General features: G+C 34.8%; 1 protein-coding gene across 3 annotated transcripts; it reads left to right on the top strand.

The window, feature by feature from the left end:
• The first annotated feature begins 18626 nt into the window (after positions 1-18626).
• On the top strand, positions 18627-91264 carry ThrRS (threonine--tRNA ligase). Of its 3 annotated transcripts, XM_081745834.1 has the most exons (18): positions 18639-18921; positions 28632-29038; positions 36329-36418; positions 47862-48016; positions 50741-50856; positions 55452-55585; positions 57946-58059; positions 59007-59150; positions 61973-62119; positions 64956-65150; positions 69434-69504; positions 74232-74394; positions 75195-75332; positions 76670-76848; positions 82969-83143; positions 86689-86803; positions 87928-88076; positions 89971-91264. In XM_081745834.1, exons 2-17 carry the CDS (start codon positions 28730-28732, stop codon positions 88074-88076), a joined length of 2394 nt encoding a protein of 797 aa, XP_081601960.1. In that variant the 5' UTR covers positions 18639-18921; positions 28632-28729; the 3' UTR covers positions 89971-91264. The 3 variants fall into 3 exon arrangements, with proteins under 3 accessions (XP_081601979.1, XP_081601960.1, XP_081601969.1); XM_081745853.1 differs by lacking the exon at positions 28632-29038 and having other exon boundaries at positions 18627-18791; XM_081745843.1 differs by lacking the exon at positions 28632-29038 and having other exon boundaries at positions 18641-18921.
• The last annotated feature ends 27660 nt before the right edge of the window (positions 91265-118924 follow it).

Below are 118924 nucleotides of genomic sequence, written 5' to 3'. Positions count from 1 at the left end.
ATAGAAAATCAATCAACACTCTTCAATTTTTATCTTCACCAAAAATATTTAATCATTTTTATCAATTTCGTTTTATGGAAAAACTTCCATAAAACAATACAAACATGCATTTAACTATCTAAAACTCTTCTACTACTTTCTCATTCTTAGGATCATATGTAAAGTTCTTTCGTCCAATTAAAATCGCATAACATATAGTATTAGCAGCCACAGCTTCTGCAAAGTCTACCACAATCTTTATGTTTGTTCTCTCATTTGCCGATACATTTTTCCTCTTACTACAATTAATCACATACATTGGTCTTTTATCTATAAACTCTTTAGGGCCATAGTACATTTCGGTATTGCCACATGTTATTCTCTTAAACGCAGTATAATCTTCGTACATCTTAAAATAATTCTTGTTAGCAATATCTAAGTTTCTTGATTCTTTTGGAAATACCTCATTCCTTTCATTCTTAAGATAGATATTCTTTACCTTACAATGATCAAACTTACTTGCATCTGCTGTTTGTTTGCCACTTCTATCAGTTTGGAACATTACAACTACGAAATCAGGCATATCAAATTGTCTAGAATTAAATTGAGTAGTAACATCAAACTCCAAGAAAGAACCTACAACAGTCTTCTGAACACATTGATAAGTATGGAATGAAAACATGATTTTAGGCTCTTTAAGAATATTCAACTTTAACTTGTTTGCATAATTAGATTCTTATTCAACAATAGGCATTCTTATCTCCATACTTTTTATTGTTATTTTTCCATCATGAGGAGCTGCTCCTGATCCAGTCCATTTGTACAAGACATCGTTATTGTTGTTAGCTTTTGTAAATGTTATTCTCAATCCACCTTTCCACATAACCTCTTTATAATCACTTAAAAAGCCTGGAATTAATCTTAATGGGTACAAAACACTAAAGTCCTTTCTTAGACCAAGTTTATCATCTGTTTCAAATCCTGCTTGTTTTAGATATTCAACTTCTGGTTTGGAAATCTTTAATGTTCCAATTAATGTAGATGTTATTCCTGGTAGTTCAATCTTATCTATAACAACTCCATGCTTTCTAACCTCAATTTGAGAAAAGAAGAATGGTAAGAAGTTATCTACAAGTTTTATAGTATCATTTGCACGAAATGTTCCTCCAACTGATGCACTAACAACTTCAAAACTCATATGACAATCGGCTTTGTGTGGATGTATGAACCCATCGCCTACATTGAAATCGAACTTAATATCTTTGTTAGCTTCATTCAAATTATTAAATGTTCTTGTGTTAGCTTTAAAACTGTAACTCGTAACTCTCAACACTATCCATTTATTATAAAGAAAATCTTGAAACAATGCTTTATGCTAAACACCATCAAGTTTTGGGGCTTGTTAAAGAACTCTAATCCTTGGCCCTTCACATGTGAAGGGCCTGAAAGTCTTGTAAACGTTTCAACTGTTTCCTTTTCATCTTGTAATCTTTTCCAGTTAAATAGATCCTTTCCCCCATCTTTACAAAGTTTAGTTGCGTTCATGAATCCGTTGCGGTAGTCGTCGCTCTTAATCATGATAACGACAAAGTCACCGTAAAGAGTCTTGTGGGACTCTATGCCGTCCTTTGACTTGATGAATTGAAACGCTGTGTCTGTGATGTCTATGGCTGTGATGTCTTTAATAAGTGAGTCCATTGTGACATATTGGTTTTTGGTTTTAAGTTTGTTGTTGTGCTCATTTTTGTGGCTTCATGGCTTTAACCATCAAGCTTTAGACTAAGTGTAAAAACAACACTTTTATGGGGCGTATCCATAAAAGACTCATACATAATAACAATTAAAAACTTATAATCCCCATCCCAACTTAACCTTAGCATTCATAGCAGTGACAACCCCAAAAGCAGCTAATCGTTCACCAATTGGCGCATCACTACTAAATGCTCTTTTCCATGCTTTAGTTTTTAGTTCCTTATCTGCAATATGTCTTGACTCTGTATCTTTATTGTCTCTGTAGTATATATCGTGTTCTTTAGAAGCCTCATCTAATGGGTTAATGCCTTTATCACCTCTTTCTAATCTTTCTTGTAGCTTAGTTCCCGGACCACAGTATGAAAATCCTGGAATATGTAATTCAAACGAGAGTTTATTAATCAAATCATTTACCAATCCTTTTCCAATCTTCTCATCATTCCAGAATCGTGGTGGTAACGTATTTAAGATCTTAATCAAATAACCTATACCTTTTGGATCATTAGGAACAAATTGTGAAAGCTTACTATTAATCATACTCACTATACCCACTTTCTCATTGTAAAAGTTATGATTACCAGCCCTTTCTTCTCCATCTATAACTATTAACCGATCAATTAACTTTCTCACATCATCCATCCATATATATTCTTTAGGTATCTCTGTATATTGTTTAATTCCTTCACCAGTCCTTTTAGGTGTCGTGTTCTTTTTAGGAGTTGGAGGTAAAGATGGTTTAATATAATTATCCCAAATAGGCTTGATAATATTAATGTACTTAGAACCTCTATTGGATGCTACCTTTTTATCTCGATTATATTTTTGGAAGGCGGCATCTGATTCTATTATTATTTCCTTGTACTGTTCAAAATCATCATCATCATAATCTTCAATGGTTTTATTAGTATTCGTCGTTAACAATTCCCATAGACCTTCTGTTCCTTTATAAGTTTTACCATTAATTATCAAATCATCACCATTCACTTTAACTTCCAAATTTCCTACCTTATTTATTATTTTTCCATCTTCTTCTACAGTTCTTATTCCAAACACACTATCATTTCATTTACTATAATATTTCGTTGCAATTTTACCAAATGATTGGGCTGTTGTTAAAGGTTCTACTCCTTCCACTTTGTCTTTAATTTGTTTTCTCATTTGTTTTATTTCTCCCGTTATAGGCGTATCACTACTACTTGGAGAATTATCATAAGTTATCTTTTTAGGTGTTTCTAGTAGACTAGGATCTATTGAAACCGTCTTATGTACAACTGGAACAAGTTCAGTTATTAGATTTTTATTTTCTTCTGCTACTTCTTTGATCTCACTTCCCAAGTTTTGAATAGCATCAATTACAGGTTGCTCTTGTGTTTTAAATTTATCATATATACCTGCTCTTTCTTTCTTCCAAGATTTGAAGCCCTGTATCAAGAACTCCTTCAACTTAATATTCTTATCAATTTCTTTCTCATCCATTTATTATATAGAAAACGAACAAACGTCAATAAACGTTAATAAACGTCAATAAACGTGAAAAAACCTAAAAAACGTCAATAAACGTCAAACGTTAAAACGAACAAACGTGAAAAAACATCAAACGTTTATAAAGTGTTTTATCTTGTTCCTATACTTACCATTGTTTACCTTCCTTGTCATATCAATTACTATAAAACCATAATCTTCTTGCCAACATTTTGAACATATCTCTTTAAATTTATCATAAGACATATCTCCCCCAACAAACTCATTATACACATGTTTAAGATTAGTATCATCTTGTCTGAATATGCATAGGAAGTTAACGTTATCTCTTATAAGCTGTTTAGGTACTTTCGAATATGTTTGTGCTAGATAGAAACAGTCTAAATGTCTATGCCTACCTCTTGTAAAGTAATTTCTAACAGTATCTTGATTCTCCATAATGTAATCGTCAAACACAACGACAGACTATTTTTCACATTCATCAATAGGTACAATAGAATCATTGCCGCTATTTGCTATTTGCTTCTTAAACTTTAGTTCTGCTTTTTCAAATCGATCTTTTAACTGCTCATACTTTTGCTGATTCATGCTTTTAGAATATATATAGAAGTAACTATTGTTTAACCAACCTGGCTGTAATAGAAAATTAAATAACAAAAAAGTTTTACCACACCCAGACGGACCCACTATAAGACATCGAATATCATCAGGTATAAGCTCTCCATTTCTTTTCTTAACTGTTGTTTCTTTTATCATCTCTTTCACATCCCAATTAATAATTTTCTTACTCATTTATTATAGAGAAAATCATCACCTTTTATGATCTTATTTGCTTTAGAGTATTCACAACCTAGAAACGCCATCCAAGATCATGTAGACGAAGAAGATAAGAAAAAAATTTCAGAAGTTAAGGGCGGCAATTCACCGCCCTTACCAAAAACACATCCAGATACAATCTTCATCAATGAGTCTGGGCTTTACTCTCTGGTTCTACGGTCAAAACTACCCAAAGCTAAAGGGTTTAAGAGATGGATAACAATCGAATTACTACCATCAATCAAACGAACAGGTCAATACAAACTAGATCAACCCAACGACATGCTTCAGCTAGTGTCAAGTTTCAAGAACATGTTAGCAATCCAATCAGATACGATCAACACATTAAGCCACAACTTGTTTAAACGCGAAAGCCTACTTCAAGCCGTAGAACCCAAGATAGTACCCGACACATACAATGAGCTCAAGTCACACAAGTTTGTTTTAATCAAGAAGAACTACAAGAATGGTGATGATTCAGACGACGAGATAAACCGACGCAACATTGAGTTTGAATACTACGCCATTAGAGTCCAAAAACAAAACTTACAATCAAGACTCGACTTAGCACGCAAACGTTACCCACAAATGGAAATCATAATGCAAGTAACAGACCCCAACTCAATCAATCTATTCAATAGGGTTAAAGAGCGCTTACAAGACAAGATAAAAACAAAACAAATACACTTATCACTTGGTTCAACATTGAGCGAGTCAGACCTAATGATGGAGATACTTAAAGTTCACAAGGACAAGCTTAATCAAGTTGAAGACAGTGCCCAAGACCGTAGCGATGAAGAATAACTCTCATACACAATTGGCTTTATGAACACCTACCGGGGGCTACAGCGTAGCCCCCTTGGCTTTTGTATTCGTCGTCTTTAAGTGGTTGCCTTGGGTTGTGATAGCTTCTTGTTCTTTGAGGCGGTTAAACAGATTGATAGAGTTAGAATCGTAGCAAGTGTCTTCTTGTAGTATGTGTCTGAGATTAAGAGGTCTGCTGGATTTGTACCTTTAGATGCGAGAAAATACTTAACAGATAGGGAGCTCCGATCGGTGCTACCAAAAATATACATGTCTTAACATTTTGGACCTCCGAATAAAGCGGGGCACCTTTTATGATCTTATATCTTTAAGTTGTTCTCTGATCTTAAGCAACGTATATTTTATATATTCGCTATCCATTTCACCATTTTCGTGTTATTATCATCTCTAACTGTTCTTTAAATGAGTTAATACAAGTGACAATGGTTTTATATTCATCTTTTCTTTTGCTTATGTTTAACTTAGAAGACAAACCTGTTATAATAGCACTTCCAGTTGCAAGAGACGTTAATATCGAGTAAATTGTTACAGGTATAAAAATAGTAATAAACCCAGTTGTTGCAGAAAGTATAACCGACAACGTGATCAAAGTGTAGTATGCATACCTAACAATTCGTAGTTTTCTCTTTTTCTTCTTTAAACTGTATTCTAACTTTTGAATGACGTCTTCTATTAACTTGATTACTTTCTCTCTTGGAATATCTCTATGTAAATCAAACTCATTCATTTATTATATAATAAATGGCTAAGGTATTTAAGCTAACGAGTGATACTTCTGTTTTAAAGAAGAAACTCTATTACGAATTAGACAACAGGAGCAACTATTTAAACAGTCTTAATGAATATTTAAAATCTCAATCCATCAACATAACATTATCAGAAGATCATTTAAGAAACAGAGTTAAAATTGAAACTGATAGTAATGATTTTACAATTGGGAGTATAGGCACTGTCCTCGGGTTTAATGTTTTTGAAGTTTTAGAAAAGAACAAAACAGATATTGGAAGTAAGTTGCCAAAGTTTCATCCGTTTGATACTATAAATATTCACTGTAATATAGCAGATGGTATGTTTGTTAAAGATACAGAATACACACATAGAGAAACAGGAATTTTAGCATCATTTAAAACAGATGCTGAGTTCAAACATAGTATTATTTACGAGCCTACTTATCCATTATTTTTCCCTATATCCAAAGACAAGGTTGATAATTTTGAGATAAGGATAACAGATGAGAATGATTTCTTAATTGATTTTGGTGGAGCAACAACGACTGTATTTTTACAAACTAAGATTTTCTCTTAAATAAATAGGAAGATGTGTTCTATTAAAGGTTGTATGTTTAGTGTTCCTTACAACGAACTAAAGGATTTAAACATTGATCATGTATTAACAAAGAAACAACTTAACGATAAATCTAAGAAAATTAAAGAAGGTAAAGGAATGAATTTAACTTTAACTACTGCACAAATGAAAAAGATTAAGAAAGAGCATATGGGTGGTTTTATTTTTACAATTCCGGCCATTCTAGCAGCTTTGGGAGCAGTTGGCTCATTAGCAGGTGGTGCAGCAGCGATTACTAAAACTGTACTGGATGCTAAGAAGAATAAACAAGAACTTGAAGAACAAAAGAGACACAATATGGCTATGGAAGAAAAGCAGGGGGCAGGTAAACCGAAGCAGTCAAAAAACTAAAACCATTGACCAACTTCGATATAGAGAGGTTGGCTAAAGAATTAAAGATAAAACGATTTAGAGGTGTATTTATGAGTGATGAACTTCCACAAAAACCCTATGTAAATGAGTGTGGTGTAGTTAACCTCGATAAATCAGAAAACATTGGTACTCATTGGATATGCTATTGGAAAGATAACAACATAAAGTACGTGTTCGATTCTTATGGCGGTGTTCCTCCTAAACAACTGGTACAATATCTTGGTACTGAAAACTTATTTTACAATGACGAACGAATACAAGACTTTAATTCAGTTATATGTGGTCATCTTTGTGTTAAGGTTTTAAATCTTCTAAATCAAGGGTATTCTTTTAGTGACGTTATGTATATGATTAAAAATGATTAAGTGCTTTTATGGTTTGTATCCATAAAAGTTTTTCTTTAAGATAATTATGGAAGCTATACACAATAGATTTTTAGATTATTTTGAGAAGCATGAGGATGAACTCGATGCACTAGATAGATATAATTTTTATCAGTATTTTCAGGATGTTAGTGAAATGGACTTAAAAGATAAAAACAACGTATATAATGTTATTTATTTATGGAAAATGCTAATACCTAAATTTTTGTACACGGAAGAAGAGTTGGAAAAGTTACGCCCAATAATTACCTTAAAGGACTTGCTGTCAAATTATAGTGCCGCACCATTACAATGCAGTTATTGTGGTAGTAAGTCATTAACAAAAGGTATGAGTAGATACATTTGTGACGATTGTTCTGTAGAGAGTGGTTGGGTTTACAGTACTTGTGAAGAAGTGAAAGCTGCTTGCGTAAGAAAACCATGGTATGATACTATAAAAAGATTTAAGTTACAGTTATCTCGTTTGCAAGCTTTACAGGATAGAATTATTCCTGAAGATGTGTTCAAGGTGTTAAATGATGAATTTAGAGATATATCAAAAGATTTAATATCAGCAAAAGATGTTCTAGAAGTACTAAAGAAAAACAAATACACAAAATATTATGATGATGTCTATTTAATACACTATCACCTTACCGATCAAAAACCATTAAAATTACAACATATGGAGGAAACACTTATAAATGAGTTCGAAAACTTATACAAAAGCTTTAAAGAACTGTATCCGGAAAGAGTATTGTTTATTAACTTGAAATGTGTATTGTGCCATCTGTTGAAAAAGCACGATGTTCATGTTGATATTGATTTTAAACACTCGCCTAGACAAATAGAGATGTTAAAGAAATGTTTTGAAAAATTAGGATGGACATTTTCTGTATAATAAATGAGTATGGATATATTTGGTAATGTTGTAGATAGAAAAGGTGATGTTGATATTAGTGAAGAAAAATTAAAATTGTTGGAGAATTTAAATGATCTTGTTAGCGTAAGTCAACTTAGGTCAATAGAAGCCCAATTAGAGAACGATAGAAAACGATTTGAAGATGCATTAGAAACATTACAAGACACATACATAAAGAAAGAAGATATTGAAAAGGTTAGGATGGATACTACTAGATTGATTATGCAAAAAGAAACCATGCCTCTACTATATCGATTAAGAGCTAAAAACGTTAAGGAGCCAATCTTCAGAATATTTAATCTCTCTAACGGTTACAAATTTCTCTATAATGGGAAAATAATGCACATGGAATTAAGTTTGGATAAATACTTTCTAGATATATATTTGGGTGATACTTTGATTAAAGAGATACCTTTTGACTTTAAGAAGAACGATATAATTACGATTAAACCAACTAAAAATTCAGCTATGGAAGAAGGACAATTTTTGTTTGTTGTAATGTACATAGAAAGAGAGCTTTCCTAAAGACGTTTGCTATATAATAAATATGGATATCTTTGGTAATGTTAAAATGACATCAGAGTTAGATAATACAGTTGTGAGAAAAGATATTGTCATGTTAAAAGAAGAGCTTAACTTCATCAAACGGAGTTATGTTATAGAGCTTCCAAGTCGATTGATATCAGAAAATGTTGAAACTCCGTTTTTTAATACATAATCTATCTACCGCATACAAATTTCTTTATAAAGGTAGGATAATGCATATAGAGTCATCTTACAATACGTATTTTATAGATATATATTTAAATGGTTCTCTAGTTGAAACTTTTCCATTACACTTTAATATAAATGATCTATTAGCAGTTAGACCATCTAAAGATTCTGATCTGAAACATGGTAAATTATTATTGCTTATTATGCATGTGGAAAGAGAAGATGAAGATAGTGACGATGATGATGAGAATGTTGATAGCCTAATATTAAACAGCGATAGTTATTGATTTTCTATATAATAAACAGGATGTATTGTGTTAAGTGTAAGAAATCGACAGATACGAAGAAAGATACTATTAGAATTGAACAAACAAAGAATAGAAGATATCTAAAGAAAGGTATTTGTTCTGTATGTGGTGCTACTAAAACTCAATTCGTTAAAAAGCCCGATTGACTAGAAGAAGGTAAAGGTGTTAGAGAAGACATTATAGAAGAAATTCATAGATAAAAGGTATCGATGATCTTTGCCAAGCTGATCTTGTAGAAATGGATAGTGGAGTATTAAAAGGTGTTTCCAAATTAAATAAAGGTTATAAGCATTTGCTAACGATTATAGATGTGTTTTCGAAATATGCGTTTGCTGTTCCTGTTAAAGATAAGAGTGGAAAGAATGTTACAAAAGCATTCGAATCCATATTAAGAATGAGAAAACCTAGTAACTTACAAACTGATCAAGGTAAAAAGTTTTACAATAAAGAATTTAAAAAGTTAATGGATGAAAATAAGATTAATCACTACTCAACCTATAGTGGTAAGAAAGCTTCTGTTGTTGAAAGATTTAATCGAACACTTAAACAAAACATGTGGAAAAGGTTCACAACACAAGGGAATTATAAATGGATAGAGATATTACCAACACTAGTTAAAGAGTATAATCATCAAATTCATAGAACAATTGGTTTAAAGCCTGTAGAAGTTAATAAGAAGAATGAGCGAACAATATTGGAGAAAGTGTATCAAAAAGAATATAAGCGTGTTAAGCCCAAATACAAGTTAGGTGATCATGTTCGTATAAGTAAGTCGAAAGGGCTATTTGAGAAAGGATATACACCTAATTGGTCAACAGAAGTATTTGTTATTAGTGAAGTTATTCCATCTAATCCGCCTACCTATAGAAATAAAGATTTAGAAGAAGAGGATGTGCAAGGTAGATTTTACGAACCAGAACTATTAAAGACGAAACATAAAGATGAATACTTGGTGGAAAAGGTGTTAAGAAAGAAAGGTGACAAAGTATACGTTAAATGGCTAGGTTTTGATGATTCACATAATAGTTGGATAGATAAAAGTAATGTTGTAGTGTAAATATAAATGTTCGTCTTTTATGGAATAAAGCCATAAAAGGATAGTTTAAATGAGATAGGGGTATCGAAACGCTACCTCATAACATATATTTCCAGGGTCGGAATTCCGGCTGTGGAAATTATCAAAAAAGTAGCAGGTGGTAAAGGAGAAATATGGAATGACGGTCAATAATAATGTGTCAGTATTTTGGACACTCGTAGTTTCCAGGTCTTCAAATCTACTCTGAAAATAAAAAAATAACCGACTCCTCATATACGAGGGGTCGCTCTAAGTATCTAGTAAAAGGTGAAGATAAAGAAACAACATCAATCGTCTCAGGAACATACGTTTATTTCAATGCTACTAAGCTGTGTCAAGACGGTGGTAAAGAGTTTAAAATTGGTTAGAAAATAAAGGATCTAAAAAGTTATTAGATTACTACAACAAACTTCGAAGTGGTCGGGATTCCGGCCACTTAAGAAACTCATCTTACACAGTAAAACTAGCCGGTAACGAAAATGAAGTTAAAAATCAACATTTTCTATATAATAAATATGAGTACTATGGATAGTTCACTTAGTTTAAACAATATCTGCTATGAACAGATCAAGGACAACTATTGGTATGGTCTGTTTGGTGACTTCAAGTTGATTATAGATGAGCACTGGATATTTTAACGCTACTAAACTGTGTCAGAGTGGTGGTAAGAGGTTTGATCACTGGTTAGAAAATAAACAATCAAAAGAGCTAATAAGGTATTATGATGAAAAAACCGATTCCCAGAATTCTGGGAGTCGTTCTAAGTATCTAGTAAAAGGTGGAGGGGATGCAGAAACAAATGTTATTATCTCCGGAACATATGTCTACAAAAAATATTTCTCTCTATTGCTATTTGGATATCACAAGACTTCTATGACAAGTGCTATCATATTATCGAAGACTACTTTTCTAAAGACTTTAAACGATATAAGAATGATAAAGAACGACTTGAAACAAAGGTACAAGAGATAGAACAAACAATGGAGAGATTGAGAATTCAAAACGAGAGCTTAAAAGAAATTGCAGCACCATATACAGATGATGTTTCAAAAGATAATTGTCTAATCATATATAAGAAGAATAAACCTAATGATCCTTTCCCTTATTACCCAATCAGATGTCAAAAGAGAAGTCTATACAAGCCTCTTAATGAAGCAGAAGAAAAATATCCGAATCACGTAATAATATACGAAAAGTTTAGAGATCCTAACAGTATTAAGCTATTCAACCTAATGCAGCAAGAACTAGATATTCGTAAAGGTAAGGGTAATGAGTTTTGGACATCATTATCAGAAGAAGAATTGATTAACAGTATAGATCGCTTGTATGATAGATTATTATCTGATAATTAAGGTTACAACAAGGGGGCCACCAGCACTGGACCCCTTTCAAACATACAACCTCATACAATTTTCAGCGAGAAAATACTTGACATTTTGGACCTCCGAATACAGAGGGGCTAAAAATTTTCTTAAATTTAGTACCATCTGCTTGCTTCTTTTGTTTTGTGTTTGTATAAAGAAGTTTGGTTTCGCTGTGTGGGATTTTGCACATGGGGAAATAAGTTCCTCCGAAGCTAGGAATTTTAGAAACTCGTCTTACACAGTAAAACTAGCTGGTAACGAAAATGAAGTTAAAAATAAAAATTTTCTATATAATAAATATGAGTACTATGGATAGTTCACTTAGTCTAAATGATATTTGCTACGAACAGATTAAAGGCAATTATTGGTATGGTATTTTTGGTGATTTCAAATTGATTATAGATAATACAGAATACTTTAATGCTACTAAGATGTGTCAGAGTGGTGGTAAGAGGTTTGACAACTGGCTGAAAAATAAAGATTCTAAAGAATTATTGGAATACTACAATAAAAAATTAGCTTCCTATAATTGTAGGAGGCTAAATTTAACGTATTATATAGAACCAAAAGGTACAAACGAGAAAGATTTATTAATTTCTGGCACATATATATACAAAAGAATTTTCCTAGCTATTGCTTTTTGGACATCACAGACTTTTACGAAAAATGTTCTGTAATCATGGAAGACTATTTCGTTTCTAATTTTAAACAGATTCAAGAAGACCAAGAAGAGTTACAATCAAGAGTAGAAGAGATAGAACAACAAATGGAGCAATTACGATTGTACAATCAAGAACTAGAAAGCAAAGTTGATTATCTTTAAACAGTTGCAGCACCATATACAGAAGATCCAGGAAAGATACATAGGCTATTCATTATCAAGAAAAACCTTACTAAAGAACAACTTGAAAATATACTCTTTTACTATGACGAAGAAGAACGAGATCAAAAAGAAAGAATAGAACGATATAAGTATTGGGTTGGAAGAGTACAAACATGCAATTACGAAAGTAGGATTAAATAACTCACACTTAAGTATCCAAGTATGAGTATTCTGCTTAACGTCGACGATCCAAACTCTATCAACTTATACAACAGAGCTAAAGAAAGATATGATGATAGAATAACTTGGCACGGTTTGCATATGAACACAGATTTAAGTGATATAGATCTTGTTGACAGGTTTATTCAGTTAAGAGACATTTAAGTATAAAAAATACGAGAAACTAAATATACCATTGCTTTTATGGGCTAATCCATCAAAGTACAATTTAAGTGTTAAACATTAAAAACCCTCTGCTGCAACAGCGAATGCTACATTCAACATATCACCTAAATCGGGATTATTATGATATTTTCTTATTATAGCTCTCCAATCCACAAAATATTTATATGTATATATAAACTCTATAGATAGGTCTTGATAAGTTGAAATGTTAACCCAATGAACTCTGCTTTCGAACTCTGCAATAAATTCTTCTGTTAAATTTTGAGACATTGAAATCATTTCCCAATCTACTTTGTCAGCGTAATCTCTTATAAGGTTTTCTGATAATTGATGAGTTCCAGATAAGCACCACCAATGAACTCTATCTGCATGTTTTCGTATAAAGGCTTCAGAGAGTTTGTTTTTATAAGATATAGCATGAAAATCAACTTTATCTATAAACTCATTAATAAATTCTTCAGATAGCTTTTGATTATACGATACTTCTTTCCAATCAACTCTATCTGCAAATTCTCTTATAAAGTCTTCTGATAAGTCTTGACTTCCTGAAATAATCTCCCAATCAACTTTATCAGCTAATTCTCTTATAAACTCTTCCGATAACTTTTTCCATAAACATATTTCACTCAAATTAACTTTCAGCAGATATTTGCGTATGAAATCTTCCGTAATGTGATCATAGTTATATTCCCCCTCATAATCATCATAACCTATAGATAGCCATTGTTCATCAGTCAATGAATCTAATATTTCATCAGACAAATTCATAACGTTTGCATAGAGAATGTTTTGTATAAGAAATGAGTTGTTTTCTTTAGTGGCTTTCTTGAACAAATGATCTAACATACCTATGGACACGCTAAAATTTATTTTGTCTTCATCATTATAACCACCGATATCTAAATGTTTACATACACAATCAAATATAGGTTTGTAAGATAATATTTCCTTAGCACTAGTCATGTTTGTTTTTATTCTTAGATTTTTAAATTTATTTCATTTTTGCTGGTTTTCTGTATGACAAATATGGAGAAAGAATTTGATTTATTACATGATAGACTTAAACTAATTCATCATGATCTTAAACTTTTAGCAGCACTACTAGAGAAGCAAATACTGTTGAAGGAAAAAGAATTATTAATAATGCAACAAAAAACATCTGATTTGAGTAGTGATGATGAATATAAATATGGTAGTGATGATTATGATGATGATGATGATGAGTAAGTTTACAAAACTGATTCAGTTTTAAATGTGTATAAGTAACTTTGATGGGTCTTCCCATAAAAGTTCTAGACTAACACGCAGTTTAAACATATGTAGGAGCATGCAGATGTTTGAACGACGTGTTAAAAAAATGGACGAAAATGAAGTAAAAAATTTTGGTGTATTTAAAAATTGAAGAGTATAAAGATTTTCTATAGTATAAATAAGATGAGTAATTATAGCAAGTTTACTGTAGTAGAGTTAAGACGACAATGTAAAGAGAGGGGAATCAGAAGATATTCCCGATTAAGAAAAGCAGAACTGATAGACCTTCTTAAACAATATGACGATGAACAAAGCAGAAGGCAGATTAGAAATATATTCCCCTTTAAACAAGAAGTATTTGAAGAACCAAGAATCAAAGTTGAACCACAACCAATCGATGTAAAACGCCAGAACATTGCATTAAAATCAAGATTAGAAACATGGAGATTTACAACAGATTACAAACCACAAGATCCACTTGAACAATATATTACTGCAACATCTAAAGCTATATCAAACAGATTACAAATTAGCTTAAGTAAACATAGTTCATTGAAAGCTAATCTTTATATATTTAATAAGTTGTACATATAAAAAAGATGAAAAAACTCAAAACTTCTATTTTAACACTGAAAACCAAGAAATATATCGATCAAGTAATTTAAAAGAAGAAATAACTAAGATGAAACAAAGATTAAGAACAAGAATGGATGAGCTCCAAGCTAGAGGTTCTGGCTGAGCTCTTATAAACATTAACTTTTTACAACTAGCAATCGTCAAATATACACCATATAGAGGATCAACATACATAGAATTACCTAAACAAATTCAAAACAAAAAGGCAGTAATTAATGTAAAGAATGAAGATGAAAAATGTTTCTTATATTCAATTTGTTCTGCACTATACCCAGTTAATAAAGATCCACAACGACCTTCCAAGTACAAGCAAGCCGTCAAATACTTACAAGAAAAATTAAAAAATATTCATTTTCGTGTAAAACTATGCGATATTCCAAGAGCTGAAAAATTACTTAATATTTCTATAAATGTTTATGCATATGATAAAGACTATTTAATCTATATACTACATCACACACAAAACAAGCAAGAAAATCATGTCAATTTATTATATATAAAAGAACAAAATGAAGACCAAGTTAAAACACACTATTGTTGGATTAAGGATTTAAGCAGACTAGTATGTACACAATTAACTAAAAAGAGAGCTCGAAAATATTTATGTGACAGATGTTTGTTATACTTTTACTCTCAAAACGCTTTAAATAAACATGAGCAAGATTGTTCGTTAAATGAGCCAGTAAAAATAATAATGCCTGAAGAAGGTAAATGTGTTGAATTTAAAAACTACCAATACATAATGAAAATGCCATTTGTGATTTATGCTGATTTTGAATGTTTGTTACATAAAGTTATGGGTTGTAAAGAATGTTATCCAGATAACGAGCCATATACGAAAAAATATCAACAACATAAGCCATATAAAACACAGTTCTGACCAGAGCAGAATGAAATATATTAAAAACTATACTTACAATGTGTTACAGTTTCAAGGACCTAACGTCCTCTTCATCAGACACAAACAGACACAGAGAGTGTTTGTGTCTGATGAAGAGGACGTTAGGTCCTTGAAACTGTAACACATTGTAAGTATAGTTTTTAATATATTTCATTCTGCTCTGGTCAGAACTGTGTTTTATTTGTTACTCTACTTATCCAGAGCCATGGAGTTTGTTCATTAACATAAGCCATCTGGATGGCGATGGAAGTAAAACTAATCCTGTTTTGTATAGAGGTAAGAACGCTGCTACTAAATTTATAAGGTTGTTAACAAAAGAAGCCAAACACATATCGAACATATACAAACAAAATAATGAATTACCATTAACAAAAAGTCAGATAAAAGAGTTCAATGAATCTAAATGTTGTTATTACTGTAAGCAGGAGTATACTAAAGAAAATCATAAAGTTAAGCATCACGATCATATAACAGGAAAATTTGTAGCACCTCTATGTAATAACTGCAATTTAAAAGTCAAAGTACCAAAGTTTGTACCAGTGATCATACATAACTTGACAGGATATGACTCTCACTTGTTTATAAAAGAGCTTGGATGTAATAAAGGAGAAATAGATCTAATACCCAATAATGAAGAAAGATACATATCATTCAGTAAAAAGGTTGGAACTATTAAATTGAAATTTGTAGATTCATTTAGATTTATGGCTTCTAGTTTAGACAAATTGTCATCGAACTTGAAACCTGAGCAAATGATACATACTCAACACTTTTATCCTAATCAAGAACAGTTTCAACTTGTAATAAGAAAAGGTGTTTACCCATATGATTATGTTAACAATTGGGATAGGTTTAGAGAAAGAAAATTACCACTAAAGGAAGCATTCTTCAACAAGCTTATGAACACACATATAAGTGATGAAGATTATGAACATGCAAAGAAAGTATGGAAAACATTTGACATTAAGAATCTCGGACAATACCATGATTTATATTTGAAAACAGATGTATTATTGTTAGCAGATGTGTTTGAGAACTTTAGAGAAACATGTCTTAAAGCTTATGATCTTGATCCAGCTTGGTATATGACAGCACCAGGTTTAGCTTGGGATGCGATGTTAAAGGTGACAAATATAAAATTAGAATTGTTGTGGGATTATGATATGGTATTAATGGTAGAGAAAGGTATAAGAGGTGGAATTAGTCAATGCTCAAAAAGATATGTAAAAGCAAACAATAAGTATATGGAAGATTATGATAAGAATAAAGATTCTTACTTAATGTATCTAGATGCCAATAACTTGTATGGGTGGGCAATGAGTCAATATCTGCCGTATAAGGGATTTAGATGGTTAAGTGAAGATGAGATTGAAGAAATAGATTTCACAAATATACCTGATGATTCTGATACTGGTTACATATTAGAAGTTGATCTTGAATATCCTAAAGAATTGCATGACTATCACAAAGACTATCCATTAGCTCCTCAAAACATATGCCCGCCTGGTTCAAAACAATCAAAGCTATTAACAACCCTATATGACAAAGAAAAATATGTAATTCATTATCGAAACCTAAAACAATGTCTTTCACTTGGATTAAAACTTAACAAGATACATCGAGTAATAGAGTTCGAACAATCAGATTGGTTAAAGAAATATATTGATTTAAACACACAGATGAGAACGAAAGCAGCAAATGATTTTGAAAAAGACTTCTATAAGCTCATGAATAATTCAGTATTTGGGAAGACTATGGAAAATATTAGAAAGAAAGTTAATATCAAACTTGTAAGTGATGAGAAAAAATACGAGAAGCTTGTAGCAAAACCAAATTATAAGAGTACTACAGTTTTTACGGAAAATTTAGTAGCAGTTCACATGAACAAGGTTAAAGTGCAATTTAACAAACCGATTTATGTTGGTATGTCAGTTCTAGATTTGTCAAAATATTTATTGTATGATTTCCATTATAATGTGATGAAACCAAAATATCAAGACAAAGTAGAAGTATGTTATACAGATACTGATAGTTATATATACCATATCCAAACAAAAGATGTGTACGAGGACATGAAAAATTATATTGATTACTTCGACACGAGTGATTACTCTAAAGATAACAGATATAAGATACCACAGGTCAATAAGAAAATACTTGGTAAGATGAAAGATGAACTTAAAGGAACAATCATAGAAGAATTTGTTGGTTTAAGATCAAAAATGTATTCAATCAGGTTCGAAAAAGATAAATGTTGTAAGAAAGCAAAAGGAGTTAAGAAAAATGTTGTAAGTAAAGAACTTTCATTTAACGATTATAAAGACTGCTTGTTCAACCGAAAAGAATATTATAAGATGAATTTGATTAGAAGTTATAAGCACGATTTGTACAGTATAGAAGTAAATAAGTTAGCTTTAAGTTGTGTGGATGATAAGAGATGTGTTTTAAAGGATGGGGTCAATACCCTACCATGGGGTCATTATAAGTTAGAAGAGTTGTAGTTTTAGATGTAAGATTTTAGATTGTAAGTTTTTTAGATGTAAGTTTTTATGATTTTAAATGTCATAAAAGCATATTCGATCTCACTTTAACACTGTAGTTATGGGAATACTTTGCGCCGTGTAACTTTGAATAATTAGTTGGTTCCTTCTGCGCTGGTCAAAAATATTAGGAGGGGTGAAATGCGCCAGAAGTAACAACCCATACTACTTATTAGAGTAAATATTAAGTGTAGATATACGTCCTCTTCTGTGCATTAACTTTTATATGGACCCTAATGGCCCCGCGTGGCGTAGTCGCTAGCGCTCTTGCCTTTGGGGCGAGAGGTGCCGGGTTGGATTCTCGCTGGGAGCACTCGGCCGAAAAGTGTAAACTTTTTTTCAGGCCAACTGTCCTGAGTAAGGTTTTCCTATGTTTTCATCACTCACATCAGGCAAATGCTGGGATGGTACCTAACATACACGTCCCAGGCCACTTCGGGTAAGATGGCATTAAATTATGAAAGCCCAGAAATGTAATTTGTATTCCTGGGCCCTTACTTCATAACTCTCAACGCAAAATTTGCGAATTGCACAGCAACGGAGATCATATGATGCAACAAGTATCCATGCAGATATTGATATGCAGATTATAGCAAAATGAAACTCAAATTTTACGTTGCGTTGTTGTTGAAATCCGCCGCGGGATTAGGCAAGTGATGGATCCATTTCTGATGGGAATGACCTGTCTCTTGTAGCGAGTCTCTTTTGCGCAATCTACTAATATTAGAATTCTTTGATTAATGCTGATCTAGTTCAGTGTTGCCAGAAAGTGTTGATGTGGAGGGTGACGAATTTATCGTCGTGTCGGTCGCATGTTTGAATGGATGTGTGCATGTTATTTGTGTGTATAGGGTTGCGTCATCATGTCGTCCAACGTGGTTGAAGGTGTACAGAAGATCAGTTTGGAGAGCGATGAAAAGGCATGAATTTTATCGCGTAGAAGTATACATATATATATTTTTTTATATATGACATTCACAAATGCTCAGTGTTATTTTTCTCAGATATGCGAAGAGGCCAGGTGCAGGTGTACTAAGGAATTTGTCATCGGTGTGTAGGTCACCCGGTGTCAATTTATTTGTGTTGAATGATCCATTGAAATCCAAATTGGTGTTTGCATGTTAAGCTTGTAGCAGGCTGATTTTAATACAGCTTATAGTAGACATATTAAAATACGCAAACAATGTAGCATATTTTAAGTAGTCACATGGTGTAAGTGGATAATCTAAAATTCAATAACCAATTAGTATTCAGACAAAAAGTCGTCTCAGTAATGAAGTTCAAATCATTTTCCTTATTTTAGCAGCCCTACGTCAGTCAAGGCTGTTCTGATACTGACTTTTAGAGTTCAGAATCTTGGGGACCATTGAGACCAGGTGTTACAGAACGAAGTCAGAAGCCTGCCTACCGTACTTTAGTGCTCTTGCACTCGTTGTGATTTTGTTGTTAGTGGGAGATACTTTGACATCCTACGCAAGTGATCCCTTTCTCGGTGCAGTTTTACAATACGGATCCACAGATTGTAAGATGTGCGGAAAAAATTGGGGAAGTCTTAAGTTTTCCCATTTTATGTCGAGAACCGAACCCCTGCGGGGCTTCTAATCTGTTCCTAGTCCTACTGCTACCCCTACCCCAACTCCTGCTCCTATTACTACTTATATTATGGATCCGTATATTAAAACTGCACGCCTTTCTTAAACACATTACTCTAACTTTTTTTTTTTTTTTTTTTTTTTTTTTTTTTTTTTTTTTTTGCAAGTTTACAATATAGTCATATTTTTTTAATGCACCCTTATTTCAGTTTAGCCCACCTGGGTTTTTGAGCGTCTTATTAGTAAAATGTTAGTACAAAGTTTATCATATTGCTGTATTTTTCACGAGATTCTGGACGTTTATTGGGAGAATGGCACTTTCACATATTAAGGTGTATTACATGCGTAGCCTTAGTATTTAATAGTAAATACTAAGATCAGTGTGAAGTTCTTTATATACCGAGTAAGTGATTTCGCACCTTGGTTTGGGGTGATTAACGAACAAATTAATTAATGGCTTATTTCTATATTTGAAATGGCAAACCCATGTAAAACAAAATGTAATAATACAGTTTAGAGTATATAGCGGACTAGAATGTAGGAATAAGTCGAGGCCTAGGAAAGTTCCTTTATGTGTATTATCGCGGTATGAAGAAAATGTGTTACACGATGGAAAGGGCCAGAATTTGAACTTAGGACCATGCAAACACGATGTGATCAGTTTTGGAGTATTTTTATTACAAGAATAATCTTCAACCGTTGAACATTTACGTACGGCTAATCTTCGACAGGTGGCGACCCAGGATTAGAGACACAAATCGGTTTTCACCGTTGTATTACTAGGGTAAACCATACAGTGTTTCGCACTTTAAGGATTTTTTAAAATATATGTGTCTTTCATCTTTTCAAATATATTCTCTTGATTTTTCCCCCTAAATATACATTAATTCATATTGATTACGGAGGACGTGTATGTTTTACATATTTCAGAAGCAAAAAATGTTTGTAGAGCGTATAGTGAACCCAAGTATAAAACTATAGTGATTGGCACTTTTAAAAATCTGCAACTCCTCTTCTTTATAAAGGACAACATAGTTTTACATTATGTTCTGAAGTATAATACTATAAGGTTACTCTTTGACCAATAATTACAAGAAATTACTAAAAATTGTATTAACCTATCTACAAACAATAAATTTAAATTCAGGCAAAATGATCTAGCTTAAATAAATATTTGAATATGAAAGAAGGAAACGAGAAATAAGGGTCGATTTGTATTACAGAGACTAAATGATATTATTCAATATCATCATAGCCTGATATATTTAGATCTTAGCCGTTATCATCCAGAACGTAGCAAATAAGGCATACAAAATCATCATCTTGGAGGTCTTCTGGGATATGAATCTTGTGATGTTTAGGAATGCAATATAAATGAAAACTATTCGTATACAAAGAACACGTAATATTGTAAGCGTTTCCGACACATGGGCCCATTTCCGACATGATTTATTGAAGTTCTTACTGATATCCATTTGATCACCGAACAAATTTCTCTTTACAGTTTGTTCCTGGTTTGAATTCTGTGGAGAAATGCTTCCGGTTCTGGTAACACTGACCTATTTCTGGTTCCTCTCTGGCTGTACAATCTTTATATCCTATTTTTGCTGGCATTTTCCTTTACTTTTCTACTTTGGATTCCTCTCTCGTTCTTTTCCGCCTAGCTTTTTCTTCTTCAATTTGCTTCTTTCGAGTTTCCTGCTCTCTTATCATTTCTTGGTATTTCTCTCAAGTGACAACAAACGGTAGGCGCTCTATATTGGTTTCCCCTTGCGCTTAGGTGCCTCTAGCTAATGCAGATGATCAGCAAATGACGCTGGCAAGTAAAAAATTATCTACACTTTTCATTCTACAGTTTATTTACATTAAGCTAGGGTTACACTATGCACATCATTTTTCTACGTAATCTCCCTCCTCATTAATGCACTTGGCCCAACGGTCAACGAGCTTACGTATTCCTTCCAAATAAAAGGTTTCCGGTCGTGAACTCACTTTTGCACCGCCTTTAGAACGTCTAAATCTGAGGCAAATCGGCGACCACGCAAAGCATCCCTAGTAGCCCAAACAAGTTAGTCAGATGGAGCTAGGTCTGGGCTGTAGGGAGGGTGTTGCAATAAGTCAAATTTCAGCTTGTTGATGGTTTCAATAGTGTGATGAGCCGTGTGTGGCCGTGCATTGTCATGGAACAACAAAACTTTCTCCAACAGAAACCTCGACGTTTGTTGCGAATTGCCGGCTTCAGGTTCTTTTTCAACATTCCACTATAACTCGCATTGTTGATCGTCTTTCCCTTTCCACTATAACTCGCATTGTTGATCGTCTTTCCCTTTTCCATGAACTCTGCCATTATGAGCCCCTATGAGTCCCAAAACACAGTTAACATAACCTTTCCTGCGGATGGCTCAGTCTTGAATTTTTTCTTCGTCGGAGATCCAGGGTGCTTCCACTGCATACTCTGGCGCTTTGATTCTGGCTCATAGTGATGAATACATGTGTCATCCCAGTGACTATTCTGCTTAAAAATGCATCACCTTCGTTGCTGAAGCGAGAGAGGAAGGGTTGACAGACCCTAGCACGAGTGAGCTTGTGTTCTACAGTAAGCTCTCTTGGTATCCACCGTGCACAGAATTTATGAAAACCGAGCCAACCTGCTCGTTGTGGATGATTTGATGGGCAGAGCCATGACTGATGTTCAAAGCAGCAGCTACCACATCGATAGTGATTCACCTATTTGCCAGAACAATCTCTCGAGCTTGCTGAATGTTGTCATCTGTAGTAGAGGTTGATGGCCGTCCTGCTCTCTCTTCATGCGTTACACTTGTTCGACCACTTTTAAATTTCTCGACCCACAAAAACACAGTTTTACGTGGTAGTGCACTTTTCCCATTTTGCGATGAATGTCTGACCCTTTGATACCCTCCGACCAGAGGAATCGGATCACTGCTCGTTGTTCCTCGTTGATGCAAACTTCTAATGGAGCAGCCATGACATATGTGCAACAGAACGAAGAAAAATGAACGAATTAAGATCACACTTTGACAGCATTACCACAACAGTATAACAATAAAATATGCGAGGACAGAAGACAAGAACTTTATGATAAAAGTGTAGATAATTTTTGACTCGCCTACGTAAATTGCCAGTTTTCAACTATCTGCTTGAGCCTTTACTCATCTCAGCACTTTCTGAACACGATGCACTGACTTCATTCTCAAATGTCTCTACATTTGCATTCCCAGAAAATAATGATGGTCTAACACGTTTGCGTCTTGTTCGTATATGGCGGCAGCTGATGTTTCTTCTGTTTAATTGACTGATGGGTCCTCTGCTAGAGAATGTTGAAGAACATTTGTAGTAATTCCTTTCCCTAATGAATCTGGGTTACTGCCTTGTGTAGATGTTTTGAAATGTCTACACAAACAATATGAGACTGACATTTCCACACTACGATTCTTTTTCGAATCCTCCACTTTAGTGCTTTCCAACTATTGCAATATATCTTCTACAAAGTTTGAGAACTGCTCAGCTGTTAAGATAATAGTTTCGTTTGCTCACCAACGTTGAACAAATATTGGTGAGGACGTAGATGTGTTCCTAATGCATTTACTATAGCCATACTAATTTTATTTGGGTCAAAGGGGACAAGTCAAAGGAGGGTAAGCCATTCTTAATAATTGAAAGGGAAATATAATTATCCACTACTTCTTTAAGAAGAGGAGCAAAATTCAGCTTATTCACATTTCATCGGGATGGTTATGCCTCCAATTCCAAACCACTTTTCTCCTTCTTTATTGGTCGAAATGCTGCAACATTTGCTGTTTGGAGTATTCGATTTGCATTTGGATACAACTGGTATTCGAGTTGCATTTGGATACTGTTCTATTGGTAAATCACAGCATAGCTGACTGAACTGGTACGTTAGGTGCGTCTTATGTCCATCAACAAAATGAGTGGAAATTTAACATTTTGTTGTTTGTACAACACATTAGCAACGCATTCGTAGAATATCTCACCTTTCGTCCAATCGTTGTTACTATGTCAAACACACCATCCCTTTGAACTCCCCAAGACTTAGCCACATCTTTTGGAATACGGACATAAAGGCACACTACTATTGGTGGAGTTGTATCACCGTTAGTGGTAAATGTAAACATTACTGTTATTAAATCTTTAGCATTAACTTCATACACATTTTGGCACTCTTTTCAGCTAGAACACTATTTGTATCTTTTTCACTTATATAGTTTTTTTCTTTTTTTTTCTTCACAAAATTGGAGTAGGACCGAAGTCATCTCTGCAACTAGATTTTTTTTAACGGAATTACAGTGTAAATCTTGGTACACCGTACATCTTTGAGGCTGGTTTGATTGTCATGCTTGCTGAAACTGCTTGGAGAGCATAATATTTAGGAGTTCGAATTCTTGGTATATTGCAATATTGGGCTAGGTCTCTAACCAACAGAAACTAACATTATGACAATGTGCCGCCATAAATATAAATTGAATCGATGAGTTCGAAGACCAGTCATCTCCACTTTTTGACAAAATTGAGATTCTTGCACGTTCCAGCTTAACTGATGTGGGAACGCCACTTAGGCTGAAAACAGGTCATCTCCTCCCACTGGTTGTAGAAAATATTGAGCATTGAAATTTTTATTTAATTTGGAAACATAACATATCCTGGAAAGACTTGTTTCGATGGGGATGAGAGGTTTTCAAACTCAATGATTCAATTGAAAAGAAAACAAAAACTGACAGTGTTTTGTATCAATAGGCAAAGCGCCATTTCTTAGAATTTCGGCGCACTGTATTTGGGAAGTCATGTAAATAAAAATCACTACCAATTGTTAGCAGCGTTTGCCTACAAATAGTTTTAAAGACCAAGCACCAATTTGCTTATATGCGATTAACTTTAAAAACTTTATAGAGTTAATTATCTCATAATGAGATTCTGGCGCTTGTTCTAGTGTTGTATAACACTACTAATAAGCCATGACTTCTGATTCACGCGATCGAAACTAAGAACTCAAGTGATCATTTTTTTTTTTTTTTTAATTTAATTTGATTATTTTTGAATTATAGTGAGTGGCACCACGATATACAGTAATTGGCAGGGGTGCCATTAGCTAGAAAGAGTTAACATAGGAACATGAGAATTTAGTACATTTTGTTGCTGTCTTTAAAAGTGTTCCTGAACAAAGGGAAGTTCATTATGCACTCTGTAACTAAACTATATGAATGAGTGCGTAGAGTTCTCTGTGGTTGTATGGATAATCATGGTTCGATAGCTAAGAGGTTTGTAGTTCGAAAGCTGAAGATTGTTTAGATTCTTAATACCCCAGATTTTAAGATCTCTCTCTCCCTTCGCAATCATCTGGTCTAAAAGTTCTCTACCTTAATTCGACAAATGCCTGATGTGATCCTCGTAATTCGGAAACTTTCCTTGTTCTGTTTCACAAAATTACAAATTTCGTCTTAATATGGATGCTGTCGAATCATTTTTTCTGTATTTTAAACTTGCAAATGTAAATTATCTCTCTCCCTCTCTCTCTCTCTATCAATCACACTCACTCACTCAATGAATGAATGTCATCCACCATGAATTCTCATGGCTTGGGATGAAACTTTCGACTCTTGAAACCAAATATAAGCGCTCTAACAATGTGCTGTCGTAACTCTGTAGGTTTGTTGTTAAAAAGCGATATCATTGTACATTTTGTTCGGATGGGGGTGGGTGGTTATTCTGTGCCGATATAAGAGTTTCACTTTTTATATGTGTTTACTATACATTTGATCAAATAATATGTGTTTATCAAACTCAAGGGGGGGGGGGTATTTACACCCTCATGTCCTCCCCGAATGGCGCACCTGGAACATTTGCTTGCAATTACTGGGAAAAATGAAATTAATCATTGATTAACACACATTTCTGTCAGTAGTTTTTAGAGCTCGGCGCCCGCATTACAGACTGTGGGAAGCACAAAACCTACTGCCGTAATTGACAGTTGCCATAGATTTCGCAAGAGCATCTTCTAGTTTAATGTGATATGCGGTCTTTGAAGAAGGGAAAAAATGCATATAAAGGCGTTTATGAAACTAACATTTTCTGTAACATTTTCCAAACCACAAATAGCACGATCCCATCATTTGGCGCGTTTTAAGGGAAACTAAAAGAATCGTCAGTCATAACCGCAGGGTTGGACTCACCTGAAAAAAAAAAAAAAGTGTTCTTGAGTTTTTTGTTATTATATTATTGGTACAACTAAGGTGATCACATTGAAAGTGATTTTTATCAGATTGTGGATTTTCCTTGGGCGAATTAGCTGCTTTTATGTCAAGGTATATGACCTTTATAAAATTCTGAAAGCACTGAATGAATAATAATAATAAAAATAGCCTCAGATAATTATAGAACAAATTAATGTATGGAATATGTTTATAGCCTATTTGAAGTAACATGCAGTTTTATGTTTTAGAAACTACTTTTCGTGAATAGTGTGCTCGCCGACTCGGCAGTGTGCCAAGAGACGTTATCCCTCACACGTTTGACAGGTTTATGATCATAGATGCCGGTGCTACCAGTAAATATGTAACTGCATTAGTAAAACTATTTATATTATTTCTTACATTTGATGGTAATACAAGTATTCGGTAAAATTTGGTTTTCCAACAACAGTACGGTGAGTCATTTGTTGCTACTTTTTCAAATAAGCAATCCGTGAAATCAACACCAGTAATAGCGTAAAGTTGTGACATTTAAGAAGCATAATGCTCGAAGTTCCGAAGACTACGTAACGCTTACTATTTCAAGTGCTGAATTCAAACTTCCGTGCTAGTGGAAATTGTGATTTCCAATAAAGAAAGCTGAATTTCTGGGAAAAACCCGTTGGGAAAGAAATGCTCACGAAATTCCCGCAGTTGAACGCACAAAGTATCGAAAGTGAACTTCAACAATAAAACCATTTATTTTCCGCTCGAAAATATTTATTTCATATAAGACATTTTGAAACTTTATTTTATAAATAGAATTCTATCTTTGTTTTAAATCAATGTATTTGGTATTCATATGTGGCGAACGTCACTGAGGCTCCTGGGATGACTCGATCTATATTTGTTCTTCTGTCTGCCTGTACCGCGCACACTACAAGGTAAACTTTCAATCTCTTAAGTTTAAATTTTCAGGGTACAAGCATGAGACATTCTACATTTCCTGTATAGATTTTGGCGGTATACCAACGTAAAATTTCAAAATGACGGCCTTTTAAAAAAAATATAGCATGTATCCATGCTACAAAGCGCAATTCTCGGTCTTGTTTAAATTTTCAGAGTAGAAGCACGAGACACACTAAATAAGCTGTATATATATATTGGCGGCGACGCAAATTTCAAAATGGCGGCATTTTTCAAAATAGCGGATATCCACGCCACAGGGTGCAATTTTCGGACTTTTAAATTGAAATTTTGAAGATAGAAGTATGAGACATTCTAAATTTGCTGTTTAGATATTCTCCGCGATCCAATATAAGGTTTCAAAATAGTGGACATTTTTTAAAACAGCAGTGATCAAAAAATTGTTGCAAGTTGTTACAATGACATTCGTGATATATAAACATATTTTAATACTTTCAACCAGGAGACATTGAAATATTTCGAAAATACCCGGAAAAACCCATGTGGGTCCAAGTGGGTTGGGCTTTTTTTTTTAAAAAAAAAACTGTTTTGCAAACCCTGCATGACGACTGGTTCAGGGACTTAAATCATACCATTGTTACTCTAGCTACACGTAGAGACAATCACGCAATTTCACATTGTCTTTGCTCACTTTTTATTTATCTGAACATCGTTTATTGTGTGAATAATCTTACCTTGTGTCACGAATTTGAGTTATGTATCTAATAGTATCTATCAGCAGTTGTTTCTTATGATTACACATCACCGAAAACGCAAAATAGGGAATCTACTATTGCAGGGTTGAAGCTGGGACCACGTGTTTTGGAAGTACTGCACTGCTGTACAGAACAGTCTTCCACACACTGTCCATTCTGTTATCTCCAATTCTTTTATAGTATTTTAACTTATTAGTATTAATTTAGTACTAATTTTTGTTAAATTCTTCATTCATTTTCATTTTTGAATCTTATTTTCGTATATAGTTTAAAATTTTATCTTCATTTATTATTTCATTGCTCTATTGTACTTGTACAGACTTACATGTCTATTGATGTTTTTTTCCTCAAGTAAGCTGTCCATTTATGGTGTAGTAGGCAACACGCATCATGTGATTTTGCTTTTCGTCGTTGCACCCTACTGGGCACTTTTAAGCCTTTTTTTGTTCTGTAATTTTCCTTTTCTCCCTACTAGTTTTGCTAGCTGTTGAAGCATTTTAGCAAAAATGCTCATAGTTTACTTTTTTAAAAATTTTCTGATAGGTAATGCATAATTATAGAAATATCGAATCCGAAAAACAAAGACCTATGTTGCTATGGGAAAATTTTTATACAGTAAATCTGAAACCTTGTTCGTTTCAATACTACAACACGTTTTTGACAGGACTATATAGGACTGCTGTACCATTCCCTATTCAATTTTCTAGCGATAGAAGTTACATAGCCTTCAGAACTGCCGAAAATTAAATTTAGGATTGAAAAAAAGAAAGAAGAAAGCATATTATTTGGTTAATCAGTATACTGTGACTGATTAAACAAAAACTATTAAGGAAACGAAAGAGAATATGTCGAGCAGTATGATAGTACTGGATAATGTCGTTTGTTATATTTGATAGAGCTGGGTTCGTTAATTTGAAGTTTTGCGTCCCTTTGAATACCAAGGCTGTATGAGACATAGACCTACAACTTGGGATCCAAACCCCATGAGCTTCCACTGGAAAGAATCCGGGAATCTTGCGCCAAAGTCGCGTACGCTGCCACATAACCACAAGTGAGTTCAGTGAGGTCCGTGTGAGAAGTTCCGTATAATGATTTTTTTTTTTTTCCATTTTTGTAAAATTAAAAGCTTTGTTGATTGCATGTCTAGAAAAGCTTGGCCTAGTTACACATATACCGCTATAAGTTTTCTGATCCAAGTCCAATGGGAACAGTGTAAACATACGATAAAAAGACAGTGTTTTAACAGAGCAGTACGGAATAATTTTAAATTGTTTACTTTACAGCGGAAATGATATAAGCAGTCAAGTCTGTAATGTATGGAAGAATTGTTTGGTAATACAAAGAAGTAGCTAATTAAGAGCTCGAAGTCTATTACTCTAAGATGGTTTTTGGTAATCTTAAATCAAAAGAAGGAATATCAGAATTGGACGACTTCCTTTCGACAAGAAGCTATATTGAAGGATTTGAGCCTACGTTAGCTGATACAGCTGTTTTCGAAGCCTTGGGTAGTTTGCCTGGAACACAATTTCCTCACGTACGGCGTTGGTATCGTCATATTGAAAGCTTTGGCCCTGGTCGTAAAACCTTCCCGTCAGCTAAGGAGACTTACATAAACAGTGTCAGGGTTAATGGTCCCGCTGTTGATGGTAGCAAAATAATGGGAAAGTCTGGAGGATCAAAAGGCTCAGAGGTGAGCAAATGTACAGTGTTTTCTTCAATCATTTGTTCGTTTCTTATCGTGGAGCATGCTGCATGTTAAAAAGACTGCTTTACCTGTGGCGAAACGATTTTGTGTGCTTTGTCCTATTTATATTTTACTTTAGTTTCCCCAAAATAAGGTTAGAAATTTGATTATTTACAAATGTAATATCACTTGGGCTTTAGTTGTTCGTCAGAAAATTCCAGTAAAGTGGTTGAGCGAAAATGAAACATCAATGGCATGCTTGCTTTGTATACAGTTCGTTCCATTCGACAAGTTTCACTAAAATTGTCATGTGTCAGAATAACTGTATTGCACCTTCAGTAAAATTTCTAACTGATTTCTTTCCTTAGACGCTTTTCCGTTGTTGAGTCTTCACCTTCATTTAGCACCCAGTAATGTCACCTTTCAGACAGTAGAGCGGTAGAAACTGTAGAATCAGTTGTATGATTCGTAAAATTGGTAGACTGTGGCTAACTCAAAAAGTTTATATAAATTGATAAATGATCTTAGGTTTTGAAAATTCTAAACATAATCTCTCACTGAAATTTAGTGATTAATAAAACTTGAAAATAGTTATTCGTATTAATGCTTTAAATATTACTTCACAAGTTCACAAGTCAAGAAATATGTAATGTTTGCCTTTCATGAGCAAGTGTTTCTTTCATTCTTTCTTTCTTTGAAATTTTTCCAAACTATATTTTCTTCTCTTGAGTTCTCTGGTGTACAAAGAAGAGGATTTTTATATAGCGTGCATTTTTCTTTTTCCGGAAGGATAATACACTGTGAATCGTGGGCTGATTGTTATGATTTTCCTCTTAATATTTCAAGAGCAAAAATGATTTTATTTTCCGTGCTGAAATTAGGTTAAGGTGTGAAATGATTGAAAAGTGATTGCGAGCGTTTCGCATACAATGTGTGATTATTTAAAATTTGGGAAATGTATTTTACTCAATTGTAGTAAGAATGAGTAAAATAATTGAAAAGTCCATAAAGGATACTTATTATCCATCATGGATATATATACAGGAAAATTCTTTATTTTGTTTTTTAATTTATTTACTGTCACTTTTCGGTCATAGATTGTTATATCAATAGCCTTCCTAGAAAAGAAATAAAATTTGTTATATCAATAGCCTTCCTAGAAAAGAAATAAAATTTGTTATATCAATAGCCTTCCTAGAAAAGAAATAAAATTTGTTATATCAATAGCCTTCCTAGAAAAGAAATAAAAGCCTTCCTAGAAAAGAAATAAAATTTGTTATATCAATAGCCTTCCTAGAAAAGAAATAAAATTTGTTATATCATTAGCCTTCCTAGAAAAGAAATAAAATTGTAGCTAAATCAGAGGCTAGAATTTTTAAAGTTCATATTGGTCAAAAGTGTTTATGGTTACGATTGTTACAGAGAATTTATTAAATAGTTTTATAAGAGGAATAAATAGTTTTCAGATTGTCTAAATCGCATTAAGCTTGGAGGTCAAAATTGAGAACGAATTTATTATTATTTGAAAATAACATTATGAAACTGCAAATGCACCATTTTATTCGGTGTCCTGCCATTTTTCCGGTAACACCACAACATTGTCATTGTAGAACTTCTGTGGTTTCTGATCAATATAGTGTGACACGTGATTTCATAAGCCTCTTTTGAAACTAAATTAACAGAATTCAAGAAGTATTACAGAGAGAAACAAAATAATAGTCTGACGGTGCCAGGTTCGAGCTATATGGTCGATGCATTAACCCTCCCCCATTCAAGTTCCCACAGGTATTTTACTTGCTCTCCCGTGGATTCTTGGTTACGGAGTTTAGAAAGAGGAAAAGAGATAACTAAAACAAGATTTTTTTTAAACTAACTTACCAGAGACTAACAGTGCAAAAATACCTTGCCAAGTTGTGAACGCTAGCTAAGTAATAGAACAACACGTTGTAACATGGCGGACTATTCTTTTGTTTTGTTGTGGAAAGTTACCAATTCATATTGGTGTTCGTATTTTTATACTAATGTTTGTATTCTTCAGTTACCGCTTTCCATTCCTTACTCGACCACCCCTTATCTAAATTCAACTTTGGATTTCTTAAACGAAGAAGTAAATTTTCGAAATCAAGTCTCACTGTGTATCATTTTTAGTGCCCAATAAAGTTCTTGAAGCATCAATATTGTATTCTGTTTCTTGCAGATGTTGCGACAATCCCGATACTGGGTGCTCTACTTTGGCGTCCCTAAGGTGTTCTTTAATTTGTATTTCAAGTTTCTTTTTGTAATACTGATGCCTCACCTGGTAACTGCATTTTATTCAGGAACCCCTGATTTTTCGATAGGATCAGTGTAGTAGCTCTTGACTTGAATTAGTTTCAGGAATCATAGTTAACTATAAATAAGATGATTGCAAACATTTCTGACTATGTTAAGTTTTCTCAATTTCTGATGAGTCGTTAAAGATATATGCGGTCCAGCGGTGTCAGCGTGGTATATGACACCCTTTTCCGTGACCAGTTCCAGCCAGTTCTTTTGAATCGCTGATTGTTCTTGCACTAATTGTTGCGAGTGAGGGACCGAGTCTCGTTCTGCCCAGTAGCAGCAGTCTCGTTTGAAGCCAGCTTTCTCCAAATGGTTTAACACTATCTGGTGATGGATGTTAGGTCATTGGTGATGTCATAAGTGCTTACATTACACTCGTGCTCGAATTTTATCAGACTATCATCATCTACTGTGAGTGGTCGCCGACTGCGAGAAGGATCTTGGACATTGAAATACCCGAAACGAAAGTGACTTAAACATCTTTTGGCAATTGCTTTTGATAACTTACTTTGCACATAAACATCGCAGATTTCTTCACAGACCTGCGCAGCATTTGTGCTTTTATTGAAATACAATTATAAAATGTAGCGTACTTTCGCGAAAAGTTTACTCGTCTTCGCGGCGTAATACTTTACGTCTCGTTGTAAGAGTTTGGCCAGTTTTTGCGTATCTATTAGCTTCAATTCTCAGATGCCAAATGAGTTAGGCCCGACCCGTTGCGACTCATAGAGATTCGAGACTCCATTAACGCAGTCTCGTTCGCAAGAGGCGCAATACTACTTAAACGACCTGACATTATAGGTAGGTAGATACAGATATAATTAGTAATTACCAAGGCTCTGATTTTTATGTGCTAAAAGCTTTAAAATATTTACTTTTATGTGCTAAAAATGAAAAATATTAGCTAAAAATTAGAAAATATTTAACAAGAAATACCAAGGAAAAGTATAGAAAAACGCCCAAAATAAGAAAAATAAATACTGGTTCTCACTAATAGCTCCTATTCATCAGATGTCGAAATTCCATAGGCATTGCAGTGAATAACTAACGTCTTTCCCAAATTGTCCATCGTAAAGTCATGCCTATTGTCACAGAATAATGCCTTATATTGAGAAAAGGAACGTTCTACATCACGTGATGTTAACCTCGCGTATTTGAAAAGGGGCACATCACGAATATTCACACCATCAACTTCACTTGTGTTTTGGCCTTCCAATACTTCAAATATTTTACATAGGGTTTTGTAGCCAATCTTTTTCTCAAACAAATACTTAATTTTTTTTTTTTTTTTTTTTTTTTTTTTTTTTTTTTGTCACGACTTCAGCTTTCGAAGCAGAAAGAACATTCAGCTTTCTTTCAACACACGATACTTCTTTAATCGAAGTACTCAATAAATGTACCGTAGTTTCTAGTTTCTTTATAGAGTGAATCAAGAAACCGAAATTGGCAGATATGAAACCATCACATTTCAAACCACTATCCTTTACTCAATTTTGAATAATTTCAATGGATGAAGCATTGTCTGGGTTTAGTTTAGTTACTACAGATATAAATGCTTCAAAATTCTCCGCATAAAATAATACAGCATTAAGCCAAGCACCCCCCCCCACCCCCCCCGTGTGATTACAGGTATTGGAGGAAGTGAAAGATCGCAATTTGTTTCTTTGAAAAGTTGAATTCTAGTTGGCGATTTTGCGGGGGGGGGGTCCCGTTTGACATTAACTTGTCTACTTTAGGATAAAGGATTCGAATTTTTTCATACAACTGATCTAGGGCGTGTACAACACATGTCACGTGAATGATATTAGGGTAGCATACGGAAAGAGCTTCAGCAGCTTTCCTCATATAAGGAACATCATCAGTCAGAAAAGCAAAACATTGTCATATTTCACATCGTTCGGCCACAAAATGTGCAAAGATTCATTGAACAGCCTGACAATTGTCACGTGATTCGTTACTGAAAGTTCTTTACAGGCTAGCAAGAAGTGTTGTTTAGAAATTATTTCATTTTTCATCATCACCTACTATAACATTTCCCACTTTTCTAACACTAGCAGAATTACTAGTTGCATCAATGTTCACCCAAATTTTTCCATTTTCACGTATAGACCTAATGTGTGTTAATGTTTCTTCATATCACTTGAGTACATAGTTTTTCGGATGCGTTGACTCATCTGGAGGACTTAAGTTCGTATATTTAGTAAGAAAATTTCGGAGCTCGTAATTGTTTATCATATATAGGGGTATGTCAGCATGTCATTATGTAGCCTATTCTTTTCCCGATGTTAATTTCTTTCGAGAGAAAGAAAAGAACAATTCGTTGTGAAATTTAGAATAAAATACCAGGAAATTATAAAAAATATGTATTTATTTAAAAAATGTCCAAAATATTTATTTACATAACTTTTTTTCAGAAAATATGTATTTTTATGTGAAATAAAATTTGTAATTTACACTTGCACACTCTTAATTGGGATAATAAACTTTGTTTTAGGCTTGTACGTGTTTGAAAAAAAAAATGTTCTTACATATAAATCCGGGCCTTAGTAATTACAGTTCACGTCCTCCTCGCTAGTCTAATAGCAAGTGCACATGCCGTGCGTGCACGAGGGCCTGTGTTCGAACCCCACTGGGTAAGCATCACATGCGCAATACTGATTCAGATTTCACTTTAAACTGTAGGTATCGTTCTGAATAGCCTTGCTGCTGAATATGGACGTAAATAGAAACCGGTCAAGTATTTACAATATACAGTATTTTTTAATTATAGTTTATCCTCTCATTCCATTATTATAACTACAAAATATTTACGATACAGTACAGAGTATGTGACTAGATAATAATTTGAACATAAACATTGCAGATTTTTATATCGTTCTTCTGAAATAGAGAGATTAGATATTTAATGTAAAAGTATTTTATACATGGAAATTATTTCGTACTGCTCTACCATTGTCAGATCTGACAAAGTAATCCTACTAATCAGCACGGTATACTTCTTTATTTAACCGTGCGAAAGGCAAACTAGAGTTTCAGCGTACAAAAGAGTTAGTAATTCCTACCAAATGTGAGGGTTGGGTTCGTAACAGTGTTTGGAGTGGGTAGATTAATTTGGTAATGTACAATTGAGAAAGAGATAAAATGATGAACGGAATTTAGGTAGTGTTGTTTAAGTGCAGTTGGGATGCTATTGATTATGGTAACATGTTTTTATATGAAATTTAAAGAATTTATGAGAGATTATAAACATTTGAAATAGTCTGTATTGTTTGAAATGTTCTTAAGGAAGTGTTCCACACAATATTCTGAATAATGCCGTGATTAGAATTGTATGGAATATTTTACGTCGAGATGAACCTCGAGTTAACATGCATGAACATGTATTGTATTTAATGCTGTAATACGTGTAGATTACAGATCTGATATTCTAGTTTAAAGTATCTAAGCGTTATGTAATTTTGAAGGAGGTTATTTTTTTAACATGCTTAATACATATTGTTCAAAATCCTCTTTTTAATGCAGTTTTAGGAAGCTTTCTCGGAGGTAAACATCCAGAATTTAATTTAAATCCACATTCCTATTTTTGGTGACCTAGGAATACTAGAAGCAAACACATAACCCGAATGGAACAACAATGAAAGTTTATTATTAAATTTTATAGTCGAATAATTAAAATACAACACTGACAATGATTTTTTATGTTATATAATGCATCCGGTACATCTATCGGCTGTACGTCTATATAATACTCAACTGCCATTACAGTTGTCAGGTGGGAGCGTGAATTAAACGCATATATTGAAGTGACAATAGGTTATTTAAGTGGTGATTCATCGAGTAAAGTGAATCTTGGAAAACAGCAGTCGAAAGAAAGTTTTCCGTAGTCGATCTATTTTAAAAGTTTGATTTTATAAACACAAATTTTCATTTAAAGTTCGAAAGAATGCACATTTAATAATCTGTGTGGCATTGAATAATGTGAGTGCATCTCATTGAAATCCACAATTGTTAGTTCATAGTATTGTGGACAATTAATGTTGTGATTGTAAAAATAAATCATTGTTACTTAACTCTAACACTATTTTGTTTGCATGATCGGTTTTGATTTATGTATGGTATCGTCATTTTTTTAACCTTAAATGTTGTGAAATATGTACTGCCAGCATGTTAGAAATTAATGTGGTACGTGTAGTATTTTTTCAGTTATATGAGGCTCTTAACTATTTTGATGCACATTGCCAACTTGTCGGCTGAGTTATATCTATTAGTAGTAGTGCCCGGCTAATAATTCAGCTATGCTTCTGAGTAAACAGAATTTCCATCTATTGATTCAAAAAGAAGTACCATACAAGGGTTTGAAAACCCTGTTCCACTTTAGATGTCGTTTGAGTGGCATTAGTATCAAAAAGTTAAGAGTGGTAATAGTGTTAGATGAATTCAGGTACATTTTTTGAAAATCTCAGTGGTAATAGTGTTAGATGAATTCAGGTACATTTTTTGAAAATCTCAATTATCCTACGTTACAGACTATCATAAATCTTATAAAAGATGTTCAGATCTCATTATAAGTTAATATCCTGTGTTTGTATTGTTATATCAGTAGGATTTTTGAAAAATTGCATAAACAACAGAAATACATCATCTAGTGTAAAGAATGAAAGGAAAAGAGTATATACAAGTTGAAGCAAATAATTAGATTTAGAAAGGGTTATTATTGGAAATACTTAAAATATAAACATCTTGCATTGCGTTGAATCAGAATATATATATATATATATATTGTCTTTAACAAAATCAGCCAAAACTTTTGACTCTGTCTGTTCAGAGGAGTTTTTTTTTTCATACTAATGGAGGTCTAGGTACAGCTGATAATATAATTTATACTCATAAAATTGTGCCTTGTAGAAAGCTAGTGTGGTCGAACTTATTTTAAAGATAATCATGTATATGGTTACTTAATGATTTTTTTTTCAATAGGTGCCGAAAATGAAGTCTAAGGAGAAAAAGAGCGCAAGTGGCGATAAAGCCAGTGTGTCCGAGCTTAAACCTTGGCCGTCATATATTCAGGTATGTATATATAGCTTCATGATAGAAAGCTGAAACTTTGTGATAATATATGTTACTGTGTTGAAGAAAAAAAAAAAGTGTACTTTTCTGCTCCCTGAATGAGCCTATATTGGTATGCTGTAACGTGGTGGGAATTTATATATTAGCACATGCAATTACTATCTACTTAAGGGCTCTCTTTGTGTCACAAAGGATTTTTTTGCTGTTAATAAGATGAGGAATTGATTACTTTTTGAGTTTTCAAACAATTAGCTGGAAAGGGGTGGGGTGATAATATGGTTTTCTGACAGTTAACATGCGCCGTTATCGTCTTTAGCATTCTTTGAATAGTATATATGCACAGAATGTATTGTTGGTAGTTCGAATGTGGATTTCGTCTGCTAAAATCGATGTGCTTTGAGTTACTTACCAATTAGAATACAGTGTTTGATGTTTTAAATGAATGTATTCTTTCAAAATTTCACCTAGATAAGTTGAAATCGACCTCTCTGATTTAAAAATTATTTTTTAAAATGAAAAAGTACAACTCAATTTTGATTGTCATTGATTAGAACATGTACATTATCTTCACTCTCAAAGGAATCAGTTTTATACTTAAGCATGTGGAGATTCATCCCGGCAGAAACAAGAACTCACCATTGAATCCTGTTCTATTCCAATTAAGTTAGGTTTGTTATAACTATAGCAATTTCTAGTAGAACAGTCTGGTAACGCAACATCTGTCGCAGCTATGGTCTTTTTATTCTGTATTGTGTACGAGGTCAAAATTCGTACACTGCTGTTTAAGTGATCTCCGAGTTTAGCTACCAGTAAGTAATTATATTTAATATCAATCTCAGATGTAATCAGTGTATCAGATCAATGCTAATATAGTAAAACTAACGGATGGAGTAAGTATGTACGATGGTAAAGCTGAAACGAAGTAGGCTTTCCCGTACTTAGTTGTGTATGAGTGATTCCATTTCAAATCGTCCAGGGTGGTCAACGCGACTCTAAGATTTAGTTTATTTTTAAAATAAGAAACTATATACAAAATTACTAGACCCGTATTTTTTCTTTTTGCTGAAAAAAAATCTCTCTTCGATATACAGCCTCCCAAAATGGATTGCTCGAAAAACTGAAAAACATGTCAAATTAAAAATTTTATTGTAGAGAAACGAGTGTACTTAGTAACAAAATTGCAATAACAGGAAGAGTATAAAGTTGTATGTTTCGATGGAGAGCCAAAGTTAGTCTATTGGTCCAATAGGAATCGCGCAATTCACTCGCAATGTTGCCAACTTTAGTGCAATTTTTGTCACTTCAAACCTTTTTTGTGTGTGTGTGTGTGTGTGTGTGTGTCCTCACTAGCAATATCAACCATCTGCTTCTAGCATCGAAATCTACTCCATAAGGTCTCTTGAAAATGTAAAGGACTTACGTTTCTGATTATGACATCGTACGGTATAGTATGATGAAAATCTGAAAATTTCATTAAGACGCCATGTTTGGGCGCCATTTTCTCGAAAACCCCACCTTTTAAAAATCTGAATTTTTTACAATTATTGGAAAAGTACCTAAGTATTTAATTTTAATATCCGTTAACCGTTCATGCGGCTGCAGCCCCTAACATTCGCAATTAATTATTGAAATTTCGATTTCTGTATTTGAAATGTAAATATTTCCTGTGGGCATTTAGGTCCTAATCACAAGGTGAATTGAAAGGGCGTATGAAAATTTTGAGAGATGAATCCTGACATCAAATCAAGTAGGAAAGTTCCCATAAACATAAGTCGAATTCCGCTTCGTTTTCGAGTTACAGGATTTCCAACTTGGGACACAAAATCGGCTCGCGACAATGGAAAATAATATATATATATATATATATATATTTCGCGTTAAATCAGAAACTGTGTGTTAAAGTTATGATGAAGTTCAGAAAGTTGATTTGTATCTATATGATGATTTTTACGTGCGTTGCAATTCGGTTGGCAGTTTTTCCAACTTGGTAGAACTTTCATTTGTTTCCAAATGACATTACGTGGATTTTATTTGATATTTGGTATTCATTAATGATTGTAAACATCACATGAAGCACAAGTTTCCCATCACCACAATTTTCGAAAACTTACATGTATTTCGTTAAAAAGTTTTATCTCGTGCGTTATTGATACTGTAGTTTACAACACTGAGTGTAAATTTCACTTGATGTTTACCATCATTAGTAAAACCAAAATCATTAGTAACTCTACGCATCAAGTTTGAACTTGTTCAAGAAGTTCTAATACAGCCACTAAACAGTTTGTTACGTGATTCGGTGTCGTGAACATCGTCCTAGTGTTCTCTGGAACCATGAAAATTGTTTTCACTGGTAAACATGACATTGTAGTGCACTAGTTGCGGTGTTTGTGTGAATAACAATGAAGAAGTCGTATTACAGTAAGGACCGTATTAAATGTGTTGATTATTCTAAAAGGCATAAGAGGATTGTGTACAGAAAGAATTTTCGACAAAAAATTTATCTTGCTATAAAATATATGGATTGCGTATAGCGTGTCTGCTCAAACGTACTATTAGGGGAGGATGATTATTTGTGTCCTGTACACAATGTGATTTGAAAGGCAGTATGAAAAATTTTGAGAGGTGAATCCTCCGTAGTCTAGATTTCACTGATAACGTCCGTTTTAATGGCGACACATTCATGTTTAGTATGTTAACTGTCTGTTTAATGGTTTCCAAATCTACATTAAGAGGAACAAATTCTTCATCTTGCTGGTGCATAATTTCATATTTACACTTCCTTTCGTGGTCACCAAAATCTCTCACACATTCACGTTGTTCACGGTAAATATTCAAAGCACATCCTCTCCTTACAAATACAAATAATACAAATAATCATCCTCTCCTAATACTACGTTTTGGCAGACGACCTGTACGCAATACATATATTTTACCGAAAGATAATTTTTTTTGTCAAAAATTCTTTCTGTACACAATCCTCTTACGCCTTTTAGAATAATCAACACATTTAATACGGTCCTTACTATAATAGGACTTCTTCATTGTTATTTACACAAACACCGCAACTAGTGCACTACAATGTCATGTTTACCAGTGAAAACAATTTTCATGGTTCCAGAGAACACTAGGACGATGTTCACGACACCGAATCACGTAACAAACTGTTTAGTGGCTGCATTAGAACTTCTTGAACAAGTTCAAACTTGATGCGTAGAGTTACTAATGATTTTGGTTTTACTAATGATGATAAACTTCAAGTGAAATTTACACTCAGTGTTGCGAACTACAGTATCAATAACGCACGAGATAAAACCTTTTAATGAAATACATGTAAGTTTTCGAAAACTGTGGTGATGTGGGGAAAATTTTGCTTCATGTGATGTTTACAACCATTAAATAGCAAATGTCAAATAAAATCCACGTAATGTCATTTGGAAACAAATGAAAGTTCTACCAAGTTGGCAGCACTGCCAATCGAATTGCAACGCGCGTAAAAATCATCATATAGATACAAATCAACTTTCTGAACTTCATCATAGCTTTAACACACAGTTTCTGATTTAACGCGAAATATATATTTTATTTTCCATTGTCGCGAGCCGATTTTGTGTCCCAAGTTGGAAACCCTGTAACTCGAAAACGAAGCGGAATTCGACTTATGTTTATGGGAACTTTCCTACTTGATTTGATGTCAGGATCCATCTCTTAAAATTTTCATACTCCCTTTCAATTCGCCTTGTGTTTAGGACCTAAATGCCCATAGAAAATATTTACATTTCAAATACAGAAATCGAAATTTCAATAATTAATTGCGAATGTTAGGGGCTGCAGCCGCATGAACGGTTAACGGATATTAAAATTAAATACTTAGGTACTTTTCCAATAGTTGTAAAAAATTCAGCTTGTTAAAAGGAGGGTTTTTTGAGAAAATGGCGCCCAAATATGGCGTCTTAATGAAATTTTCAGATTTTCATCATACTATACCGTACGATGTAATAATCAGAAACGTAAGTCCTTTACATTTTCAAGAGACCTTATTGAGTAGATTTCGGAGCTAGAAGCAGATGGTTGATATTGCTCATTAGGACAGAAAAAAAAAATGTTTGAAGTTAGCAAAAATTTCACTAAAGTTGGCAACACTGTGAGTGAATTGCGCGATTCCTATTGGACCAATAGACGAATTTTGGCCCTCCACCAAAACATACAACTTTATACTCTTCCTGCTGTTGCGATTATGTTACTAAGTACACTCGTTTCTCAACAACAGAACTTTTAAATTGACATGTTTTTTCAGTTTTTCGAGCAATCCGAGAGGAGGGCAACCATTTTGGAAGGCTGTATATCGAAGGAAAAATTTTTTCAGCAAAAAGAAAAATATGGGTCTAATTATATTGCATGTAAATCCCATATAAAATTAAAAAAAAAGAAAAGAAAAGAAAGAAAGAAACCTGAGACTATGATGGGGACCAATTGTGGTTTGCCTGGACGATTTGAAATGGAATCGGTCGTATGTTTTCTTATACACTCAGGCTGCGTGACATCATTTTCAAGACAAGGAAGAGTTTTTAAGGTGCACTTTCTCTTATTCGTTCGTCATTCTTTGTCACTTGTGTTTGTGTAAATTTTAAGTTGGCTTTGATACCAATCTCTGTATCAAAGAAATTTGAAATTCCTTCCTTGGGAAATTTATATTTCACAATTTAGATCCGTTGATTCTTTTGTCATTCACTTAGGTGTTGTAATTCAAATGATAATATATTGATAATAATTACATCAAAGGAACTAGAAAGTAAGACATTCTTTGAAATCCTCTTGATTTGCATCTTTTTCCTGAATCTTCATCATTTTACGTCTTGAGGTCTGAAATGACCTCCGGAGCGTTAAAATTTGAACTATACAGAGGTATAATTCTTAATTAAAACCAAAATCTGACCAAAGCAATCACTTTTAATAAATACTAATGTTACAGTTTCGGCAGTGTATCACTGCCTTCATCAGACACATTATTCATTGCTTTGATCAGATTTTAATTTTAATTAAAGCGAAGAAGTTCTAAAGCTAGAATGACACTTCATATATAATTCATTTGGATTTCATTTTGTGCATAGTTATGTCTGTTTATTGGTAGTAGTAGTATAGCAAAGGCCTAGAGCAATAGTGAATTTCACTCATTTCTGAGAAAAAGAAGAAATACAAACCTGAGTTAAACTTGAAAACCATGGGATAGCTGTTTGCAATAGCAGATATAAAAACGATGCGCAGACATTAGCTGCCCTATAAACCACTAGTCCATTCCTATTCCTCTGCTTTTATTAAGTATCGGTACCCGAAAAAGTTGTATCAGATTTGTTCATGATAGCATTGCAATGCATATACCTATTGTTTCAGTACTAAAAGAAAGGTTATATGTTAGTGTTTCCTTTTGTATACTGATTGGTTGTGGTCGCTATAATTAATCAGGGACGACTTTGAGAGCAGGCCAAACATCGTTATATGGAAGCTATACTTTATAAATTTAAACTAGGAACAAACGCCAGCAAAACAAGAAGAAAAATATAGCGGGCATTCGATCAAGACATGGTTAAAATCAGCGGATAACAGCGGTGATTTAAAAAGTGAGAACGACGATGAATTCCTCCGGGACGTCCATATGTCATGCATAGCAAGAGACTTCACATCACTATTGAGGTCAATAATGGCCAGACGAGTAAACCATGAGAGAAACATTTAATTGCAGTACAAAAATAATTCGCCACTTCCTTCACAGCTTGAGAAATAGTATGAAGTAAGGTGATGACAGATAGTCAGAAAGCGTCACGAGTAATGCCTGTTGTCTTATCAAGGAAAGAATTTGTTTCTGGACACACCTTGGTGACATTCGATGAGGTTTTCTACGATACTTCCTCATGATAATCGTTAGTTAGCACCACATGAATCCACTACCGATCAGGGGCCGCGGTGGCTCAGTGGTAGAGCGTTCACCTCTGGTGTATGGGGTCCTGGGTTCAAACCCTGCTCCCGCCAAGTGAACTTTGTAGTGGACAAACACCGTGTGCGTGGGTTTTCTCGGGGTTCTCCCGTTTCCTCCCATTTTCTTCATTTCATTCATTTCTCATAATCACCGTCTCCTTTAGCCTAGCCGGCATAAGCGTGGGATGTAAAACTCAAAGATTTCGTTTCATTTTCCACTACTGATCAATCAAAACCACCAGTTCACTAACAGGAAGTGATACTCTGTGAGACTGTATAAGACATCACAGACTTGTTTGTGAATCGCAGAGGTAGTAGTATGTATACTTCATGACAACGCAAAATCACATTTGCTAAGGTTACTCATGACGCTGTATCCAGATTCGTTGTGAAACACTAATGCATCCCTAACATTCCCTGGACATTGTGTTGTAGAATTACAGGTTTTCCATTTGTTGTACAACCTTCTGCGGAGGTGACGATTTGACGTAGTGATCCACACATCGCACTTCTTTGGTCACATTCTGATGGAATTATATCATCGTGGGTTTCGTAGTCTAAGTGTTGGGGAGAGATAATTACTACTGGTTGGAACTACTTCTAATTTTTCCAGGCAATCTGTCTACTTTATCGTCTTTCTCTGTGTGGGGTCAAAATACTACAGAAATTTGTACTTCGAGATTTCTAAAGATGCCTAATACTATAGTATTACTTAATGAACTGTTGATATTCAATAAATATATTGTACATGTTTATGAGAAAATTGTTCTATCATGCATATATTTGCTGGGCAGTGTGTGATAGTAAAGTAATAAAATTTCACTGAGAAATTATACTCGCTACTCGCTATAAATGAAGTAAATGCAATATATTCGCCTTATCAATGTTGGTTCGACTCAGGAAGTGGAATACTTTACACGTGTTCTTTTAATTGCATTCAATATGACGAATAGTTTTTCTTGAACCGTTGAAGTTTAAAAGTACGTAATTTGGTATTTGGGGACTGTTTTGCTACACGGATTACAAATGTCATTGACTTGCAATTGGATGTATATTGGAAATTTCATCCCGAATGGCGGACGAATTCAATATAGGGCAGTCACAGAGTGAAGGAAGCTGTTTGTGAACCGCTGGACATGAAGGCACAACATATTGTAAGTGGTGGAATTTTTTATGAACAAGGTATAATAATTGCATTCGCTTACAAGAATTTAGGAAAACTTACCTAAAAGGTGAGGAAATTTAGTCGCTATTACTTATTTCTTCTGCATCTTTGAACAGATAAAGGCATGGAATCGGTGTTTTGTTGCAGAATACGAATGTCTTATCCAGCTACATGAGTGCTAGAAATTCTACTCGAAGGATAGGTTGACAAATTCAGTGTGGCGAACACTGGGATGAAAGGGAAGTTTGTTTTTGAACTGTTGGGCATAAAGGCACATAATCTTACATATGGGCGGGACTGGGAGGTTGATACATATGATACAAATATCGCATTTATTTACACGAATTTAGGGAAGCATACCGTGAAGGAATGAAGGAAAGAAAAATTCATTTTATTCTTTCTACTGAAAAATTTCACATGGAAACATGGAATTTGTGGTATAAATGCTGTATAAATAGACTACGAATATATCATTCACTTCCATAAACGTTGGAAACTCAAAGCCCGAAAGGTGGGAGACGAATCAATATGGCATGCAGCGAAGAAGATAAAATCTTTTCAATATGGGAACATTTTAATCCGCAGAATAGGAACAATTCATTCACTGCAAAAATTTCGGAGATTCACATCAAAAGGGGAAGAAAGAAGGAATGTAATTAGTATTACATATATTCTTCTTAACCTATTCACATAACTCTCAACTAACGGGGACTATTTAGTTTCCAGTTGCCTCATGGAATGTCTTCGGTTACTTCATCGAGTAACAGCCTTGAGAATCTGGAATAGTCTTGTAAAATTTCCGGAAATTTTGAATCTGTTGGTAAAAAACCTTTTTTTTCTGTTTCTTTCCGGAAAAATTGGGAAAATAACAAAAATCTCTGTAGTAGGTTAATTTTACTTGTAATGAAAGTTTTTTTTTTCGAACGTGTGAAAAATGTAAGTTGAGAAATTTCAATATTGCGAATATTTAAAAAAGAAGCATTCGAAAATAAAGCTGTAGTAATTATTCTTGAAAATTAATAGTTTGTACTATTTTTTTATGTGCTTTTTAGTAATTTATTCGTGGTTGTGTATTAATTACAGAACATTTATAGTTGTATATAACCACAATGAAGCTTTCTGTTGCAACAAATAGGGCTCTTGAATGAGACTGAGTTCTTAATATGCTCTTTGATCTCGTGAAATTTTGTTAATTTTAACCAACTTACTTCTTAAAAGAGATACCAGTAGGCAAATTTCACTAAATACTCATGCACTAAAACATATAATTACCTACTATTATTTAATATTTAATATAAAATTTTATATAAATTTAATGTACAAAATTTTGTACGTAAACAATTACTTGTTTTCTAGTGCGACAAATTATCCATATATGTATTAGGGTGGTCCAAAACACAAAACAAACGGTGGTTGGCGTCCACAGGGTTAATTTGATTCATTCTGATGTATGTAACGGACGAACGAAATTTCAGTAGAATTAAGTCATATTTATAGGTCGCTCCATTTTGTGATTTTTTTTTATCAGTTGTCAAAACTTTTAGAAAAAATGTCACCATTTGTATTCTCAATTTACAGAAACGCTTTCTCCAGTGGAGCGGGAAAATTTGTATTACGGTTTTCAACCAATCGAAGAATAAAATGCTTCTGTTCCTCATCTTTTGTCAAGGCTTCATTATACTTTTGGATGAATCTTATACATCTTTCAGCTCATCATTCACCACACCCATTTGTTTTAATAATTTGCAAAATTCTTGGAAAAAAGGATTAACTAGCCAATGTTGTGGAGTGTGTTTGAGAACGGACTGAGACGGTTTTTTTGCCTTTTTCCATTAGGACATCAAATATCGACAGTGTTCTCTCTGTTAGTAGATCCTCTAAATTAAGTTTGTTGGGTTTCTTTGTCAGCTTAAATCGTCGTGGAATGTTTGGTAACATTGTTCGCTGTAGGCTTTGGACGATCTTTCCCTTTGTTTCTTCTGATACTCTGTCATTAAAAAGTGCTAATCCTGATAAGTGTTCAGACAAAAAGCAGAGATATCTTGAAAATGGTGCAAATGCATTACTGGAAATAGATTCGTCTAGGTACGTTTTCATAACTCACAAAAAGTTAATACCATTGAGTAGGGCTCGGTTGGCAAGTTGTGCTTCGTGAACTATTACTTCTTCTGTCGCCATCTAGTGATCATATTGAAAGCTACGAACTTATATCTATCCAGTTATTAGCACATCGATTGTGTTAAATTACATTGTAGTATTGACACCCAAAATGTAATATACAGGAATATAATGGGGAATATACCCATTACCCACGTAATATTTTTATGTGCAGCATACATTTACCTTAAATTTACGAATGAACAAGTATATATGGAGGTGGGTATACGCTATATTTTTGTAAACGATCTAGCGTATACCTTCCAAAAATTCTATCATTTGATTTTGGACCACTCTAATATATATGAAAGTGACTATATTTATAACTTAACTCTTGAACCACCAGACCGATCTCGATCAAATTTTCAGCATAGATGAGGTTCGAGCGTGAGATGGTTTTTATTATTTCACTTTGAAGGTGCAACTTGGATGAATGAATGAAAGGGGGATATATATTGAAAATAACCGATATTAGTATCAAATACACAGTTTTCGGGGTTGCTGAGATGAACAGTGACACTTTCGATGCCACTTAAATCCTTCAGCACTGCAACTGGGAGGAAGGGGAGGGGAGATATGCAAAATGATCGAAAATGAGCGATTTTAGTGTCGAATCCATAGTTTTTGGGGCCCCCTAAGTTCATATGTGACAGTTTTGGTACCCTTTATGACCAAAATGAAACGAATTCTCCCCGTGCGAAGAACGGGTATTCTGCTAGTCTTTAATAAGAACGAACAGAAGTTTCACATGTTAAATTCCTTAATATATTTCTCGCTGCTCAAATTTACGCACTTGTGCGGTGTATGTGTGCATATGTAAATAAGATCATCTCTCTTTTTGAGTTCTTAGAAAAATATACAAATAAATAATTTTTACCAGAAATCAGAAAACTAAAAAGTAAAATTAAAACCTGTTGCTTTAAATGTTTTTCCTGTTAACGAAATATATACGGCCTACATTGTGTATGTACTGCAGACACGTTATACCAAATAATATTAGCATCAGGCGAAGAAATAGTTTTTAAATTATATTTCCAATTTTCGCCAATATTCCCGAACAAATTTTTTAGTGGGTTCAAAATTTCCGGAAATTTTACACAGCACAAGGAAGATAACTTTATAAAATATATATTTGATTTTAACATACCAGTATTAACTAAAATGATTCTGGTCCTCTTTTAACAATTCCTGCCATGAAGCGGGAACTTCATAAGATTGCTTAAGATAATTAAAATGCTTCTATGTTAATTAATCTAACTAGGATTATATTTTGTATCCTTTGTAGCCATAACTCTATTCTATCACAGTGCTAACTTGAAAGGAGTGGTGTACATATATTTGTTTCTCAAATTCTCCCTATTCTAATACAAGAAGTATAAATAACCAATGATTTTAACTGTAAACTAGTAAATATAAAATACTTTTCATTTTAAAAGCATAATGTAGTAAAGTAAAATATTTGAAAATTTCAATTTTTTCCAAATTTTCCGGTTTTTTTCCAGGCTCGGGGAAAAAACGCTAAAAAAAACTTTTTTTATATACCCAAAATTTCCTCTTTCTCCCAAGCCTTTACAACACTAATCTGGAACCTTCGCATTAACGGTATCAGTTGCGATAATAAAATAATATAGATGAAGGACTAACATGCATCTCCACAATTAATATTTTTTATTTCTTAAGTGACTTTGCTCATCTTTATTAATATATGCAAATGACTAGAGTATTATTACATACGGTGTTTCTTTGAATTCGGAGTTTTCGCCATCTGTTTTGCCTTATATTCGTCCCAGACTGATTTCCTTACACTTATCGGGAAGAATTTGGAAATTTGTTGCACTGACCCAGTGTTGTCTTTCAGAACATCTGCTACAAAATCTTGTATCTATTTAATCACTCTAGTTTTAAGAATATAATTATGCTACGATAATCCTTTTATTACAGAAATTGATGAAATAGTTTTTAAAATTCCCGCTCAAATTCATCAAGCTTTTCACTCTATATTTAAATCGTGAGTAGTCTTCGTCTACACTGTCTTGAATTTTGGATTAATGTGGGGAGAGAGTGTTTTGACACTCAACAAAGAATTAGTTTTATGTTTAATTTTTTATTGTGATGTAAGATTTCAGTGTTTAATGTTTCTTCGATTTTCAGGAGAGAATAGAAATGTGGAATACTTTAAAAGCAAAGTACGATGCAGAACTGGCAACGAAATCTTCAGAAGCTATCAAAGTTACTCTTCCTGACGGAAAGGTTATCGATGGTCAATCGTGGAAAACTACTCCGTATGAAATTGCTAAGGGAATAAGGTAATAATATAATAATGTATGTTTATGAAGAGATAAGAAAGTATGAGTAAGGTGAAAAATTTCACATTTAGAATTTACGTAATTTTCTGTTTGTCATACATGTTGAAAACATCACTTTCAAACATTCAAAAAAAGCTTTCAAATTGTAATTATGCATTGATTCATATTGTAGGGTTTAGCTGCACCTCTTTCTGCTTGTGTAACATACAGAAAGTAGGGGTAACAAAGATACCGATATTTAAAAACTGCATTGTTTAATTCATCTTGCTGCTAGGTCTTGAACATCAAGGAGTTAGAACCAGATGTGATGTGTTTTTGCTTTTTATACTTTACAACATGAAACTGATCGTGATTTTTTATAAATTTCTTGCTGCTTTTCCTGGAGGAAAAGGCTTCGAACATGTGATGAAAACAAATCGGTCAAGCCACTTTTGCATAATGCTGCTGAATTTGAATTTTGAATCCTGTTTTTATTGGATAACCCTTGTGACTCCAGCATGAATAGATACATGTATGAACTTTCCTAGTTGAAGGTCTACACTTGTTCTAAGAATGTTCAAAATTAATTGATCAGTTTTTGCATAATGCTGTTGAACTTGAATTTTTTAAAGCTTCTGCAGTCGCGTGCTTTCTTTGTTTTTAGCACCGAAAAGAATATTTATATATGCCATATCATTGAAATTTTTGACACACACAAATCGCTTTTCGTCGTTCACTCTTGAAATAAATATACCTAAATGTTACAAGATTGAAGAACTAAACTTGTGACAAAAATACCTTAAGTTGGTCATATCGTTTTTGCTTGATGCTAAGTTCGAATTTCGGGCCGCCTCCACTGACCTTCCTTTTTTCCCTTTCCAAAATAAATACATACAGAAACATTTCCAGGATTAACCTTGTGTCAAGGATGGTTCATATTGATAATTTCTATAATTGAAAATAAACTAATCGCTGAGCAAAAGGAAACCAATTTATGGACGATAATTCCTACATTCAGGCCGGTGTTCTGGAAATTTTATTATCTTATGCTGTACAAATAATAAAATTTCCAATCGGCGCTTTTTTTAATGTAAAGTTTTTCCTTTTCTTTTTGGTTTAGTGTCCCTTTTCAGCACTGAGACTATATGGGACGTGAACCTACAGTTTAAGTTGGAATCCGAAGCACAATAATGCATTCAATATGCTATCCCACCGGGAATTGAACCCAAGAGTTCATACATCAAAGACGCACCCGTCAACCACTAGATCAGCGGGGAGAACTCATGTAAAGTTGCCTATGTTATTTCATATATAAGCCATACATCATTTAATTGCCACAAACTAAGGTGAGAACATTTGTCATTCATTCAAAATTTCTCTATGGTCTTTCACTATATCGTCCGCAAATCTATGTGTGTGTGTATTTTCTGTCCATGAACAGTCAGTCGTTCCTAAACTCGGAGTGTCCTTTTATTTATTTATTTATTTTAATTGCTTTTTTCAATGTAGAATTCAAATACTTTGACAAGGAGTTTCTTGGCTGACCCTCTTCTAAATTGATGCTTTCCCCCTCTTTTCTTCCTACCCCAATTGTTGCCTTGTTTCTTATGTAGATTGCATATTATTCTTAGCTTCTTGTAGTTTATTTTTGTTGCCTTCAGAATTTTTGAACATTTTGTTCCATTCAACATTATCAAACACGTTCTCCAAGTCCAGAAATGCTGCGTAAGTTGCTTTTCCCACTCCATTATTTTTTCTGCCAATCCTCTGAGTTTAGGTATTGCTTCCTACGTGTTACCTCTTCAAACCAAACTGGTTCTCTGCTAGTACTTTTATCTTTGCTTCCAATTTTCTTCTGAATATTTTGTCAAAATTTTTGAAGCATGCGTAAGCAAGCTTATCGTTCCTTGAATGTCACTTCTCAGTACTTGCTGTGTCTGGTACTGCCACTATCTTGCTCTTCTGGAAGACTGGAGGCACTTTCCTTCTCTATAAATGTTAATTAATTTATACAATCTGTCCTGAACTTCTTGCCTCGCACTTGTATGATTTCTGCTGGTATCTCAGAATTTAGAATGTTGTGTAAACATAAGCTAGTGAAGATACTGCCAGAATGAGGAATATTTAAAGGTACTTACATAACCTGACGATCACAAGGCCTGTTTGTTGTGAGTTCTAATCCCACTCAGAATATGAATGTTGTATATTGTTCTTTCATCATCATTTCATTATTTTTCTAATCTTTCTCTTTAGCATAATAAAATCATAGGATGTAAAATTAAAAAATACAGTGCAATATTTACATTAAGGACCGCACGTAGATCGTATAAATAATCCTCAGAGGCGGTTCAGAGTTAAGGCTTGGACATACTACGAATAACAGTCTCAAAAAGGATGTCGTTTTCATATGAAAAGTTGGAATGTGTTCCGCGTGCCTTTTGTATTCCTTTGTCTAAAAGTTTCCACTTACCTGTTTGCTAAAATAAGGAAAGGTCTGGGGTTGTGTCAATAATCTAAATTTAGAGTTTGCAAACATCACCGATTTAATTAATTTCATTTAGTATTAGTAATTAGTAATTTCAGAAAAGTATTAGTAATTTCTAAATTAAAAGAGGTGTAACTTACAGCTAATGTAAAGGTATTATTACTTCATTGGTTTTTCTGTTTCTTCAGTGGATTTCATTCAAAACACTAGTTTCTAGTGGACAATAGACAGAGTTAATCTATACTGTATTATTATTTCAGTCAAGGTCTAGCAGATAATGCAGTGATAGCCAAAGTAAATGGTGTGCTGTGGGACTTAGATAGGCCGTTGGAAAAAGATTCTTCGCTTCAGCTGCTGAAGTTCGATGATGAGGAAGGTAAGACTAGTTTTTACTTTTTTTTTTATGTTTTTGTCTAGATGAAGTAGATTTTGAAATTTCATATCAGTCTTAATTGATGTCTTGATATCACTACTTATCATTTAAGAACAGTGCTTTCTAACCTTAAAGTTACATCTCCCAAATTTCAGAACATGTTTATTTTGGCTATAGCTTACTCTACACTACACTTCACATAATAAATAGTATGAATCAAAACTTACCAATCTTGTTAAGTTTGCCATGTTGGTCAGACATTGCATACATGAACTCATTTCGTAATGTTGGATGTAATCTTTAGTGTAGTTACATTATTATCGAAATTTCCGTCAGCAGTTTTGTTAAAGTTTATCAAGGTACATGGACTGTTCGAACATAATGTTTCTTTGAAATGTCTCATAAAGTAAGTTTAGGCGGAGATACTTTGATGAGGGGTTTAAAATACAAGAAATTATGCAATCACCTAAGAAATCACAAAAATTGCATAATTACTCGTATATTTATCGTATGTGGTTGCATCTCACAAGTGCTTATCTAAATTTATCATAACACTCGCGTAAGATAACCAGTTCTAACAAAGTTTCCGAAGAAACTTTGTTCTAGAGCAAAAGTACGTATAATGCTCTTAATCCACTCTATCCTAAATTAAAATACTCAAGCGAGTCATCATTGTCGGTAGTGGTGATTTTCTCCTGAAAATGAGTTACTAAACACTGGTGCACTACCATTTGGAGAAGCAACTAACTTGGCTACGTGAAATGGCTTTCAACGAAAGATTCGTTGTTCGTGGGTGAATTGCATCTTCTCGCAGACTAAACTTAACGGAATATGCTCCAACCCTTGCCGAATTGTCAGTTGATCTTAACAGTATTGTCAGGTATGTTAAATAGAAAAACTCGTTTAAGAAAAGTTTCTTTCATATGTGACTGCAATTTTTACAGTATATTGGTGTAAGGGTTGTGTGACTTTTGCCGTATATAATTAGAATTAAGTAATGTATCGCAAGTATACACTACCACTCAAAAGTATTCGAACAGCCTGGATTTTTGTGAGCATCTACTGTGAACCTATTATTTTAAAACAGAACGTTGCCGACGTGTGTTAGAGGTTCTCTTGCCTAAAGCATAAAATGGAGACTACGGTTGAATAGAGATCTAAGAGATACTGTAGATGTATGTACGTCCCATTATATTTCTTAAAATTAAAATTGAAACAACAACAACAACAAAAAAAAAAAAAAAAAAAGCTATTGCATAGTATAAATAAAAGTGTGGAAAGTAAGACAACATATTAGACGTGTACCTCATTGTCGCTCGTTGGAATAGCAATGACGAGTACTACATACAGACTTCCAATCGAACTCAGAAGCCCGTATATTGGCCGTCGTAAATACTTTTCAAAGTATAGTATTTTTGGCTTTTTAAACGATAGCATATCAACAAAGTTTAGAGAGAGAGAAAATTTGTATAATTGTTTTTTTCTTTCGAACTTCTGTCGCTGTACTGACTCCTATGTGCATATCTTTCAAACAAGACATTAGACAAAGGTGTTTCTTCACGTTGTACACTTTTGTGTGCATTTATATATATATATATATATATATATATATATATATATATATATATATATATATATATATATATATTAATTTTAAGAAATATCATCTGCAGTACCTCTTATATCGGTTCAACTGTTGTCAAATTTTATACTCTAAGCAGGAGTACCTCTAACATCCAAGGTATTTGAAAACTTTTGAGCGCTACTGTATGTAGTTGAAAATAAATAAATAAATAAATCATAAAAACTGATACACTGAAACCACTAACAAATACAGTTCTCCTTCGCATAGCATACAGAGAGCATCTGGTCGTATTTCATATAAAAAGATAAAAACAAAATACTTGAGATGTAAAACTAAATCCAAATTAACGGTTGGTTTAGTAGTCATGAATCCGAAATCGCATCATTAGAATGAGTGAATTTAGAGCAGATAATTAAATTATATCACAATATTGCGAGCGGTGATTATATCCAATGAGAAAAAGCAAAAAGGCTACTACTCACCGCGAAAAATGAATAGCAGAATTTTCTTCTACACGCAACAGGTAGCGCTTTCGGAAGATGCTACTTCCTTCTTCAGCCTGTGATAAACTCTAAAAAGTATAAAAAAACATGAAGGAAGGGTAAAAAAATGGTTAAAAGGTTAAGATATGTAAAAAAAAAAAAAAAAAAAATCTGTCAAACATTAAAACACACGGGAATAGACACTAACTGACATTGTACACTGCTGTTCACTGTTTTCTGTTCTTGCTTTCCAAATGGTGAAAGTATGTAGCGAAAAGATTACACCAAATGGTATTTATTTCTCTTCTATCCAGGTTAAGTGAGGGCCTTTTTTGTGAATATAATATGATTCTTTAATTTTTCGTCCCGTTGCCGTTTTAGCTTTTTCAATTAAACATGATTCCACGATATGATGGTTATAATCTTTAAGATGCGTTTCTAGACCGGATAACTGTTGCGAATTCCGAGATTTCGAGGTACTAACGTGTTCAGTTATTCTAGTACAAATGTTCCTTTTTGTTTGACCTATATACACTTTATCACACTGCCACTTCACCCGATAGACGCCACTGCTTTCTAAAGGGTCAGTAAAAAATACTTTAAAATTGGTTATGTATTTATCTATAGATTTTGGAGGAAATTCTGAAATTTTGATGATGTGTCTTTGCAGAATCATCTTAATTTTTGCTGAAAAATGTGGAAACAAGGGACACCAATCCATCTGTCAGTTACGGCATCTGTTGTTGGTTGATGGTGGGTGCCGACGATCTCCTGTTGTACCTGTTTGTACCATTTTAACAATAAACGTAACTGATGCCGTAACTGACAGATGGATTGGTGTCCCTTGTTTCCACATTTTTCAGCAAAAATTAAGATGATTCTGCAAAGACACATCATCAAAATTTCAGAATTTCCTCCAAAATCTATAGATAAATACATAACCAATTTTAAAGTATTTTTTACTGACCCTTTAGAAAGCAGTGGCGTCTATCGGGTGAAGTGGCAGTGTGATAAAGTGTATATAGGTCAAACAAAAAGGAACATTTGTACTAGAATAACTGAACACGTTAGTACCTCGAAATCTCGGAATTCGCAACAGTTATCCGGTCTAGAAACGCATCTTAAAGATTATAATCATCATATCGTGGAATCATGTTTAATTGAAAAAGCTAAAACGGCAACGGGTCGAAAAATTAAAGAATCATATTATATTCACAAAAAAAGGCCCTCACTTAATCTGGATAGAGGAGAAATAAATATCATTTGGTGTAATCTTTTCACTACATACTTTCACCATTTGGAAAACAAGAACAGAAAACAGTGAACAGCAGTGTACAATGTCAGCTAGTGTCGATTCCTGTGTGTTTTAATGTTTGACAGAAGATTTTTTTTTTTTTTTAACATTTCTTAACCTTTTAACCATTTTTTACTCTTCCTTCATGTTTTTTATACTTTTTAGAGTCTCTGTGGTAGGCTGAAGAAGGAAGTAGCATCTTCCGAAAGCGCTACCTGTTGCATGTAGAAGAAAATTCTGCTATATATTTTTTGCGGTGAGTAGTAGCGTTTCTGCTTTTTCTCAACTAAATTATAATTCAGATTTGAGAGTGTAGCATTACATGTTAAAGTGAAAGTCATACAGTCTTTATCCAAAATACTAGTATGACGATTCTTAGAGAGTGGCGAAGGAGATTTCCTTGCTATAATGTAGATACTGATGGTGATATTGTCATTTCCAGAACACTATGAGAAGCGGGAGTACTTTACTCAGATATTCATTTTTCTAGTTATTCATTTATTCAGTTTCCTTATAATATGGTGACCTCGTGGAGCGTAGTCGCTAACGCTCTCGTCTTTGGTGCGAGCGGTCCCGGGTTCGATTCCTGGTAGAGATGTTCGGTCGAAAAAATTTAAAAGCTTTTTCAGACCAGCCATCCTGAGTGAGGTTTCCCTGGTTTTTCTTTGTTCACACTGAACAAGTGTTGGGATGGTACCTAACATAATGGTCTCAGCTGCTTCCTTCCTTCCTTCCCTCCCTTCCCTTTCCTTTCTTCGTTCCCAATTCCCCTGGCAATGTGATCACCGAGAGACGCCATCCTTTATACATGACGGGCTGACATGGTCGTAGGTGCTGAAATCGAATGATAATATGCTATTTTGTGAAGATATGAATCGTTTAGTAATGTTCAAATCATTTATACAGTTTCCCATAAGGTACGAAATTTTATAATAAAACACTAATTGTATGCATGTCCCACTACTTTTTTTTCCCATCCGAAGTGAAATATATTTTCAGTCATCCAACCCAGCACCAACACAAGACAATTGTAGTTTAGTGCTACTAATTCTTAAAGATTATCTGTTGTAGTGTTATGTGAATGTTGCCATTATTATCTATGTACATATTCCAAGTTTGTCATGTAAGGCTTCTACTTCTGTTTGATCAAGAAAGAAGTCTAAGCTAGTATTTAGAGTTATCATTGACAAGCCAGAAATTAGATATTGTATTAAAAACATTAATGTTGTACTTGCAGCTCAGCAGGTGTTTTGGCATTCCTCAGCACATATTCTTGGAGAGGCAATGGAACGAGTGTATGGTGGATGTTTGTGTTACGGCCCTCCTATTGAAAATGGTTATTATTACGATATGTTTATTGAAGAACAACAGGTAGGTTATATTTCAGGATTTAAGAACTTCATGCGTATTTCGTTAGTCTAGGTGTGGACTTTTAGCAAAATTGGTAATGATACTCAGATTTTTACTTCCAGATTAAAAGGAGGAACTATAAACTAATTTTCTGGATTGACGTCCGGAATTCCTCTTTTTGAAGTTGTAGCAGTATCCATACTGTACATCGTACGACAAGAGTTTATGTAGTTTTGATATCTATCATGTGGACAGTTTCCAAGATCTAATATAACTGCTACAATAATGATGATAATCATGTAAATCATCTTCATGAGTTTAGCATTATGCTATATGCTTTAAACTCTGGCTATAACTTCCAAGGATTAGAATCGTACTATCTTTTACCTTGCTAAAATAATGATCATAATTATGTAAATCATCTTCATGAGTGGCATTGCGTGCAGGGTTCAAGCTATGTCTGGCTATAACTTCCAATGATTAGAATCGTATTGTATTTTGCCTTAATCTGGAAAATAATAATATCCATTGGCAGAGAAAAGAACGTGCAATGTAAGAGGACGAGGTAACAAACGGGAATGCTGAAGAAGAAAATTACGCTCGAATAATCCATGCATTTGCACTTGTCCAAACATTCATTCCATTGTTGGAAGCACTGTGCAAATTCAGCCTCTGATACCTGCTAATGCCGTTGTGACATTGTGTTTGACTTCGTCGACGTCGGCAAAACGCTTGCCTTTCAAGTCCCTTAACATCCGATGGAACAGGAAGAAGCCCGCGGAGCCAAATCTGGTGAATAGAGTGCGTGGATCGTCTGTGACTGCGTCCTTCATAGCTCGATAAGCTTGTAAAACAAAAATAACAATTCAAAAAGGCACTAAAAGCCAGAAAATAATAACTAAAAAAATGAAGTGACTTTAAAAAAGCACTAAAAGGCAGAAAATAATAAAACACTTAAAAGCAGAAAGCAATGTACGTGGTAACCTATAAGTAGTAGACTATACTTTGACTTGTCGTAACTTCTAGCAGAATCGGCATAAGAACAAAAATAGATGATTTATTTTGTAACACACACACTTTAATATCGGTTTTGTATTATGTGAATATCTTGGATGCCATCATTGTTAATACAGGCCTGTAATCGGAAAGACATATTTTCACACAGTTTTGTAAAATTCATGAGAAACATCAATAATTCCTCAGAAACCATATTCTTCAGATCCTGTAGAGTGTTAATGTTGCGGAAATAAATTTTACCCTTAAATACCCCCACGAAAGGTCTTCTGAGGTAAGGTTAGGAGAGCGGGATGGCGATTCAATTGGCTAGCGACGTCTGGAGTATACCTGGTCCAACCAGTTCCATACTGTTGTCATAATGAGAGTGCTCCATCCTGGTGCCAACACAACCTATCAAATTATTCTTTCTAACGTCACAGTTTCATACTTGTCAACACATCAAACATGAAATTTTAACTGCGTGATCTTTGACCTTTTATGACATTGTTGACCTTATCCTATGCCCCTATACACCAATTCGAAGGACCTTTATACATGTGTTCTATGGTAGCTCAAATTATTTTTCAAACATAGCAGTTTCATACTTGCTAACACACCAAACAGGAAATTTTAACTACGTGACCTTTGACCTTTAAGGACATTGTTGGCCTTTTTCCTATGTCCATACACACTCCTTTGGATGGACCTTTATGCATATGTTCTATGGCACCTCAAATCATTATTTCCAATGTCACAGTTTCTTACTTGTTAACACATCAAATATGACATTTTAACTACGTGACCTTTGACCTCTGATGATATTGTTGACATCTTCACTTTGTTAAAAAGTATGTTCGGTAGATTCTTTATACATACGGTTTTTAACATTATCTTCAACTGAATTAATTGTGTACAATAAGCTGTTGAAAAGGGAACTTTTTCCTCAAGGGTCACAGATGACCTGCTAGAGGTCACCGGGTCACGATTGCCCACATTTCTCGTTATCCCATTGTTTCGGATCAAAATTTATGTCGATATACCAATTTTTGCTACCGGAGATGGATATTTAAAAAAATGGCATGTGATACTACTATTTAACATTGAAATCCCATAAGGAAAAAATCGCATTTTGACCTTTAACCCTGTAACTCCGTAGACTATATCACCCGTGATCTCGTTTTGCTATCCAACAAATCTTCTGACCTTCCTCTAAATAGCCTGCAAAGTTTACAGTTCTAGCTTTTACGAGTACTGAGTACTATGAAATTAAAGTTTACACACGAATTATGGGACAGTCTGTTTATATATGTATACATATATATATAAATATAAAATCCGGAGCGATATAAAATATTGATCTATTCTATGCTTTTCTTTTATTTCAGGTTTCAAATACTGATTTTCCTGCGATAGAGAATGTAATGAAAAGTATTGTGAAAGAGAAACAGGCATTTGAACGGTTAGAAATGACCAAGGAGGATTTGCTTGAAATGTTTAAGGTAAGTTGGTGTGTGATGAATATATTCCAAGGTAGATTTCTGAAACATTTCTAAGTTCTCGTATTATAAAATACTTTTATTACAAGGAAATTTTCTTTAAAAGCTTTTCTTAAGTAATTTTAATATGGCATAGATATGAAAACTCAGTAATAATAATAATAATAATAATAATAATAATAATAATAATAATAATAATAATAATAATAATAATAATAATAATAATAATAATAATAATAAAGGGAATGAAAAGTGGCTCAGAAAGTTGATAAAATGCAGTAAGAATATATTATGTTTTCGATTGCCAGTGTAAAATAGACGAGACAATGAATTGATTTACTTGCAGAAAAATATTCCTGATTTTAAAGTATTGACTAGACACGAGCTTAGTATGTGCATGTACTGTAAAATCTTAAGCAGGAGGAGAACAGAATTTTTTAGGATTGTGTGCGCAACTACAATTTAACAATACTTAACAAGCATTAAGCATCATAGTGGATTTTGTGTTTTATACTTATGCATTTGTGCGAGTGACGATTTTTAAGGTTATTTAATTCTATATTACCTATTTTCCCCTCCCCCCCCAAAAAAAAAGTATGTTCCTATGATACAATAAATTGGTTGGTTGGTCTTTATGGGAGTTGAGTTGAACATTCTTTTTCAGCCCAGGGCTATATGAGACGGTACGCGCTGCTTAAAATACGATTCGAACCACGCACAGATTTTTATCCAAGAATTTCTCGATAACCCTCCGGGAACCGAGCCTGGGATGATGTACACAAAACCACCTACATTACCATCAGGCCACGAGTAGGTTGGTAGTAATATAGTTATATGTAATATCTGTATCTAATACTTTTGACATTATATTTGATCTCTTAGATCATAGAGTTCACATTAAAATCTATGTTTTGCAAATTGTTTAGTATATCATTATTTCTTTGTTTCAGTATAATCCATTTAAAGTTCGAATACTGAATGAGAAGGTGGACACACCAACTACTACAGTCTATCGTTGTGGTCCATTAATAGATCTATGTCGTGGTCCTCATGTTAGGCATACTGGAAAAGTCAAGGCTTTCAAAGTTACCAAGGTATGTATTAATTATATTTCACGATGTACAATGATTGTTTCCAAAATTCTGGGAATGACAGTCGCTAAATAGTATAGGATTGTTAAGTAACACTCAGGTACAGGAAAGTCGCGTAGATTTGTCTACTGATATTTAATCATCACCAGCTAATATTGATTTAGCAACTTATAATTCAGCGATTACCAGGGGTGGTTGATGAGGCCACAGAATCAAAAGGTTTTATCGTTGAGTTAATCAATTGCTTGCAGAACATGTGTAGTAGACAGTCTTCATAAAAACTATCTTAATAGAATCCGTTTTTTTTTAAGCCTCATTGGGAGAAGTGCATACAATTAAACAGAAATTATAATGAAAAATTGCAATATAATACAGACTAAAATTAATAAAATACAACATTTAAGACAAAATTTTTAGAACTCCAGAAGCATCTGTCGTAGGATAGTTAACACTTATGATTTTGAGATATCCTGTTTTTACTACGGAGTTTGTTTATTATTGGAGTGTTAAATTTGATTTTATACTAAACTTAAAATCACTATTGTCTTAATTTAATGAAAACAATAAAGTACCATTTTTCATTGTATTAAATGTATATGTACTTCTCCTAATACTTCCTGTTCAATAGTGTGTGCATACGAAGTACAAATTCATGTGTACTTTTAGATATATTCTTGAATATAATGCTCTATCCTTATTATTAATCTTCGCGTCAATTTATATTTAAAATTGTAAATTAAATAAATTATATATATCGAAGCTAATATTTAACACCAAATTGTATACGCATAAAACATTAGAATTACTTAAAACTACAAAATATAATAATGAGAAACTTATAACCTAAATATTACAATGTTACCAAATTTCACACAAAATACAAAAAAAATATAAATTTCATAATAGTGTGTATTATATGTAAATTCTAATCTTAATCTAAATTATTTCTATAGTTTACATTTTTACAATTCACCTACAAAGTAAAATTACAAATGTTATACTACAGGGTTTTCATAAAGTCTGGGCGGATTTAATTTGCTTATAATTTTCATAAAAATGCTCATAATGAAATCAAATAAAGTGCAAACGGTAGCGGAAGGATTAAATTTTTACATGTAATCTGCACCAGCTCAGTTCATTCACCGCCACACCTCCAACTGAGCGCCATTTACGTCCACACATTCGCGTAGGCGGTGCTGGAATCCACTCACAGCGTTCCGCCGTGTTTGATCCGAAATGCCAGCCACAGACGCCCTGATTTTGTCCTTTAAGTTCTCCAAACCACTTGGCTTCTTTGCATAAGCTTCCGTTTTCACATGACCCCAAAGCCAGAAGTCGCAGGGGGTAAGGTCGGGTGATCTTGGCGGCCAAGCGGTCGGGCCTACGCGAATGTGTGGACGTAAATGGCGCCCAGTTGGAGGTGTGGCGCTGAATGAACTGAGCTGGTGCAGATTACAGGTAAAAATTTAATACTTCCGCTACCGTTTGCACTTTATTTGATTTCATTATGAGCATTTTAATGAAAATTATAAGCAAATTAAATCCGTCTAGACTTTATGAAAACCCTGTATTTTAACAAAAAATGTTTGTTAGTCATAAAAACCTATACAACATACAGTAAACTTTCGATATTACGAATATTGTAGTTCGTAATAATTTAATCCATATAAATTGCTCATGAGCCGATTGACAAAATGGAATGGAAATGCATCCACAAAATAAATACAAACATAATAGATTTGTTCGTTTGTTAACACATATATCGTCTTTGCGGCTTGAGAAACCATTGTGTGCAGAAGTGATAATTTTTCAGAAGAATAATAAAGGCGTGATATCTCATCATTTAATTTATTAATAAATTTATTTATTTATTTATTTCCAGAATGTATATCTTGTATCACAGGATATGCTCATTTGCTAGTGGACGTATAATTACGCTGCAGCGCTGTACTTTTCAAGAATCATTATTTGCTCGTTATAAGGCAGTTTAAAAGTATCAGATTTTACCTTGTTTTACGTAGCGATTTATATGTGTACGAGAAAACTATTAAGAAATCACATATATGAATATAAGGAAGATACAACACAACTTCCGTGGTCCCGCGTAACGTAGACGCTAACGCCTCGCCTTCGGTGCGAGCAATCCCGGGTTCGATTTCCGGTGGGATCACTAGGTCGAAAAAGTGTGAAACGCTTTTTCAGGCCAGCCACCCTGAGTGAGATATTCCTGGGTTTTCCTCATTCACACCAGGTAAAAGCAGGGATGGTACCTACATACAGGTCCCAGGCTGCTTCCTTCCTTCTCTTTCCTCGGTTAGTGTGATCGCCAAGAGACGTCATCCCACATATGTGAAGAGCTAATATGCCATAGATGCCGAAAGTCCAGAGATCTAATTCCTAAACATAATCCTAACAACAATCAGATAGCAGTTTTTCGAGACGCTTATGTACCTGCTATTTATACTGATGGAAATATTATATCTTCTGAAAACAGAACTGTGTGGTATCAAAGTAAGTTTTCGAATTCGTTTAGCTACTCCAGATTTGAACATTTTCACTGAATTAGCTCGATTTTTCAGTATTCATTGGTAATACATTTGCCACAATGTAACAACTTACATATGTAGTATTTCCATTAAATAACTACTACGCCAGTTAACTAAGAAGTAAATGGTTGATCTGCAGAGACTTCTGGGCTACTGGTGTATTGGTATTGATAATTAAAATAAAATCTGACAGAAGCAAACACATTAGTAATCTGCGGTACAATTTCGGCAATATACCATTTCCTTCATCATATCTGTAATATGCCATTATTGTTTCAGAATTCTGCCACATACTGGGAGGGTAAGGCTGATGCAGAATCATTGCAAAGAATATACGGTATTTCGTTTCCAGACAACAAGCAACTGAAAGAATGGGAAAAATTTCAAGAAGAAGCGGCGAAAAGAGACCACAGGAAGATTGGAAGGGTATGTCAGTATTAAGTTACGTAATTTCATATCATAGTATTGGAAAAATTGCAATTGCTTCTTGAATAGAATCGTTATTCCTTCTTTAGTGTTAATGTGTTTATAAAGAGAGGTTGACTCCCTTTGCATAAATATTTTACAATGGCTCAGTGGTAGGAAACAACACATCTTACAGTAAAAGTACAAAAGAAGTGCAAGTAGCAAATATATAGCGCGCACAACATGTGTATTCAGAGCCACGAAACTACGCATAATTAAGAAAAACAATGGGAGAAAGAGATTATTATTCATGTTTATCTTTAAAATGTATGTATAATATGGCCGTTATTTCTATTTGGTTTTGTAGTTTATTATGGTTATTGTTCTTGTATAAATATAATTATTGCCCAGATTACATCTATGAACATTTATGTCTGATAGCAGGCGAGAACGTGTAGAACTGTAATGTAACCGATTTTCGGAAATAACGATATTTTAATTATTAAAGAACGTTACGTATAATTTATTTTACCAGATCATAGTGTAGTTCCAGCTCAGTACGAAAGGTCAGGTCGCGGCACGCATTTCCTATTGGAAATAGTGAGTTGTCACTCGTACTAGGAAGAAAAAAAAAAAAAGGCAGTAAACGAATGTTATTAACTTCTCATTAACTGACAGCCCAAACATGATCAAAGATGTTGCTATCAATTAGTATTCAAATATCTCCCAAATAATGAGGCATGATATGTTGTTGTAGTCTGAGAGCTGATTGGGAGAACTACATTTTTTTTCTTTTTGTTACGAAGATTGCAGATTTATTATTATTATTATTATTATTCAGGATATTGATATTTCGGTAGAAAATGGATAAAATTCAAAATTAAACTTCGAAGACATCATTCTCCCTCTCGAACCAACGATCGCAAGTTTACTGGGCAAAAACTCCCAAGTTATTTGGTCTAGGAATTAATTCGTGCGGTTGGTACGCACACATTGAAGCTGTAGTACAAACACAAAATACATAAATACCTTAAGAAAAATATTGTCCATCGCTAGCCACCACTTTCGCCCATCTGTCAGGCAATGTACGGATTCCGTGGCGAAAGAAGTCCTCATCCTTGGAAGCGACCCAGTCAGACACCCATGTTTCGATATCTTCTGAAGAAGTAAACCGCTGTCCAATCAAATCGTCGTTCATGCAATCGAACAAGTAGTAGTCCGAAGGAGCAACGTCTGGTGAATACGGCGGGTGGGGTAAAACTTCCCATCCGACATTTTCTAAATAGGTTTTGACCGGTTTTGCGACATGTGGGCGAGCGTTATCATGTTGAACAATAAGTTTATCATGTCTGTTCTCCCATTCTGGTCGTGTTCTGGCCAGAGCTTGCTTCAAACGCATTAATTGTCGTCGATAACGTTCTCCATTCATAGTTTCACCCGGTTGCAGCAGCTCATAGTACACCACACCTTTCATATCCCACCATATGCACGGCATAACCTTTGCACAGTGAATATCTCGTTTTGGTTGTGATGGACCTGGTTCACCTGGTTTCACCCAGGCCTTTTTTCGTTTAGGGTTCTCATAATGGATCCACTTCTCATCACCCGTAATAATTCGATGCAGAAACCACTTTCTGCTCTGTCGTTGAAGCAGCAATTCGCAAATGGTTTTTCGTCTTTCAACGTCTCTGTCTTTCAATTCATGTGGAACCCAATGTGACATCTTTTGAATCATTCCCATGGCTTTCAAGCTTTTGGAGACTGTTGTTTGATCAACGCCTAATGCTGCTGCAAGTTGTTCCTGCGTTTGACACGAATCCTGTTCGAGCAATGCTGTCAATTCTTCGTCTTGAAATTTTTTGGCTGTCCAGCTCGCTCTTGGTCTGCCAAGCCGAAATCACCACTTCTAAATCGTGCAAACCACTTCTGACACGTTCGCTCAGCTAGAGCATGGTCACCATACACTTCCACCAAAATACGATGACTTTCAGTCGCACTTTTCTGCATGTTAAAGTAATGCAGCAGGACACCCCGCAAAAACACTTTATCAGGCACAAATTGCGCTATGTTCACTTAACTACAAACTGGTGTTGTTGACGCTTTAATCCACTGCCCTATACTACGAACGATACGCGATGACAGGGGTTTGCAACACATGTGTGGATACACGGAACTGTGGGACGCTCCGTTCGTTGCGCCATCTCTTGTCCACCCGCACGAATTAATTCCTAGACCAAATATTTCTAAGCACAGGTTTGCAAAGAAGAATGAGGTTTCAAAGTAGGACCAGCTTATCTTTTGTGTGCATTGAGTACATGAAAATTGCTTATACAGTAGCTAAATTAAAAAATAAATCATAATGAAAAATTGATTGTTGGCTATGAAATGAATAACAGAAATATAAATACTAGTAAAGGAACAATTATTCGCTTGTAGCAACACTCGGAATATTAACCGAGTAAATTAGGAGCAAGAAACACGTGTTTCAAAAATGTATCGATTACAATTAAAATATTCAGAGAAAGCAGTCGTTACCTGTATTACAGTTACTTGCAGTCCATAAGTTGCAATCACTATTGGCACAAGAGTTAAAAAAAAATTATTTGACTTGAGTAATCTCAATTACACAGAGTCATAAAAATTATAAGCAGCATTTTGCTTAAGCGGAACAGAAAAGATATTACTGTTGTCATGCTTTCTAAATTTTTGCATATTCCGTTTGTTGTGACGTCGCATTTTAACTAGGCAACTTAGTTAATGTAGCTCAGTAGTAAAATATTGCTCTAGGATTCCTAGTCTAAATAAAGATCACATTCGCTTTCGAGTTTTACAATGTTAAGTAGCATGTTCTTTATAGGAACAAGAGTTGTTTTTCTTCCACGAACTGAGTCCTGGGTCCTGTTTCTTCCAACCACGAGGAGCGCACATATACAATACTTTGATTGATTTCATCAAAGCAGAGTACAGGAAACGAGGGTTTCAGGAAGTGGTTACTCCAAACATTTACAATTCGAAACTCTGGCAAACATCAGGTCATTGGCAGCATTATTCGGTAAGCTCTCCTGTCTCTGATATTATAGTTGATTAAGCATAAACAAGGTTTACAAGCAATGTATAACTGTATTTTCATAATAACAATGTACGCATGTAGTGTATCTCACATTGTACTAAATTTGCTTATAAATTAAAGTAAACGTGATCTATTATATAGAAATGCTTAAGATAGTAAAATAAACATGAATCGTCTCAAATTCGGTGTAGAAACATTTTTATTTCACCGAGGTATGCGCCTGTCACCTTAAGGTAAGTAGGCACTAAGGCAAACTAATAATATGAACAAAATAAGGAAACAGTAATTATCTTACTCTTATTTGTAAACAGAATATACTAATTTTTATTCAGTAATCTTGATGTTTTATAGAGCTAATGGTAATCCTCCATTTTCAACGTGTTTAATTTGGAATTTTTGGTGTATAAGTACTTTATTACAGCCAAATTCCCTAAATACTCAGACCTGAATTTATTTTGTCGTTCGGAGTAGAATGTAAAACTTTTCAAACCATTTCTTTCTCATAAAAGAAAGACATAAAAGCTACATCGTAGAATAATGAATAACAATTAATTGTTTCCATTTTTGAAAGTCACAAGGTGTATTTAAGAAGGTCATTAGTGGGAATTAAACACACTATCACTCATCTCTTCTTTCCAAAGGAACATGAATTTCTGCATACTCGTAGAGATCTTTTATCTTCTTAGTCCATAATTTTAGAGCTGAGTTTTTTAACCCGTAAGTACTACGCGGAGTATGTCAGACTCCGCGTTCGTCATAACTTCCCGTTCTACCGCCTCTCCAAATTGTCGCTTCCTCTACCTTCTAGGTTATATTGAGTGTATATGCGAAAATTAACAACGTGTCGGTAGTCTTTCTGTAACATATTGTTCGGACTTTGACAGACTCCGCGTAGTAGTAATGTGACAAAAAAACATGCGTAGTACTTAAAGGTTAAAGCACGGGTTCCTTAGTTCTAGGAACAAATGTTTGCCCTAAATTTTAAGTGCATATCTTCACATATTGTCATGTTTTTGCTGTTTTCGCGTTTTAATCTTCCCGCCTAACGGGAAGCAATGTGTTATCTGAAACTGTTATATAAATGAGAAAGTATAAATGAGAAGTTCGTAGACTGTGATTATTAAGATTGACCTGATATGAAAACAGAATTTGTGGTTCCTAAATATAAATGATTGTTTTATTTGCACTTTGATATAATATTGTACCAGTATTTTGTAAAGTTTCGGCGATTTTAATTGAACTCGAACTCTTTTTAAAGAGTGTGGAAAGCTCTGAAAGTAAACCTTTTTGTTTTGTGATTTTGTGTATGTAATATTTTTGTTTCATGTATTGAGAAGGAAGTGATAGATTTTTAAAATTTTCTTCGCTCTAAATTCACATTCGATTTTCGTTACTGAAAAGGCCGTTATATTCCAAATTAAGCGACGGGGTACGATAGATATGAAGTGTATTGATTTTTTCTTTCGTTAGTTTAATTTCTTTTCTGCCTCCTTTTTGTTAGTTTTCTGTAGTACCTGATTTTCCCGAATATGTCAAGCTTATGTCATGATAAAAATTCGAAAAGCAGGCTTTTACCCGAATTTAGGATCATTCGAATACGTACAAAGTTTTAAGCTTAATTTATAAGTAGTATGTGTGTAATGTTAGTAATGATAAGTTCGGTCTATATCTGATTAATCATAGTATGTACTGTCATATTGGTAGCGTCATAATGAAGAGCTTGATGAGGATACACTTCAGTATGTTTTATCATAATAGCTGATGATTCCCGTATAGTATCAATTTTTGTAGACTTGCAAATAAATTGGTTCTTGTCGATTTTCTCGAAAACTACGCATAAGGTTTTCATACTCATATAATTTTGTTCAGCAATTACCGTAGTATGTCTCATCTTTTTACTTTTTTTTTTTTTTTCATTAAACGCTTATAATATTGCAGAAGTTCGTCTTAGATATTGTCACACACTATCGATTATCATCCAGTTTTTAAAGACAGTAAGCAGTAGAGTAGTGTTCTGTGGAGCACTCAAACATCTCATCATTGTTACTTTTTTTTTTATCTGGAATCTGATATGTATTGCCATTTATCTTACCTACATGACTTATTCCATTTTAGTTTTCTAATAAGTTCTTATGAAACTCAAATCAAAGTTGACCAAAGATGTTAAATGGGTATTGTGGGAGGAAATGCCAAATATTTACTTCCTCTCAATCATCTGCACAACTTGGAAGCTCCTAGAAGATATTTTGTCTCATCTTCGTACAAGTTCGTGGTGTAATTACGTTTAAATGATTCGGTAGAATCTTGAATTAGCTTGAAATACAAAAGGTCGTTTCAGGTTTATGATAATGAATACGTATTTGACCCTTGCGAGCTTAACCCCTTGCACTGAAATGACGAGTCTAGCTCGTCATGGCCTCCCGGTGCCAAATCGCACAATGACGAGCTTACACTCGTCATAAAAGTTAAACTATTATAGCATCACGTAGGGTTACTATATTGATGTTCTGAAAGTTATATAATGATAAACCATCTATAATACACTTTTATAACTTCAATTATCAGAATTCAGAAAATAAATCGTAGTGGAAGGGGTTAAATAGCGCGACTGTCGACGCCTTCAGGCTAGTTTCAAAAACGGAAACCCTTAAAAGTAGGTCAGATTTTACAAAGATGTCTATAAAAGGAATTGTATGAATTCCCGTGACACATGTTCTCCGATCCATATACATCGCCGTTAACTTTACCGGATTACTAGATTCTTTGTTCTGGCGAATGACAACGCGAGATATGTTGCTGGCATATAGAGATAGAATATTGTGGCTGTATATAGTGGCCTCAAAATGTTCGTCTGGTAATAAGCTGCATTGATTTTAGCATGTTTGTCCACTCGGAGTAGTGTAAGTTTGTCATTATAGCAGTAACCGGCAACAACCTTAAAGCCTCTGGCAGTACTTTCGCACATTTCACGTACCCATTTAGAACAACTTCTGAAATCATGGAGACGATAGAAGATAGCCTTCTTCTTATTGCGTTCCAACGGAAGTACCCATGCACCGTCAGGGTTACTACGAACTTTCACCTGTCCCCAGCAAGATAGCGTTCTTACAGCTTTTGACTATTTGCCTTCCTCTCCATGATATGCGAGGGATGAAGCATATAAACTCGAACCTTGTGCTTCTTTACCAGATGTAAATCTTGCTCAATTATGGGATTTACGGTCATGGCGGAATGTTGTACTACTCTTCTTTTTGACATAATGGGTTTTCCGTCGCACCAAGAAATGCACTCTTTGCACCACGTCGGGGGTACACCCAGGCTTTTAATATTTACTATGTCCAACAATGGCAGGGGTGCTATTTTTTTTCTTTCTTGGAGTGAACAGTGTTGATCTCTTTCTTTGACACACGACAATCCTTTGTAATACGCTGTTTACTTATTTGGCTATAACTATAACCAATATCCGAAAGGGCATAAATGTAACCCTCCTAAAAGACCACAATTTTCTGAGCCTTACGACCACTCACACATGCAACAACCGTCCTCTTGCAGTCACACAACATTTTCGAACTAGCCACAGTAAACTTTTGGGCGTATTTACGCTTCCTGATATCTAGCGTTCGAATTCGTTACCAGAAACACAAAACAGCCTTCTGCAGAACCTGTGTGTTTAATTATACATTTTACTACTTTGGTTGTCAGATTATGGAAAATTATTAACACTGAAATTTCTTCAGAAGTCTTTACATGAAGTTTAAAATACCTTCCATTGATTCTTGATGGAGGATAGATTCAGGTACATTCCTAGCTTTACGAAAAACGTACACCTGTAACTAAATTAAATCAAAGTACTAACCGTGTATTCCTAAAGGAGATTATATTAAATGATCTCAACCCTCTCTGGGATTTTCATCATAACTCTTCTCCCGTTGTAATAATGTATGTATTCTTGATATTAATTCTACTTGGATTTTTCTTCGTATTCTTAATTTTGGTTGTTCAAGAATGTACCCATGTGGATTAGTTATCAAGACTAAATATAGCAACGGGAGAAGTTACTGATGAAGAGACCAGAGGAGATAATATAATAACGTAAGGTTTAATATAATACAATGTTATTTTGGGATACAAGGTTAGTACTTATTTTAACTTAGTAATTTGTATCCTATAGTGCTCGTTAACAAATACTGGTACATCATTAACTGTTTATTCGTATAGTGAAAACATTAATCGAAAATACTAAAAAGTAGTATTTTATTCTTCAGGAAAATATGTTCTCGTTTGACGTGGAAAAGGAAACTTTTGCTTTAAAACCTATGAACTGCCCTGGACATTGGTGAGTATTATGAAGAGTAGTTTTGTGTAGTCTGAGTTTGCTTTATTTGGATGATTTATCGTTTAACAGGATCATATCATATAGTCATCCAAATTATGAAAACTTTGAAACCTAATAATTAAGTTCTTGAATTAAAATTAAATTTCCTTGCAAGTTGTATAGATAAAATTTCTTTAAATCTGAAAGAGAACGAAAACCAAAATGATTTGTAGTACATGGAGGAATGAAAAACAAAAGGGAAAGAGAAACATTTTTGTACTGTTTCAGAAAAATGACTGTTTTCTGATTGTCATAATGAGGATTTCTACTTATTTCATGTATTTACTTTAATTAAAATGATCAGCGTGCGGAATAAATAAATAAATAAATAAATAAATATACATATATATCTTTTATATATGCAGTGTTAATGAGATAAATAAGATTGAAAAGTCCTTTAAGCTCCGCCCGCTGAAAACGATACTGTGTCATATTTCTGCGGGAATGATGTAAGGCGCCCAGAAGTCGATCGGAAGTCTACAGGGTCGGACTCGAAAGGGTTATCTGGATATTGAGAAAATTGAGGAAGTTTGATTTTTTTTTTCTATTTTTGATGACTTACTGTTAAACTTCAGGTACAATAATCTGCTTTCTACCGCCTACGTTCAAGCAAACTCTCTCTTGCCGAGTGAGTTTGATAGTGCATAGTATGTTCTCATAATTTTACGATTATAGAGATTGGCTTAAATTATGTTACTATACTAATTATTAAACTTCATCATGTATGCAGTATTTAATTATTCCTGATACAAACTGTGAAAATGCCGAATTTATTACAAATGATTTGTTAACAAATTAGTTTTGCACTACCCCAGCTAACTTATAATGGCTTCCTCTTAAGCTCTCATTTCATGAAATATAATTTGAATCATAAAGACCACAATTACTACTAGTACAGGGTGATCCAATAAAATCTCCCACGTTTCGATCGGCTGTAGCGCTGTCAAACTGGTGAGAGAGTGGGGGACGTCGTTTTCACTCACCACTCTTGTGCCATTTTCAGTTGGTATTATGGTTTGTTCAAAAGCTCATCGCTTGTACGCAGTTGAAATGTTTTACAAAAGCTGCAGTTTTGTGATTACAATGCAAAGAGCTTTTCGCTTAAAGTTCGCTATTCCACGTCCCTGATCGAAAGACCATCTTGCAGTTGGTTGAGAATTTCCGAACAGTATGTTCAGCATTGAAAAGACAAATAATCTGACCGCCCTAAGAGTGCTCATACGCCTGAGAGTATTGAGGTTTTGGGATAATCTGTTTTGTAGTCTTCAAAATGTTCTGCAAGGAAGCGTGCTGCAGCTGTTGGGCTTCCTTGGGAGAGTATAAGAGGAACTTCAACCAATAGGTATTTTTAAGACTTCAACAGTCATGAGATAACATCATTCAAAATGTTGCAGAAGATGTTACTCTTTTGTGGAGTGAAAAAGCACATTTCCACTGAAGTGGTTGTGTAAACAAATAAAATTTCCGTTGTTGATCTGATCATAACCCAGTTACAAACTGTTTTCAATATCATTTTATATTTTTGAATAAACAGCTTTCTATCTATAATTTTTTCTTATTAGTCTTCAAAATGTGGGAATCTTAATTAGTCTTTAAATTGACATATTGGAGCACCCTTTATATGTTAGTTTATGCTATGCATGAAGTGTTGAGGACAAATACATTATTTCACATCACACACACGTTTTAAGTTTGAAATATACGTAAATTTTATATTGTAAATTCTCGTGAAATCAACCTAATCCACGAATCTAACAAAAATAGATTTGTCCTTAAATACCTATTACTAATTCGAGACTCGAAAATATTACATCTTTCGGTTTTACGTTCCATGATTATGCCATGCAAGGTAAAAGAGATGGTGATGATGAAAATGAATGAAATAGTGCAATGAAGAAAGTTCACACGTGGTGTTTGTCCACCACAGAGCTCACTTGGCTCGAGATGGGATCGAACCAGGGAATCCACGCACCAGAGATGACTGCACGACTACTGAGCCACCGCGGCTCCCTATGGAGATTCGAAATATATACAGTCAGTAATCAAATAATAATTAATAACATGTATATACGGTTGCCTTTGAGCAAATTCTATACATAGATAGCTAGCATTTACCTGTTTTTAAAAAAACGAAAGACGGATGATTACTGAAAGTGCATAATGATGAAATTAAATTTTTGTTTCACCCTGGACCACGTTCACCAAAGGCATATTCTTTATCCACTACTAGCCGGAAGGGTGTGCAGGGTGTCTATCGGTCACGAAAGTCACGAATGTCACGAAATCAGAAAACGGTCATGAAACTCACGAAAAAGTCACGATTTTTTTAACTGTGCAAATGTAAGTACAGATTGGAAAATTTTGTTCTATAAAACGTCAAAATTCACCATCAAAAATGTCTATGACCGGCTTTAGACGCTACCAAATCCACGTTTCTATAACATGGATGAAAATTCGACCTAATTCGCACCCAAATTCGCTCTTGAAAATGTTAGGAAATCTTATGATTTGGTAAAGAAAAGGTCACGAAAAAGTCACGAAATTTCATTTTGGAATTTTAGTAGACACCCTGGTGTGTCTATTCATCTTTCAGTTCAGTCAGTTTATTCCATCTCATTATGAAAGGTTTTTGGTGTGGATAAGGAATCCAGTACACCTGGTTTATTATTTTTCGTATTTTTCTCCTATTATTTAAGCTCCGCGGTAATCTGTGTTGCAATTGATCAGTTTTCAGAAATCCTTTTTCCCTAACTATATAGATATTCATTATCGTATAAAGATATAATTACGCAGTTTCGCACACCATCTATGCTGCGCAAAGGCAGACGTACTGCAGGAACCTATGACGTGAACCAATAAAATTGCATTTCTTTTCGAGGGAATTCAGACGGTATTTCTTTATTTGACTGATATAAAATATTTTAAGAAACATTTTATATCAATGTTTTATATTTATTTTTGAGTTGAAATATTAAATCCGTATTTTAGTGGAAATCCCCATTTTGACGGAATGTCGTATTAAATGCTGTTATATGCTTGAAAAAGTTAATGTTTTCGCTTGTATCCCTTTGCTGTTTTTAAATGTGAAGTTTTCATTTATGTACTTAGGATTTCAACCAATTATCTCGTGATGATCTCTCCTTTAATATTTTGCGCTTTAAAGCTGATACTTCGTACGCATTGATAAATAACACGCTGGAGTCTTACATCTCTCTTCATGTGATGTAGTTATGAAGGACTCGTACATATTAATTCATGTGATATATTATAGTTCAAGGTGATGTCGTGCTTACAGTTCAACAACAGAAAATATGCAAGTCCTGGGCAACTATGTAGAAGCTTTCGCCAGTCCCCATAGTAATATTTCATTACTAGACAGTATTTTGATAGTAGAGCCTCGGTGGCTCAGTGTAGTGTTCACCTCTGGTGCATGGGGTCCCTGGTTCGATTCCAGCTCGCGCTAAGTGGACTTTGTGATGGACAAACACCGTGTGCATGAGTTTTCTGGGGGTTCTTCCGTTTCCTCCCACTTTATTCATTCCACCAATTCATTCATTTGTCCTCACCATCTTTTTTAACCTAGCCGGCACCGACGGACGTAAAACTGAAAGATTCCATTTCATTTCATATTTTGATAATATTAACAGAATACAATGAATTAATATAGTAAGTTTTGTAAGGTTATATGTATTATATTAACATTGTACAGAATCGTGAAAATACAGTAATATTGTCATAATTCGCATGTATTATAAACATATGGTATATTACCATACTTATTGATGCCTTCTCTATTTTCATCTGAATTTGGTGTTTGGTATTTTCGATAGAAGTCGAACTGTTTAACTGTTTTTCCAAGCCTCCGTCTTCCTATCTTCTACCATTTTCCCTGTTTATGGTCATACCATACCATTGTAAACTTATTTCTTATACTTAGAGAAATCTCAGTTACCTTAATACTACCTTTTATTCTTTCATTTCTGATCTTACATGTGCTAGTAACCCCATAAATCTATCGCAGCATTCTTATTTCAATTCTCTTGCATTGCCACCTAATTTGTTTCTTGCATTTCCCTTATTCACCACGTTTTTGCTCCATATATCATTGAGGACTCCATACTGTATATCATTGTGATCTTACAGGCTCGGCCTTTTATTAGATGCATATCTTTGTATCGCAAAGAATACCAACTTTCTTCCTCTTCATTTAGCTTAACTCTGTGATCTATCTCAGCATTCAGATTCCGTGTTTCGATCTGTACTTTTGCTTCACTTTCTCCTTCACCTTCTAGTCTGTTTTCTGCCGACTGGTTTTTAATCCTGTATCTTGTAAGGCTCTTATGCACTTTTCTTTTTCTGTTCGTATTATATGAAATAATATTGGTTGAATAAATGTAGAAAAAAAATGTAAAACAAAATCAGTCACATAAAGGGCCGTGACAGTTCTACATTAAAATTGAAATAAAAGAATTTTCGTAAGCTGTTGACCTTATAAACATTTATTTTTAGTTCACAATAAATTTTAACCTCATCCTTGCTGTTTGTTTTCATTTCTTGTGTATTCGAATCTGGATTCTTTTATGGGATGCATTTTAGCTCTAAAAGAGAACATTCATATTTTTAAGATTTTAGTATCTTAGACAGTGATAACATTTTCTGAGATTAATATAATCTAAACTATCTTTCAGTTTGATGTTTGATCATAGACCTCGATCGTGGAGAGAATTGCCGTTGCGATTTGCAGATTTTGGGGTACTCCATCGAAACGAATTATCGGGAGCTCTCACAGGACTAACAAGGGTACGGCGATTTCAACAGGATGATGCTCATATATTTTGTGCAGTAGAGCAGGTAAGTGGAATCTCACGGACCACGGTGCAACATTTTGTATTTCTCTATTTTTAATTGTGTTCCAGTTTCTCTAAACTTCTTGGTTTCCTCAATAAATTTGTAGAGAATAATTATGCATATTTCCCTGAAAGCATGTTATTCTGTTTGGTTAACGGTATTTAACATTGGTAACAGAAAAATAATATTTTATATCATAAGGGAATCAAGATTTGCCGAGATGTATTTTTTCTTGCGGATTATTAATTACGTTTCTTGTAACCGGAAAACAAAGAAAGAACAGAATATGCAAATATACAGATTAAACTCAGCTTGAAAAGCTCTCAGAAAGAATAGAGTGAAAAACTGTTCGAAACTTCGTTTGTATTTTTTGGGCAGTATTAAAACACAGATAAATAGTGAAAGGCAAGATGCAAGTACCGTATGGATATTTATGTTTAAATCTCACTATACGTACTCTTCTGTTTCAGACTTGTTGGCTTTTGCAGTGATTTTCCAAAATCAGGCCAAAACATAGAAAAGCTTCGTTCTATTAATATTTCTCTCGGTCTTTTTTAAAGCTTAGTTTCATATAGATCAAACGTAAGTTCGATGTGTGTGTGATTGTAATGGTGTGTGTGTGTATGTGTGTGGATTAGATTTTAGAAGCAGAATAAAATGTAATTTGTTGTTTAAATAAAAGTAAATTCATTTGAAAAGATATTTGCAATTCTTTTTGTTCGTTAGTAATGCAGCTTATAATATAATGAATGGAGCTTATACTTGAAATGAATTTAAAATATTTCTTAATATTGGTTTCCTAGATTCGTGAAGAAGTGAGGGGAGCTTTGGAATTTTTGAAGCATGTTTATTCAGTGTTCGGTTTCACATTCCAACTGCGTTTATCTACTCGTCCAGAAAAGTTCCTGGGAGAAATTGCTGTGTGGAATGAGGCAGAAAAGGTAAATGAAATATTTAAATGAATCGCAACTAAAGGTTGTGTGTATTATGCAGTATAAGATCCAGCGTGTATGATATCCTGGAAGTTGTTCTATCAAGATGAAATCACTGGGAAATTGTAAAATTTTTCTATTAAAATCATGTTATATAATCAGTTTTTGAGTATTGGTATGGATCATTGCATGCAGATAGTTTACAAACTTACCAGGACAGACATAGGTTGAAATTTTCGTAGCAATGATAGTTTGTACCAGCTGTACATAGACTATAAAGTCCTTTTATCTTAGTTGTGTAATAAAGATCTCTTGGAAGTGAAAATGTTACGAGGTTACCTTGCACGGTGATGGGTCAAGTTTTGCTTAAATAGTTGGTCTTGTTTTTCGATTGCCTTCTTTTATCTTCTGGTGTGGAATGTGGTTACAATTATCGACGAAAGTTCATACACTTCCAATGCATGTTCATAGATTAATTTCAGAACTGTTCGTTTAAATTCTTGAAAGAACTCACTGTACTGGTACTAAAATATTATTCAAATATTATGATGTTACGAAGAAAGTAAAAATGAAGAAATATATATATATATCGTCGGTGGCAATTCAAAACCTGCTATGTGCATTTTGCAGGAGAAGCGAAAAACAGTATCCTGGTTAGCTTTTTGGCTTTATAAAAGTGATGTTATAAGTAATATTTGATGCTGCACGTAACTGGTACCTTCTCAAGTAACTTGAGAAGGTACCAGTTACGTGCAGCATCAAATATTACTTATAACATCACTTTTATAAAGCCAAAAAGCTAACCAGGATACTGTTTTTCGCTTCTCCTGCAAAATGCACATAGCAGGTTTTGAATTGCCGCCGACGATATATTATTACGGGTTAATAATTTCTGCATGCGACTGGTTTACATTTGTTAGAATATTATTTGTTAACCGTCGGTAGAGTCAACTATTGTTATATCGTTCACATCTTTTGTGGTGTTGCTTCTAAATTCCCTACTGAGGAATTACTATGAGAATCTCGTGTAATAACTTGAATTTCATTTTGAATCTTGTAAATCCAGACTACTCCACTATGGTTATAAATTAGGGGAAGAAATGTTAGGGAAGCAAGAAGTTTAATTTCGTTTACGTTGTTGTGTATTCCAGGGTTCCTGATATTGCGTATTATCTTTCGTTGTAAATTTAGTGATTTAGTTGTTAGTGAACATTGGTCCCCTATTGCTAGATTATGGGTAATATACAGGCTTGTGAAATAAGTAATTTTAGTTATGCTAATTATTTGGCATAGTATAATCGATTCGGTGATTAATTTTTTAATTATTATTTCCACTCCTTCTTTAGCAATTGGCAGACAGTTTAAATGGATTTGGTGAACCTTGGAAAGAGAATCCAGGAGATGGAGCATTTTATGGTCCGAAAATTGACATTACAATTACTGATGCTTTGAGACGGGCACATCAGTGTGCTACCATTCAGCTTGATTTCCAGCTTCCGATTCGCTTCAACCTTAATTATATCAGGTAAACAGTTGTTTTAATGAACTCTCAAATAAAACAATAGAACAATAGAACTCCTTCATGGCTAAGTGGTTGGCATACATTCCTTTCGCATCGGAGATCTAGGTTCGATTCTCGGCATGAGCTTATGTGGTTCAGACCCCACATTAAGTTATAGTTCCACGTCTCATACAGTCTCGCTACTAAACAGAAATTTAAATCAAATCAAATAGAATAATATGTTCGTCTAAACACTTTATGATAATATTGGTTACTAGATGACTTAAAACGTGTATGTGCAGTTGCATAACATATATCTCTTTGCTTATTATGAAATGCACAGATTCGCGTACCTGTTCTTCCAGTGATATACTGTCTACTGACAAGTGATCGGGCATCCCGTGACGGAAGGTTGGGATCTTAAGGAGGCTGTTGTGTGATGTAAACAGTGATTGGCGTATTTTTATGATCAAGAGAACCAGTCGTAAAGATGACACATAGTGCAGAACTGTCAGCCTTTAGTGAGAGTGTATCCATGGGATAGTACCTAAATGAATAGTTCACGAAAGCAGTACCCACTGAGTTAAACAGGCCCAAATTAAGTACAGCATTCTTACTGCTTAAGTGTGAAATGAAATGACACTGTACCAATGTTGAGCATTTTGTGAAGAAAATTTGAACATAAATCGGAGAACGTAAAACGTGAAATCGTCAAAAATTGAGCATAGCCGATAGTCACTCCTAGACAGGAGTTTCTGGTAGCAATAAGGGTATCAGTTTTCATTGAAACATTACAGTAGCCCTTCACGTTGGATATTCAGGCAGAGGAGCTTCACGTAAGCTCCTCATGATGACCAATAAAGCTTGGAGGTCCTCAGATGGTGTCGGAACTTCGCAACCATACACTGGATCAGTGAATTTAGGTAGCGACGAGTCAGTGTTCACATTTCGTTGGTCCGATGATGATGTATGCGTGGGACGACTATCCGGATAACGCCTTCCTCTAGAGTTGATAGTGTCCACTAGGTAATTTGTGGTGGCATTATTTAAAACTTACAGTATGAATGAAGGAAAGTGAGGCGAAAACGTGTTTGATTCCCTATGCAATAAAAACATTTTTCACTGCATTTCATTGCTTTTCGAAACAAATATATTATCTTCTTCTATTTCACGGTTCACCAAGTCTCTCCGGTGTTTTCGTGGTTTCTCAACTACAATCTGTGTTGTACAAAAGTTGAACAAAAGAAATGACTACCTTTCCATTTGAAACTGAGAAATTATATATGTATTGTGGACCGTACTATACAAAATAGAAATACATATGTTAGAATGTTATATAGAAAGCCCATAGCACTAATATGTTATATACTTCAGACTTCTGCTTATCTTTTCCAAATTTCAACGATAGATAACTGAAAAGTAAAGATAGCTCATATTCTGTATATAGGATAGATGATTGTTTATGATTTGCTAGTGGTTAAAACTTGGTTACGTGAGATTTAAGAAACTTCGATCACTCACGAAAATTATGAATTATAAAGCCTACAGAGAACAATAAAGAACAAATTTTTAGAATATTATTATTCTCGTTAATATCTTATATATATATATAACAACTTTAAACTGACTCTAGTTGAAACAGAAAATGAAACTAGATATTTAATTTAGTGTCATGCAGCTAATAATACCCTTGAGACTAAAGGAGACGGATGATTGGCACAATTGGTGAAATAATAATATGAGAGGAAACGGGACAACCCCGAGAAAACTCACGGATAAATGTTGTCCGTCACAAACCCTAGTTGTGTGCTTAATACTAGGAAAGATTACGAGGAAGTTGCTGCACAGACTGATATAAGCACTAAAGTTTGTGGGAGTGATAATGATGCCATGACGAAAGAAACATTCATACATTCATGAGCATCAATAGAGTTTCCTATATGTGAATCAGTAATAACTTAAATATGTCGCTTTAAGATAATAAGAACAATAACATGAAAATAAAATTTTCTTGTCCATTTAGGAACATTTTATTTTACTCATTCTAATTTTCGTATTTATAATTCTTTTCCTATGAAATTTGCCACAAATATAATTTCCCAATTCTACACATAGTATCAGTATTAAAAATACCCTGCAAAATCATTATCAAATTATATTCTTACAATAACACAGTTATAGATGTGCGACAATAATTTTGGACATGACTGTACCTACATAGTAAATCTGCAGTTGTTCAAAATCAAGACTAAGGCTGTGTTCGAAAGTGCAAAGTACACACTTGGAATCTGATAGTTCGAAGCATACAATTGAAGTGCACACTAATAAGTGTTCATTTCGTCAGAAAAACCTTTATTCACACTTGGTTGCAGCACCTTACCTCGGTAGAACACGAAAACATTGGTAGCAAAAGAAAGAATGATAACTCGTGCTGAAATAACAAAATACAGAAACACACCAATCTTTTCGGGAATGAAAATAATGATTTTTCCGGGTATATAAACTTATTCTGCATCTTAAGAACATGGGGGTTACCGTGAAATAACGTATCATGGTAACATAGTAATCAATAGGGACCCCATTCCGTAGCAGTTTGCGTTGTAGTTTGCGATAGTAGGCATAGCAGTTACAATTACCTGTTGCATTATTTGCATTACGTTACGTTGCGGTGTGCAAATATGGCAAACACTTACGAAATGAGGCGCCTATTGACTGCTTTATATTTTACTGAATATGCAAGCGCAAGGGCAAAATTTCGCAACCCACCAGGAGGAGAGTAGCACTGATGGCTATGATGCTATTCATAACTAATGTGACTGACAAGTGGCTTAAGGAAGCTCATAGTGAGCAAGTAGCGAGAAGGTTATTTCACCGAAGGCACTCATTGAGGAATTATATATATATATATATATATATATATATATATATATATATATATATATATATATATATATATATATATATATCAAATGTGGCTTTAAAATACTTCAGAAAGTGTTTACTGTATAAGGCACTAGAGAGTTTTTATATTGTAATTGCTGCCCTTATAGTAATAACACATTTATTAATGTGTTACTATAATGTTTGTTAGAGATATTGGCTATATATATATATATATATATGTTGTCTAAAGGATATTGAGCCTTTGGAGGTAAAATTTGAGAATACATTTATTATGATTTGAAAATAAGATTATTGAAACTACATATGAACCATTTTGTTCGATGACATGCCATTTTTCCGCTAACACCATAATCCCGCCGCCGTAAAATTATGTGGTTTATGCTCAAAAATTTGTGACACGTAGTTTTCACACGCCTCAGTTGAAACTAACTTAACACCTGCAGAGACCGAAACAAGTGATAGCCAGGGACGTACGGTCCATTAAGGCTACAAGGCTCAGCCTATCCAAGTATTCATATGTCAGTCTGAAATAATGTTTTCTGACATTTATACAATGAATTTTATTACAATCTATTTCTTTTATAATGTTCCGTTTAAACATCAAGCGAGTACTAATAGAGTTTGAAATCGAGCTCCTGAAGCATTGCATTTTAGGCTATTTTCATTTAGCCTTTACACTTTCTCATAGAATCAAGTAGAGTGGGCGGCAACAGCCACTCATCCATCGCTCTCACCGGACGAAAACTATATTTAAGCAATACACAAATTCAACCACGATACAACGAAAGTAGACGAATGCTAACAAAGCTAAGGTTAGCCTTTCGGGTGTTCGGGAAGACAAAAGCGACAGATGCGGTCTTGTCAGTAAATAGAAAACAGGAAGAATATGAAATAATTGGCAACTCGCATTCAGTAAAACTTACGACGAAAAAAGAATTATAAAATACCTTAGTACCTTACCATGAATAGTACCTTACTCCGTACTAGTTTGCATTATCCTAACGCAAAAATTTAAATTTAGTTTGCGGTAATCAACATAGCAGTTATAATTGCTTTTATTTTCTGCGTTGCGGTCAGCAAGTAGGGTGAGGACCGATAAGGAATGAGGCCCCAGGTAAAGCATAGTGTTTTCTTTTTTGTATTAATATTGCCATCTAAATAAGCTATTTCCGTGCGCTGCAGTGCGATATGTGTTGTTGTGGGTAAAGTGGTTAAGTCTGTGTATACATGTATGATTTGGGGAATCTGTACTTAAATATAGGTCTATATCCGTTTTTGCTTGTTTCTTTGAAGTAGTAATACAGTGTAGTTTGTCAGTTGTGTGTGATATGCATGTATGTAGATACATTAGGGAGGTGACATATGTAGATCTACTACATTATTATGGTATGGTTCACTGGAAGCGCATAGAAGTACACACAACTAGGTTTCATGCAACTGACAGTGATCGCAAGGGACTGGACCTTTCTTAGCCATCCTGTAGCTACGAGTCTAATTTCAGCCTACCCATTTCGAAACTTCACGCTAGATTACTGGTGATAGCTTGACGGTATTAGGACTGATCTATACTTTGGATGCATAAAACATTCTAGCTGAATTCAGCGTATTTCTGACGGGTCGTTAAAGGTGTGTGCGATGTGGCGTCGTCAACGTGGTATACGACATGGTTTCTGCTTACCAATTCCACTTGTTTTCTATTTGCCAAGTGCAGTCGTTGTGATTATTGACAGTACTGGTCCGAGTCTGTTGTTCTGCCCAGCGGCAGCAGCTCGTGATTCCCTCCCAATCCCAGCAAACGCATAGCATAATCTTCTGGATGTCAGTTTGGGCTTTGCCACAGACTATGGAGGTTCTCGTTTCGAGCACGATCTTTTTTGCATGTTGTTGCAGGTTATCCACTTTTCATTGCTCACGATCAACCACTTCAGAAGTGGCTCAAGTTCGTTACGTTTCAGTCGAAATTCACAGTAGAATTTGATCGAGTAAATGTTTTTGAGTCGGATCATGTGGCACCCAAATGTCCAGCTTTTTGTAGTCAGCTTTCTCCAAATTGTTTAACAGTGTTTGATGATATATGTTTAGGTCGTTGGCAATGTCATGGCGGCTTACATGGCAGTCGTTCTCGACTTTACATCATCATCCACTTTTTCTGTGATTGATCGCCCACTGCGGGGAGCATCGTGGACGTTGACATTTCCAGAACAAAAGCGACTGAACCATCTTTTGGCTGTTGCTTTTGATAACGTTTACTCATAAACAGCACAAATTTCTTCACGCTACTGCGCACCTTTTGCGCTTTTATCAAAATAAAATTGTAAAATGTGGCGTAGCTCTGCGGAAAATTCACTCATCTTAATGGTGTAGTACCTTGCATCTGATTATTCGAATTCTTTTACCTTCACATCTACTGACTTTAACTGTCAGTTGTCAAATAACGTTGAGCATGTCCCGCTGCGACTCGTATACCCTGAGATTTGGTCTTCTAACGCATCTTGTGCGCAAAAGGTTTAATACTTATTAGACTACTTGATATACTCATAGAATGTTACAAGTTTGTTATATTTGTAACATTTTGATATTCAAATTTTAGAATTACTTATTTGCATATTTATTATATAACCAACTCTCAAAAATAAATATTCGCGTCAACACACTGTATGAACAATAGGATTTTAAACTTTTTATTGAGAAGTCATATTGACAATACTGTTGTTCTTGCCACGCCAATGTCCTTATTAAGTATACAAGTACACTAACCTATACAACTAATTGAACATATAAAACACATTATAAGAACCAATACTAACCTTGTATGTTCAGCACTAGTGATGTGTAATAACTACTGTTTTTGTCCCGATTAAAGACATTCAAGGTTTACGCATTAAATATTGATGAGGAGTTCAGGAATAGATAATTACTCATCATTATTGCTGGAACATGCAAGATTAATATTGTGTTACACTAACCTAGCCTATATCTTCGCACACTACGCACTTGTAGACTTGTAAACGTGGATCTTTGGGGTTACACTAGGTGACTTCAGTTCCGGAAATAAGCGTTTTTCGAGAATTCGCTTGTATCTTTTGACACAGCTTTAGTGTTTATTCTTAAATTTATTCTTAAGAGTTAAAGATACATTTTGTAAGAAATGAATCATCTCTGTATCTAGAAAGGGAGAAACTAAAAGCTCAGTTGGAGGCGTTACACTAGGTATTAAACGATTGTTTTGAAATTTTACAGTGAGAGCGGCGATAAGAAGCGACCCGTAATCATTCATCGTGCAATTCTTGGATCCGTTGAGAGGATGATAGCTATTCTTACAGAGTCTTACGCTGGGAAGTGGCCTTTCTGGTTGTCTCCAAGACAGAGTATTGTGATACCTGTTGGCCCAATGTTCGACGACTACGCGATGAAGGTAAGAATCCAACTTATGTACTACAAGTGGAAATACAGTGTTTATGACATTTATTTTAGCTGTATTAGAATCTAAGTGGAAGATTACTGAAATTGAAGTGTGATTGAATGTATATAGTTAAGTTGCGTGGTTCCTGAACAAGGTGAAAATACGCTTTATGTTTATCTTCTGAAAACAGATTTTTCTTTGCATCTTGGTTGTTTTAACTTTAGTAGCATATTAGCGGAATGTTTAGATTGATTGTTTAATATTGTGACTTTTAGTGTTTGCCTTGTCAAAGCACTTGATTTGATTTGGTGTGTTCGTGTGTTTCTGGTTTTGATCCTTAGTGGGGCTAATAGCTAGAATTTCACGCTATGTTACGTGGCACATAATGTTTATGTACATAGTTGAAACAAAGGAATCCAGCAACGAACATTGGACGCTAATCACTTACAAAAATCAATGAAATTTTATTAGAAACACTAAAAGCAGAAACTGCAAACACTTCATCACATAGAAAAAGAAAGAAGCAGAATGTGATTAAAAGTGAAATGATTAAAGGAGCAGTTCGACTTAGAAATGCATTTTTTACAATTTATTTCCACTTGTAGAGTTGAAAATTCTAAAAGGAATGGTGTTTGTTTGATCGCAATACGTTCAGTCGTTAGCGAGTAACAGAGGAAGAAAGATTTTGTTATGACGTCATAGGTGGGCAAGGAGCGATAGCAGGCTTACATACTACACAGTGCCAGGCATTTCGTTTGTGAGAGGTGCGGTGGCACGTTCTAAGTGCGGTTTCCTTTTCCAGAACTGATTGCAAAGACTTACAAATATCATCTGCAAGTAGAAAATGATATCTGATGGTGGGCTATACAAACGTTTTTATAATATTATAAAACGTATCCTATAAAGCATGAGTTCAGCGTCCCCCCCCAAAAAAAAAAAAAAATACCGAAACCAATATGTAAATAGATGGCGGACGAGATTGCTGCAACACCTAAGTACCTTTTCTTTAATCATTCTTCCGATTCCCAAACATAAGTATGTTCATTTTCACGTTTTGTTGCAATTTTTAACGCTGACCCTATAATTTTGTGCTTCAAGGCATGTACAGGAGCGTAACATATGAGGCAAAAGGAAATAATATCTGTAAAGTTTGCCAGAATACGAAAAACACTTCACCGGTTAAATTTCTTTTATTCTTATAGCTGTCCGCGGAACAACTCTCATCACCCGTTTCATCATCATTGTCACATAATACAGAGAAATTAAACGATGGATCAATGTCTTGAGGAACAGTCATCGTTACTGATTCCTTCTACAAGCCGATATATTTCACTTCCTAATTCACATTGTATAGCTTATTTCTAAAGCAGTATCTTCAGAATCATGAGTGACATCGTCTTTATTACCCACTAATGCTTCGTCTTGACTACAACCATCAATTGCGTCTTGTACGATATTTGTACGTTGGTAACTGGACATAGATCGGTGCTTGTTCAATGGCTCGGATTTTAAACCTTTCAATAATATACTTGGAACAGCATTCTTTCTCAGTTTGCGTGTAAATAATTCTTCTGGCATTCGCCAGAAGTGGATCTAGACGGTAAAAACTCAGGGGGGGGGAGTCAGGACCCAGAGTATATGTATATCATGTTTACTAAAAACTTTCAAAAATATCTAAATAATAGCTTAAATGAATTTTGTCACTCAAAAACTGGGGGGCCTAGGCCCCCGGCCCCAGCCTAGATCCGTTACTGGCATTAACGTTTCTTTCGGTAAACTTGACTTCTCGAAGGCAGGCTCTTCACGATGTTTGGAACACGAGTGATTTTATTTGGTACATTTTTTTCCCATTGATTTTCTTGGGCCATAATGTATATCGATCTGGTGATTGACTTAGAAACGTAAGAAAAGATACTTTACGTCCTCAGCTTCAATTGCACAAGAATCACAATCGAAAACACAGCAGGTGTTAGGCATTTCTACTTCACTTCACAGACACAACACGCGCTGAACTAACACGTGTTTTCTACTTCACAGTAGTGTTTCTTTCAGAAAAAAATCATTATTTTTACACAGTACTATTATATTTAATACATTATAGACGTATTATTTTGGTCTCCTCCGGGGGAATCTCTCAGAGTTTCGGGAGACAGTGCCACCCTAAAAACATGTCTGGAAGAAACACTGTTTCGCACAACAAACGCACTGTTTCTGCTCTCTCTCTCTCTCTCTCTCTCTCTCTCTCTCTCTCTCTCTCTCTCTACTCTTTTTTATACTAATGCTATAGGAAAAACAACTAACAAAAACTTCCCTCAAAAATTCAACACAGAGCAAGACTGCTAACAAATCCAAAACACAATCTATTAAATCCAATGCACTATTAAAGGTTTATCAGCTGCGTACAAGGAAGTGGTTGCTGACTCACATTGAGTTTCTCGCGTATCCCACCAATGACGTCACCATTTACGATTCATCAGAAACAAATGCCTGTAGAAGCTGAACGAGACGGCCTATCAAGATATAAAAAAATACGGGTCTCTTATTTTTTGTTTCTCTTTCTATTGCACCAAACTTGTTTTTAACTCGAACTGCTCCTTTAAATTGCATGATTCCTGAACAAAATGAGAGTGCTTTTATATTTATCTTCTGAAAGCTATCCTGTTTTAAACACCCTGAAAAGTAGGCATGAAATGTCCAGTTGGGTGCCATCTTGAAATATTCGTTTGAGAGCTCATGTGATAGTTGAGTGGAGTTTAGCGTCTCATTTCATTATCAGGGCTATATGAGACATGAACCCACAACTTAACGTGGGATCGGAACCACATGAGTTCCCACGGAAAGCCAAATCCTATTTTCCCGCGCCAAAGGCACGTTTTAAACTGTAAGGGCCTTAGAGAGGTTCAGTTCATGTGATAGTATTACAAGGTTGTACTAGGTGTAGGAGGCTAAAACTGATGGACGATTTTGATCAATTAGAGTACTCGAGAGACACTATTAATTGGAGGAGGAAATCCAAACAAATTAGAAAAAAATAAATATACAAAATAACAAAGAAAAGCTATAAATAAAAAACGAAATAAAGAAATGTGATAAGAACTAAAGAAAAAAAATTACAAAATATAGTAAATATAAAATTGAAAGGATAAAAATGGGTACGGGAAGTGGACTGATTGTAATAAGTTTGGTATTATGATCGGTTCGTTGTTAGGAAGATGATGATGCAAGTAACCTCTTTATCTCTTTCTAAAAGACATGAAAGAATCATTTTGGGATAGTACGCGGAAGGTGAATATATGTGACCACCTCCTTCTTTTCCTACTACTATCATTATTCGTAGTAGTAATTATTATATCTCTTTCCCTTCATTTGATAGGGAGGATAATCAGTAGAACCAAAGAAATATTAGAGTAAAAAGGGGTTGATGAGTGATATTAGATACAGCGTGATGAGTTGAGATAGTGTTTTTAAGTTGTTTCTGATAGTGGTATTGTTCTTTTAGTCTATTTGTTACTTCGTTCTCTGAGTGAGAGTATATTTAACTATGTCATATGTTACAGGTGAAGCAGCAGATATATGAAGCAGGCTTTATCTGCGATATCGATATTGACCCTGGAGACACAATGAATAAGAAGATACGAAATGCTCAGCTTTCTCAGTATAATTTTATCTTTGGTGAGTGAAATACGCTTCCATTTCATTCCCTTTCGTGAGGCCTCTCTCTTTGGCATCATTTACACTATAATTATTATAATTTATATAAGTTATTTTATTATACCAAAAGTGTACACTGTGTCGTTTTAGAACTTCTCGTTAAATTGATTTAAACTATATTGTTACGCAACAATCTTATTACATGATCGTTTTTTTTTTTTCTTTCTTTTTCTTATTCTGCATTCAGTGGAAAGAATGTTTTCGGTATGCTTAACCGTTATTTCATATCTAAAAGATAAAAAAAAAAAAAAAGTTGGTAATTCTTAATATAATACCTCGAATGTAATGATAAACAAAAATATAATTGATACGTGAGAAATGATACAGGAGAAATTTTAAAACTGTGCCATATACTTTCTATTGTAAGTACTATCTTGCTGGGTAAAAACAGCTTAACCATTTTAACATTTTAACAGTTGTCTAACATTGTATGTCAAAAACCAAAATTCAGATTAAATTTAATGGTGCTTATAGCATTTTCTGTTCACCCAAACAGTTTCACCACTTTATAACATTGCGATATGCATTGAATCGTAATCATTTGCCAAAGTTATTGTAAATATTTCCGAAAAATTAAATTTTGATTGCTCATTAAAGTAAGATCTGAAGCACTACTCAGGTTTGTATGCAAGGCAAATACATGTACCGGGAACCGAAATCGGAGTCACGCGCACAGAAACCACGTGCGTTAGCCACATGATCAAAAAAGATGTACAAGAGAAGACATACGTCAATCTTACTGTACTCCATTCCGATTCTTTGCATAAATGCTTTTAACAATATCGGAACCCCTGGGAAAAGCGTGAGCTGTGTAACGAGCGATTTTTTAGCGTAATTATCGTATTATTCATTCAGGAGAGTAATGTTAATTAATTTTTCCTGGTCAAAAGTCTGGTACTTCTTGAGTAGATAGATCTCGTAGCACTATTAATTTTGGAGTTCCGTGATCATTTAAGTGTGCGTATAAAAATAAATATGTATGAATAAGTGTGAATCAATATAATTGCCAACCGACGGTGTGGAAACGAGATATTTATTTTGAGCGGAACTCTTTAGTTGAATGTTCCTATTTATTTTGTTTTCAGTTGTTGGAGAGAAGGAGAAAAGTGCTGAAACAGTTAATGTTCGTACTAGAGATAACATTGTTCATGGTGAGTTCTCCATTGGTGCTGTCATCGAGAAATTCCGAGCGTTACAGGAGAATAGAATTCTAGCTAGTGAAGAGAACTTCTAAGTAAGTATTGAGATTATTGCGTTATTAACTTTTATGGACAGTTATTGATTGTGATCTGACTTTAAATTTTATAAATTAAAAGTCCCATTGTCTGGAAAATCATTATGAAATTAAGGAAATGTTTATCCTGCTGAATATAATTATGCATGGCGGGCCAAGATAAATCGAACCCAAACCAAATGATTAACTTATAAACTGTAAGACGATATTACACAAGTAGATCAGAGATAAAAGGCGTATTTATGTGCGGTCCTTCGTCTCTACAGATGCTGCTGCCAATGTTGAACATTTATTCTAGGCCTAGGTTTGCCCAGATGATGACGTTCAGTGCAGCTTGTTATAACTCGCCCTGTTGGAGTTTGACGATGGCTTTGTATATGTTCAGTTGCAGAGTGTCAGTGGTTCGTGGATTGTGGTACACCTTACCCTTCAGGTGGTCCCACAAATGAAAATCTCAACTGAAAGATCAGGGGGTCTTTGACGCCATTAATCTATCGAGATAGTTCTGTCATATGTGAAAACAATGTGTATTGTTTCCAAGGAGGCGTGTGGTTCGCGCTGTTTTGCTGGAAATACGTGAAACATCGTTTGTTTGGCGTCAGTTGATCCACGAAGAGCTTGAAGATGTCGGCAATGGAAACATGTAGTCATGCTTCGTCGAATACGCTAGCGCTTTTCAGTTTCTCATCTCCATGTCCGGTTCGGTTTATTTTGACCCATCTATTTACAAAAATAAATTAATAAAAAACCAGTATTTATCGCTGTTATGTGCAACTGGGCAGTGTGACTAAATACTTCTGTACTTGTTCAACGGACGTAAGTAGGATAGTTCATAATGTTTATGCTAGGTTGAGATAACTCTTATTTTGCTTTTGAAAGTTGGGTGAGTTGTACTGTTTTCAGTGAAATGTTAAACCATTAAAGATGTTTGTTTGTGTATGTAGTAGGCGTCCTTTTTAGGCACAGAGGCTGTGTGAGACATGAACCTCCAGTTTAAGGTGGAACTCGGACCATTGTAATGAGTTCAGTGCTCTGCAACCGGGAATCCAACCGAGGACCCCATTACTCAAGGTGCGCGCGCGTCACGACTAGCGGGGAGAGCTAGAAACGGAGGGATATTTGTTGCCTCCCCTTTCTTCGTGTACCTTCCCCTTACCATGCTACGTATCACCAATCAAAGTGTACTAAAGACATTGACATAAATAAATTCGAAAAGCTGACTGAAACATAATTCGAATTGATTCTTTGCGCATGAGAGTCAGTCGGAAATGTTCATTTTACACGTAAGGATACACATTTAGTATAGGAAAACGGACAAATACAAAGAATGCCCTAGAAAGATTAAACACATGAATAGTAGCAGATAATAAGTTTTATATGAATTTATAGGAAAATTCAGCCTGCAACAAAATAAAACAGGATCATTAGATATATATCTATTAGCCTATATCTCAGTATATAAAGTGCTGTTTCCTTTTGTCACTGACTGTACAAATGGCTATTAATGCTAATGTTAGACTTGTTATTTTGTGAACATTTCGGAGAAAAGTGTAAATATTTGATATCATTTGGTGCACAATTAAAATTTAAAAACTTAACAGTATTTAAGTAAAAGCAATTGTATGTAATTTAAGAACAGCTAACCCCGACAGGCCTTCTCTTATACTTGGCACGGTATAAGCGTTAATTGAACACACCGAAGTATAGTGAATGTTTTTCAGATGGATGTATTGAATGTGTGGCAAAATTTATTTAAACGTTACAATGTCTATAGAGTTATCCATGTAATGCAGATAGATCGAAATAATTTATTTTACTTCAGATAATTAGAACAAGGTAAATTCAGGGAATAAAAGAAAGTGTTGCTATAATTAATTATGCTTATATGTTTCAGGACAAGACCTTTCCAGTGAACCTTGAAGATTCATTGCTGAACTCAATTATGGCAGAATTTGAGTGTGTGTTACGTGATAAGTATTACCAGTTGAGCGCTGCTGTGCAGTGCAGTGTTCATTAATCATGAGCGCAATTAATATGACAAGATGAGTAAGTGGTTAATTAGCGTATAAGAAGAATTTCCCAGTTATTTAAATAATGGTTTGTTTTCGTTCAGTGCTGTCTTCAGCTTTGGCTCTCAGTGATTTAAGTTGAACAATGAATCATCGTTATATCCAGTTACCTTCTAATTTACTTACAAAAGAAACTGTGTTAGCAAAAATTATATCAGCAAAAAGCTTCAGAATGATGTAAAACTTTCTTTGATACTTTAGACTTGTTCGTAAGTCAATATTTAATATAAAATAGAAGTATTCAGTTGACGGTACACATGGAAAATAAGCATTCTTTTTAATCCATACATGTGTTACGTAATCTTATCTTGCTGTGTTTTGTAATGAGATGGTATCTCCTGCTATGATTTCCTTCAAATACTTTTGTAATATGTGTGTTCCATCTTGCATTAAAATGACTACAGAAAGTTCATTCTTGAGTAAATGGAGAACATATTTAAGACAGAATCTTCCAATGATCTTTGTTCAGCCATTGAGGGACAATGCCAAAGAGGAAAATTTTTGCTCTTATGTATGTACAATATGTCATAACGAGGAATTGTTACTGTAATTTATTTTATGGACGTGTGTGTGTAATTTTGTCTTCATTTTAGTTCTAGTAATTTATCAAAGAATAACTTTATTATTACGTACCTTTAATGGTTTATGGCTAACTTATTCTATTCTCAGGAAGTGAAAATGGCTCCAAAACTATCCTGAAATTTTTTTTGCGGAGTGTATCAGTATAAGATAATAAATGGAATTCACGCACTTAAAACTGTAAATATGTACTATATGATGTGAAAACAAAAAATTTTGATATCACTATGCGGTAGTGGGTTATGAAAATAAAAGAACCAGCAATTATGCAAGTATAAATCAATAGATATTATATTAGGTTACCAATATGATTAGTGTAAGGAATTAAAAATTGTATTACGGTGCGCTGGTTTTATATTTTTAAAATTATGAGACCTTTATTCTTATTTGAAAAGATCACGGTCATTGGTCAAGAGTGAATGTAGTTGTACGCCTATGTTTAGTAGACTGATTCACAATATTTGATGTATTATTACATTAATGCCCTGTACTATAAGTTTGTCCTCTCAGTAAAATAAATACTGATTCTTCTACTGGAAACCATCTCGTACATTTTTCCTTGTATAGTTTTTGCTAAACTTGGAGTCACAATCACACCATAATTATTTATCATCTGAATTGTTTTTAATTTCATTTTATGTTTCATATCGAAAGGTAATTTAGTGATGGGGATAATAGAAATTTAATAATGTTAGCTCTCTTTTATTTATTAAAACATATTTAAGGTTTGTTATTAATCCCAGAATCTCGTAATCTTTAAATAATTAAATTTAACAACAGACAGAAAATCTAGACATCTCTAATACACGAGCATGATTGAAGCCGTATCGCAAGTAAATGATCAGCTGGTCAAATACCGACCAAACGCAAGTACGTAAGACCCACGAGAGTCTGTTAGGAAATAGAATGCGTTCGATTGCTTCAAGCTTACTTTGTGATGCCGAGCACATCTTATTTCTGATGAGTTCGTCAATTGTATATTCTTGCGTTTGATCGGTGTTTAATTTTTCTGAGTTATTTTTGTGTATTTTGCTCCTTTCGAAATCAAAAGTAATTTGCATAAAGAAAAATCTTTGAAATGTGGATGCTTTTATTCAGCCAAAAAGGGATCAGAAGTACTAAAAAGAAGATTGAAGACTAAGTAAAGTAGTTCCAGATGACTGCAAGGTATGCTTAGGAAAAAAAAATTCCACCAGTTGTGGTGTTTAAAAAAAAATAGGTTCCTTAGGGAGGATATACCAGATTTTCTAGGTCTTGGTAAAACTTTCACATAATCAGTAAGATAACCAAAGTTTCCTCTCAAATGTTAATTGCAGGAGGTGGGAACTAAAAATGAAGTACATGAAACCAGAAAATTCGGATGAGCAAGGAAAAATGTTCTTTTAGATAATTAACTTTTAGGCTTTCTGGGTCCTATTTCTTTTGTAGGTTTAATTCCTTGCGGAATCCTCTCTTTTTTTCCCATATATAAAAACAAATGCGATCACAGTGCCTCAGAGGTTGAGCCCTTACCTCTGGTGCATTTGTTTTCTCGAGGTACTCCCTTCTTATATTCACATTCCGCCGATTCGCCTAGAGAGCATAATTGTGGGACGTTAAACTGAAAGATTTCATTTAATATAATTTTAAAAACATATAAATAAATTACAAGTGTCTTTTAAAAAAAATGAAAAACATATTCGCAGTTAAGAATAAATATGAATAATAAAGTCATTAAAAGTACAAAAAATACAAATTTGAGATTGACGTGCACTATGTATTTGATTATAGTACACAAAGTTTCTAGATCTTTACCAATTATTCATGTGGATAATAGTATTCACTTTTGACACAAGTGAAAATTCTTAGGTTTATTTGCAGCAACTTTTTAATTAGATCTGAGGAAGGTTTGACTACCTTCTATGTGGTCTTTCCAAAATGTATTATTCTATGTGTCATTGTTCTATAACAGAACATACAGAGTCACTGCGTCAATTTCTTTGTAGACAGAATAATCGAGAGCCTTGCACTTTTCTTTTGTAAGAAGAATGCTACATGAAGGACTTTCTTTTTCCTAGAGTTCCATTGTTTCATCTTTTTTGCTCGGTAACGATGAAAGCAGAAATTCATTTAAATGAAGGCCTGAACTGTTTTCTGTTAAGCCACGTACCCGCTTAATGAAATACATTCTTGTATTACTTACTGCCTTTCAAATCTATGTTAATGTTATCCTGTTCAATCGTAAAATGTACACAGCACTAAAAATTGTAAGATGAAAGCAAATTATTAAGTATCCTTAACGAATCAGTAAGCTAAACGTAATAAATGTAATTTCTAAATCTAATCCGGAACATACAAATATCAGTTCAGCTCATTCATGTAGCACCAGCTATCTTTGCTTCATTGTAGCACCAGCTTCTTTTTGCAGTGACTAAATGAATCACATTGAGAATAATAATAACTAAAAAAAGTTTATTTTAGAATTTATAATAATTAATAATGTGTATATTATACTCCAGGACAGAAACTTCGGGAAATAAATACGATAAAGTAAATCGCGTTGTGAAATCATCAATAGCTTTAAGAACTTATGAACTTGGCATGTACTAGAATATGGATTATTTCTTGCAATACTAATAATGCTGATGATGTAGGACTTTCTCAGACATCCTTGAAGAATCAAACTAGACTTCTTATTGTGGTATATATTAATGAAAGGATGAAACAACCGATTTAAACTTATTTTTACACACCAGATCCTCTGTAGGTGTGAATTCAACAGCGTACAAAGAGTGAAAAAGCGAATAACTGGACTGGACTCTAACCCACGTAGTAGATAACGCATCGGCACGATATGCCGGAAATCCCGGGTTCGAGTCTCGGTCCAGTCATTCATTCTTTCACTCTTTGTGTGTTTTCGCATTGTAGTATTTACAGGTGAGTTACGTAGACAAAATAGTGTCTTTAGCTTTTTTAGGTTCTTTCATTGCATTCAGATTTTTTTCCCATAATAATTCACTTGCATTTATCATTTGTCCCCTACGTTATAAACGACTGTAAGATGTTAAAATTCCATTTCTTCGAACGTATGTTAATAAAAAAATTGCTGACGTTTCACAATTTATATAAAATTAATTGTGATTAGTTCGTGTGCTTTTTTGATAAAAAGTAGAATTCCCATTGAACGAAGTGTGTTGTAGAACATTGTGTATTCTGCGAGTCAGTCTTAAGTTACAAAGTCAAAATTTAGTTACTCGCGAACAAATAATAGCTATAAGTATCGCATACAAAATTAGTGAACTCGATTTTTATATGTTCGCGCTGGAATATCTTCGTTTTGAGAAGCAAATTGAATGAGAGAACACCCAAGGCAATTAATTTTCCTAGCTTAATTCATTCCTCTTTACTCCTCAAGAGAGTGAATATTATAGTAAATTATAGTTAATGTTTTTTTGCAAAACACCTTTAGTACCTTGCTGAAGAAAATAAAGATATTTGTTTTAAACGCTTTTTATTATTTACTTGTTGAATACTGATACTATGCGCCTCTTCCTCCCCTCAAAGAACGAATTATGAGCCACATCCTGTCTATTTTAAGCAATAATCTCTTGGTAGGAACGTGTTATTGTTCTGTCCTAGTTCTACAATTTATAAACACAATAATAATATTTTCTTTTTAAAAAAAAAAATAAAATAAAATAAAACCTTAGGGTATCAACTTATACAATGCATCACAACAGAAGTGAACCAATTGTAACACGATCTCACGAGAGCATTTATTGGCAATCATAATGATACTTATAGAGGAAAGAAACGAAAGTTATTATAAGCAATGTATAAGAAATCGAAATAGAGGACATAGCATTCGGAAATGAGTTCCCTTTCGTGGCCAAATGGTTAACTTGTAAACTTTGCGAGCGTGTTGCGGGTTCGATGTTCGGTGGATCCAAACCACGAGTAATAATTCGAATTCCAATTTAAGTAGTATTTTCTGTCTCATTTAGCCACGATCCTCCAGTTAATTACATGAACACCTGTTTAGCGTTTTCAAGACTAAATCTGTAGAACATGATATTTGCACTCGAGTTCCTATGAAATAGAAGAATATTACTTTACATTTCCTGAAGTTAAAAATGTGCTTGTGCTTATGACATTATATTGACAGATATTTGTAAACTATCTGAATCATCAATGGCCAAATGACGGTCCACGGGCTGCATCCGACCCGCTAGTAAAAGTGGGGAAAAAAAAGTATGATTTGCACATTCTCTTAACAATGTATAACAGAAAGAATGTAGTTGGCCATCCTGAATGGAGACTTTGCTTTTAGCTATAAAAATATTTTCTTTAACCTTTTAATCACTAAGGCCTATATAAAGATAAATGCAGATTTTACAGTTATTCTCAATTGTTCGTAGCTTTGACCTTAATTGGCGTCGACACATGAAAAAAAGTAATAGGAGAGACAGAGTAGAACAATTTAGAAAATGTGTGATTCACCCACATGGAGTGAGCGATGAGAGGGGGATGGATTTTATTTTGTACTGGCCCGTAGTGCATTATTAGTTGTCTATTACTGGTCTAAATCATAACTAACGTAAAATGCTTTATTCCTTATATGATATTCTACTTGTGTATTCTCCTCTGCCTCATTTTATTTATTCAGTGCATTGTTTTCGTACTTGAAAATAACAATAATAGAATTTTCATATTTACAAATTTTAAAATCAACATTGATTTTCATAAGTGATTTACTAGACTTCGGATTTTTAGGGCAAATGCCTATTTTCTTTCCTTTCACAGTACGGCAATAAAACTTTTGATCTTTACGAATTATGAAAATTTAGGCATATTGAAACAATGTTTTAGTGACCTAAAATAACCTAAAACACTAGCATTTTTTCATGTATTATCTTAACAATTGAAAAATAAACAAATATTTTATTTACAGAATAGCATTTGTGAAAGCTTTGTAGCAAATGCAACATAAAATGATTCATCTTATCTCTGTTCAATATTCCGTCAGAAACTTGTCAGAGCAGAAGATAAACTTATTCTAGCTACACTGAGACAGTAGAAAGGGTTGGTTGCTACATGATTTCCCATGGTCTATTTTTGTTCAAGGTCAACATACCTGTAGGTTAAGTTAGGTCCAGAAAGTAAATGTCTAGTCAATTGCTTATGTTGTAAACAAAAGTTTGCAACTCATATCTCTGTGGTGTAGATGATTTCAAAATTCTCCTCTGTACCGACGCTGCCTCCTACATGATTACTGTTTCTAAACATCTGAAAACCTTTTACCCCGACTTAATTAATGTTACTTGTATGGCACACGCTTTTCACAGGATTTCTGGAACAATCAGAAGTGAATTCTCTGAAGTAAATAACCTCATTTCAAACATGAAAGAAACCTTCTCTAAAGCTCCATCCAGAATTGCCTTTTTCAGAGAAAAACTTCTTTACGTCCCTCTTCCTCCACAATATTTTCTAACATGCTGGGGAACGTGGATTGAGGCAGCTCTGTACTACGCTGAAAACTTGGATGCTACTGCGCCTGTTATTGAAAAAAAAAATCCTGCTGAGAACTTTGAAGGAGTTCGTAAAGGACGCAGTAGTAAAGAGAGTTCTTGTGCACATAAAGGTAAATTTTTCATTTTTGCCTGTAACAATTGCCAAATTGGAAGGTAAGAAAAGAATACCTGTTGAGCATGTGACAGTTGTAAAGGAAGCAGAAAGAAGTGCTACTGAAAAAGTGAAATGTAAATGGGAAAATAACCGAGGATTTGATGTTTTGGATCACACGGCAAGTCTTGACAGGGGAGAACGAGATGCTTCCGAAAGAAGTATTATTATCAAATGCAAGCAAATTCAAATATGCACCTGTAACAATGGTTTCAATTGAGAGAGTATTCCCTGCAGCGAAAATGATTTTAACACAAAAGACACTGATTGGCTGTAGAAAACGCGGAAAGACTTTGTCATTTACTGTTCTGTGAACTATGAATAAAATTTTACTATCGTGGTATGAATGCGTATTGTTGAAGGACAGAAATAAAGATGTTTGGGAAATTTACAGTTGAAATTTTAGAGCCTATTTTCGTATTTTGAGGGCCTATTTTAGACGCCTAAAAAGTAAGTTTTTCGTGCCTAAAATTCCGAAGTCTAGTGATTACATACATATATTTGGTGTGTTCGAATGGCATTGCCTGTTGGTATTCGCAGTTTCGACGATGTTCATTACGCCTCTGTAGTCCCAGAGACTGCGACAATGAAATTGCGATGGAGTGCAGTGCACTTGAGAGGGAGGTGAAGATAGATTTCCATGTGAGTGAGTAGCGACGACTGATTGGTGTCGTGAAGTGAACCATTATTTCATCGCCTTTGATGTTACGTTTCAAGAACTAATTTCCCTTCACATAATAGCGCTAGAAATGGGTCATAGCCTTACCTCTTCGTGAAGCTTTTTGGTCTTCAAATAGGAATTTCGAATACATGTCCAAAGCCGTATGCATTACGTAATGAGCGCGCTCTACATAAATGTTTAGTTCCTTAGCCACATTTCGCACTGTGATTGTTCGGCACTCCTCAATCAGCACAGCAACATCCTCTCTAGATAATGATGGTCTCCCTGGGCGAAAGTTGTCACGCACATCAGCCCTTCCTCCTTCAAGTAATTTACACCACTTATATAAACCTCTTGAAGAACATCACTATATTCCCTTACACATACTGTAATTATTGATAGATTTCAGCGGTTCTGGCAAGAACTCGGATTACATTATGGACCTCCACCTTTGTCAATGTTTCCAATAGTGGGGCCATTTTTTCCACTGCTCCCGAGATATGCAGGATAGGTGGCGCCACGATACGGTGTAGTTGTAATGTCATACATTTCTCTAACATGTATACCACGAACGGAAGAGTTGTTTATTTTCAAACGCCAGGAACAGCTCAACCTTATTTTTCAAGCAAACTAAATGCGAGATCATTGATCATGTTGCAGAACAATAAAGATGTAATTAAACGCAGTGTGTATTTTTTTACCCGCAATTCCATGCTTAAAAATATGAGGTAGTCTTGCTTTTGCTATACATGAAGTTTTTTTTTTTTTTTTTTTTTTTTTTTTTTTTTTTTTTTTTTTTGTGAACAGAATCACTTCTTTAGCCTTGAACGTTCGCTAATTCGGTGAACTCTTCCAATAAAGAAAACTAAGGAAGGTTTGATTTGATTTTAGTATACTTTTACAGTAAATTTTGAAAATTACACAATATGTGCTGAAGTTTTTTTTTAAAATCCTTTGTTTAAAAAAGAAAGAAAAAAACTGAAAGTCGTTTCGCATTCAGAAAGGACTGCGCACTTTCCTTATGGTAAAACGGCTTTCGTTAAATTTCATAAATATTTCCCCGGAAAGCACTTATTAAGGTCTTAAATAGGATTTCCTACAACCTATGTTTGTAACTTCACTATGGTCATTTTAATTAAATGTCACTTTCATTTAACAAATCAAAAATTGAAGTTGTTTTAGATGCTTAATTAATAAAATAGTTGAATTATTAAATTACTAGATGACTGAATGATCCAAAATGAATTTTAATGCATTGGTGTCCAGGAGTTGAGACACTATGGGAATGTAACATACAAATGAAGACAATGGTCCGATGCCGATCTGCAGAATCGAACGTATAGGAGAGATACCCAGGGAGCATGCTGAGAGTAGACAGAAACACAGTAATGGTGACTGTAAGGGACCTATTCTGTTTCCAGCCTTAGAAAAAAGTAGATGTAAACAAACCCACCTGATTGCAAGTCGGTCGATGACCAGTGATTGGTTGTTGGTCTCACTGCACTAGTATCCTACCCCAATATAATCCCTACTAAAATAATAATTTCGAATAAAGATACGAAACGCAATATATATAATATTTAATAACAGATGTAGCTTTATTTCAACCATACCTGTACTTGGACATATAGTATTTACTGCGCATGCGTATGTGTTGGCTCACCGACCTCGCTCATTTGAAATTGTAGAATGCAGAGCTTCAGAGCGACCATGAGTAACAATAATCCATCTTCGTCTCGTGTTATAAAACATAAAAGAGGACACCAGGAACAGAGGCAATCTCATTTATATAACGATTTGAGAAAATACATATTTCCAGCATAGTGGTAGTCAGTGTCAATCACCAATCAACCGTAGCTTTATACTTCAGAAATTATGCGACGACAGTAAGCTAGCAGACGATCTTGCTCTTCACGTCTGTCGCTGCTGAAGCACGTGCGAGCCGTGAAGCAATACATTTCGCTTTGTTTACGTCTACTTTGTTCTAAGGCTGGAAAGACTTTACCTTGTATTCATACTGTCAATTTCATATCGGTTTCGTTTAATGTATTGAGTTTGATCCAAAAATGATAATAAATAGCGACGCAGTTTTCTGCAATCGATTCAGGATTTTAAGAAAATACATCAACACTACTAAAACCGGAAGTGGTTGAAATGTAATGCTATTTCCGGTTTCAATCCTGATTTTTACATAGATTTACATTTACATTTACATAGATACTAACTCAGTTTTTTTTAATCGATTCCCGCACCAAGAATAGGTTACAACTTCGTTAATCGTTAATGGTTTCAAATTAACCATTTCCAGTTTCAGTATCTCACAGACGATAGTAAATAGTGACAAACTGTTTTCTGCAATCAATTTATCGTCACAACTCGCAGCACACTATCAAAATTGGAAATGGTTGAAAACTAAGAGATAGGGAAAGTGGGAGCATACACCTTAAGATTGAAATTGAAATTGCAACATTGCTATGAATGGAAAATCGATGACTGCAGTACAATATTCTTTATTCTTTCTCCTACAAATGTAAAGAGGTGTAAGGCGTAAAAGTTTTAGACCTATTGCGAATGACCGTTTTACTCCAACTCCCTGGATAAAATAGTCCCATCTTTGGAACATATACATATTAACCAAAATTATGTTCTGTTTCGATAAGAAAATGCTAGTTTCCTTATTCATTGAAAATGTTAATGAAACAGTTAGTTGTACAACTATAAAACAAGGAGCGGAAAACTATAGAAGCGTAAATAACACTAAAATTAAATGAAAATGAAAATACAAAGTGGACTAGAGAGGCTATCCAAAAAAGAAAAAAATCGAGACTAGGTCTCTAACATGCCAACATATGACAGAACAAGGACACACGCTCGGTCACAGGGAACACCGACTTTCAAACGTCAGTGTATTAGCAGATAGCCTACCGTGTGTATCAATAGTTGTGAATTCCGTGCTATTGTAACTCCAAGCGACACCCCCAGCCTACCGTGTGTATCAATAGTTGTGAATTTCATTTCAATTTCAACCTTAAGGTGTTCATTATTCCCCCACCTCCCCTACTACTTGAAGTTTGAGTATTGAACTCACGTAATTGAAAGTCTGCCGTAGTTTCACACTGAAGTGAAACATACTTGTTTAACATGTTAAAAATGATTATTTTTCACAATGTCTTCTTAAACGTCAGAAATTATTGTAAAAATGAGCATCCAGGAACCATGATCCTACCAAATAAAATTTTATTCAACACATTGTACACACTATAGGTTGTACGCTGTACTTGATCATTTTGCACAGGATCCTGCACGTGTAGATAGAGAGTATAGGTTGTTCCAAAGAAACATATCAGTACATTGTGCACCTGCATTTAAAACTTGCACTCTCACATGAAGATGGTTGTAAACATACTGAATATCATTCTTAGGAATGGAGTTCCACTCTTCCACCTGGAATCCAGTTGGTCAAGGTTTTGTCTCGGGTTAGGAATTAGGAAAGACGCCACCCGACCCAGTCACAAATGCTAAATGAGGAACAAGTGTGATAATCGAGCAGGCAAGGAGAGCTAACACATGGCTTCGAGAGTGCGTCAGATCATACGAGTGGTATGGGCATGCATTGTCTTAGATGATCAAGTCTCCAAGATGATGCAGGAATGAGAACAAAATGACTAAATGTAGCTGCACTGGACGCAAGGTCTTGTATGAACGCAAGAGGTGAAGGATCATTGTAGACTATGGTTTCCCATATATTGCTACCCAATAGTCGTTTAGACTCTCCAGCCTAAACATTATCATTACCCGCTAGTTTTTGAACGCAGTAGTTGGGCTGACGCAAGGTACACAGCAGAACCGCTCGCATGACCGTAAGAAGGATTTCACTCGATCAGACAGTGTGATGCTTGATCAGATTGTTGGGAACGACCATCTCGAAAACGGCGAGCTGTCGTTATTAGTATCTTCCAAAGGTGGAAAAAGAACGCTGCATCGAGCACCAAATCACAAGATTGGTGCGGTTAAACCTAATTAAAGAAGTGGATTGTTGAGTTCTGTACAACGGGATATGGCGCAAACTGTGGCACAATTAACAACGAATTTTAACAGTAGACAAAGTGATACGAGTGTGTCTGAGTACACGTTTCTCTGTACACTGTTAGATATGGGCTTTGCAACCGATGCCCCACACATGTACTAATGTTAACAGCATGCCTTCATCGATAACAACTAAAATGAGCACGCTCCCATCGTCATTGGACCACCAAGTAATGGCACAACGTTTCATAGTCCTTTGAATCACGATACTGCCTTCAATCACATCTTTGGCCGGGTTAGAATCCATCATCTTCCAGGGGAACTGCTGCTCGAGACGTGCACAGTAGGATAACTACACGCCGCTGGTGTCTCCATTAAGATATGTGAACATTTACATGGTCATCCATGAACCCGATAGTCCGTATGGAGGGCACCATGACGATTTCTAGCTATCGACAAGTCATTGCTGATCACGCACACCATTCATGCCTGCCATATTTCCAACTGCGAATGACATCTTTCAACAGGACAACGCTCCTTGTCATAAGGCCAACGTGCTGCAGTAGTTTCAGGAGCACAGTGGTGAATTTCAGTTCATGCAGTGGCCCCCAAATTCACCCGATATTAACTTACCTTTGGTCAGATCCGAGCTCATCGACTCCCTCCGGGGAATTTCCTTTTCTTAAATGAGTTGTGTATGCAGAAGTGGTACGCCATGCCTCCAGCCACCTACCAAGGTCCCATTACTTCCATACCAAACTGCATTACTGCTGTCCTGCAAACCCAAGGTGAACATGCCAGATATTAATGAGGTGGTCATAATATTCTCGCCGGTCAGTGTATACTGTGGAAAATACCGCACGCACAAACAACCATCGCTAACACCAAGGCAGATGCGGCTGACAACAGTAAATACAATGCTGCATCATTCAAACTTTCACGTTGCTTCTTTTGTGACATCATTGAATTCGAGCAGGTTTTTATCCAGAAAATTTTATTTAGAGAGAGGGGATGAAAATATGAGGGGCCTGTAGTTGGAGAATATTTGCTAAAAAGGACATTCTCCAGAAAAGTGATACGTAATCGCCATTTAATTTATCTTAGTTTACAATGGGGGGCGTTGGCCAATTTTGGGAGGGGCATTCTGAAAGAAACACTGGTGGTAAGACATGAGAGGAAGACTGTCGAGCGACACCCATAAACGTAGTCCGTCTTCCAGCAAACGTTTACATGGATGGTCCTAACTGACCTCTGGTGCGACGTTGTTCCTAAAATTTGTTCTGGTCAACGTGCGACCTGCAATGAAGCTCGGATATGAATGAAGGCGATCACATTAGTGCATCTCGAACACTAAGTCCATAGCAGTGCGCTATTGATTATCGCATGTATATCCATATGAACACTTTCTTCCATTTTTAATTTTCCACGAGTGTATATTGAAAGGTCATGGAAACTTAAAAGGAGAAACGGGGAGCGCCAAAGTAATAACTCAAGCGAATCTTCTGCTGGCACCTGGTATCTCACATGACACACAATGTTAATAAGGGTAACATTTCATCAACTAGAACTGGAATCAGTGGCATCCCTAGTAATCTAAATTTGAGGGCTTTAACTTTAGTCTAGTTAACTGGAAGTCATATCAATTTAAAAATATATATTTTGCTGAAAACTAAGGGACGAAGGCTTATTTGAGTATACTAATTCTTGTATACAGCTTCTTACTTTTGTTTGTTGCGATAAAATTTAAATTTTTACAACTATTACTTCACTCAAGAGACGCCACTGGTTTAGATTAAGTAAGATCACCAATCCGAAATTAGGAAAGAGTTTCAGATTTTAACAACATTTATTATTGCTATTATTTGAAAATTTAAAAAATAAGCATTCCTTGTATGTAGATGGCAAATGTAATATATCCAACTTCGATATAACTGTTGATTCTAAGTACAAAATGATTCAGACAGTACCTATATATAAAGTTATTGTATGACTTCAATTCAGAAAGTTTCTTCTGTAAACAGAATAATCGTGCTCTACATCAATACTTTCATCATTGTAAGTACTTGTAGTTGGAAATACAAAAAAGCGTTCTATGTAATTTGTGTATAGGAAGTATAATACAATCTAATAAATAGGATCTTGATGTAAATTCAAGGGCTACAAACGTCGTCGTAACTTAGATTTTTTCTGGAGGGGCAAGCATTAATATTTAAACTCCCTAGAGAAAGTTGTTTTTGGCCCTCTCGCAAAATTCGAAAATAGACCCTTCTTTCCATCTTTCTCTTACTCTTTGTGGGTCCCCTGGAGCCTGTGAGCCCTCTCGCGTGCCCCCTGGGGCCGTTCTATACATGACAAACTAATTAAGGGGACAATATTGATAAATCTCAAAGTCATACGAATAAATATTATTTCTAGGGCCCCTAATAGTAGACATATTTTACTGAAATGAAACCACGACTCATTTTTGTTTTATTACCTTTTGTGTGCTCTGTGCTGTTTTGTTTATGAAATGTAGTGAACCTGTTTGATGCTTCATTTATAATTTTATGTTCGTATCGTATATGGAGTAAGAAAATTTTGTCTTAAAATGGGCCACCCTCGAACGGCGGGAAGCTTCCCTGGAGGAGCAGTTGCCCCCTGTCCCACAAGTTAGGTCTTGGCTGCAAACTTGCATGGAATAGTATTTCAGCTATATGATGCCATTTTCTTGCAAATACAAGGTATATTAGGATAAGTAAAATGCGAGGAGTGAAAACCATTTAATTTCCTTGTTGGCTATGATAAAGGCAATTGTATTTTTGTGTTTGTTTTTTGAAGTTTAGCATCCCTTTTCAGTACCTAGGCTATATAAGACGTGAACCTAAAGTTTAAAGTGGAATCCAACCACCTAAGTAATGCATTCGGATTTGAAGGCTTTCGAAACCAGGAATCCAAAGCACCTGCACAAAAGACGCACGCAGCACCCAGTAGACCAACGGAAAGATAGGATCTACGTTTCAAAAGTATAATTAACCACGCAATTATTTTAAAGTTAGTAACGAACTTTGAATTTGGATAACGCAAGCATGGAACGTAAAAGAATCGTAAATTTTAAGGCGAAGAACGTGAGAGAAAGACAAATTATTCGTATACAAATATTCAACATTGAGTGCTGTTCTTGAACCGCATACTGTACGTAAAGACCGTGAAATCCTTTCCAGATCAATACTCTCCATGGTTGAATAACCTAGAAAATGCTTTCCAAATGAAGTTAGTAGTGCACGTGGTTGCGGTGACTTTTTTTTTTTTCATCAGATGACTAATCGTCTCAATGTATCTTCATTAGTTCATCTGTTCTTAGTCCCCCCCTTTTTTTTTATCAACTGTTCGGTTGGTGCGAATATAATATCCACGTTGATATTTCTTAACAAGACAACACAGAAATCAGGGGCGGATCCAGGACGGACATCTGGGGGGCGGTGGGTTGTAATACTGGTACTTAGAGCTATTTTTAAGAGCTCAAAACTCTGTTTTATTTATATATAAAATAGGAAAGTTTGCTCTTCTGGGGGCAATTGCTCTCCCCCCTGGATCCGCCACTGACAGAAATGAACTGAGATCACACGTCTCAAACTCATTATACACCCAACAAACAGGCTGGGATATTCAGACAGACAGGAGACAGTGCGTTGTTGAACAGAGTCGTATGAAAGTCCACTATAGAGAAGACAAAATTACAAATGATTTTTCTTTGCGACTTCAAACTGGGACATTGTGCACACAAACGCAAAGAAAGAAAAAATAAACATTGATAATGTATTTGAAGCAGGAATAGCGAATGAATGTATCATTCGCCGTTGGTTTGTCAAATTTCGTTCCGATAACAAAGCGCCCGTAGGCACCGATATTCAGATGACCTCCTCAGAAACACCGTGGAAACAGTGTCTCGCAAAAGTGTTCGTGCTATTGCAGACGAGTTAGGCATACACCATGCAAATATTTTTTGGTGATTCCGTATAATCGGTAAGGTGAAAAAGTTGGACTCATGGGTGACATATTAGTTAACACTGGTCAACAAAAATCACCGTCTAAAGTTGTGCAATTTTCTGAATGTATAGAATAACTAGGAAGGTTTTTTTTTTTTTTTTCATGGAAGTATCATTTCCCTAACAGAACAAGATGTGCTAGGCACTAGCCATCCATGTGATTTCTCTCTCAGAGGTACATAAGGCACATACTGGACACATTCCCAAGTACCTGAGGGAAGATGATAGGCATATACCTGCTATGTAATTGTGCTGTTAGGGTTCTGATTAAATATGGATCTCACACAAAAATCGTCGATAGTCAGAACAACAATTTGGTCGTAATTAACGTCCAGAACAGTGTCTCGATCCATCCCTCTACCCACAGAGCGTATCAATGCTGTTACGATTGGGTGTGATCTATTATATATTTCTATGTCGAGAGAAAACCATCAGTGCAGATTGTTTTAGTCATGAATTCCGTGAAATGGAGCCCAAACTTATTCGCAAATATCTATTTTCAATGGTCAACAAACATGGTGCTCTCATGTTGTGCCATAATTCATACTTACAAGTCGCTCAAAGACTGTGGGGACTCCATGAATCGCAGTGTGCCGTATTCCTCTGATATCTCTACCACTTCTTGGGAGAGAAGACCTTCCCCGATGATTGGTCAGTGAAATGTGACGTTTAGGGCTTCTTCACATGAGAGACTCCAAACTTTCGTCAAACTTAACCTTTAGAAATGACGCACCTGAAGTGGATGTTAATTCGCACTACCTAATCTCTATATATAAAAGAAAAAGCCTAGGCCAAACCGCTTGAGCTGGAAACTTTAAATTTTAACAGTGAATAGGATCTGTAACGTAAGGTACCATAGTACATAGGATTTTGGAAAATTCGACCGGGATGGTCCGGGCCCGGGATTCAGTCAGGAATAGCGATGGCACTTGTTATAGTAAAATGTCCATATCTCCGAATCTCGGAAGCGTAGAGACATAAAATTCCGTATATGGAGTTCCCATTAAAAAATAATTAAACATGAGTTTCAGTGATATTTTCCCTAAAAGAAAAGAAGAAGAGTCGGGAAGAGACAAAAAGGATGGAGTAACAATTGTTTCAACAAGATGACCAGATCTCAAATTAGGGCTACTTGAAGGTTAGAGACATGAAGTTTGGTATTTAGACTTTTTCATTTAAAATAATTAAAGATGTGTTTAAGCGGTTTTTTCTTTTTTTCTTTTTTTTTTTTTTTTTTTACGTCTTCCTTAGAAGGAATATAAAATGGAGTGGGGTTTGCAGTTATAATAAGATGGTCAAATCTCGAAATCCCGCCTGGTTAGATACATGTTAGGGATTAAAAAAAAAAAAAAAAAACTCTATATAGACCCCTATATACTTTTTATTCAAAACAAGTGGACAGTGCCATAGCATTCCCCCACATTTCGCTTTTAACAAGAGGGGCAATTTCTATTTTTTTTTTTTTTTTTTTTTTTTTAACATAGCATTTGAAGCGATATGAGTTTTCATCATTTCACGTTGATTAAAATGCTTATTCTAATTGTAAGAGTGAAAGAGCATAAGAGTGTATTTTTCGCAAAGAATAATGTCATAAAGGTATTCTTACGTGCGAAGAACAAAAGCAATGGCTGAAATATGGGGAGTGAGATAGTAGGTCAATCAAATTTTGGGATCTGAGGGCGAAGACCGAAGGCAAATAGTCCCAAATACAAGTATAATTTATGCAACAGTATGATAAATATTCTAATTGATTTGAAACATTGTTCAAGACAAGTAAACTTATACAAACTGGTGTCGGATTTATGAAATATCTAAATATCTTACTATTTTCAGAATAAAAATGTCAGGTTAAGACGGATTAAAATAATAACCTATTTTTAAAACTAAATTATTCGAATTCTATTTAAGCAAATTCGTGTATTAGAATTCTGGTCACAGCGTAAATGTAAGCTTGGTGGTGAACAAATAACAAGATCTGTTTTTATGCATACTTTCAGTTCCCTTAGCTTGTTGTTCAATCAACCACATATGTGTTATTTAATCAGAAATGGAACAACCATCTTAGTGCTCTATTTTATAGGAAAATTTACAGTTTATAAGTTAAGTTGGATTACATTTTAAACACTCGTGTTTTGCGTATGTTGAAGATTTTAATAATAGGATTAAATATCTAAAATAAATAAATAAAAAGAATTCCACATCATGAGAAAATGACAGTACTCAAGCAAATATTAGGTTGTACGGTATGTCGGTAATTATGTTATTGTTTTCTTGCGATGCATTTTTGAATTTGAAGTTCAGTGTTACACCACGCATGACCAAGGGAAAAAAAAACTGTGTGTGGTTTATGAAAGCTTGTGGCGGACAACACGTGTTTCCTTTCCTCCTCTTTGACTAGTTAATCATATCTTACATCATTTTTAACTAATTCATACACACACACACACACACAAAAAAAACTAAAGACTAAAGATAACAATATGGACGACATGGACAAACTTGATTTGGTGGAATGTTCTATTATATTGTATACTTGTGCTGGTTAGTTAGGAGAATATAAGAAAGCTTTACTTATTTAAAAGTAAAAATAAATTTTGCGTACTGAGCATTTACATTCCATTTGGTATGAAGCAACAATTTCTAAATAAGAAAAGGTTAGTTGCTGTTTTTAACAACAACAACGTACGTTACAGTTAAAAGAAAATACTAGCTAATAGACACAAATGTTGCCAGACTTTTCCTATTTTTTCTTTTTTTGTTTAGTCTGACTTACGCAATGTGTTCCTGGGATTAGTGAATGCGAAAACGAGCTCGCGTGAAGTTGCGAAACTACCAAAGTAAGGCGCTGCTAGTATTGGCATCGAGAACTGCCCGCCAAATTCTTTGGACTTTGATTCATATGAAATTACACGAAAAATAATTATTGTAGTAAATATTTTATCTTTGATGTGTTTATGGTGTTAAATTTAAGTTTTGACTCCATTCAGGAGTATGCCCTCCTCCGTGGTCTTATGGCTATAGTGTGCATGGGGTTGCGGGTTCGCTTACCAATGAGAGACTATTGAACTTGTTACGATAGTTCGGATTCTACCTTAAACCGTAGGTCAGTGTCTCACAGTCATAGTGCTGTAAGGAAACGCTAAACTTCAACAAACAGGATATTGTACGGGTATTCAGCAGTAGAGAGCACACCCCACTGGTGAGAGGATTCCCTCTGGTTCGATCCCTAACCATATGAGCTTGTGGACAACATCTTGCCTGTAGATTTTTTCAGGATTCTCATTTCCTCACACATTCTCATTCCATTTCTTTTCATAATTTTCATTAATTAGTCTATTTTAGCCTATAGAATATAGAAATGTGCCGTCAAACTGAAAGAGTTCATTTCTTTCTATCCAGTCAGGAGACAGAAAGAATTTTTCATTTTTGGGCGCGAGCGTGTGCGCGGAACAAGCTATAGGAAATCTATGAACAACATACCATAACTGCGCGTACTATGAATTAAAATTTTGCATAGTTTATTTCTAAATTCGCATGCCATCCGGATTCAAGATGTTTGAAAGTCTGAAATTATTTAAAATAGAATAGGTATAATGGGAAGCTGAAACAGGATTAAACAAAAATAAAGCAGAATACTCATTGTAGCATGCGTTGTTAGTTGAGTTGATTTTGAATTTAACGTCCCTTTCAGCAGCGAGGCTATGTGAGACGTGGACCTACTGATTAACGTGGAATCCGAACCACATGAGCTCCCGCCGGGAATCGAACCCGGATCTCCCACGCCAAAGGCGCGTATGCTAACCGCTTAGCCACGGAGGAGCTCATGCGTTGTTAGTAAATTGACTGTAACCAGAATGAAAAAAAAATGTTAATGATATATATAAAAGAGTAGTGGAGATTAGTTCAAGAGATTAATCACAAAATGTTTCCTTATGGGTATATCACATGTCTTTAGTACTCGCGGTACAGGTTCGAATCAGATAGGGACCAAAGATGTCTAAACTCGCGAACCCAGGCTTATAAGTCAGGGATCTGTACTTCAGAGATGGAGTGGGTCGTAGGTCAAGGTTTGTGAGTGGGTCATGGGTCAACAAGACGTGATCCATTGCGACCCACCACCCACCGTGATCATTTTGACCCATTCAATTCAGTGCATTGTAGACAGCATCTTCTGAACATTGGTGAATTTGTTTATGTTTTATTTTCAAGGCTTCCATTTTTCTTCCTTTTTCATTTGTTTCTATTTACTTACCTGAGATGAGTATATCTAGATTAAATAAAAAGAAAGAAAAGAACTTCAAGCTCTTTTGGGTATTTATATTTGTAATTGTAATAACAGCAATAGGACTTACTACTTGGCTTTCGAGATACAGACTAATTTTACAGCTTTTTTTTTTTTTTCTTTCTTTCTTTACGTTGGCCTACCTCACTTTGATTTGAGACTTTCAAATTTCATCCTATTTTTCACTGAAAAGTATCTGTAATTCAACAAAGAAATAGGGGCGCGCGGTAGCTTAGTGGTAGAGCGTTCACCTCCGGTGCTTGGGGCCCTTTGTTCGATCCCAGCTCGCGCGGTGTGGACTTTGTGGTGCACAAACACCGTGCTCGTGGGTTTTCTCGGGGTTCTCCCGTTTCCTCCCACTTCCTTCATTACACTATTTCATTCATTCCTCATAATCACTGTCTCCTTTAGCCTAACCGGCATAACCGTGAGACGTAAAACTGAAAGATTTCATTTCATTTAATTTCAACAAGGAAATAAATATATATGATAGTTAAATTGAAATTCATCGTAATATGGCCCATGGCAAACACTTTACTATTTTATATCGTAAAGGTCAGATCCACGGTATTCTAACAGAGCGGTGCTTGAGCGATTGAGCGTAGAAATTCAAACTCCGATTAGTGATAATTTCAAAGCCTTGTTTTATTATAAGTGTAAACTCTTTAGTCAGTAGAGAGGGTGGCTGGTGGACCATGGTAGGTCGCGGGTCAGTATTGGTCATAGTCAAGTTTTGATTATCCCATGCCATATCTAGTAAGTGCGAGCCCAGTGCAAAATGTATATCTATGATAGGTGCACAGGATTTTCAGTGTTGACTCAGAATTGTGAGTCAATAGTAGAGGCACTTAAATTAAGATTTAGCGAACGTCGGACCTAGCAACAATAATGTTGACAGCTGATGTGCTAACCATGCATTACCCAGTAAAACGTAAGCGAACTATATCCATCAAACCCTTCATGCGCTGTAGCGCCAGAATGTTCACTCAAAAATTACACCGTAAAGATTTAAGATGCATATAGTATACTTAATTTAACTAACGTCTACAATAGAGAGTCTTTAATGCATATTTCCCGGCGAGTGCATGGGTTTTTTGCTGTCGACATAGTATTGTAAGACAATTCTACTTAAATTATGAAGTAACGAACTTCGGCCTAGAAAGCCAGAAATAAGCCGATGATCTAACCACACATTAGGCCTACCTATCTTGACTAAAGTCTGTGTGGTCAGGGAATTTAGTTTAGTTTAATGTTTACAATAGCATTGGGATTATCTTTTACTTGAAAAGTTACTTCCAATCCGATCTAGAACAATGCAATTCTATCTGTTTTCGCTTCATAAAATTTTGTTCAATCAAAGCTGGGCCGGGACGAATCGTTTAATGTAACATCAGCTTTATTCAGTAACTCTTTGTATATTGAAATCTCGCATATTCAATTTTCGTTAAGTATTTGGGTTGCACCTCCTCTCTCGCCTCTGTCCAATTGTATATATGCATCGCCAAAAGTTTCATTGGAATAAATAAAACTTTCCCTATACCCACATTATCTTGCAAGAAAAGCGATGTGATGCTATTTGGGAACAAGAGGAAGCAGTAAACACTTATATATAATTTTTCAGGTCGAAATTCTTTCATAATGATTTCTTTGGCGTTTCCATTTTCCTTAGCAAAACATAACACTCGCGTCGCACAATCTTACACAGTAAAACTTAAAACATAACTGAGAAATGAACTTACACAATCCTTTCTTCTAGTCCAGCAATATGCAGTAAACATCCATATTTGCCCTTTTATCGCCCACTTACTTCCATCACTTCACATAAACACAACTGCAGAGACTCAACCCACGAATTATTTCATTCTTTAGGTGTGTGATACCAACATTTCTTCACTTTTAATTTAAATATTAATATATACAACTACGTAAATCTATTTCGAAAATATTTAAATGCAGCTTGAAAGTCGCCAATCCTAATATCAGTGGTTTGCCGCCAATATTGATAGTCAAAAATGCATTTAGTTTTACTTCCTATGGTTATACCATTTAGGGCTTAAGAGAACGAATGATAAACTCAGGTCAATGATTATGGAAGAATTGGTAGAATCTGAAAGTGAGAGGAAGAGGTGGAAACTCTGAGAAAACGTATGGACATGATGTTGTTAATTACAAAGTCACATGATCTGGAGTAGAACCAGAGATCCCTGACACTAAAGGTGAACTCCATTTTTTAAAAAAACATCTTTCGAACATACTTCAGTTTCTTAATTAACTTCTTTCTTATATTCTGAATTCCCATTGGACTCGACAAGGATACGAATATAGAAACACCGAGAACAGTTAAAAACATCTATGCTATCAGTGGGATTCGATTCGCGATTGTCAGACTTCTCAACTACACTACACCGGCCTAAATGTTTGATTTTTACATCCTACCATTATGTCCTTTAGGTTTAAAAAAAACAAAGCCATTAATGAAACTGAACGATTATGAGAGTTGGTGGAATGAGAATAGGGGAGGAAACTTGAGATCCACGGACACTATTGTCCATTAAAAACTCGGCCAGAATAGAACCACGGACTTCTTTCACTAGAGATGAGCGCACTACCACTTACTTCAGACTTCAGACTTGTCATCGCGGGTTTTGTTTTCTTGAAGGTGCCCCTGCCTTCCATATGTTGTGTATCTTTCCTTGGCTTTGTATGCAGACGTTCGTTGTTTTGGCGGAGTCGCTACTTTGCCCCTTTTAAGTATGTGCTCCCACAAGAATCGAATGCGGGACTTAATACATTGGCGTTAACCATTTGAACAACCGGAAGCTCAACATTGAGCCAATGTGCTTTTTATATGTAAACTTTTAAAAAGACAGAAGTACTTCATTTTCTTCCAAATATCAACTATACCTAATGACAGAGGAAAACAGTAAGATAACACAGTACTGGATTTCTCTACGAGTGACATTGAATGTTATCAATGTTATTGTTGTCTTCTTCTATTGTTAAATTATTTTTTTTATGCCTAAAAATGAGATGCTTTCGGAGAAAACTAGTTCTTGTTTGAGAACAAAACCTGAATTGCAACGTTGCGCATGAGGCGAAGAAACCCTGAATGGAAAACTCAATTAACTTCGTAAAGATTAAGTTGACTGACGACGTTTCTTAGCAAAAAAGTAGGTCGTCTTCTCAACTTGGAAGTATAAAGCGGATTATTCAGGTCAGTTATTTCCTCTCCTTAGCTGATAATCTGCATTGCGGTCTTCAAAGTTTTTGCTTCTCGCTGCTCTTTACAAAAATGTCCTGTTATATTCTACTTTCTAATAAAAAAAAAATTGCTTTGTGAAACTCACCAAATTACTGGCAATTGTTATTATTTTTTTTATTAATATCATATCCCATTCAACTGATTCGGAGGCCGCCTTAGCCTGCAGATAAACAGATAAACCGCTTTATTTGAACCAGAAATAATGTAGGTAAAAAAGACTTTCCGATGTATCTATCAGTAACTATACGTCCTGATTTGATAATTTTGCCGAAGAATCTCTTTCACAAACTACATTGCATGTATTTCTTGTAATATTAGTGTTAAACTAATAGGAACAAAAATTTTAGAAGTTTATCTAATATACCTAAAATTACAAGTTACAGGTAACAGGTATTGACAAATTACTAACTGTTATTCTAGTTTCTGTTTCATAATATTTTGATTTGCAAGAAACAATTGTAGAACTTCGTGAAACAGACCCCAGATGTTCTGCACGGTTTAGAGTTATTCTGTTAGAGCAGCGTTTCCCAACCTTTTTCAACTTGCGGCACACTACGGGTGTAAGTTGAATTCTCGCGGCACACTTATAGATATTATTATCTATTATTAGCAAATATAAAATATCATGGCATTTTTTTTCTGTGATTACTGATCTCCTTCTCACAGAGATGAAAGCTCGATCACTGGTTTCCCCTATGCTAATTCATTATGCTTATTTTTTATTCTAATTTTAAAATAGAAAACAATTTCAACGAAATATAGGACTCAAATTTTTAAAAATACGCTTTCTTTTTTGAAAACTGTATCCAACCTTTCACTAAGAACGAAGGTCACTAAATAACGAACTAACAAACAAATGTCTTGTATTTTTAACTTTGCTGTTTTAACCAAAACCGGTGCATATTATTGCAATCACACAGTTAAAGATGCGTCGAAGTCAAAACACAGCTGTTGAACAAAGTGTTGTTCTGTCATTCACGTGCGAATGAGTGTTCTACGAACGTTCATTTGACGCGTACCGTACAAGTGCTTCCATTTCTCGGTGTTAGTATGACTCTCAATTTAAGCGTAACATAGCAGCTAACCGTGGAAATATGTACGAGCCTAAATACTGTCTGCTACATCGTAATAGATGTAAAATAATATATTACAATTACCGTAATGTTTTCCATGGTAAAAATTCACAGTAATGTGAAATACAAAAAACATACATTTTTCCTATCTTGCAATTTGGTTGCTATAGAATTAATAATTTTGTTTCGATTTCCTCGCGGCACACCGGTTGGGAAACGCTGTGTTAGAGGAATTACAGTGTTATGAAAGTATAACTTCATAATTAAGAGAAAAACTATTAATAACCGTTATCAGAAATTAATAGCTATTGTTATTATGTGTCCTCTATTTTCAGTTCCTCAGCGTCAGCACCAATGCTGTATGAGACACAGTCCATCAGTTTATAAGAAGGGATCCAAATCATATTGAACATAATCAGTGATTGAGTTCCAAAAAGGCTCATAGATCTTATATATTAATTACTTGCATAATAATAATAATAATAATAATAATAATAATAATAATAATAATAATAATAATAATAATAATAATAATAATAATAATAAAGTCAGAGCTTCTCTTTTTGTGACCTTCAAAGCAGCAAAAATTGTCAATTACTTTATCAAAATCATTGCTTTTCCTGATCATGCTTTCAATGTGATATATAGAAGATCCGGTAGTTTGGCTGCCTAACAGAAGATTGCAATTGCAAGTATCTTTTATACCCTGAGTTTTGAAGAGCTTATCTGGAATGAAGCCATTAATACACAATTTGTGACAAATAATTTGATACGAATGAACTGCCAGATTATATCACTATATATTTTATGACGTCAATTACGCCTCCAACAACTCTGAAATTACTTTTACCTCATTATATATCTACAAATATTAATTGTTCAAATATATTTCTTTCGCTTCAGCAACTTTCTGTCCAGCAATTAGTTAGGTCACGCTATGACTATACAATATATTCCTCTCTCTCTTTCCATGATGTTTAAACCAAAACCATAATTTTACTTTCTGTTTTTATCTATATATATAAAAGAGAACGTACAAATCCTTTGTTAGCTCATCACGCTAATACGGCTGAACCAATTTCTTTCATTTTTGGAGGGTTATTAAGATTTGGACCCTAGATGGTTTTTATCATATCACTTTAATTTTCAATTACCAGTGTCTTGAGATAATTGACCATTCAAGTGTCCATAACGTAGAAATCCTTTGTTAGCTCATCATAGCTAAATCTAACCGTATTTATATGCAACCCACATGACCGTGTCACTCGGCGGGTTAACATAAATGACAGGCGATATAATGTTAACATTTACTGCAATCTTCTATGGTTTTTATCATATCACTTGAAAGCGAAAAAGTAAAAATTATCTAAGTAACAAAGTTTATTGCGTTCAGGGGTGACCCCAGCGAAGCGGGGTGAACGCTGCTAGTTTTCAATATTTTGTAGATGCAGTAATATTAGCAAAAATGTGTTATAAGATATTTGTATAAATAAATAAATAAATTCAGTTGAAATCTGAATAAAATTGTAGATTGTCAATATGGTGTTACCTGTTGATGTCTCTCCACCCTTTATTGACGTCTCTACACATGTAGTTTGTGAAACCAGCAACAGAAATTCTCCTAGTAATGTTTTTGTTGATAATTTCTCTTCAGAACATTTCTGAGCGTCACAATTTTTAAATTATAATACGTTTGAGGGATTTCAAAATTTCCCCCAAAGGCAGGGTCGCACATAAGAGAGGGAGGCAAAATCGACAAAAGTCGGGAATCCATTAAATCTCTCTCTTTTTTTCCCATTCTATTTTGATTTTTACAACTTTGAAACTCCAAAATAATTTGTCTGGGGCTTATGAAATCTATAGACAGCCCTTCCGGAAGAGACTTCTAATACATGGGTGATGAATTGTAGTGCTGTGAAAAATACCCACATTGAGCACGCTAGGATATACGGTCCCAGGAAAAATTTCGTAGTCCGAGGTGGGGACAATTGCCGTTGGGACACCCCCTGCAATCATCACAGAATATACTTGTTTAGGTTTGATATGTTGTTGTTCTGCATTCATAAAACTTGCAGGATTCATTGTATGAAATTATTGCATATTTTGTCTTTCAGACTGAAGCACTCCTGACAAGGAAGGGTCACGCAGTGGCTCCGCTGAGATCCGAACGAGACAATTGTGTTTGCATTTGAAATGCTACAACTAGATGAATCCCAAAGTTATACGTGCCACCGGGAGGAATATCGTGAGTTACAACATATTTTGTAATGTAAGAACTACAAAAAAATTACATGGCAGAATAGTTTGAACCGAGTCATTTGTTCGGAAACGGTTGGGTAAGTGGAAAACTCGACCAACACGTATCCCATCATTTTCAACGACAACCTTTTTGGGGTAAAAACACTTTGTCCCAGGGTCCCCCGCAGGGCCCCAGACGGGGTCCAACTCAAAATTTTCAAATGGCAAGGGGGGTTAAGTGGCACATCATTTGAAAGCTGTTGTAAAATGAAAGAAAATGCAGCAGATCTCGACTCTCTACAACAACCCTGTGCAAAATGGCGACGGGTCAAAGTGTAAACAAAAACTTAATTGAAAAGTCCATGGTCACCCCTATAAATCGGAAATGGTGAGACCTGAAAATAGGAAGGGAGTCTGGCATTATGTTCAAAGTACAACAATTTAAGTGAAAACGTCTTGTCCCAGGGTACCCACAGGGTCCCAGGTGGGGTCCAACTAAAAAGTTTCAAATGGCAAGAGAGGTTAAGAAGCTCATCGTTTGCAAGATCTTGTTAAATGAAAGTAGATGGAGCAAGTCTTGACTTTCTACGACAACCCTGTCCAAAATTGTGGCGGGTCAAAATGTAAATAAAAGCTTAATTGAAAAACATGGCCACCTTGAATCCAAGGTGCTTAAAACCTGTCATTCATAACAGTACAAATTTAAATCTCTATTTTTCTCTATTATGTATTTAGAAATACCAGGAAGACTATAAACAACAATTGAATTTCAATTCACTTCAACTATTATTTCATTCGGTAACAACATATATATGGTTTCTTCTTAATGCACGTTCGTCACGGTTCTCTCGGCATTATTTACTTGAATATAACGAATATGCTATGAACACACAACTATGACTTCCTACTCATAGAAAAAAAAAAAAAAAGTAGAATACCTTCGGGTATTTTTCTAATTTTGTCATACGTAGTTCATACAGAAAGAACTTGCTGCACCAGTAGGTTGGGAGCTCTATTGTAACGTATTCGTGATGGTTACATTTGTATGTCATTCGTTGGTTTGATCTCAATACTTAAAACAATACCAAATAAAAAAAATCATTTGCAAGATTGGCAAGTAGTACCAAACATATGTAAGTCATTTCAGTACATCGAACTGCGTCAAACCTTGTTGGCTTGTCACAGTATTCCAAGAAATAACATGTTTATATACAAACTCATTTTTCACGCTGGTAGCCATATTGGATTACAGATTATACTCTTTAATATTTTGTGGACTATTAACCATAAACGTTCACTTCTCCAACACCAGTGGTGTGAGCTGGATATGCGTTCGATACATAGTGCGGCATTTTGAACTCAAGATGTCGCGTTTTTGAACATTTTGCATATTTTAGTCACTTACTAATCAACATTAATGCCAAATTTGTTTTCCTAGCTTCAGCAGTTTGGTATGCTTATCCTTTCGATATAGGTTTTAAGCGGCCATCTTGGATTGTTTTCCAATTTGTTTACATTTTGACCCACCGCAATTTTGGGCAGAGTTGTAGTAGAAAGTCGAGACGTGCTCCATCTTCTTTCACTTAACAAGAGCTTTCAAACGATGTCCTACCTCTCTTGCCATTTGAAATTTTTTTAGTTGGACCCCACCTGGGACCATGTGGGGACTCTGGGACAAGACGTTTTCACTTAAATCGCTATACTTTGAAAATAATACCACACATCTTTTTCTGTTTTCACATTTGTCTCACCATTTCCGATTTATAGGGGGGACCATGGACTTTTCAATTAAGTTTTTGTTTACACTTTGACCCGTCGCCATTTTGCACAGGGTTGATGTAGAGAGTCGAGACCTGCTGCATTTTCTTTCATTTTACAACAGCTTTCAAGTGATGTGCCACTTAATCCCCCCTGCCATTTGAAAATTTTGAGTTGGACCCCGTCTGGGACCCTGCGGGGGACCCTGGGACAAAGTTTTTTTTTTACCCCAAAAAGGTTGTCGTTGAAAATGATGGGATACGTGTTTGCCGAGTTTTCCACTTACCCAATGGTTTCCGAACAAATGACTCAGTTCAAACTATTCTGTCATGTAATTTTTTTGTAGTTCTTACATTACAAAATATGTTGTAACTCACGATATTCCTCCCGGTGGCACGTATAACTTTGGGATTCATCTAGTTATAGCATTTCAAATGCAAACACAATTGTCTCGTTCGGATCTCAGCGGAGCCACTGCGTGACCCTTCCTTGTGAGTTGGATCGTTTCACAATGGCAGAAGGTTTTTGATTTAATTTTACGCTAACGCCCCTTTCAGCAGCGAGACTAAATGAGACGTAGACCTACAACTTAACTACATGATCTCCAGTCGGGAATCGAACCCGAATCTCTCACGCCAAAGACGCGTACGCTAACCGCTTAGCCATGAGGGAACTCACAATGGCGGAAGATGTAGGATTATGTGAGATTGAATACCGAGGTTTGTGGGTCATTCCGTACCACTTCTAGCAAAACTCTGCGTACAGCAACGTAATGCAAAAAAATGAAAGAAGTCATTACAACTGCTATGCCGATTGTCACAAATGAAATTGCAAATTTTAGTTACGTTAACGCAAACAATTACGTTGCGGAATGTGCTTATTTGATAAGATTTCTCCATTTAGAAGAGAAAGAGCTACAGAGATCTATTGCAATGAAATGCAAAGTGTTTATGATGAAAATACGCATCCTTCAGCAGTGTGAAAACATATAAAGACAGATCAAATGTGGTTCAACTTTAACTGCAGGCGAGCACGAAGCTAAACACGAAAAATCGGTTTGGAATGCATGACGACGCGACGTAGTGAAAACAGTCGAGGAAATCCCCAAGACTGAAAAATCATGCAATTGTGGTTAAATTGGAGAAGGGGTGATTTAAGATATCAGCAGCATTAGTGTTACCCTCTAGACGAGACGAGAAATAAAGTTTTCTTGT

The sequence above is a fragment of the Thermobia domestica genome, chromosome 2 (assembly GCF_964235325.1).
Source record: "Thermobia domestica chromosome 2, izTheDome1.hap1.1, whole genome shotgun sequence".
In the NCBI taxonomy this organism is placed as follows: domain Eukaryota; kingdom Metazoa; phylum Arthropoda; class Insecta; order Zygentoma; family Lepismatidae; genus Thermobia; species Thermobia domestica.
Note: the sequence above shows the minus strand (reverse complement) of the source record. Positions and strands in the feature narration are given on the sequence as shown.

What these genes read in the sequence shown, in the direction of transcription:
- ThrRS (XM_081745834.1), top strand. Translation starts at nt 28,730, where the DNA reads ATGGTTTTTGGTAATCTTAAATCAAAAGAAGGAATATCAGAATTGGAC. An exon ending in GTCATTGGCAGCATTATTCG is followed by an intron (nt 65,151 to 69,433) that starts GTAAGCTCTCCT and finishes TTTATTCTTCAG; the next exon opens with GAAAATATGTTCTCGTTTGA. An exon ending in ATGAACTGCCCTGGACATTG is followed by an intron (nt 69,505 to 74,231) that starts GTGAGTATTATG and finishes ACTATCTTTCAG; the next exon opens with TTTGATGTTTGATCATAGAC.